This window comes from Pelodiscus sinensis, chromosome 6 (assembly GCF_049634645.1).
Source record: "Pelodiscus sinensis isolate JC-2024 chromosome 6, ASM4963464v1, whole genome shotgun sequence".
NCBI lineage: Eukaryota > Metazoa > Chordata > Testudines > Trionychidae > Pelodiscus > Pelodiscus sinensis.
In genome coordinates this window covers 68,977,904-69,093,497 of record NC_134716.1, presented here as the reverse complement: position 1 = coordinate 69,093,497, position 115,594 = coordinate 68,977,904, and the positions used below count along the sequence as shown (strand labels likewise).

The following is a 115,594-nucleotide window of genomic DNA, read 5'->3' as shown; positions in this document are numbered from 1 at the left end:
TCATGAGTGCTGCAATGTTTTCTGTTAAGGAAGTGTTTTATTGCCTCATAAAACTTACATTATGCTATTCCTATTATGCTACACTACAAGTGATCAAATATAAGGTTTAGATAAGCTTATAAGTGACTTATGAGAGGGAGGAAGCAAAACAAATGAATTAGGTCACATAAAGAAAGTGGCAATTAAATCCAGAATTAGAGATTAAAGATGATAGAACATGTCCATAAAATGGAACATTTATGGAAGCCTGTAATAGATTCATATTAAACCTGCTGACATAAAATAAATATTTTGTAAGCCTTACTTTGTGGGAAGCATGGAGTTCTATGATGGTGAAATCAGTGTGAACTGTTTTCCATTCTGATGTATTGTAGAGCCTTATAAACAATAATTGGATTGACAGAAGCTTTCACCTATGTTAAAAGGTTCCATTTGTGGTCCAATGAAGAGATAGCATCAACACATTAGAAATTTGGTTTGGGGGAAATAACTTATGTGTAATTCTGTGGCTCTGAAAAGATCCTTTCTATGGGATTCTTACTTTTGGGTTTTAGTTCCCTTGCATAACAATGGGGACTTTTGTCAGCTCTTAAGGGAAATGGACATCACTCATATTGGTACTAGTGTAGAGTAGTGAGACAAAGCCTTTACTGGTATTTACCAGGCATTTATCTGTGCTACAGCACCATATACTAGTCATTTCTGTGGCTGCACGGGAGGTAAGACTCTCAGGCTATGTCTAGACTGGCATGATTTTCCGGAAATGCTTTTAACGGAAAAGTTTTCCGTTAAAAGCATTTTCAGAACAGAGCGTCTAGATTGGCATGGATGCTTTTCCGCAAAAGCACTTTTTGTGGAAAAGCGTCCGTGGCCAATCAAGACGCACTTTTCTGCAAAAAAGCCCCGATCACCATTTTCGCGATCCAGGCTTTTTTGCGGAAAACAGATCTGAGCTGTCTACACTGGCACTTTTGTGCAAAAGTTTTGCACAAAAAGACTTTTGCCCGAATGGGAGCAGCATAGTATTTCCGCAAGAACACTGACAATCTTACATGAGATCGTCAGTGCTTTTGCAGAAATTCAAGCGGCCAGTGTAGACAGCTGGCAAGTTTTTCTGGAAAAGCGGCTGATTTTCCGGAAAAACTGGCCAGTCTAGACACAGCCTCATAGTAAGACAATTCAAAGTGATCAATTATAGGGCAAGGTGTGTCTGGGGCTCCAGCTGTGGCAGAGGGGCTCTAGGGCCAGGCTGCGTGGCCTTGGTTGTAGTTTGGGTCAGAAAAGAGATGCCAGGTTTAAGATGTCCCTCTCCTGACTATGGCAAGCCCTCCTCCCCATCTTCAATAGGTGCCTTGAGTACCAGTGTGGCACTAACTAGGCGGATGCACAACTGCGCAGCTAATAGAGAACTGTGTAATGAGGGTAGCTGAGTGTAGGGCCCCAATCTTCATTCCCCCCCCCCCCTCAGGGTGAGGAGAGGGGGGGCCCCCTTTTCGGTCACCCCTCCCTGCTTGGAGTACAGGGCCATTTTATCCCGGCTCATGGATTATACAGTTTGATATCTATCCTGCCACCAGAGTACACAAACTCCCTGTATACAATAGTCCTCACTATCCCTCGCACTTTTGGTTGCTGGAGGTAGGGGGACCCGGGCCCGCCCTCTCCACCAGGTCCCAACCCAGGACCCCAAAAAAGGAGGAAATGCTCAGGGTTCCCCCTTTGGCTGATGAAGATGCCTCCCGTAACACGTCAGCCCATGGGATGCTAAGAGCCCCTTCCCCGGGCCACTTCCTACTACTCTGCCAGGACACATCCCCCCCACCTCGCTCCTTTGGGGTACCATGTCCTGGCATTCGTCCGTTCTTTCGGTGTCCCGAGTCCACAATGGAGTCCAGCCTTCCCTTGCATCCCTGGTAGGGCACAGCTGGGGTTTCGAGCCTTCTCCTGAGTCCCGTGGGGATTTTCTGCCCAACTTCCCAGGTTGCTGTCTCCTCTGGGCTCCCCCTCCACCCCCTGGAGTCTGAGACCCGCCATTTTTAAAGGCCATGATGCAGCATCGGCGTGGATTGGTCTGTGCCCCACATGGTTCCTCCCCTGCCCACCGGGCTTCCCCTGTTGGGGTTGTCTGGCAACCGGGAGCGGCAGTGCCTACATCTTCTGTCTGCGACCTGCATGTCCGTGCTCCCGTCATTGGCGGCTCATCCGTGAGAGTGCAGGGCCACTGAGAAATAGCCATGTTTATTGCAAATCTTGGGAAAAGAAAGTAGGAAAAGCCCTAAGGGCCAGGTGAAACAGGGAAGATCTAGGATTAGAAATCTGGAGTTCCAGCCAAGTATTGTTATGCCTGTGGACAACAGGGCATCTGAAAGAGAATTTTCCTGCGTATACTGGGTAACCCTGGTGCCTGGAAATATCAAATCAGTCTGCAAGAAAAGGAGCAGATACTTCCCAACACTGGAGGATTATACAATAATTAGATTCACCACCCAGTATCAAAGCTGTGCTCCTATATTATCATGCTGGTCAACAAGAAGAATGCATGCTCCCCTTTCGGCATTCCAGCTGTTGGCTCCCATTTAGGTGATCAAGTCCTATGTAGTCTGAGGTTATTGAAAACTTTATTCACCATACTTAAAGTTCTGTCAATCCCACAGGATTGGACATTTACCCCAGGTCAATATGAATCTCAGTTCTTAACCAACTATCACACTGTCATCCAGTCCTTAATACCTAAAATCTAAGATTTATTATTAAAAGGAAAAAGAAGAGAGTTATAAATGGTTAAAAGATCAATGTTCACAGATCAGGATCATACTTACATCTGCTAGTTTGTAAAAGACTCACTGGAATCATCCCATCAGTTTAGAATCCAAAGGCAGCTTAGATGTAAAGTCTGTTAAAGCTTTCCATGCATTTTCCAGGCATTTCAAATAATTATTTGAAGATCTCTACCCTATGGCTTGTGCTTTCCTTGTTCAAAGTTTAAGCAGACAAGAGACGAAAGGATCAGGCCTGAGGGTTCCTTTATAGCTGAAGCAGACTGGGTGCTGACAGGCAGCTCAGCCTCCTGGGTTTTGATAAAGTCTGTGATCTCTATTTAATGGGTCCTTTCTCAGACAATACCTTTATCAAGAACCATTCAAACTATCCAGAGTGCACAGCTGGTATACGTTGTGGAATTACAATTTTTGGTGCAGATGCAGACAATAATATTATTATACCACATGTCCCATATAAATGATTATATCCCCTTAAATCTCCAAGTCAATAGAAAACAATACAATGAAGCATTATAAAACAGGATTTAGATCACGATTAGATTTCTGATAGGATGCAGGTGAACATAGACACATTTAGCTCTTATTCTTTGATTCTCTAATAATACAGGCAAATGGGTTAAAGATGCCAAGTCTACTTAAGATGGCTTTGATAACTATCTACAAGGAATGGCCCTTTTTACCTTTGAAATACCCTTTAGATATGCCTTAAGAGTTGCTTACAGGACTCCCAGACTGCTGATTGCTTAACCTTTCCTAGTGCAGTGTGACATATTGCAATAAAGAACCATGCCAGGGAGTAGGGAATGATGTAAAGCCTAGTATATTAGGTAATAATGGTAATAGTTTTGGGTAGGGGGAAAGAGGATATATAAAGAGACATCGTCCCCATAGGTAAATGGGAACAGGGAAGACAAGGGCAGGGTTTCAAGGGAAAAGAGTGAAGAAGAACCAGAGGCTTGTAGCAAGACCATTAATGTGGGAAAGAAAGCCAAGAGGGTGGTAAAACCAGTATGAGAGAAGAAGCAGAAGGAGAGAGTGAGAGAAGTATGGACTAACACAAAAAGGAAGCATAAAGGGGTGGGGACTCAGAAGTATGATAGGGAATTGGTGGAGCAGATGAAGCAGCTGCAGGAGAAGGCTACAAAAGCCTGCTGAGGCTAGGGAATTTCAAAAGGAAAAATTTAGAGATGCACTGGAGGAATAGGAAAGGCTGAGGCCCATGAGGGCCTAAAGCTGAAGAGCTGTATCTTCTGACCCCAGCAATGCCAAATGCAGAAGAGGAGATCGTTGCCCCTCCCTGCTATGGGTAGCAGTCTTGAGGGGGGAAGGTAGGTGATGGGATGTTAAACCCTGAGGGGTTTAATTGGCCCATATGACCCCCATTAGCCCTTTCATGGCAAGTGCAGGATGGGCACCCCATCTCAGAGTGCCTGAAAAGGGATTTTTCTCTGACACTCTAGGGCTGTGTCTACATTGGCACCCTTTTCTGGAAAAGGGATGCTAATGAGACAAGTCGGAATTGCAAATGCCGCGGGGGATTTAACTATCCCCCACGGCATTTGCAATTCCGACTTGTCTCATTAGCATCCCTTTTCTGGAAAAGGGTGCCAATGTAGACACAGTCCAACAGACTGGTGATATTATGAAAATGAGAGGACTGCGCAATTGCTTTGCAGACATGCAATGGAGATTTCTTGGAGACAGTGGCTGTAGATTTGCCTCCGTCCAGTCAAGTCATACAAGGGGAAATGGTAGGTAAGTATCTGCTAAGTCGTCAATATTGGAGCATTGCACAAATACACTGAAGTGCTTGAGACAAAGGCTTCACAACTTAGACCCAAAAGAGAAAATAATAGAACTCCTCGGGTATGTCTAGATTACATGGCTCCATCGATGGGTACGGGGATGGGTAGGGCGATTTAAATACTCGATGCTTCATTTATATTAAAATGGCCGCTGTGCTGTGCCGATCAGCTGTTTGGCGGCACAGCGGGGCAGTCTGGATGTGCCGAGGTTGACAAGGGAAGCCTTTGTCGACCGCTCCAGTATGCCTCGTGAAATGAGGTTTATCGGAGCGGTCGACAAAGGCTTCCCTTGTCGACTGCGGTGCATCCAGACTGCCCCGCTGTGCCGCCAAACAGCTGATCGGCATAGCACGGTGGCCATTTTGATGTAAATGAAATGGTGACTATTTAAATCGCTGCTTCATTTTCGTATGTCTAGTAAACTCATGTACATGGCTCCATCAACGGAGCCATGTAATCTAGACATACCCGAGGAGTTCTATTATTTTCTCTTTTGGGTCTGTCTTGAAGTAGTTCATGTCTGGGTAGTGTTCTGGCTCTGTCAATTTGTTTTTTCACTTCCCCAGGTGGGTACCTCAGATTTATGAATGCTCTGTAAAGATCTTGTAAGTGATTGTCTCTGTCTGTGGGGTCAGAGCAAATCTAGTTGTATCATTGGGCTTGGCTGTATACAATTGACTGAAAAATGTGTCTGGGATGGTTGAAAGTTGTCCATTATTTAACTTTACTGTAGTGTCCAGGAAGTGGATTTCCTTTGTGGACTGGTTCAGGCTGAGGTTGATAGTGAGGTAGAAGTTGTTGAAATCCTGGCAGAATTCTTCAAGAGTCTGTTTACCATGTAAATGATAAACCTTTACCATTTTTAAAGGTTTGTCAAAAGGTTGTGAGAAGCCTTAATGTAAGACATTTTCATTAGGTTTTTTGTAAAAGGAAAAACACTTAAGTGTAGCTTCCTAATCTTTGATTCGTCACTGAGTTTATAAAGTTATCAAACACTACAGGCCAACATAAATTGGTAACTAACAGGTATCCTCAAATGTCTGTTTCCTAGGGACTTGCTCCATTTCCTACTATAGTTGATAGTCATCTTTCCATTGATTTTTAAGGAGTTGAATTGGACCTTTAAAGGAGGATTTTGGAAGAAGGTTCCTTATATATAAGTTCTGCAGGAATTCTGCATTTCCATGCTTGAATTCCTTCAGAACTCTTGGGTTAATGTCATCTGGTCCTGGTGACATTACTGTTTAGTTGTTTAGTTTATTAATTTAATCACATCTCAGTCTCAGATTTATCACCTAAAAAGAATTGCTCAGGTTTGGAAATCTCCTTCAAGTCCTCAGCCATAAAGACTGATGCAAAGAATTAATTTACTTTCTCCACAATGACCTTATTGTCTTTGAGTGTTCCTTTATCATCTCAATCACCCAGTGGCCCCACTGTTTGTTTAGCAAGTTTCCTGATTCTGATGTACTTAAACGTTTGCTATTACTTTTTGAGTTTTTGGCTAGACTGTTGTTTAGGAAGCTCCCTCATTCTGTCCAAAAACTCTCCTGTTCTTGATTGTGTTAAAATATACCCATATTTATCACACCTATTGGGTAAATATAAATCCCATTTATACTAGGTCATTGTGATACTAACATCTACCACATATTATACTGCATAAAGGTGTTATATTCTATGTACCCGTGGCAAGAGCCTCACTTTGAAATCCTGACCTATGGAAGTCCTTGATACAATCTTCTAAGAGTTCCCCTCTAGCCTTGTTCTACATAGTGTACATTAAAGGGGCATATGAATACTCTCGGAAATGTTCCCAAGTTACTTTAAATAGCTGAAGCACTCCATATGGTGTGCACTGAGGAGGGATTTTTAGTTGCCACAATGCTTTAGGGGTTTTGGCAGCACTCGCTATGCCTGGTAACAGTGCTAGAGTTGCTGCAGATGTAACAGGGACACCTGAAAGAGAAATTAAACCAAGGATGAAGTCATATAATTTCCTGCTTTCCTACTGAGGCTGTGATTTCTTTTCTTTCTGTTCTTAATAGCACCCATCTCTGTGTCTATCACTTTTCAATACTGTTGTTCCCTCCCCCCTTTATTTAGTACAATTGTTAGTTACTAGGCTCTTTGGTGCTATAGTTTGCCTCTGTCTGTCAGTGCATCGGGGTATTGCGATAACACTTTTTTCTTAATGACACTCACCACAGACTTAGTTTCTTTCTGACAATTATTGGCTCGCAAAGCATTACACTGATCCTACTGTTGGTTACTGAAACTGATCCTCCTTTCCTAGGGAAGTTTTCTTAACATGGCATGAATACCTTCAACATGGTCTGCAACTGTGGCTGGCCATTAAGAAGGGAAATATTTCTTCTGCTCTCTCTACGCATTCTGGCTCTAATAAAGGGCACATCTGAAAACTACCCTTCATCCTCTGTTACTCTTGCTGGGCTGTAAAATAAAGTATAGCATGCTTTTCAAATTCCTGAGGCTGTCCATTCCTGGACTGTGCATTACTCAGTCACAAGAGCAAATATTCCCTTGTGGGTGCTTTATCTCATAAGCAGAAGCAATACATCATTATTTTTAACAGCCTGTATTGGGAGGAAGGGGACAATTTATTCAACTTTGATTTTATTTTCTCACTTTTCTTAGTGAATTAGTGCCCCAGAGGCAGAACTGCCAATGACCTTCCTACCTGGTTATGGAACAGGGAAGATTCATGTTATATGGTTCACAGACAGGCAGAACAAATGAGATTAGAGGATCAGTTATAGAGTCTAGTTGAAAGAAGAAACAAGCAACTACTGAGAAAGCAAGTTCTGAAGATGTTTGTTGTGGGGAAATTGAAGAGAATTAACAAGGCACAAAGCTTCAAAAATATTCCCTTTTCCAAGTAGTGTCATTTATTTTCACATTCAGACAGTGTCGTTCTTGCTAATTATCCACTGGTGCCATGAGGCATAATGCCAAAGGTGTCAGGAATCTGATGGAGTTTTTACACTGAGACATTCACTTTCACCATCTGCTACATAATTCTGGGGTGGGATAGTAGGACAGCAGGCATACTAAAAGCATTAATGTTGATGCCATTTAGAGGTGCAACAAAGGTTCCACTGGCAAAAAGCCCTGAAAGCAAATAGCATGGGTTGTTAAAAATGTGGAACTAATCAGAAGACACAACCTTTACAGTATCATTACAGAGTCCTAGATCATCTTTCTCAGTTGTCTCCCATCCTGTGTAGGCCAGCATCATGCATGGGAATGCAATAGCTATTATGAGATGTAAAAAAGCAACATGAGGGTCTTCTTTAACATTAGAATGAGCATAAATTGTTTAGTGTAGTTCAGAACAAGTGAAGCTACATAAAGCTGTGGTCATAAAAAGCAAGTACACATCTAATCAGCCATCTGCACAAGCTTGATATAAGAACACTGCTGAATGCAGCTCTAGACTGATGTTTCTAGTTAATGTAGTCATCAGATGAATGTTTGCTGACCCCCTCTTCCTTGCTTTCTTTTCTAAAAACAGGCACTATTTTACCACAAGGCCCCCAAACCCATGCAGCTGAACATAGTGTGACTAGAATTGTAAAACACTCTCTCATTTTGTATTTTTTTTAAGTTGTCTTAAGAAAAGTTCATTCTTCAATTTTAAAACAAAATGCATAAAAGAACTTTTCAAATAATAAACAGCTGGCAAAAAATCACTGAGGGTGATAAAGGAGAAGACCTATTCCATTAGATCTGGGCAGAACAGCTACTCTTCTTTGATTAACTGCATGTGCAAATCACATTTTTGTATTTGTGGACACAGCATTTTGTTTTAAGGAGAAATGAAAAGCAAGAACAAAATATGATTTGCTGTTCATTGTAATTGTATGTGCTGGGGGGGCTGTTTCATATTTTTGGGGTGGGATTCATGTTTCTATCATGTTTTCACAGGATCATCTCTTTCTTTTTAAAGTAGCTGTTCTGGGAAATGTGTAAGGCTCCTTCATGCTCACTGGAAGGTATCCCTATTTTGAGTTAGCTCTCCTGGGAACATATTGACCATATTTCCTTGTGTGTCCGGGCTATGTCTAGTCTGCAAAGAAAATTTGAAAAAAGATACGCAAATTGTGAACCGCAATTTGTGTATATTTTCCTGCTTTTCTTTAGAAAGAGGCTTTTCTGAAATTTGGCCCCATGTAGATGGACCTAAATTTGGAAAAACCTCCTCTTTTGGCACATCCCTTTTTCCTCATACAATGAGGATTACAGGGATGGTGAAAGAACGTGTCTGCTTTAAAATTTTTTCCGAAAAAGTGGACTCATTCCTTGGGTGTGGCATAGCTTTTCCGGGATACCAGAGGTATCCCGGAAAAGCTCTGCAGTATAGACATAGCCAGAGAGACTCCTGTTTACAAGCTCAAAACACTTGCCTCCTGATTCAGATGGTGCAGCCTGAGAGGAACCGCAACCAGGCTGTAGTGCCACTCACTCAAATTTGGCCCAACTGTTCCTCCTTTATAATGAAGCTCTATAGAATATTCAATATATGGGAGGTAGATGATCATGATGGCCCAGAGGAGCTGGGAGTTATATAGCTTTGCATGTAGAGAAGCTTAGGCACAGATATGCAGCAGTTATCTCCCTTGGGGCTAGAGATCCACTATGTTACAGTATTCCTCTTGCCAGCTCAGAAGTAGAGGGATCAGTTTCCTATTCTTGGTTTCAGGGAGGGCTGGAGCCTCCCAAAAGAAATCATAGAGCACATAGGTGCATCTACACAGCACCCTAAACTCGAAATAAGATAAGCAATTTGAGCTATGCAAATTGCATATCTTATTTTGAATCAAAATACCTTATTTTGAAAGTTGGTGTGTCTACACAACACCAAATTTTGAAATAACATGCTATTTTTAAGACATCTGTTAACCCTCGTGGAATAAGGATTACCAGGTTGCCGAAATAGTGTGCCTGTTATTTTGAAAAATATTTCAAAATAACGGGCAGCTTGTGTAGATGCAGGGTAGCTATTTTGCGATACCTCTGGTGTCCCGAAATAGCCGTGCAGTGTAAATGTACCGATAGCATCTTTCCCTCTGCAATGTGTATGTATGTGGAGAGAGCAAGAGGTATGGCAGCTTACACCAGGGAATGGACTATATAGCTGGTCCTAACTTTCTCTTAACAACTTTTCCATCCAATCTTCTGCTAATGGTCAGCAGCATATTGGGGCTGCCATAGGAATAGCCAATTTATAAATGATCACTATTCTGCAGGGTTTACAGGGCTTGGCATCAGCCTATCTCCAGTCCTCTCTGCAGGGAAGCTGCCCCATTCAGTCCTAGTGATTTGCATTGTCTATGGAAACATGAGTGGGGCTTTGGTAGAGTGCAGTGCATAGTCCAGTTTCCAAAAATTCACATATCGCTTTCCTGGGAGCCACGTTTTAACAGGGGATCACCAGATAAAACCAAAGTGTGGACCAGTCTTTGGAGTCCAGGGGTGAGGGTTCTGGCTGGGGTTTGGGCTTTGGCATGGGGCTGGGATAAGGGATTTGGGATGCAGGCTGCCACGGGGTTGTGGTAGGGATAGGGGACTGTCCCACATCTCTCTCTCTCTGCAGCAGTTTAGTGCCAGGTGAGAGGTGTCCCACCATGGCTGCAGCAGCATCAGTGGGGCTGAACTGGGGGAGAAGCACATGTCCCCTGGCCATGGCAGGTCCCAGCTGGGGCTTGGTTGGGCCTGGGTGAATGGCAACAACAGTTATAGGGCTTGGGGAGTGACATCTCTCCCCACCACAGCACTTAGCACTTGTGTGGCATTTAATAGTAGCCCTCAGCTTAAATGGAATTTAGCTAAGTACCTTGCTGAATCATGGCCTATTTAACTCAAAAGTGGTGCTTTCTAATTGCAGCTCCTATAGGAGCTATTCTCTTGTCTCAATTAAAATTTACTTTCTGCATACTTAATATTTTCCCCCTTCAGATTTTGTGCACAAAACCAATCCTTTATTTTTCAACTTTATCATGTATAATATGTGAAATTGTATATGACACAGTGAGTGCCTGATGATGAAAATAAATCTCTGCTACAGGAAAAAGAAAATCTGTCTGTATATACTAGATCACTCCTCAGTGGCATGCTATTGTTCTGGCATTCATTTTTACTATTGCCATTCAAATGGCTGAGCAGAGATAATATAACAGATTATAGGAACAGATTGTTCATGTGTATGTAGTTGGTAGCACGATTGTTGATCTTTTCTAAAAACTCAGGTAAGATGATATTTCAATTAAAACTCTCATTTTACTTTGTTCTTCTCCCAAGTGAAAATATAGTGAAGAAAGACACTTAGGTAAGCTGCTTCAATAAAAAGGGAGGGAAACTTTCATTTTGGCTCCTTCACAGACAAAAAAATCATGAGAGAGTCAGTTCACATCTGCAATACAAATTCATTTATGATTAAAGTTTTGCTAGGCTTCATTTTCCTCCACAACTCCCGATAATTTGGGGTCACTGTTCTTCCCTGATGCTATCATTTTCTTCATCACTCTTTTAGCCCAGTGTAAGAGACTCAGGATATTCTGAATAAGTAGACAGGGGAAATGGTTTCCCTAGCAACATGTATCAGAACAGTTCAGCCATGGTTGTCTTCATTCTAGTGATTTGTGCATCAGTTCTTAGTGAGAATCAAATGTGTCGGGTTTTTAAAACTTCTTTGGTGAGTTGAATTGAGAAAGATTTTTGTTTAATGAAATGGATAAACAACCTTTTTCCTCCATGTGTCCATGGAGTTACTTTAGATATGCCTGGTCTTTCTCTTAACTGGTGGCTATCCAGGACCCAGGACCTGTTAGCTCCCTGGGTCTTTGCCTGCAGTAATGCTCTGTTCAGGGTGCTTGCTTCTCTCTTGCCTTCAAGGCAGCAAGTTCTCCTTCCTCAAGTTCCAGGGAATGACTGAATATGCTCTGCAGCCTTTCTTGTATGGGCCAGCCCAGCCCTGATTGGCTGCTCCTTGCAGCTGCTCTCCAAACAGCTGCCTCTTGTGCAGCCTCCCAAGGGTTCTATTAACCCGTTATGAGAAAAAATGGCACAGTTTGTATTTCATTATTAAAGCATGAAAACCCTCAAAACTGAGTTGGGCCAAACAGTATAAGTTGTAGTATATCCAGACTCCGTTGTATCAATACAGATGATACATATTTCTGTGTTCCTGACTCACACTGAGTGGGTGGGTTTTCTGTGAAATCTGGAATCACTAGCAAGTGATTAATGCAAATTCCACAACAATGCTTATGTAAAAACTCAGCCTTTTGAATCTTCACCCTGAGGAGAGGGCCATTGACTGATGGCAGGGAAAACTATAATAGGAGGCCAAATATCATAGACCTAAATTATATAAAGAAATGGTCAAACTGTCCCAACATGGTTCTTGTACTTGATCTACAACCTAAAACGATTGGATAACCGAGAAATCAAACCCAGTTTAGAGATTTGTAAGACTGACACCTACCAATGCAAAATGTTGGAGTTAGGGGTGATTGCTGGTAAACTTTTAGCATGCATGTTGGACCCTTTATTGTGCAATATTTTCTCTGTAATGCTTTTGCTTTAAGAATAAAAGCTGTGTGAAAGCTGACTGACTGGTTAGTGTATGCTGTTGTGATTAACTTTTCTCTAGACGCTACAAGTGTTGGACCCCAGTCAAACCTGCTGGTGAAAATACTGAAATGCAGAGGGACTGAGGACCAAAACACTTGGTCGGGGAGTGAGACATGGGCTTCTGCCTGAGAAAAGTGATGGCTAGAAACCTGAAATCTCAAAAGGTGCTCTCCAGGGGGACTAGAAAGGTAGTGTAAAAGATATAGTTACCTGAAACTGTGATGGATGGATTTTTAAAAATACAATGAGAATAAGACATACCAAGAATGATATAGACCTGTAATTAGATAGTGATGGTAACATTTTCCATGAGGCAGAAGTGTTCATCAAATACATCTGTGTTGAGAGAGGCTGGATGATATATATAGTTTACAGTGATAATGAAATATTCTCTATTCTGATAGCAACTAGGGAGGATGGTAAACAATTAATAAAGTTAAACATTTTAGAATCTGCTAGTTTGGGTTTAAAAAGCATTGACTGAGGAGCTATCTGTTGGTATTGATGTTGGTATTTAATGAAACTTGGAATACTGGAGAATTTCCTGAGGACTATAACAAATCTAGTGTGCTAATATTTAAAAAGAGTGCCGATATTTTTAAAGGGTAAACAGAATGATCTAGTTAGCTTAACATCACTCGTAGGCAAATCAGTTAAAGGCTAATACAGGATGAAATCAGCAAAGAATTAAAGAATGGCAAAATACTTAATGTCAATATGGTTTTATAAAAAATAGGTCTTTTCAAACAAATTCTATCCTATTATTAACTTACAAATTCAGTTGACAAAGGTAATTGTGTTGACATTATAAATGGAGGACGCTGTAAGATTAGTATGACCTTTTGGCAAATAAATTAACTCTGTATAAAATCAATGCAGCACATAAAATCTGGTTAACTGATCTTAAAATAATTGTCAAAGAGGAATGATCATCCAATGGGGTACTTAGAAAGGAGCCATACAGGGAACTCTTCTTGGTCCATTGCTATTCAATATATTGCTCTATTATTTGGAGGAAAATATAAAATCACTACTGATGAAATTTACAGACAACAAAGAAATTGGTGAATTGGAAAATAAGGATGGAGACAGGCCTGTTATACAGACACATTAGATCACTTGGTAAGATGGGTTTATCTGAACATGTTTGTAACATATCCAAATGGAAGATTACACACTGTTTCTTTATCACAATACGAAGAATGTAGGTCATCTCAAGATGGGGGACTGTGTCCTGGTGTTCAGTGAACTGAAAAGGATGTAAAGTTCATGGGAATTCAACTGAGCATGTGCTTACAAGAGAGCAAACTTGATTCCTGGATGTAAAAGCAGTGACTATTGAATACTGTTAGTGCTTTGAATTCATGTTAGCTTGCTAAGTTAGTTTGTGAAGTTAGGTATTTACTTTTTATTTTCTTATAACCTATTTGGACTTTTATGTTTCATTACTTATAATCACTTAAAATCTATCTTTCTGCAGCTAATCAACTTACTTTATTATTTTATTTGGTCCAGTGGATTTGGACTGAAGTGTTTTGGATGCTCCATTTGGAAAAACAGGATCTGTGCATGATGGACACGGCAAAGTCCGCACTAGCCGCAGGGGAGGAGTTACCCCCCCGGACCAGGAAACGGCCACCACAGACGGCAGCGGTGGGGCCGGCTCTGTCCAGCTGCAGCTAGGGCGCAGGGCAGCATGGGCGGGCATGCACCGGGGGAGGCGGGGGCTGGCCCAAGCAGTGGGGAAGCGTCCCGCCGGGGCGCCACGACCCGCCCAGGAGGGCGGAGCCCCGGATGCATGCCAGGGAGAGCACGGAGGAAGAGACACGTGGGGCGGGGCGAACCCCCCTGACGTCACTCCCCGGGCACTTTAAACATGGCGGCCGGACGCCGAGTCAAGGGGGAGTGAGGAAGCGGCCACCCTGGCTTCCAGTATGGTACCAAGCCTCCTGCCCTCCGGGCGATGAAGAAGGACAGCTCCGGTAGCTGGCGGATCATGGTTGGACGGACCTGGCATCTCTGGCGGGGTGAGTGATCCAACGGGCGTCCTGCCGAGGGAGCTGGCAGGCGGGGAGTGGAAGCAGCCCGAGGCGGGGCCTTTCTGGCACCCGTGGGCAGGCAAGTTTAGGGCGGCGGCCCCGTCTGCCGTGGAGAGCGGCTTGCAGATGCCGAACGCCACTTAGCGCCTTGGGCTGGGACCCGGAGGAGAGGACGGGCCCGGGTCCCCCACTCCCCACACACGCCCCCCCCCCCCGAAACGTCCCCAAGTGACCTAAACCCCTCCCCCCCGCGACGAGGGCAGCGTGAGGACAGAGGTCACACCCCAGACCTATGGACACACGACTGCCCTTTGGAGGGCGAGAAAGGGGCCAGGATCCCAAGGCCCGCAGTCGGGCCAAACCTCTAGCCCTGCTAGGGGCGACGCGGTGGCGGGTCCGCTGAACCCCCTTTGCCGACTAGGGAAGAAGGGTGATCGCACCCAGCACTCACACCGTAGGCCGACCTTGCTGAGGGACTCACCAGACAGACCAAGGCGGTGGGTTCGCGGAGCCCTCTCTATCCCTCGGGGGAGTAGGGGAGCGGTGCTCGCACCCATAAACCCGCCACACTGTGTATATAATTTTCTATTTAAAATGACAAAGTTCATATGAGCTTATATTGTCCATGGAAAGCTGGGCAGTACAATATGCACATTTCTGGGGGAAAGTCTGGGACTGGAATTGGCTGGTGTTGCTCTGCACTGTAATTCAAGGATGGTTGGCTGTAGCACTCTTGCAGCATAACAGGGAATAATTTACTTGCTACAGGCTGGGTGTGAGCAGACATCCTCAGGTTGGAGAATTGAGGGACATAGCTATTCATCAGTTCAGACTGTACCCTGAGTAATGTCACAGCTACTTCAACTGAAGTCATCATGCTGAGTTTTGACAGGTGAAACAGACATTCACTGTAAAAGGCACATATTTCCAATGCGCTTTGATACCTGGCACCTTCACTGTTCTTTTTTAATGATGACTCTGGGAAGTGGGACAATGGAAAAATGTTATCTAAAGTGACAATGTTGATTTGAAATGTCAGGAGTTCATTGTCCTCATCCAAGGGCACCACACATACTGCAGAATTAACCATCAGTGTTCTCTATGTGGTTGATACACTTGACTTCTGGATGGGAATTTGTGGCACAGAATGTACAGCTGGTCCAAGGTCCTACAAGAAGGCTTTGGTGGATCTCAGAACTGAACCCTGATTTCTCAAGTCCCACATTATAACTTGACAAGATCATCCTTTCCCTTTTATTTAGGAGGTACGTATGACTGTGAGGGAGCTGCAGAGTGCATAGAAAACAGTTTCATTGAAACATTTAGGGTGTATCTAGACTGGCAAGATTTTGCACAAAAGCATCTGCTTTTGCGCAAAAACTTTCCAGCTGTCTACACTGGCCGCTTGAATTTGTGCAAGAGCACTGACTTTGTAATGTACAAAATCAGTGCTTCTTGCGCAAATACTTTCACGCTCCCACTCAGGAAAAAGCCCTCTTGCACAAGAATACTTGCGCAATAGGGCCAGTGTAGACAGGGAAGAACTGTTTTGCACAAAAAAGCCTTGATGGCTAAAATGGTGATCGGGGCTTTCTTGCGTAAAATTGCATCTAGACTGGCCACGGATGCTTTTGCGCAAAAGCACTTTTTGCACAAAAGCATCCGTGCCAATCTAGATGCGCATTTGCGGAAATACTTTTAACGGAAAACCTTTTCCGTTAAAAGTATTTCCGCAAAATCATGCCAGTCTAGACGCAGCCTTAATGTCTAATATTTAATAAAGTTTTGTCTCTGTGTTGTTAAATCATTATAAGAGTGGGAGTAAAACTGTTACATTGTGCTAAAGAATGTGTTCAGAAGTCAACAGGACTACTTGCTTGAGCGAGAATTTATCTTGCATGAGCAAAGGTTTACAGGATTATGCTTGAAGGCTGTAACTATGCATAGGCTGAGAGGAAAACTAATCAAATTCTGAAGGCCTTTGCCTTAATGATGGTTTTAAGTGAGTGAATTGATGCATAGGACCACTGTGTGTCCTCTTCACTCATATGAATTTCACCCTGCATTTGTACTGAAGATATGAATGCCTTTTTAATTACACTGTGAATGTCCAGAATATATTTCACAGTTGGAAAGATCAATAAGGTTTGACAGTGAAAGGAAGTGAGAGATTATTCTACCAGTTTCTTTAGCAATATAATCACTAGAAATGGCAATGTTCTTATTTTTGAGGGAAACTTCTTAAAAAATGACCCCAAAGTATGTGCATGTTATTTTTCTATCCAAATGTATCATCTATCCGTTCATTGCTATACAAGATTGTCATGTAAGTGTGCATTGGCTGAATTTTTAAAACCTCATGTCTATCATATTTAATTGTTCTTCTGCTTATGTCATAAATCTGTAGTTGCTCATCACTTTCTTGTATTTTTACTCTCATTAAATCTTTGCTTTGTACCTCACCATTGAAACTGTCCCACATTCCAAGTCAATCAGTAAGACCTTTCTGACTTTTATTCCTTAAAGTTCAATATGATCTAAAATGCAGACAAGGTGCTTTTAAAATTATAACTTGATTTAAAGAGATGGAATTTTATTCTTGCAAAGACCAGATGATAAAAAATATCGTAGTGGATTCCTGGATTTGGGGCATAAACAAGATGGACAGTTGAAAGGGTTAAATGGGAGAGAGAGACTCAGAAAAATCATTGTTTTACTTCACCATGAAATGATTTTCATTTGTTTCTTCTAGAATACAATAAAATATTTTTTACTATGAGGAATTTCACTCATACACATATGCAAGTCAAATTCCATATTTAACCTGTCGAACTAGAAATAAGTAATCTTATAAATATTTTTGAAAGTTTGTTTGTTTGTTTGTCCCAAAAGATCTCCAAAACAGTTAGAGCTAGAAACACAAAATTTTGAACGAATACTACTGATTTCCTAACTTAAATAACTGGATTGATTATATCTTGAAATCAGTTCCCCCAGAGCCCCAATTGGGCCCACTGATAATTAGCTTTTAGTAGTGCCTGATAATAGGCATTTGCTGGACTCTTCTGTTAAGAGTGTCACATAAACTGCAAAAAGTATTTCCAATAAATATGTTTTGTTAAAGTAATTTATGTAGTTCATTCACCACACCTTTTGTTATCCAGACATTAGTTAAATGTAAATGTGTTTTGTAAGCACATCACTAGCTATGTTAATTTCTTAAAGTAATATATAAGAGAAAATTATTTCCAATAAAATGTGCTATGTTAATGTAATTGATGTAGTTCATTCATCACACCTTTTACTATATTTTCCCCGGGTGACGCTGGGTATTTCTGCTACTTTATAATAAGAACCAAACTGGAGACTTCATCTAAAACTCAAATCTAGCCCAACTGGGACAAATCTTTGCAAAACAACATCGAACTTCTGCATACCTTTGCACTTCCTGGTTCTGGCTGACAGTAGATATGCCAAAATAAGAGATGGTGTTTTTGCAGTGTTTGTAGCCAAGTGACAAGCAGTAAGCCATAGAAATCTCAAGACAGAACCTACTCTTTCAGCCCAAGAATTTACCCATTTCTCATTGAAATGCTTGGCAAAGTTTCAAGGACTATCATAAGCATAGAAATGAGCCCCATTTTGCATGATCAAATAGTTTTGATGAATATTTAAACAGATGGATGTTTATCGAAACCAAAATGTTGTAGTAGTGTTGGTTCAAGGATATTAAAGAGACAAGATGGGTGTGGAGGTATCTTTTATTAGACAAGCTTTTACTGATGAGAGAGACAAGTTTTTGGGCTTACAGAGAGCTTGCTGTTGATCCAATAAAATATATTACCTCACCTACCTTGTTTTATGAATCCTCTAAATGTCATCTATAATTAATAATGCTAAAAATTAGCATAGAGACAGCATAATGCTTTTTTTAACTTAATGCTTTGCAGACATTTACTAATATTGTGCTGTAGATATAGCTGTTCTATTCTCTGTGCGTTATTGAAGTAACGGTGAAGTAATTGTCCAGTTCCACAGAAGTAAGCAGTGTGATTATAAATGAAGAGTTCCCAGCTTCCAGGCATGTGCCCTAGACACTAGATCACATTCCTTAAAATATTAGATTTGTTTAATTCACATTCAATTCTTTACTTAAATGTAGTTCTTCCAGTTATGAAAGTCAGGCTTGATTTTGATCACACATCATAAATTGGATAGTTTCATGCTCTATCAGTTCTCTCCATCCCACACCTTTCCAGGATCCAACTCCTTAATATTTTCATCTGAAATTCTGACAATTAGCTGTCAGCACAATATCACTAAGGCTATGTCTAGAGTACAAAGATCAATTAGAAAAAGAAACAATTTGCAGTATGCAAATTGCATATCTTTTTTCGATTTATTCTGAAAGAGGCTTTTCCAATATTTGGCCTATCTACCCAGGGCCAAATTTCAGAAAAAAATCCTTCTTTTGGAACATCCCTTTCTCTTCATAAAACAAGGTTTACAGGGATGTTGACAAAACGTGTCCGCTTTTCCAACATTTTTTTCAGAAAAGCGGACGTGTTCCTTGGACGTGGCAAAGCTTTTCTGGGATACCTCCGATATCCTGGTATAGCTCTGCAGTCTAGATGTACACTAATAGTGGCTTCATTTCTCCTCTCATAGAAGATAAAGATAAAAAACTTTGGTCTTGTCACTTTGGAGGGCTGGCAAAATCCAATGCAGTAAGGAGGGATCTGAAAGGTCTGTGAACTTTTGATGAAGGAAATGGATGTTGTGAAGGAGTTTGCCAGTAGGACATAAACAAAAATGATAACTTGTTTGGTACTGTACATCTCTGCTACACATATAATATAAGCATAAAGGACTAAATTCAGCCCTTAGTGATTCCAAAGTAAATTCAGAATAACTTAATTGAATTCACTGGAGTTACTCTGGATTTACACAGGAATCACTAAAAATAGAGTTTTGTCCTACAAGTTTCCTTGAGTAGTGTTACTTGCTTGGTGGTATCTGAATGTAAAGAATATAAATCTAGAGCTTTCTATTGTATTAACATACAAAAGTCAAAATGGATGAAATATTCCTCAGGGCTGAGTCATGCTGACAGTTACTAGTATTCAATTATTTAATTAGGTAAGTCTTAGCTACTGCCTGGCCTAACTGTAGTTTCAGATATATAGAGCATTCAGCTATTTAAGCCTCAGCTGAGAGCTCATGAAATGGATTTACAAAGGGTTGACAGTCACCTTTGACAGGATTACAGTGCAGGAGTTATTTGTGCTGTTTATAATTTAAAAGATCAAACTCTATGGAAGGCATACAATAGAAGGATAAATGCACTTTGCACAGACCTTGCTGGAAAGAAGAAGCCAGAGCTGTCAAAGCAAAGCTGTCATGCACATCCCTGTTCATTTTTTGCTACAGACTGACAATTTGTGAAAATGCACAGTGGCATATAGAGTAGCACATGGGGGGGGGGGGGGGGGGTACCTTGGACTGAATCTATGTACCAGTTCCTTGGGGTTTTTTTTGTTGTAAATTATGGCTTACCTAGCAGCTTTAGCAGTGATTTACAATTGGCTGTGTGACAGGATTCCTATAGGCTCCTATCTTAACTTGTTAGAAAGCCATAATAAAAGATTTCTCTTGGATGGAGAAAAAGAAAATCAAGTACTTGTGGACTTTATTTAAGAAACATGGAGTATGCTGCCTAGTGTGAGCCTTCCAACAATAAATAATTGCATTGAAATGAAAGAGCCAGAAAGCAAAGCACAGTCTCTGTCCCACAGACTTAAATTGAAACCTAACACTGTAGCTGTAACCTTAGCTTTCCTGACAGTCATGCAGATGGATTCTCAGATTACTGCCAGCTGAAGTACACAGTTATTTTGAGGGAAATCCCAGTGTTTGAATGTAGCCAAACCCTAGTAAAAAATGGTCTTGCACAAAGGCTTTACAAACACAAGACTAGATGTGTAATACTGCTACACTGTGGGTTGGGTAAGACCTCATTGAAGCTAATAGGAATAAAAATCAACTGCCCTTCATTCAGGTTAAGTGTAAAAAGCAGATACACTCTTTATAGATATAGGTAGTTGAACCACTAGTAGAGACTCTTTGAAGTCTGAGGGATCTTCCCTGGGGTCTGAATGCAGATCTGGAGGTTGAGTATTATTTGATGGAGCTCTGTATGTCTGGGAGACAAGCAGAAGAAAACAGACAGCAGCACATACAGCAAGGAAGCTCCATGTACATTCAGAAAAGCAATTGTAGCATGGCCTTGAGGAAAAAACTAAGGCCTTGTTGAGTGAACTCTATAGTGTAGCCAACGCCAGCTTTCATCAGCAAAAGTGTATATGCTACAATGCTCCTTCTGCTGACAAAACTTCCCTGCTTTTCTGACAAAATTAAACCATCTTGACAAGAGGCATAGATCATTTTGTGTCAAAACTGCATTGACAACATATCAGTGTAGACACCACACTTGGTATGTCACTGTAAATTGCCTCTAGGAGATATCCCACAATATCCATCCTGACTTCTCTGGTCAGCATTCTCTGCACCCAGCATTCAGATACTCAGGCTTTTTGTCCCCCTTTCAAAGACTAGGACATTTTAAAATTCAACTTCCTGTCTGTTTAGCATGGAAAGCTCACATCACATATTCCCAGCTAACTGCAAATTCTTCCCCACTTGGAGCACCCACAACTCCTTGGATCTGTTGGCACAGTGGAAGGAGGGCTGGACAGTTCCATCTCTGTTCTAGTTTTCAGAACTTTAATACCTAAGGTAAGATTTTTTTGTGCTGTATTAGATAAGTCTGGGATATATGTCGGTGCTGGGCAAAGATAAAGGAGCTGAAGCATGCGTACCAGAAGGCAAGGAAATCAAACTGTCAATCTAACACAGGGCAAAAGTCCTGCAGCTTCTAAAAGGAGCTGGACACCATCCTTGACAGTGACACCACCTTCTTTGCCGAGAACCCCATGGATACTTTGGGGAAGGGGCTGGAGAGAGTGGACCAGTCATAGATGATTAGGTCAAGTTGGAGGATGATGTGGAGCTCACAGCAGGGCCATCTGGGGTGCAGAAGATAGGGCCTCTTTTCCCCTTTGTAGGGGTTTAGCCAATTCCAGCAATCCATCTCTGGCACACATAATGCAGGGGAAGGGGGCTCTGGTCTCTGGTAAGTGATCTTTTTAGTTTTTGCTCCTTGGTTATATGAGGCATAACTGTCTGTAGGTGGCTGAAGAGCTAGATATGTACAAGGCTATGCTTCACATTCCCCTGTGCAGCTACCCAATGCAGTAGACATCTTGCATATAATCTTAAAGGTAAAGTTAATTAAGAAAGTAACCAGGGTGTCCTCTGATTATGATTAGTCTACAGCAGCGTTTCTTAAAGTGTGTTCCGTGGTACACCAGTGTGCCGCGAGGCAGTCAGAGGTGTGCCGCATAGAGAACAGAAAAAATCTGCTCCTCCCACCCTCGCAGATCCTGTAGACAGGTCCCACTGTGGCTGCCTCTCCTCCCCGCCCAAGCCCGCAGGACGGCCCCTGTCCCACAGGGCCTCCGGTGCTATGCAGCTTCCTCCTCCTCCTCCACGTGTGCAGGTGGCTGCTTTTATAGTGGCCGCTGCTGCTGGGAGGGGGAGAGGTGACTGGAGCTGAGGAGCCGCTCCTGGATTGCAGCGTTTTAAAACTGCTGTCTGCGGGGAACCCTGCTCAGGCCCTGCCACGCCCCCCCCCCCCCAGGGCGCGCTCGGGATCTGCTGCCCCCCATGCACTGCTGCTCTCTCTCCCTTGCCCCCCTCCCCAGCCTGCTGGGGAAGCAGCAGAGTTTAATCTGCCGGGGATGGTCAGGGTTTCTACTCTTCTCCCCCACCCCTTCCCCGCTCTGCCAGTGGGAAGCCTGGCCTGGTGCTGCAGCTGTGCTGAGTTCCCTGCTGCCTGGGGGGGACTGAGCTCTCCACCCCCCACTTCCTCCGAGGAACAAGAGCATGCTCCCTGGAGACTTTTCCTGCTGCAGCGGTGTGTCAAGCCAAGTAAATGTTCCCCCTCATGCCTAGACCCCGCTCCCAAACCCCTCTCACTAGTCTCCCCCTGCCAAGACCCTTCATTCCCAGCTTGCTCTGCCACCCTGCCCCAAGTCCCCTCCTGCACCCTCCCTCCTGGCCAAACACCCTTCCCCGAAACCCTCCTCTACTCTCCCTCCTGGCCAGACATCCTGCCACAAGACCTCTCCTCTATCCTCCCTCCTGGCTAGACATGTGATCTTATTTAGCATTTGTTTATTATTATCCTTACTTTTTTGTAGTCTACGTTTTTAGCTCCATGTATCAGACTCTTATTAGGGCAATGAGGTTTAACAGATAGTTCAAAATAGGGCTTTATTTCGAATGCCCGTTTCACTGCCATGTGTAGACACGGGTGGTTATTCTGGGCTTGTAAAATTCCAAAAATGGCACCCAGCCAGGAAGATGCAAATCAAGCATGGGATATTTAAATCCCGGGCTTAATTTGCAATTCCGAATGCCTACATTTGCAGCCCTATTCCAAAATAGGCTGGAAGTGTAGACATACTCTAAATTATAATGACCAGATCCTAGGGTGCTAACAGAAATAAGACAATTAGTATCAAATTCATCAACCAATATTCCATTATGAGACCAACTAGAACTAGATTTTATTTCATTGAACTATCTGAACTAAGGCAAGAGACAGAGTTCAAGATATTTTGATATATTACATTTCTTAACAGGACTCCGGACAATAGAGAGGAAAGTACCTTAGTCTTTTACTGTAGTCGAAAGTTGTTTATGGCATATCTACAGCACAGACTTAATCATTGTAGTGGCTGATGTCCATTCTGCCCTTCTTTTGTGGGTGGAGTGCATCCTCACCAGGAGCACTTCCATCAAGTGAAGAGGGGCAGTGTAGGGGTCTGAGAGCCAGTGTGGGGTGTCTGAGATATCAAGTTGAAGTTGGGCCTTCTGATTTTGTTGTTGTTGTTTGTTGTTCCTACTATTCCATCAGTTCTAGTCACAGAGGTAAATATCTTCTGAGGAAAATTGCTTATTATGACCATTTAGGACAGATCAAACAATTGAGGAGAAAGTCATTATAATACTACTTCTAAAACACATGTTGCTTTCTTAAAGAATCACAGTATAAATCAATAGATCCTTGCAGCATTTTACAGGAGAGTCTGTATTACAAGAGTTATTATTTCCCTTCAGAGCGTAACAGTTTATGTTGAAGAGGCCAGAAAGAGGTTACACAAACACTTTTTCCTTTCCCATTTATTCTGGTTCCTTTTAATCGTGTTCCATAAATTTTGCTGATTTTCATTTCAAACAACTGAGCTTCACCTTAGGCCACATTTACACTACAGGATCTATAACAGCATTGCTATGGCACCCATCTATACCAACATAAACCTGTAATGTAGGCAGACTAGTGCTACAGAAGAGGGTTTTCAGTCACTGCATGAAGTCAAATTTCCTGAGCTATGACCAAAGTATTCATTGTGTCTGTGTTGTTGTAGCTACTTTGCTCAGGCATTTGAATTTTTCAAACTTCTGTGCTGTCTAGCTATGTCAGCTTAAGTGTTAAGTGTAGACCAGGCCTTAGTTACTGGTAGAACATCAGCCTGCAAATTTTTACATAAGTTAATCCATTCACAAATCTTCATGAATGTGTGTTAAATTGATCCACTGTTTGTAAACTTCCTCATTTATTATTAGGGAACGAATCTGTTTAAACTATGAGACTGTTGTTCCATATTAACCAAAGATGTGAATTGAAACCTATTTAGTTAAATGGACACAGACCCTTGAGTGGACATTTTGGTTTAAATCAGATATATTTCAGCATAGTACCAATTTAAACTAAAATGATATCAAATATTTTTTAACCAAAATACAAATGTTCACACAGGTTTTTGTGTTAATATAATTAAATAGGAATAGATGGACACCTTGGGTGAAATCAACACCATTTTCCCTTGTAAACAAGCCTTGAATGAAAATGGCAACATTGATCCTTCTGGATAAAAACAATTTTTCCTGAGTTTGTCCTGAGTAGAAATTAATTCTTCTTGTCTAATTTGTATAGTCATTTTCATATTCAAATATCTCTTATTTTTACAACAAGATGAGTTTTTTATGTACACAAATTACCTTTTAGTTTTGTGAGCTACCAGACCAAAAAATGTCTTACCTTTGTGCATTTGTCATTTTCTTGGGCACAGTGAGCATTTCTGTGCACAACTGTAATGATTACACTATTTTAAAAAGACAAATATAGTGGTGTTTACTGACATGTGAATTAGGTTGTTAGTTTAAAGGCAAGAGCTAAATTTCATTACACCACTTTTTCAGTTCCATTCCCTTCGGCTTCCCTTTTTGTACTTATTCTCTACAAAACAAAGCTTGCACCAACTGAGCATGCACTTTTCTAAATTAACCCAACATTCACTTTTCTAAATTGAAAGAACAAACTTTTTACTCTTTCTAAAAATATCGTCTTTATGTTCCACCAATAGTAGTCTGGAAGTTGTTTGTATTGAGCTCAGTGTGAGGATTACTTTGTATCATTTTCACCAATACAAATAGCTATTTCACAATGATTTTTTAAAAATGTACAGTAATTTGATTGTCATCTTGTGAACAATGAAAAGAATGGTTGCCAAGAGACTAAAGTGCTGCTTAGGGTATAGGCTGTGAAAGGGACTCACACTAACTGCAAATCAAGAACTTGCAAATGGAAAATGTTTGCTGTAGCATTCCCCAATAGGCAGGGTTTTCACTTGGTTGGCTGCACCAATAAAACAGGTGTGGGAAACAATACAGGATACCTCATGCCTGTAAATTACTATAGAGCTAGCATGTTTTTATTCTTCTATTGCTTGATCTTATATATGACCACCAGTGACTTTTAATGGCTGTTTTATAAGGCAGATTTACAATGGATCTTTCATGCAAACAGCAGCATATAGTAAATTAAAGTCAGCCTTGAATTATCATTAGTTTATAGATGGAAGGAGTAGTAGTTCCCCATTCATTTGACATTTTCTCTTCATTGTTAGACTTCTAAATAAACCTGCAGGCTTTAGTTATTTACCTATTTAATACAAAAGACTAATGTCATTTTCAGAAACAATCTTTACAGATATTTTGACTTGAAAAACTATACGTCACATACATGTAAGAAATATTCTTCAGTTGAAGTGAAGGGTTAAGCTCCTGTCACTTATTCCTTTTGCTCAGAATCAACTCCAATCATATGTCTGAACATTTAACTGGGTGAAGCCAGAACTTCGGTATTTCCATCTGGAAATATCGTTCATTATTCTTTATTTCAAATTCCTATTTATCCAAAGGAAATACTGTAAGGTAAATTTTTAGTTTTTGCTGGCATGCTGATTTCAATCTAATGTTACAACATTTTTGGGAGTCTCTTTTATTATTATTATATTAATTTAGAGTTTAGGGCCAGAAGAGACCATTAGATCATGAAGTCTAACCACTTGTGCATCATAGGCCATTGCATTTAATCACATTACTGCTGTATTAATTCCAATATTTTGTGTTTGATTACAGCCTTCCAGAAAGATGTCCAGTCTTCATATGAAGACAAAAAGTCAGAAAATCCATCTTGGTAGTTTGTTCCAGTGATTAATCAGCCTCATTGTTTTAAAAAAATTGGGCTTACATTCTAATTTAAATTTGTCTGGCTTCAGCTACTAGCCATTGGTTTTTGTTATGCCTGTCTCTGCAAGATTAAAGAGTCTTTTAGCATCCATTATTTTTTTCCCCCATTAAGGTACTTATACATTGCAATCAATTCACTTTGTTCTCAATCTTCTTGTTGATAAGCTAAAGAGACTGAGCTGCTTAATTCTCTTATAAAAGCCATTTTTTCCAGCCAGGTAAAATCACCACCCTACTCCATTGCTATATTTTATACTGCAAAAGCCCTGCAGAATAGCCCCACCTCACATATGCACTTTCTTCCTCTCCAGTCTCTTTACTTGTACTTACTATGGTTCTGTTCTTCCATCCTGTAGGGCAAGGTTGAGGCCCATTCATTCTGTTTCAGTCCATTTGGAGCAAGATACATCACAAAGTTTTCTCCTTCCAATGAGAAGCAGCACTCTGGGCCAGGAGGGTGGGACGAGGCTTCCATGCTGCTGTTCCTGGAAGTGGACATTGAAAATTCTTCATAGCCTGGCTGGCTTTACCTACTCACTAGACTGTACTCCACAGTCAGTCTGGTGCCTGAGCTGTTGCCCCCACCAGTGGCCAGAGCTGTGCTGGAGAGGTATGAGACAGTGTGTGTGTGTGGGGGGGGCAGAATTGGTGGGAAGACTGGGAAGGGGAGCACAGGACAATGCACTGGGGAAACAAAGGTAGTATAATGGTATTTTGAGTGGGGATGGTGTAGGAGGCTGATGGGGAAGGATGGAGTGGAAGGGATCATGGGCATCTAGCAATAAAGAGTGTTTATTATTATCCCGTTTCTTATGAAGGGGAACACACATGCCTCATGAAGCAATCAGGAAAGGGGAGACCCATGGAACTGTCCCCCTCTCTCCATATAGTACAGCAGCTATAAAACAAGAATCTCTTCCCCACATCCCATATAGTAATGAGGATGGATAATCTCCTCTCCACCTTATGGAATTGCCCTTCTCTCCATACCAAGATAGCCTGTCAGAGTGGGAAAAGCATATCTGGGCTCTGCTCTCAGTAGATATGCACTTGGAGAGCATTGGAGGGAAAGAATGCTTTCTGAAGTGCCAGAACATAGCTCCGTCCTGGATTTGGGATGCTGGAGTGACATTTCAGGCCTCTCTGGCAGCAGTATATCCCATCCCTACTTGTGTTCACTGCTTCCCTGTTTATACCTCTTAGGATGGCAGTCGTTCTTTTTGGCATAGTACTGCACTGGAAGCGAATGCTGCATTGCTTCTTCACTACTCAAACTTTTTCATTTTCCAGTGTATAGCACCCTATTCTGTAAGTATGGACTGCATTCCTCCTTTTCAGATCTCTAATTTTGTATTTAGCTGTATTCAAATGGATAGTGTTTGAATGACTGCCCTGTCCTCTTCATTGCCTCTGCCAATCTCTGCCAAATTTTATCAACAGTAATTTCTACATTTTCTTCCAGATAACTTCTTGTATAGTATTGGGCCAATCCCCAGAGAACCCCACAGGAAAGACTGGGGGTAGGGTGTCTGGCCAGGGAAGTGGGGGCAGGAACAGGCTGAGAGCTGGGTATCTGGCTGGGGGGAGAGGGCAAGGAGAAGGAGGCAGGAGTGGGCTGGGGGCAGGGTGTCTTTCCCAGCCTAGGGAGGGAAAACGGCAGCCTGTGGAGCCATTTTTGGCTCCACTTGTTTCCCGCACACTGAATCCAGTGGGGATGATTGGGGCTTTTTCTCCCCTCCCCATGCCCCCGCCCTCATGCAGGAAGCTGGCACTGGTGTTCCAATCTTGCATGGAGCCATAAAACTATAGCACCAATGTAGGTTCCCTGTTGTCAGCGGAGCAAGGGGGAGCTGTGCTGGAGCTCCAAAAGAGACATATCTGGCTCCCGAGTGAGCCGTAGGTTGACAACCCCTGGGGTAGACAAAGCAGAGAGTTGCAGCCTTTTATACAAGGAACTGCAGTGCAGTTTGCAGTCACTTGTTGCTTGAAGCCTGAGGAATGTAGTTGATGCTCTTGGCTAGTCTATGGGAACTGCAGCACCATGGACAGATCAGTGGTGGAAGGAACCAGGAGAGTGAGAAAGCATTCTGGGCTGGCTGCTGGACTTGAACATAGAAGAACCCTGTGGTACGGGTGAAGAGATCGGGCTCAGAGAACTGAAAGCTGTTTTGTTAAAGTGACATGGTGTGTGTGTGTGACTGCTATTCGTAGGATCCATGGCTGGGACAAGGAGTACTGGGTGTGGCTGGGTTCTGAGTCTCTGCCATAGGTCACCTGAAAAATGAGCTGCAGTTGCATGGTGATTTAACCCTCAAAAGAGGATCTGAGCTACTTAGTGGTCTAGTTGAAGAGCCTGGTTCAGAAGGAATCATAGGATATGTCTACACTACCACCCTAGTTCGAACTAGGGTGGTTAATGTAGTCAATCGAAGTTGCAAATGAAGCCAGGGATTTAAATATCCTGGGCTTCATTTGCATCTTGCTGGGCGTCGCCATTTTTAAATCCCCAGTAGTTTGGACTCCGTGCCCGTGGCTACACGCGGCACAGAGTAGGTAGTTCGAATTAGTCTTGGAACGAGGTGTAACGGTAGTTTGAATTAGAAAGCCTAATTCGAACTACCTACTCTGTGCCGCGTGTAGCCACGGGCACGGAGTCCGAACTACCGGGGATTTAAAAATGGCGGCACCCGGCAAGATGCAAATGAAGCCCGGGATATTTAAATCCCTGGCTTCATTTGCAACTTCGATTGACTATATTAACCACCCTAGTTCGAACTAGGGTGGCAGTGTACACATACCCATAGATAGTAAAACCATTGTCTTTAGGCAAGGTCTGAGTGGGAGGTAGGGTGTAGGAGCAGGAAGGAAGTTACAGGGTTATGTTTCATACCAGGCCCAGGACTATTAAAGATTGCAGACCCATCTGATCAGAAGGGGGAACCTGTGGGAGGTGGATGCCACACCATTACAGCCGTATTGTGGGTTTCTTGTAGTTTACATGATAAATTATTATAATGCTTAGATGCCATGGCAATCAGGATTTTAAATCACTAAATAATAAAAATACTTCAAATGAGAACTTCAGTGTATAAAAGATGGTCGCCATGAGTGAGCCCAGTGCCACTTTTAAAACATTCAGTAAGTTCTTTTAAAAGTCTCTTGAAGTGACATATCAGCTTCAATAGAAACATGGGTGCAATCTATTTGTTTTCCATTTGATTACCCGGCAGAGCTGCAGTAGCAGGGTGTGGATGATGGCTCTGAAGCACAGCCAGCTTTCTATAACTGAGTCATCTTCAATTTTACCAGCATAAATATCCTCCCCCTGGGAGCTCCCATATACATGAATAGGGCTATGGCAGTGCTTTGTGGCAGCCAGAATCCCTAGGAGACTCAGCTACAGTCCTCCTGGAGACTACACACTAGTAAACCTGCAGTACCACCCTTGCAGAGAATGGAGTTCAATGTTGATAAATGAAAAGTAATGCATATAATTCTAATACCAACTATACATACAAAATGATGGGGTCTAAATTAGCTGTTATCAGTCAAGAGAGATCTTGGAGTCATTGTGGTTAGTTCTCTGAAAAGATACACTCAATGTGCAGTGGTGGTCAAAAAAAGCTGACAATGCTAGGAACCATTAGGAAATGCATAGATAAGATGGAAAATACCATAATGCCACTATGTAAATCATGATATGCCCATGCCTTGAATGCTGCATGAAATTATGGACATGTAATCTAAAAAAATAAATGGTCAAGAGTGACACATGGGGGGCATCAAAGGTCATGTGCCCCAAATTCTGTGGAGGGAAGGGCAAGAGGCCAGCAGGCAACAGAGCTGTCCCATCCAGGGGCAACTGCCTGGGCCCCGTGCTTGGAGGGGGCTCCTTGGGGCCCAGAGCAGCCAGAGGGACCAGTGGCAGTCCTGGCTTCAGCAGTAGGGATTGGGCCTACCCCTGCACTCCCTGGCAACCTGGTCCCAGCTCACTCTGCTCCCTTGGCTCCGAGCCATGTTACTTGTGGAAGGGAGATTGGGGTCAGGAATTGAACTGCCTCCCCGCATTCACCAGCTTTGAGAAGTGGAGCGATGCCACTGACAGTGGGGGTGGGGGAGATCAAATCAGGCTGTAGCTGGCTGTCCCCTGGGCTAGGGCTGGGATGGGGGGAGTCATGTGTCTGTGTTCCCTCGTGTCTCCCCCTCATAGTTGTCTATAAAAACCTGAGTGGTGTGGAGAAAGTTGAATAAGGAATCATCCAATGGAATTAATAAGTAGCAGGTTTTAAACACACCAAAGGAATTCATTCCTCTAACAATACACAGCCAAGTTGTAGAATGCATTGCCAGAGAATGTTGCAAAGGCCAAAACTATAATTGGGTTAAAAAAAGAATTGATACATCCATCAATAGCTATTAGTGAAGATGGTCAGGGATGCAATCTCTGTGCCTCTGACTGCAGAGGGTAGACCTGGACAACAATGAATAGAATAATTAATGATTGCCCTGTTAAGTTTTTTCCCTTAGAAGCATCCTGCATTAGCCACTGATGTAGCACCCCAGTCTGACCCAATATGGTAATTCTTTTGTTTATTATGTAAAGTAATACCCAAAACAGAGATAAGGAGGAAAAAGTCACTATCGTGTCAGAGGCAAAATGCTATATGGTAAATTTTGAATCTGGGGTGACACACAATACTTCTAGCTATGATATAAATGTGAATGGATTTGAAGACATATTTTGGAACACAGCTTCTGTGTAAGGAGAACTGCATACTGCAAGAAACAAATTCCTGGAGGAAGTGGCATGGATATTTCCTCTTCATATCTTAATTTGTCTCTAATTGCCTAAGCATAGTTTTTGGTCACTTGAACATTAATATAGTACTGCAAGTGTAGTCAAAATCCTATAGTAGCTAGGAGCAAATCTTTAGTATGTTTATTTCATAATGAGGTGACATGAACTGCCTGGAAAGCAGTAGTTGCTAGAGTTTAGCACAGGTGCTACTTGTCTAAGCCTGTGATCACATTTTGTTCTCCTTACAATAAAAGTGTTGTACGTTTCCCTGGACTTGCTACCTTTTGGCAGTGATGGGACTTCACTGCCACTCAAGTATTCTCTTCAAAATAAAAAAAACTAAGCTACTCCAAATTATGTAGTTCTAAACCAACAATATGACTTTTCTATGCCTGTAGGATGACATAGACAAATGTAATATCATTTAAAGGGTGAGGACACTATAGGTGTGTCTAGACTACTGAGTTTTGTCGACAAAAGTGGACTTTTGTCGACAAAACTATACCTGCGTCTACACTACCGCTGAGTTCTGTCGACATAATGTCGACAGAACTCAGCAGTTTTGTCAACGCTGGTAAACCTCATTTTTCAAGGCATAACACCTTCTGTCGACAGAGTTCTGTCGACAGAAGGTGTTATTGCCTGTAGGGTTGCGTCTAGACTACAGGGTTTTGTCGACAGAACTTGCTTTGTCGACAGAACTGAATGTGTCTAGACGCTCTATGTCGACAGAAGTTTTGTCGACAGTACCTGTCGACAAAACTTCCATCGACAAAACCCTGTAGTCTAGACGTACCCTATGTTTTAAAGTAGAAATCCTCCAATTTTCATTGTAGCCAAAGAGGGCAGAGGCTTGGCATAAGCTCTGGTGATGGTCTCTCTTTCTATTTTTCTTCAGCACAGCTGCAGTTTAAACTTTGATTTGTAAGCACAAACTTTTTTGGTAGTTAAACTTTAAAGTTCCACATGCTCTGCTGAGCATTTCCTGTATGGGTGCCATTCACTTTGGGGAAAGTTTCATATTATTTAAAGGGATTCATCCTACACAAACTACACACATCCATCTAGAATTATATATGAAAATGTTCTCCATTTGTTAGAATGAAATTACCTTTACTCATTTTGGGATTTTCCCTGCCTTCTGGAAAGTTGTAACAGGGCTGCTTTGACAAAAGCTCATTTCTAAAAGCAAAATAACCACAAAATTTTTCACTCTCCACTTAATGCTGGAGCAGGTTGGGAATCTTTCTATGAAATATCTTTTTTGTCAGACAAAGTCCATGTGTTGAGAGTAAAACTCTTCATGGGAATATATCAGATTCAACTAAAACTTTTGTCAGGAAAGGCTCCTCAGGCCTGGGATGGCATATCTGGTCAAAATGAGAGAAAGAAAGATGAACATCCTTCCACTCCCAAATGGACCTGCTCTGCTTGATTTAGAGCAGGGACTAGAACCCAGCTCTATCATCTGTAATGGTGAACATCACAACCCCTGGCTATATATTATTCTAGGGGTTTGAACTGAGTCTGTATGTCCATGTCTCACTCTTGTTTGCTTTTGGTTTAAAACCTTTGAAAGTCTCATTTTGTCTTGATGCAGATGAACAAGTTTATTCCAAAATTTCTTAGTCAATAGGAAAACCATTTTCTGCCCAGCTCTAGTTGATGAAGATAACACTTTCAGCTGCCCAAGATCTATTTGGAGTTTTTATTTTAATTCTAAATTTCAAAGCTTACCATAGTTGCTCACCCAGCTAAAGGAACATAGCTTCACAGAGCAAGACAATTTCATTAGCAGTGGGATTTAGGTAATGTAGACCTTGTGCTGGCCTATGCCCCGGGAGACTATTGCTGTATCTGAGTTCAGTAGGAGCAGGTTCTGCTGTATTTTAAAGAGATATTCAGTTCCAAGATGTAAAGTTAGTGACTACTAGAGGATTGTTTCTCATACATGTCAAACATGCAGTCAACGCTGAAATAATAAATAATTCTGACCCAACATATCTTCTCTGTTAGATGAACACCTCTTCCAGTAACTGCAGAGCTATCCACTGCTTTATTTTTTTAGCTACCTGTATCCTCTCTTAAGAACACATACAAGCTCCTACTTGCATGCAACTTGGGGGGTAGGAAAGACTATCCCTCGATAGTCTAACGGATAGTGCATTGAGCTGCATGCCACGTGACAGGAGTTTGAATTCCAGCTTTTCCTCTAACTGCTACTAATATCTCTGAGCCCTCACAACCCTTATTAATATTAACAATTAAAGGTCTGCTTCCATTGACATTGTAGAAAACTGTAAAAGATAAGTGCTTCCCAGGATCCAGCCCTAAATTGATCAGAGCCTTAACAAGTTCTGCTAAATCTTTGAGCCTACTTCATGGTAGGGAAAGATAGACTAGAGCTGGGCAGTAAATGGGTTTCCTTGTGAAAATGTTGAAGATTTAAAAATTACCATTCTTTACTGGAATGAAACAGAGACCCCTGAAGTTGTTTGTGTGTCTGCTTTGTGTTATGTCACACAACAAGAGGAGGTTGGGTAACCAGATTTAAATTTTTACTTTGTCGTTGTCCCACATTTCAGGGAAGTACCTTCACTGCCAAGCTATTGGTTATTCTGGAATGTGGGAGGATTTCTGATTCTCGTGGAATTTCTGGTCAAAAGTAACCCTTCACAGTTAAAGTTTAATTAAAACCAGTACTTCCCTCAAAGTTTTGGATTTGGATTTGATGACTTGTCATTTTTCTGACCAAAACAAACAAACAAACAAACCATTTTTTTGTCAAATTCCTGTCCAGCTCCAGTACAGACTGAGAGATACAAAAGAGGTGCTCTGTATTCAACTCTTCATCCACCATCAAGAAGTCTGTTCTGCTTTAATTGAACTGTAAAAAGCTTCTCTTCAAAAGATTTCTTCTTCTCTAGGTGCTTCTAACAGAAATGTAATTAAGTGCAATTAGGTTGCTGGTTTGATGAGGTGTAGTTGACCTTTGTCTCGTCTTTATCACTTACAAAGTGACAATGCAGATAAAATGGATAGTACAATGTTTTTCATTGTTTATTTGGTTATATTAAGGAGGGATTAATGGAGCTAAATGGATTAATGGAGTTAATCCAGTTAATAAAAAAACAGTTCCTTCATTTGTAAAATAGCCTTAAATATTGTTTTCAGTTCCTAAAATTCCACTAGTAACTATTAACCATATATCTTGGTTGGGATCTATTCTTTCACTCTGCCTCTGATGTATTTAAATAGGCTAGTGATATTTTATTCAACATAACATCTTGATCAATGGATACACTTGCTACGGGGTTCAATTATGGATGGAACCAGCTAATGATAAAATATTGATTATTTTTACCTGTCTAAGTATTGACTATATTCACTAAAGTGCACGAAAAATCAGAAGACAATACTGTATACTGAGTGTTCAGTAATGAAACTTGTTTTAAGCAACTAATCAAGAGACAAAAAACAAACAAACAAACTGGAGGTGGTCTTGAGATGGAAAATCTGGGGGTTACTGTAGAGAGATTTCTAAAGTTAGTAGTCTTTCTCACAAGAATGGGCTATATGATTAATCATGATCATCTAAAACACTTGTGTCCTCGTCTATATTATATTTTTGAGTCATGTGAGCTAATATGTAAACATTTGAATATTATCGTGTGTGAAACTGAGGCCCATGGGAACTTGTCTGGGTTTTTAGTCTTGAAGTGAGAAGTATAGTTCTTCAGGAGGGAATCCTCCTTACACCAAATAACATTACAGTACTCATCTTATCACACTTTTTTACAGTTCATTTTTCAATAATTCTTTCTTTACTTATATTTTAAGGGTTGTGAGTCTAGATCATTTTATTTTGACATCAAGAGTAACAGGACAAACTAGTTAACAGAGTGGAGGAAATGTGAAGAATAAGCAATTAAAATGATAGTAAAAACCCCTGTAAATCTTTAGTTTTGGGGTTTTTAAGACTGGGTAGTGTGGGGACATTTGCTTTGCCATTATCCATGGTCTATCTGTTCAACTCATAAGCAGATTTCACTTTTCTAGTGTTTTTAGTCTTGCTGCTTTAGCAGGCATTAATTTAATTGAAAAAGGAAATTAGTGTAAGTGTACAGAGTGATGAAAATTTAGATGTTACTGACTAAAAGATCGGTGTGGTATTGTATAGATAGAACAGCTGCCAAAAGAGTTCCTTGAGGAACTCAACATAGTGTGTTTGCATGAAAAGGAATTTGTTCCCATGGTGCTACAAATGGAAATTTTTGAAAAGGAAAAACTACAACAGCATAGCAAGAGTCCTATCCCTCCAGATTTTCTTGCAAAATAACACTGTCTTAAAAGTAGAGAGGACAATACGGAAATTTGACCTAATCCAATGCAAGGAGAGTCATGTTTTTGGGGACCTAGTTCCAGATCAGACCTGAGATAAAATTTTGGTCCCTTTAAAGTCAGTGAGACTTGAGTGGTTTTAGAATTGGTGGCAGGAAACTAGGTTCTATTTGAAAAAATGTGTTGTCACTGCTTGGCTCTCCCTGATTTCCTCAGGTTCTACCTCTTTCTGCTGAAGAAGATTGTTCTGCCCTCTATCCAATAATATTGCCATCACAAGCCCATGCCTCTGGTGCTCTTCCCTCCATCTAGCAGCCACTGTCACCCCTTCTTCTCCCAGAGTGGCACACCTGCCAGAATGCATTGTGCTTTGGAGCTTGTTTTCCCACATACCAAAATCTTTCTTTACTCCAATTTCTTGGAGGAAGGGGGCCTGTTTCCTTTGAAATTATACAACATTTTGGTATAGGCTTTCACTTTCCCAAGACAGTAGTTTTAAAAAAAATCTGAATAGAGTAATTTTGGGATTCGTGTCTATCGAGTACAGTGTTGTGCACTCTGCAAAGATTGTTGCTACACTTTTATGCACTCAGAAGATATTTACTAGGGAGAGTCTGAATTTTGGAATTTGATTGCCCAGGAAATAGTCAGTTTGAAATCTAATGAATAAGATAAGAAATCTTCTCATGAATAGATATTGAGCACCCCCAAGATATCATTATAATAGGAAGAAAATGAACTCTAACATCTGCATTATTGAACAGTTCATGCTAGCTTTAAATATGACACTCAGTGTCATATTTCATTTCCATATTTTATGAGCCTAGTAATACTTTTTACTAAATGCCCACAGTAAGAGATTACAGCTATGGTAAATTTTCATTACCATCTGGCTATTTGATTAATACATGCAGCTGTTTGCACTAGGATGACCACGAAGTTAGAACCCTTTTCTTTTCTTTTTGTTTTTTTAAAGGTTAACATAATGCCTGGAGTTGACAGTGTTATTGCTGTCTGTTTCTTTCTCTCTATTTATCATACTTGTCCTGCAAATTCATTTTTGCTGTAGGTCTCAAGTAGATGTCACTGAAGTGTACTACTTCTAGCAGGAGAGCTGACAGACCTGCCAGGCCCTGGGCAAGGGGGGAGGGCGGGGGCACTTCTGCGATCCTGGAAGGGGTGGAGACTCAAACAGAAGGGGCAGGGACAGGACAGCCAGCCCTCAGCATCTCCCGGATTGAGGGAGATGCCAGCTCTCAGACTGCCCAGAGGTCTGGTGTTGATTTAAATGACTTAGGACTGCTGCTGCTATAATAATGGCAGCATCTGGGAGCCTCAAGCCCTTTTGAATTTCTGGGTGCTGGGGCAGTTGCCCCCTTTGCTCTCTCTGTCAGTGGGCCTGACTTCAAGATTGATCTTAATCAATGTACCTGTGCCTGCTAAATCATAATGGCAGCTGAGTTAGTAGAAAGACTCAGAAGAAAATGTCAATTGTCAACACTGAGGGTGTGTCCAGAGTGGCAAGTTTTTGCGTAAAAGTGGCCGCTTTTGCGCAAAAACTTGCCGCCTATCTACACTGGCTGCAAGAATTTGCGCAAGAGCACTGACGTTCTAATGTAAGAAATCAGTGCTTCTTGCGCAAATACTTTGACGCTCCCACTCAGGGATAAGCCCTCTTGTGCAAGAATACTTGCGCAAGAGGGCCACTGTAGACAGGCACCTTAATTTCTTGTGCAAGAAAGCCCGATGGCTAAAATGGCCATCGGAGCTTTCTTGTGCAAAAGTGCATCTATACTGGGCATGGATGCTTTTGTGCAAAAGCAAATTTTTTGCTCAAAGGCACTTGCCAATATAGACGCTCTCTTGCGCAAATACTTTTAACGGAAAAAGTAGGCATTCCAGTTATCTCAGTAAAACTCAGTTTAAGAAGCTCTGCAAATTGCTGCTGTGGTAATGCATGTGTGAGGTACATTTGGAATGTTGTGTGACAGCCAAGCTGGGCAGCTGTAAGAGTGATGAAAGGCAGAAATGTTAACCCTAAAACTTTAAAGACTCTTTCCCTATAAAAGGGGCTAACTCAGGTCACCTAGGGACACCTAGGGTGTGTCTAGACTACATGCCTCCTTCGACGGAGGCATGTAGATTAGCCAGATCGGAAGAGGGAAATGAAGCCGCGATTAAAATAATCGCGGCTTCATTTAAATTTAAATGGCTGCCCCGATCTGCCGATCAGCTGTTTGTCGGCAGATCGGGGGAGTCTGGACGCGATGCCCCGACAAAGAAGCCTTTCTTCATCGACACAGGTAAACCTGGTTTCACGAGGCTTACCTGTGTCGATGAAGAAAGGCTTCTTTGTCGGGGCATCGCGTCCAGACTCCCCCGATCTGCCGACAAACAGCTGATCGGCAGATCGGGGCAGCCATTTAAATTTAAATGAAGCCGCGATTATTTTAATCGCGGCTTCATTTCCCTCTTCCGATCTGGCTAATCTACATGCCTCCGTCGAAGGAGGCATGTAGTCTAGACACACCCCTAGAGTCAAATTGAGGGGTGTCTGAGACCTTTAAAAACCTCTTCTGCGGTGAGGAAGCAAGGAGGAGAGCTAAGCTGCTGCAGGACTTGTGACATCAGGGAGAAAGCCATCCACTATGGAGGAGCTTGCTTTTCTCCCTTTAGGGAAAACTACATAACTGACTTCTGTTTAGGAGAAATACTGGCACTTGGGAGCCAATAACAAGACCACACAGCCCTGGAGGAGAGTATGCAAAAGATGTTCCCCAATTGTTTTTTGTTGTGATTTTGTTTTTTATCTCTTGTATTTTTTGGTGGAGGAGTACTCCTTGGGCCTGCCCTGAGGCTTACTTAATGAGAAATATGGGAAATAAAATCCAAGTTGTTTAAAAAAAAATCCCAACAACAACATCTGGAGTGGATCCAAGCCTCCTCACCCACCATCAAAAGGGGAAGTGCTGAGCTAGGAACTCCTTGGGCCTGATTTAGAGACAATCTATTAATTGGTGGGGAGTTATATTTGTCTGACTTAAAAATAATGAATGGATAGTAGAGTTTTTGCATGACTATAAAGTATATGTGCCCCTGTATTATTAATACAGAATGGATGAGCAAGAAGGACAAACATTGCTCTACATATTATATCCTCATATTTTCAGTGTGTATTAGAAGCAGTGAAGAGTTCAGGCACTATTCATTATACATTCCTGTCTCTCCTTGAGGGGGAGAAATAGAATGAAATTCATACTTGTTTCATTAATATTTATGGAAAAAAACCTAAGCAAACATTAAGAGTTTTTTAAATAGTTAACTTTTATGTATTGTGCTGTGTCTCTCGATGTCGGTGAGTACATTCAGGTCTAATTAATTTACTCAAGTTCCCCTTGGTGTTTGTTTAGATTTAGGTTGGTATTAACTTGTGTCCCTTATCTGAGCCTCTGGGTACATTTATAGTAAAGAAAACCATATCAGATATATAAATTATAACAACATTGGCCTCAAACAAAACTCAGTTCCCAAATTGCCAGCCACCACTGTTACAATCTTCTTATTTGTTGTTTACACAGCACCATAGATGCTTTAAGGAAGATAAATGACTGGTCAATGCCTTACAATCTTACAGAAGCTTACAATTTAAGTTTCTGATTCTGAAACCTGATGTATGCATGCAGAACTTTGTGGTGGCAGGCAGCTGTTCCATATAGGTACAAGGTTCACCTACATGGAACTGCTTGCAAGAATAGGGCTTAAGCTTGTCCATTCACACCAAAGATAGCAGTGGGAGAAAGGTGGGCACCAGAAGAAAAAAAGCAAGAAATATGTTTGCACCAAAACCATAACTTACTGCTTTAAAACAAACACAAACATCATCGAATACTAGAAGAGACCTTGAGAGATCATCGAGTCCAGTCCCCTGCCCTCACAGTAGGACCAAGCACCATCATCTCTGATAGATGTCTATCAAACATGCTCTTAAATATCTCCAGTGATGGAGATTCCACAACCTCCCTAGGCAATTTATTCCAGTGTTTAACCACCCTGGCAGTTAGGAGGTTTTTCCTTGTGTTCAACCTAAACCTCCCTTGCTGCAGTTTAAGCCCATTGCTTCTTGTCCTGTCCTCGGAGGACAATGAGAATAATTTTTCTCCCTCCTCCTTGTAACACCCTTTTAGATACTTGAAAATTGCTGTCATATCCCCTCTCAGTCTTTTCTTTTATAAACTGAACAAGCCCAATTCTTTCTGTCTTCCCTCATAGGTCATGTTTTCTAGACCTTTAATCATTTTTGTTGCTCTTCTCTGGACCTTCTCCAATTTCTCCACATCTTCCTTGAAATGTGATGCCCAGAACTGGACACAATACTCCAACTGAGGCCTAATGAGCACGGAGTAGCATGGAAGAATGACTTCTCGTCTCTTGCTCACAACAGTCTTGTTAATGTATCCCAGAATCATGTTTACTTTTTTTTGCAACAGTGTCACATGTTGACTCATGTTTAGCTTGTGGTCCACCATGATCCCTAAATCCTATTCAGCAGTCTCCTTCTTAGACAATCACTTCCCATTCTTTATGTGTGAAACTGATTGTTCCTTCCTAAGTGGAGCACTTTGCATTTGTCCTTATTAAACTTCATCTTGTTTATCTCAAGACCATTTCTCTAGTTTGTCCAGGTAATTTTGAATTTTGGCCCTATCCTACAAAGCAGTTGCAACCCCTCCCAGCTTGGTATCGTCTGCAATCTTAATAAGCATACTCTCTATGCCATCATCTAAATCATTGATGAAGATATTGAACAGAACTGATCCCGAAACAGAGCCCCTACAGAACCCCACTTATTAGTCCCTTCCAGCATGATTGTGAACTGTTAATAACTACACTCTAAGAATGAGTATCCAGACAGTTATGCACCCAGCTTATAGTAGCCCATCTAGGTTGCATTTTCCTAGTTTATTGATAAGAAGGTCAGGTGAGACCATGTCAAATGCCTTACTAAAGTCTAGGCATATCACGTCCATACCACGTCCACCGCTTCTCCCTTATTCACAAGACACGGTATCCTATCAAAGAAAGCTATCAGATTGGTTTGACATGATTTGTTCTTTACAAATCCATGCTGGTTGTTACCTGTCATCCTATTATCTTCCAGATGTTTGCAGAATGGACCCTTAATTACTTGTTCCACTGTCTTCCCTGGCACAGAATTTAAACTGACTGGTCTGTAGTTTCCTGGGTTGTTCTTATTTCCTTTTTTATACATGGACATTATATTTACCCTTTTCCAGTCTTCTGAAATCTCTTCCGACTTCCATGATTTTTCTAAGTTGACAGCCAATGTACAGCCAAATGTAAATTGGAGCAATTCTATTGATTTGAAGAAGCAACATGAATTCATACCAGCAGCATAGGCAGTGAGTAACTAGGGCTAAAGGGGGTTCAGCTACACAAATCTGAGCTATCCCATAACATACATGCTCAGCAGGCAGGCAAAGCTCCACCTCCAGCAACACAAGGGCCAGCTTGTAGCCATACTATCTGTCTGTCCAGGAACATGGAGAGTTTAGGAGCCATCTGTGGAGGAGTCTTAAGGTCCTCAGCATGGTGACTGTCATGGATAACTATGGTGACACCTGCATCCAATAGGAAAGATCACAATGTCCAAGTCTACTGATGAGACAAAATACTTTTGACCCCAACATTATAGCCAATGAGGGTCCAAAATAAATCCTATGTACAAATTTACACAAAGAGCTGAAATAACTTCAATCTAGCTCTGCTAAAGCCTTCTTCCTACCCATCAGTATCATAACTGTGTCAAGATTGACTGGAACACAGTTCAACTCCTCTATGTACCTATCCTCGTCAGGCACTGCAAACACCACTACTTGGGTTTTCTGGAAAAGATCTGGATCTGCAGCCCAAAACCTCTTTAAACCATCTCCTCAATATGCTAACTAGAACTGGACCTGAAATGATCTTTCACTGTGTATTTTTGAGAAAAAATCATTCAAAAAACTTGGGGGCATGGGAGCCTAATAGGCCTGGTTGCCAACGTCCCATCTAAACAAGGTGTTGGGGTAGTTGGAGGATGAACACATTTGCAGAAAATCATGAAATGTCTATGGAAACTTTAATAAAAATCAGCAAAGTACCATGGGGATGCATCATTTCTCATGAATCTGTTTTCCAGTGGGAAAAGCTCATTGCAGTTCTCTGACAAGCTCTCCCCCCCCCTTTTTTAAGGGAAATGAAGGACACAGGAACAATAGACGAGTTGACCTAACTTTGGTATCTGGAAAGGTACCGAAACAAATTATAGTACTAATCAGTTGGTAAGAACATAGAATATAATAGGTTTATAAGGAACAGCCAGCATGGCTGTGTCAAGAATAGGTCATACCAAACCAACCTAATTATAGTGGCCTATTATATAGCAGAGAAGCAGTAAATATGATATATCTTGATTTTAGTAAGGCTTTGCACACTCATATATGATATGCTAATAAGCAAATGAGGGAAATGTGGCCTAGATTATATTACAATATGGTGAATGAATATGTGGTTGAATGATCAGACAGTGAAACCTTTGTTAACCAGCACTCTGTTAACCAGAAAACTTTAACTGGCATTGCCCCCAGCCACAATATTGTCACATTTTCAGGTGCACAGGCTTGGCTTGGTTTACCATGATTGGCTTAACAATTTTTTATTTAAGGAGTACTAATCATCTTTAACTCAAAATAGAAATGTGAGTCCAACTGCCTCATACTACAAAACTACCAATATTTAAAACTTTAGTTTTACTATTATTGTCCATTGGTTTTTCCTAGGTTGATTGGACCCTCAGATAACCAGAATTTTTAAATAACTAGAATGCCCCAATCCCTAAGCGTGCCAGATAGCACAGGTTTTACTGTATACTTAGTAGTTATCAATAGTTCATTGTCCAGCTGAAGGGACATATCTAGTGGGAACTTGCAGGCTACGTCTACATTGGCCCCTATTACGGAATAGGGATGCAAATGTAGCACTTGGGAAAAGGCAAATCCACGGAGGATTTAAACATTCCCTCGCGGCATTTGCATTTTCATGGCCGCCGCTTTTTTCCGGCTTGGAGATAAGCCGGAGAAAAGCGTCCAGACTGGCGCGATCCTCCGGAATAAAGTAGGAATAAGAGATCCTCCGGAATAGGGAGGAATAAGAGCAAGTAGGAATAAGAGATCCTCCGGAATAGGGCTTTATTCCGGAGGATTGCGCCAGTCTGGACGCTTTTCTCCGGCTTATCTCCAAGCCGGAAAAAAGCGGCGGCCATGAAAATGCAAATGCCGTGGGGGTTATTTAAATCCCCCGCGGATTTGCCTCTTCCCAAGTGCTACATTTGCATCCCTATTCCGTAATAGGGGCCAATGTAGACGTAGCCTGCAAGTAGGAATAAGAGATCCTCTGGAATAGGGCTTTATTCCAGAGGATCGTGCCAGTCTGGACGCTTTTCTCCGGCTTATCTCCAAGCCGGAAAAAAGCGGCGGCCATGAAAATGCAAATGCCGCGGGGGTTATTTAAATCCCCCGTGGATTTGCCTCTTCCCAAGTTCTACATTTGCATGCCTATTTTGTAATAGGCGGCCAATGTAGACACAGCCGCAGGTATCAGTCCTGGGTCTGGTCCTGGTAATTATTTTCAGTAATAATTTGGATAATGGAATAGTGAATATGCTGAACATGACACCAAATTCCCATCCAACCTGCTTGCACCCTTCAGTCACTAGTCAGTCTCCTCTCCTGCCTCCCACATCCTTCCTGCTCATGCCCCATCCGCCAATAAAATAGTTTGTTCACGTGCAGAGTTTGGACACTCTCCTAGCAGCTTGCATGGGGCTACAGAGAAGTGACCTGCCAGGAAGGGCTGTGCTTTGTGGGCTCATGGGCCTCACATGTAAATGAAAATCTAACACATCAGTAAAATGGGGTGTGATGGCAAGTCGGGGTTCCCCCTGATCCTGCAGCCCCATAGCAGCAAGAACAGATTCCTCCAGCCAGCAGAATAGAGAGGGTTAATTGCTTCTCCAGGATATAGCACAGCATAGATGTGATGTGGTTACAGGAGTCAGGGCCAGGATGCCTCAGACCTCATGGGTTAGGAGGTCCATTCCCACCCCCCAGCCCTCAGCCTTCAGCTTAGGCTGTCTTCTTCATGTTTACCAGCCAACAACTCCCCTTCCCCCCAAGACCTCCCTTCCTTTGTTCTGTCCCCTCCCTCAACAGGTTGGACAGGTTGGGTCTTTGACTATGTGACCTTAGGCAGCTGTCCTACTGGGCAGTGCAACAGATACTGGACTGTAGGGGTCACCCCCAGCCCAAACACAGCCACCAGTGGATACCCAGACTGTATGACCTGCCCACTACATCACATGGGGTCCAACTACAAAAAAAAAATTCCTTTTTTTTCTGGGTGGTCATAGGTACCCGGCTCACTAATGAGGGGCAGGAGCTGGGTTATGTGCAAGCAGGCAGGTAGGGAGAGAATTCCTTACTCTCTGTGCTTGGTTACTGCCTGTCTTTGCAGGGCAGCTGTGCTCCAGATGTGCCCTTCCAGCTGGCAAGTAAGCTTCTAGTTTGGGGCTGGGACATGCTCCCTGCAGACAGAGTACAACATAGAGAAATGGAACCATGGAGGAACCTCCAGCTTTACGTGCACACACCCTACTGAGAACCAGATTTGGGTTATGCGGGAAGAGAGCCTGGTAGGGTAATCTGGGCCACTTGTCCTTATCCCGGAGCTCCATAGTCCACAAGCCACCCTCCTCCTTTCATCTCTACCCCAACCTCCATCCTCCAGTCCTACACCTCCATCCCCCTGCCTCCACTCTTATACCCACCATCCTCCTTAGCCCCTTCTCCTCCCCACGCCACACTGCCTATTCCTACCCCCTCTTCCTTCCTCTATTCTTCACACCCCCAGACTGCCCATCCCCCTGCCTCTATTCATATATCCCCTCATTACCACCATCCCCCTTACTGCACCGCCCATCTCCACATACTACCTATACCTCTTCCTCTCTCCCTACACACACCCTGCCCCCTCCTACAAATTTGTTGAGCTGCAAGCTCCTTCCCCAGCTCCACTGAACCGGGCAGCACAACCCTAGCAATCGCAGCAGGAGCCACAGCCTGCCCCCAGCCGAGCCTTTCCAAATGGGCCTGTTGTGGTTTGTGTAACGCTGTGTGAATGGTCTCTGGGGCAGCTTTGCTCCTTGGTGAGCCCAGGGAGCCTGGAACACAGAGCAGCTGCTCCAGAGAGCCGGGGAAATGGTTGGGGTGCATTATAACCATGTCATCCCAAAAGGGCCGGGTATGTGGTAAGGCCAAGACCTGTCCACCTCACGGTGTACCCAGGAGAGCACACCTGAGCCAGAGTCCTGGGCCCAGGTCACTGGCACATGCTGGAGCCACTCGCTCAAGAGGAGAACTGTGGTGTGGCATTCCCCCGGCGCCCCCATTGCATTTTCAGCACAGGCCACACCAGATAACACAGGCCTGGCCGGGCCCTTTCTCCATTCCTGGCATGAATGGGCAAAGCCCCGAGCTTCGCACCTGCCGAAGCAGCCAAAGCAGCCCTCTGGGCTGGGAGACAGGCCACATGAAAGGCTGCAGACAGAGCTGAGTGGGCAGTACCCTTGGGTGGCGGAAGCTGCCTGGTGGTTTTGCTGGTCCCAGAATAGTGTCCAGGGCAGGAAGCCTGTGCAAGGGCCGAGCCTGTTGATGCTGATGATGTCATTCTGTCATCCGGCAGGATTTTTATATATAGAGAGAGATTTTAACACTAGACTAGGCTTGAAAGGGAGGTTGGGGACCTTTCAAATCTGTTCTTGAAACATCAAACGGCAAATACCTATAGGGGATGGTTTACATCCTACCTCCTGTTGGACTACATGACCTGAGGTGCCTTCCAGACCTACATTTCTATGATTCTGTAATGCCAGTACACATTAACAGAAAAGTTAGTAATAAGAACCCTATACAAGAAGACCATGTGGGAGGAGGATCAGTTTCCCAACATTATTTTGAATGTAGGGAGGGTCAGAAGCACTGCAGAACATCCCATGCATTCCTGCCAGAACCTGCAAGCAAAATAATATTACCTTTGCTCAGCTGTATCTCAGGCTCTGATAAATCTAAGAAAAGAACTGGGACAAGGGACTCTTGTCTTTTGCCAGTTGCAGATAGACAATCAAGAAAATTAATGTAGTTTTCACACAGTACTGATTTAAAAGCATCTTACAGATTGTCCTTTGAAAAATTATGTACTATACAATGCTGGTATCAGAATATTTTGTTAGGATCAATATAAAGATGCACAATAAGTTATTTTCATAGAAATTGACTAGCTTTCATGCAACAGCTATTTCACTGAGGCATTATTTTCCATTTATGTTTATCCAATTTGAAAAGTTCATAGTAATCTTTTTAAAGGAAAATGAATTCAATTAACACTAAAAGATGTTTTGACTTTCTTAGTTTTTCAGCTACAGAAACAATGATAAACAAACCATCTCTTAGATCCTTTGAAAGCATAAATTTGTATAAGTGTGATAACTTAAATCACATTTAAAGTATTAAAAGAGAAAAATACATATGTTGATTCCTGTACAAAAAATCACTGTTTTAAAATATTTTTAAAAACTCTAGTGCTATTTTACTGATCTATGTGAGGAATAAAAGTGCACTCAGTCACATATTACATTATAAATAGTTGAGCTGTTTATTCCTCCATTAAGTCGGTGAGCGGGATTTATCATTATGAATGATTTAACAGTAATATATGTATAGTAGAAATGCTGACAGACTCCCATCAGCATGAGAGATCCCATTGTGCTTGCAAAATAACTGTGGTACAGTGAAGACACAAACCCTACCTGAAAAAGCTTCCAATCTAATTTGAAACAATGCTAAAAAAGTCAATGTAACAATCAGTAGGGGGGAGAGGGAGATTAGAGATAAGGATAACATTAATAAAAAGCTCACATTGTTATGTCCATTAGCTCTGTTTGAAATGAATTGAATTGTAATGATCAAGTGGTAAATTTTTCTATTGTGAATTAAAATCAGTTATCAATTCACCTAGATTATGAGCTTTTCTGCTGCTGTTGGCCTCAGGTTTGACCCTGTTCTACCCCTTGCTTCCTACTTCCCCTCTCAGAATGCTGACAGTGTGCCTGGGTCATACTCACCCATGGTGAAGGCTTGACTTTGGGAAGCAGGGAGGCAGTGGCCCAACATGCCCCAGAGAGTACTAAAGATGCCTGAAATGGCTGACCATGCCCAGGAGGCTTGGCCTGTGCTGCAAGCCCAAATATTGCAGCTCTGCATGGGAAATTCAGCTAGCTCCATGACAAAAATGCAGCACTGGGGCTCAACTGGCACTGCATATAGCAGCTGACCAGGTGCTCTGAGAGCAGGTGACACAGTTGTGGGAGAAGAATACTACACCTTGGGCATAATAGAATCATAGAATCATAGGACTGGAAGGGACCTCGAGAGGTCATCGAGTCCAGCCCCCCGCCCTCAAGGCAGGACCAAGCTCCGTCTACACCATCCCTGACAGATGTCTATATAACCTGTTCTTAAATATCTCCAGAGAGGGAGATTCCACCACCTCCCTTGGCAATTTATTCCAATATTTGACCACCCTGACAGTTAGGAATTTTTTCCTAATGTCCAATCTAAACCTCCCCTGCTGCACTTTAGGCCCATTACTCCTTGTCCTGTCCTCAGAAACCAAGAGGAACAAATTTTCTCCTTCCTCCTTGTGACACCCTTTTAGATATTTGAAAACCGCTATCATGTCCCCCCTTAATCTTTTTTCCAAACTAAACAAGCCCAGTTCATGAAGCCTGGCTTCATAGGTCATGTTCTCTAGACCTTTAATCATTCTTGTCGCTCTTCTCTGTACCCTTTCCAATTTCTCCACATCTTTCTTGAAATGTGGCGCCCAGAACTGGACACAGTACTCCAGCTGAGGCCTAACTAGTGCAGAGTAGAGCGGCAGAATGACTTCACGAGTTTTGCTTACAACACACCTGTTGATACAACCTAGAATCATATTTGCTTTTTTTGCAACAGCATCACACTGTTGACTCATATTCAGCTTGTGGTCCACTATAACCCCTAGATCCCTTTCCGCCATGCTCCTTCCTAGACAGTCGCTTCCCATCTTGTATGTATGGAACTGATTGTTCCTTCCTAAGTGGAGCACTTTGCATTTCTCTTTATTAAACTTCATCCTGTTTACCTCTGACCATTTCTCTAACTTGCTAAGGTCATTTTGAATTATGTCCCTATCCTCCAAAGAAGTTGCAACCCCACCCAGTTTGGTATCATCTGCAAACTTAATAAGCGTACTCTCTATCCCAATATCTACATCATTGATGAAGATATTGAACGGTATGGGTCCCAAAACAGACCCTTGCGGAACTCCACTTGTTATCCCTTTCCAGCAGGATTTAGCACCGTTAACAACAACTCTCTGACTATGGTTATCCAGCCAATTATGCACCCACCTTATCGTGGCCCTATCTAAGTTATATTTGGCTGAGGACCCAGAACTAGGACCAGGATTTCTCTCCCAGAATGCTTTAATGGAGACCTCCACAATTAGAGGAATTATCAACCAATGCTGCCTGCTGTTTCTGTTGTATCCCTATCCTATCTCACCAGTGAAACAGAAGTAGGACTTGTAATTAGCATCCTGACAAGAGATGCATTGGACTGTGTCCCATACCTGCTTGAATGAGCAAGCCTGACAATAATTGACTGGGATGCTTTCTTTCAGGCATTTTCCATCATGTCCCCCCCATCCTCTCTTTGCCTGCTCATTGGAGGCAACCCTGAATAAACTTGAGCAGGGACAGGGACTGGCCTCTTTCTATTCAGCTCACTTTTGGTGACTAATTTCTAACAGTGAAACAAAGTGGTTCAGATCTACCCATTTTGGTGGGTTCTATGCAAAAATAAGGATGTGCTAGCTTGTGTGGAGGCCTTGGGTATCTTAAATGACTTTTGTCATCCTCATCATATGCATTGTCAGTAGGCTGTCTGAGTGATGTGTGGTTAGGAATGTGTCCAGGCTATTAGCCAATTGCACCTTAGGTACTTTCTCTGACCTAAACCCATGTATCTGGATACTACCTACTGGCAGGGCCAGATTATCCATTAGACACAGTAGACACAGTACCTAGGGCCTACAAAAATGTAGGTCCTACAAAAAATGCAGGGCCTAAAAAAATCATAATTGATTTAAAAATAAGAAAAGAAAACTACTAAATCACACTTAATAATTTGCTATTTTTATTAGAATACACATGCAAATGTTGAAGTTAAATGCAGGTATATACAATCTTTGGTCAACAAACAACATACAGGTACAACATACAATTAAATGTTTACTTTCCAACACTTTTTTTTTTAGATTACATCATCAAATATCATTTTTCTCAAAAGATCGCTCTGAATTGAAAGTAATGCCTTGCAGTAGATCAAAGACAGTTCTTTACACATATTAACTTTGGAAAAGAGAGCTCCCCTTCACAGTTTGTTCTCAAGATGGTGAGATACATTCTGAAAGCAATGCTGACATTTGGAAAACTTGTCACCAACTTGTCTGCTATTTGTGTACTGATCATTGCTGCCACACATTTCTTTTCTGCATACATATGTGAGAACAATAGAAATTCATCTGTAAATGTATGTTCGAGACCTGATGGATAGATATCTACTAATTTCCTTGCTCTAGAGGTGACTTGAGCAATGGACATTGATCTATCCACAACAAAACTGAAGCTTTCATCCAATGTGGTATATGCTGCTCATCGTCTGACCATCTCAACAGTAAGTTTATCCATGATAGGATAGAAGCACTCTGTGTGAAATTTGTCCCTGGCATTCAAATCTGAAACAGTATTATTCGTACAAACTTCATCAAAAAATTGCTGTCTCAGTCTTTTGCGTCGTGTGGTCTCATTGTGGTCGGATGGCATGAGATCTTTTGCAGTTGCCTCAAATACATGAAATTTATTGTAAGTATCATGAAAGTGTGCTAAAAGACCATAATATAAATTCATGACCATGCTTGGGCTCCTCAATGCTGGGCTACTGTAGATTAGTCTTTTGTAGTATGTCATTCCAAATGACACACATCAAAACTGTTTCAAACTGATCCAGCTTCTTAGTCAGTGACTTTGCCTCATGGACTACTGCTGGTGGTTGTTGGTCACTTTCAGCTATGTCTTTCAAAGTCTGATAAATTTCAGAATAGTTCATATAAAGTGCTCAGGTGGTATTGTTCCATGCTGACCATCTTGTTTCTGCTATGCTTTGGACAACATGGCTGTGTCTACACTGGCCCCTTCTCCGGAAGAGGCATGCTAATTTCTAACTTTGGAATAGGAAATCCACGGGGGATTTAAATATCCCCCGCGGGATTTAAATAAACATGTCTGCCGCTTTTTTTCCGGCTTGGGGAAAAGCTGGAAAAAAGCGTCTAGACTGGCGCGATCCTCCGGAATAAAGCCCTTTTCTGGAGGATCGCGCCAGTCTAGACGCTTTTTTCTGGCTTTTCCCCAAGCCGGAAAAAAAGCGGCAGACATGTTTATTTAAATCCCACGGGGGATATTTAAATCCCCCGCGGATTTCCCTATTCCAAAGTTAGAAATTAGCATGCCTCTTCCGGAGAAGGGGCCAGTGTAGACGTAGCCCATAGGTATTATACTTCATATTATTTACAAATAGACCATCTCTGGGGCAAAGCTGAGAAGAACTTAAAGAATGATTGCAAAATCCCCCAAAATCCTGATTGCTGTAGGAGAACACTCAACAGCAGCTAATTCAACCAAATTCAAAGAAATTGTTCAACCACATTTCCATCACTGAGTACATAATGAAACACCACTTTGGCTGATCAGTGTGATTAATATCAGGGGATGAATTCATATTGATTCCATAATACTTTGCCTTCTTGAGTTCAGATATTATCTGCCCCATAACTTTGGATCCCAATATATCAGTAAATTCATTGCATATAGTTGATGAAAGATAAGACACTGTTCTTCTTTCTGGATTGCCATGTTGTTGCATGAGTTCTGAGAGAAATAGATCAAATTCAGCATGTACTTCAATGTCTTCATGAAAGACTAGTCTTCATTATGATTCAATGGGCATACTAGGTATGATGCTAGGTGTGTTGTAGGTTGAAAATTTATCTGCAAGCTCTTTAAAAATGGATCTCTCTACAAACTCTGAAGCCATGTGTTAAAATGCTGCTCTGAAGCTTATATTCTTTGAGTTGATGACACATGATGTAAAAATTTCAAACAAGAATAACTTTAATTTGTGTGTACAGGTCTCTGTTTCACTTGCACAGTCATCCTAAACATTCATTTAAAATACCCATCACCAACCACCTGATGTTTTACATTTGGGACTTTATTTGTTTTGTGTTGCTTTATTACTTATTTTTACTCTCTGGGTGCGTCTAGACTGGCAAGATTTTGCGCAAAAGCAACTGCTTTTGTGCAAAAACTTGCTAGCTGTCTACACTGGCCACTTCAATTTGCACAAGAGCACTGACTCTGTAATGTACAAAATCAGTGCTTCTTGCGCAACTACTTTCACTCTCCTGCTCAGGGATAAGCCCTCTTGCACAAGAATACTTGTGCAAGAGGGCCAATGTAGACAGGCACCTTAATTTTTTGTGCAAGAAAGCCTGATGTCTAAAATGGCCATTGGAGCTTTCTTGTGCAAAAGCGCGTCTAGATTGGCACGAATGCTTTTGTGCAAAAGCACTTTTTGTGCAAAAGCATCCTTGCCAATCTAGACGCTCTTTTGCGGAAATACTTTTAACAGAAAAACTTTTCCGATAAGAGTATTTCCACAAAATCATGCCAGTCTAGACGTAGCCTCTATGTTTAAAAACAACAGTGGTGCTGTAGCACCTTATAGACTAACCAAAATATATGAATGGTATCATGAGCTTTCCATTGTCGTTTTTTTTAGTTACAGACTAACATGGGTACCCCATGAGACTTTTCTGTTTGTGCACTATCAATCAAATTAAGAGTTGACATCCCAGAGAAACTGTATAAGTCTGACTACATGCCTTTTTCTTTCCTTTCCAGTGTAAGTAAATATTGTATTAATATTTGCAAGAAGAACATGATTGTTTCCAGTTGACTCATAGATTGCTTTAGCATCTTAAAGCTGAGCTATGTGTGTATAATACACATTTTGGTGTGTTTACTAGCTGTTAGAACGGATGATAAAAAGGATGATAAAATACAGGGTAGTGTTAATTTTTTTATTTGATATTAATAAACATCATAAGCATTGCTCCCTGTTAATTATCCCTTGTTCTAAAATGTTTGTCTTTCATACCTATGTTTGTCTTCCATACCTATGAACTGTTTAAAATATATATTTATATCTAAGTTTTTTGTTTGTACTGGTGGTGCACATAAGAAAATTCCATCCACCCAAGGATTGAAAATGTTAGAGGGAACACTGTTTATTACTACAATGTTAGCATTTCACAGTCGTATTTCAGAAACCCTAGGCTACTACTAAACACTGTCTATGGCAGACATGTATGGCCAGCATCAGTCAATGTGCTATTATGTCGTAAATGACATTGAACGATCTGGAGACACAATGTTGCCAAGTTATCAGGTCTGTGGCACAATGCATTACTCTGATTAGGGACCTCTGAAAGAATCACATAGTCAATTTTAAAATAGTGGGGTCTGGGTTCCCTTCCTTGCTCCACACCTACCTACACTGAAGAGTGACATTAATAGACTGTGGCTTGCCCCTGAGGTGGAAGGGTAGATGTTGGCTGCAGTTGGTCACGGTGACAGGTGAGATTGAGGATTGTTGATACTCTAAGAAGGGACCAGAGACCACAGTAGTGGGTACTACTGCAGGGCAGTGCCACAAAGAGGACACTGCGGTCCTGGGAGTAATGTGGGTCCCAAGCTAGAGCATGGAGAGAACGCAGAGTGATGATGGGAAAGACACTGCCCTGCTAAGGACTAAGCTAATTCCCAAGGAGACGAGCAGGAGGTGCCACACAATGAGATGACACTGCAACACAGACTCTGAAAGCTGTCTTGAACTCTGATCCTGAAATTGACCCTGGCCTGAAACTTGATTGAGTCTCCACTATTCTCTTGGCCTAGGGTGAGACACTTCTCTGATCTTTGGTTTTGACTCCTGGTCTCTGGATCCTGACAGAAGTGGGATAAACTTCAGAGCCTGAGAACTTCAGCTTGGAAGCACTATTTACACAGCTATCTTTACAGTGCTAGACCATGTCTTCTATCTTGAGTAGCAGGCTCTCTCCTGTGGGCTGTGTAGATATACCTGAAGTATTTATGGGTGAGTGTGGTGTATTTATGGGTGAGTGTGGCACCCAGGGTTGTGAAGCATTTACTACCACTTTCCCTTAATATAAGGGAACCTTGCTTGTGTCTTTCAGGTGTCGCCTGATCACAGTCAACACCCTCTCAGACCATACAGGCTTTGTTGATCAGTGAGATACAGGCTGCCAGTAGAAACCTTGCATGACACCCTTTGGTGAACTAGAATGTATACACTGGATGCAGGGGACCCTGTAATCCTTAGGCAGCACTGTGACCAATCCAGTTGTTGACAAAAAGTTCTTATGTCACAGTGAATGGGGATTTATTTTATTTGACTAAATCAGATGTTTCATCTTTCACCCACACAATTATACAGCTTTAAATGGGGAAAAGAGAGAAATAGCTGATCAAAAAACTTAATTTTAAAGTAAAAATGTATAAACTACAAAATAGATTTTTGAATGATAATTGGGAAACATCCCTGATTCCTAGTATTATTATTATGTATTGATATTAGAAATTCCAGGTTTGGGCATCTTTCCTAGCAAAGGGAATAATGTGTGGCCCTTTTTGATGTACTAAAACTTCCATTTCAATTTTTGTAGTCTTCCCCATTTCCTTTGGCTACTTTAGTATTTCCTGAAACCTACATTAACAAAGAGATCTATATTTGCCACCAAATCAGATCTGTGACAAGAACAGGAAACAGTATAATTGAAATAATTTCCATTAGAATACAAATAAATTTGTATAGTGTTTCTTTGACTCACCAACTCATTTAAGCACATGCATAACCAATGAAGTCAATGGAGCTACTCAGATGTTATATTAAGTACCTGCTTATATAAGGTCTACATTTTGCTGGTTGCCATTTTAAATGAGCATTAATTGAGGCATCCTACTGATCTCTCCCTTCCTTTATGAGGCTGGAAAGATGATTTTCTGTATTAGAAATGTGATTCTGGATGCTGAGTATCCACATTGTCTATTTGGAATGTAGATATTGAGAAATTAAATAGCTGTAGTTTCTTTGGAATTTGTTCTAGTCTGAATCAAAGTATGTGTGTGGCTGAGGGGGGAGAGTGGATCTGAAAATCAGAAGGGACAGTCTCCTCAAAATGTATTTAAAACAGCAAAGGAAAACAAGACCACAACTAAAAGGCATCTTTCCCACTATGACTAATTTAGCATTTTTGAGCGATTTAACTTGATAAGCTCTGTGCTATCCATGCTGCCAAAGAGAGCTAAAGGCATGAAGGCATTTAGTCTGATATTTTCCCCCTTCTAATTAGCGTAAGAGTGAAGCTTGTTTACACTAGAATAGGCCTCCTGTTGTGCCTTTAACTTGCAAAAAATAGACTGCTTATTCACTTTAGTTTCCACAGCGGTCTTGTCCCTTGTGTCCTCCACAGTATAGTTTTTTGACTGTTTATCATTGTGCAAAAGCAGTCTGTCTAACGCCTGCAAGAGTCGGCTGTTAATTTGGGATATTTTTGCTTTGTCACCAGAGGTGTCAGCTGCATGACAAAGAAAAAGCCTGCTGGTATGATAGCTGATATGAAGGAAGAAAATTTTCAGGAAAAAAAAGTAAAACTGCTCATACTAGTGCCCTGTACGGTGATGGTAATTACATATGTCCACAGGAGACCAAGGTGATAAAAGCAAATGTCTGCCAGAAACTTTAGGACCTCTGGATTGAGGATGGAAAAACAGCCTTCAGGGAGTACATAAAGTTCTTCAAAGGCTTGATGCAGCTTTGAATATTAAATAGTCGGTGCCGGGCAGAATATTCTAAGAGGCACTGAGCAAAGGTGGTAGGAAGCTGACAAAGAATTAGCCTTTATCTTCATTGACTTCTAATTATTGTTAGACCAAAATGCTAACTCTGTAGTAATGAAATACTTAATATTGACCATGCCAGCTCTGCACAGAATAAAGTCCTTGCTTCACTATTATATCTAGACCTCACCTCAGCATTAACCTCATCCATATAATAAAACTTCAATAACTTTGAGATCTTTTATATGCTTTCTATCTGCTTTTTCAGAACAATTATGGCCCAGCTACTCCTCATTCAGTTTATGTATACTTCTAAATATTCAACTGCTTCATTTTTACTATTTTTTAAAAAAGTATGGAATATTTCAAAGTATCCTGTACTGCCCTAGAACCTCTTCCTACCCCTTGTTTCCTGGCTCAAAAAGCCCTACATGGGTAGCCTGGATGTCACCAAGGAGCACTTCAACACCAGGCTAAGCAGGTGCTGTAGAGTAATGGAGTGTGTGTTCAGCCATTTAAAGGGGTGGTTCAACAGTCTCCTCCCCCATCTAGACCACTGTGAACGCAATATTCCCGTTGTGGTGGCAGCCTGCATTGTACTCCACAGTCTGTGTGAGAGCAAGGGGGGAGGAGATTTTTCATCTGGGGGGACAGAGACTGACTGGCTGGCCAGATCATTTGAGCAACTGGACTTCAGTGCCATCAAGGGTGCATACCAAGGGCCAGTGCTCATCAGGGAGGCCTTGAGGGAGGGTTTTGTCCTGTGCCAGTCGAGAGACACTTCCCTGGCCTCTTGTGCCTTTCCCCCTCTCCCCCCACAGAACAAATAATAAAGCCTTCTTTTCTGAAACCACAGGACTGCTCATTGGAGGGATATATGATAGGGGAGATACTGGGGAAAGAGGGAAGGGAGCTCAGGAATGGGGCTGGGAGTGGTGCTTCCCTCTGCTTGGTTAGGAGGTTTCAGTTGCCTGGGAGGTCCCACCACCACATGTTCTGGGGCCCCCGTGGTCCCTGAGGCAGCTAGGAGAGGAAGCCGTGAGGGGACAGGGAGGTGACTGATGGCCTGCTCTATGCATGATGTCATGCACTCCATCACTGAGTTGGTCCCAGGTGACCTTCCTCTGCTCCTGGATGAGGGACCAGCTCAGTGCTGGAGTGCATGACATCATGCATAGAGTGAGCCATCTGCTCCTGCATCCGGGAGCTCGAAATAGTGGCAGGTGTGAAGTGCTGCCTCAGAGCATCTATTCTGCTCCCTGGCCTTAGATAGGCCTGCTGAGCAACTTGACCTTCATCCAGACTTGGTCCAGGGTCTGATTGTAGCTTTTGTTGGTCAGGCTGGAAATCATCCAGCCATAGACATTCACATTTGTTTTCTGGTGCAGAGATCCTGGAGGTTGGTCTCCTTACCCCAGACCTTGATCTTCACACCAGTCCAGACCGGAGCTCTCCTGCATCCCTAGCCAGTGAAAGGCAAGGGTGCAGCAGGAGTACTAGAAGCCATGGTAGGATGTGATGTATGTTTTGGGTCGCTCTTGGATGCTGCTGTGTCACACGGGGCTTTCATAGCTTATGGGACAAGCCCGCTCCTGCTTCCTGGAGTTTTAAGCACTGCAGGAGAAAGTGAGCAGTGGAGATGCTAGGTGTGGCCAGAGCAGTCTGAAGTGCAGCTGTGAAAGGTCTCTGGAGGCCATTTATTTTAAATTAGCAGCAGCAGAGAATCCACACTAAGGCTATTTCAAAATCACAATTTTGAAATTAGAGTTATTCCCAAGGAAAGCAGGAGTAGATTTTGAAATAATGGGCTTGGTAGTGTGGACACTTCTCTTGTTATTTTGACCTAAGGAGGATTATTTTGAAATAACTCCCTAATGAAGACCAGAGCTAACTGATTAGGAGCTTGTGGAAAGAATCACCGTTAGTTTTAAACCTGCAGCTCACAAACAACAGCATGTAGCTTGTTCGGTTTTAACCTGCTGTGTGTGGGGGGGTCTGGAGATTATCTATGAGACACACAAGATGAAGAATTTTGGGGACTATAGTATCAGATGTCTTTTCTCTTGCAAACTTAATTACTTTGTCAAATGGTATCTCTTCAAGTTCTTGTGAAAAACCTTTAGTATCTGTAAGGCAATAGTGTCACAGGATGTTTTATTTTTTTCTAATCTGAGTCAAGTCAATCTAATCACAGGGTTAAGTGGGTGTACTGTTAATCACAAGGTTAAGTGCTCCTCCCCAACCCTACCCTAAATGATTTTTCCTGTGAAAGGGAATACATTGACTAAACTACCCCGAGGCCTGTCATTTTTGGATTTGGGATGAATAGGGACAGTTTGGTCATGTTAAGAACACAGACTTATTTCTGAGAGCCAAATTTCTGTGATACATGTCAGGAAGATTAACTTGTTGGTAAAATGATAATAGATTTTGAGGGACTTACTCAGTTTTTTTTTTTGATGATCAACAAGAAGCAGAAATGCTACAGTTTGAGCTTGGAGCCTGTTTGAGGTTTCTTGTTGCCATTTCAGTGAATCAGAAGAAGCTGCCTGGAGATTTTCTTTCTAGGCACTCTGTTTATTTAATCCTTTTGCAACCTGTTTTGGAGAAGGAGGCAGGTGAGTTATTTCAATGTTTAATCATTTTTGCTTAGAGTGAATAACAAGGTAATCATTTTAAAAATACCATGTATTTTGTGAAAAATTATTTCTTGTGATGTGAAACCTCATAATCGGCTGAACATTATTGTCCTGCTAAATATGTGTCAACATTATTTAGAAAGTTATAAGATTCTACTCTAACATTGTTGTTGACTTAACATTTGAGAAGCATGCCCAAGGCAGTTTTTCCAAGACATAAGGCCCACAGATGCTCTGGCCAAGTATCACCATAATCAAGTAGACTATCAGGGACTATCATCTGATTAAGTGGCCATTCTTTGGCTGGAAGAAAGATGTGAGCAAGAATTTTACATATTAGCAATAGAATAGTTGGTACTATTCTGTGTAAACAGACTATTGCCTGAACCCCAGCTGGACATAATCCTCAAAGTGAGAAGGAGGGTGTAAGAATGAGAAACAGAGGCTCCCAAATCACCTCTTTTCCCTCATGGCAGCAACAATGCTGGAAGAATTGAACTGGGGCAGGCCCTGGTCTGGAGGCTTTCAGCCAGAAAGACTATAAAGAGCATAAGGTGAGAAAAATCTTTGCTTTGAATCCATTTAGCTTGTGATACTTGCTATCAGTCTGTATTTTTATCTTTTATTTCCATGGTAATCAATTATTATTTTCAATCACTTAAAAGCTATCTTTCTGTAGTTAATACACTTGTTCTACTGTTTTATCTAAACCAGTCTGTGTTTGGACTGGTATGTTTGTGAATCTCCTCTTGAGATAACAGGTCTGTGCATATTATTTTCCATTGATGAAATGATGGATTTTCCATGAGCTTGTATTGTATTACTCAGCACTTTTCAGGGGAAGGTGTGGAACAGGGAGTTTTCTGGTGTTGCCTTGTGTTTAATTCATGAGTGGCTAGCCAGGTATTAATGTAATTCAGCTGGAAATGTTAGAGGCTGTGAGTGAGTACAAACAGGTGGTCGCTCTTATAGTAAAGCAATATAAAGAGCATCCCAGGTTAGAGATTTAAGGAGAGACAGTTATAATAGTTCAGATTGTACCCTGGAAAATGTTGTCCTGAGGTTTTTACCTGATTTTTACCTGCAAAGCAAGGTTTAGACAGGCAGGGTCTCAACGAGTTTGCTGATGAGGTGGACAGACTGCTGTAGCAAGGAGCGTATGTGCAGTTTGATCTCTAGGGCTCTGGGCATCCTGAGGGAGCATCATGCCCTCACCACCCAAATAGTACATATAATCATGTATTCTGTTCTAACAAGCATGTTAAAAGAACTGTGTTAGAATAAAATATTCACAATATATTCTTTCTGGGTGACACCTTTGACCCTGAGTTTCAATGTGCACCCTAGTTATGTATTTATAGCACCACAATCATTTGTTCTACTCAATATTCTACGTATTTTTTTCCCTCTGGACTTTAATGAATCTTTTTTTTTCTAAGGTGAAATATTTCAAAACACGTAACTGATCATTTTTCATTTGCTTTTAGAGCAGATCATGTGGAATTAATTGATCTATATACGCACAAAACTCCTATTAAAATACTTCTTTCTATTTTTAATGTGACACACATTCAAGAACTTTATGCTCCCATTAATAGTATTTATTTCATATTCTTTATTCAAGTCTTCTAATTATGTGTTCTGCTATCACTAGACTGCCTTCAAAAATCAGATAATTACTTGTCAGGAGATCTCTTTTTGATTAAACTACAAAAAAAGCCTTCCAATAAAATGTACTTTCCCTTTTCACCAGCAACTATTTGATACTGGATCATAAATGAATGATACTGCATCTTTCTAACCAGAAAAAATAACTTAAACTAGTGACCAATAAAGTTATTTCCACTTTGCTTCGACCTATTTAGAAAGTGTAGGACTTTGAAAGGTCTTCTAGTCCAGTCCCCATATGTGTCTATACCAGGGCTGGGTTACCCAATAGGCAGACTAAGCACGTGCTTAGGGCACCAGCAAAGCAGGGGCACCAAAAAAAAGAGAGAGATTTTTACGGTATAGTATTGTTTTTATTTTGAATTACATATGGGGGGAGAGCACTGTAATCTTTTCAGTGCTTAGGGCCTCTGAAGGTCTTAATCCAGCCCTGGTCTACACCCAGTTTGTCTCCCACTGATATAATTACCCTGTTCTTCCAAAATGGTAAAACCATCTCCCCAAGATTCAGAGCCATGGTCGCAGAGGTGAAAGTAACTTAACATTTCTTACAGGAACTGTCCTATTGCAAACAGGTCTCTGCCAACTTTTTAAATAGCCCCCTAATGGCTTTTGCAGCAGCTCAGAGAGCTCTTGCCAGAGCTGCGCACCTGAGCACTCCCACTTCGGGTGTGTCTAGACTACCTAGTTTTGTCGACAAAAGTGGACTTTTGTTGACAAAACTATACCAGCGTCTACACTACCGCTGAGTTCTGTTGACATAACGTCAACAGAACTCAGCAGTTTTGTCGACGCTGGTATACCTCATTTTACGAGGCATAACACCTTCTGTCGACAGAACTCTGTCGACAGAAGGTGTTATTGCCTGTAACGTTGCGTCCAGACTACAGAGTTCTGTCGACAAAGCAGCTTGCTTTGTCGACAGAACTCAATGTGTCTGGACGCTCTTTGTCGACGGAAGTTTTGTCGACAGTATCTGTCGACAAAACTTCCGTCGACAAAACGCGGTAGTCTAGACGTAACCTTAATTTCACCTCTGCTTGGCCGATATACAGAGATCAATGAAGCATGAGTATGCATATTGCTTCACTTATGTCAGCCCTAACAGTCTTCCACCAGCTGTTCCACAATGCTCACACTGCTCTTGTAGACCAGAAGTCCCTTCCTGCCTTAAAACATCACACATTTTTGAGATGCCTTTTCCTTATTGTCCATCTGAGTTAGCACACCTCACAGCAATCCACTGCTGTGTGCAACTGTCCAGCTGGCCATCCAGGATATATGCTCCTGCTGTGCTCCTGCCCATAGTAGACAGGAAATCCTGGCTCTGAACATCCACAGAACTGCTGATATCTCCAAGCAAATTGCTTGGGGGATTCAGGGAGAAGAAGTATGACAGGGACCAGCAGCAGTGCCACATGTAAGCCAAGGAACTGCAGCAAGCACACCAGAAGTCCCATGCAGGACAATGTAGCACTTTAAAGACTAACAAGATGGTTTATTAGATGATGAGCTTTCGTGGGCCAGACCCACTTCCTCAGATCAAATAGTGGAAGAAAATAGTCACAACCATATATACCAAAGGATACAATTAAAAAAATGAACAAATATGAAAAGGACAAATCACATTTCAGAACAGGAGGGGGATGCAGGGGGGGGAAAGGAAGGAAGGTAAGTGTCTGTGAATTGATGATATTAGAGGTGGGGAGAGTGGGATGTTTGTGAGCTAATGGTATTAGAGGTGATAATTGGGGAAGCTATCTTGGTAATGGGTAAGATAGTTTGAGTGTTTGTTCATTCCTTCTCGGAGAGTGTCGAATTTTAACATGAATGACAGTTGAGAGGATTCCCTTTCAAGTGCAGATGTAAAAGGTCTTTGTAGCAGAATGCAGGTGGTTAAGTCATTGAGAGAGTGTCCTTTCTGGTTAAAATGGCAAGAAACTGTTTTTTCTTTGTGATCGTGTCTGATATCTGTTTTGTGGGCATTAATCCTTTGGCGAAGTGTCTGAGATGTTTGTCCAATGTACATAGCAGACGGACACTTTCGGCACATGATAGCATAAATTGGGAGCCCACAAAAGATCGAGAGCTGCAGACCTGCCATCTGTACAAAGATTTGCATGCCATACTTGGAGGTGAACCCATGCACTACAGTGGATACTTGCAAAGTGCCTGAGTCACAGGCCCATTCTGTAAATAGGAAAGGGGAAGATGTGTGTCTTCCCTGACCAGCCAATATTGATGTCAGTGTTGCCACTGTTCCATCAGCACTAACATATGGTAAGGTGCTCTTGAGCCAAAATGGGGATGTGCCTGCTGTCTGTTGCTCCACCACAGTTTGGCAATTACAAATTTCCACAGGGCGATCACAGGGCTTCTCCACTGTCCATGCAGCTGAATGTCTGGGACAAGCTCAGCACACAGATCCCAGAATATTGCCTTGCACGTCTGAAAATTCTGAAGTCACTGCTTGTCATCCCAAGCAGACATTATAATGTGATCCTACTACTCAGTGCTTGTTTACTGGGCCCAGAAGCAACACTCTTTCATTTGCAGCTGCTTTGTGAACACCACCAACAAATTTGAATTAGAACACCACCAACCAACCAACCAAATAGTGGAGGTACTAATTGTTCTTATCCGCCTCTTGTAATTTGAACAATCTATTAACTTTCTTTTTTCTCCTCTCTTCCCTCATCCACCTTCCTTTATTTATTCTTGGATCTGGACTTTTAATACTCCAGTCATCTGAAGAAGTGGGTTTTGCCCACAAAAGCTCACGATACCATCTACATGTTTTGTTAGTCTTTAAGTTGCTACTAGACTATTCGTTGGGTTTTTTTACACTTTTCCAGTTACAGGCTAATTCAGCTACCCCTCTGAAACTTGAATTGATTTTTCTATGTTCCACAGCAAAGGGACTGTCTGGAAAAAGCCATGTTTCATGTGGTGGTTCTTGAATCTCTACAAATACTGGAGGATTGCATCTCCGGTGTTTGCAATGACTATGACAATAGTACAGAGTTTATCAGGTTCCATTCTTCTGTCAGAGATGGTAGAGAGCATCAAGTCTTGCATGGGTTATTGGGAAATTGAAAATGGGCACAAAAATTATGGGATAAAGATGGTATCTTGGATTGAAGAACATTGCCTTATTGGGGATACATCTGCACAGCGGAGCTAAACTTGAAATAAGCTATGCAACTTGAACTACACTAATTGCGTAATTTAAGTTGAAATAGCATATTTCGAATGTGGGCACATCTATACAGCACTTATTTTGAAATAGAGCATTCTTCCTCTGACTTCCCTTACTCCTTATACAATGAGGCTGTGTCTACACTGCACCCCTATTCCGGAAAAGGGATGCAGATTAAACACATAGTTATTGCAAATGAAGCGGGGATTTAAATATCCCCCGCTTCATTCGTATAAACATGGCTGCCGCTTTTTTCCGGCTCGGGGCTTTGCCGGAAAAAAGCGCCAGTCTAGACGGGGATCTTTCAGAAAATAAAGCCTTTTCCGAAAGATCCCTTATTCCTCTTAAAATCAGGAATAAGGGACCTTTCGGAAAAGGCTTTATTTTCCGAAAGATCCCCGTCTAGACTGGTGCTTTTTTCCGGCAAAGCCCCGAGCCGGAAAAAAGCGGCAGCCATGTTTATACAAATGAAGCGGGGGTTATTTAAATCCCTGCTTTATTTGCAATAACTATGTGTCTAATCTGCATCCCTTTTCCGGAAAAGGGGTTCAGTGTAGACACAGCCTGAGGGTTTCAGAAGTTGGTGTAAGAAGCCCATTATTTGAAATTTATTTCAAAATAATGGGCATGCTGTATAGACACACAATACATTATTTCAGAATAACTAATGTTATTCCAAAATAATGTTGCAGTGTTATGCTGAGTAATACTGCTGTCCCTGGACGTGGAACCCTTTCTCCTAGTCACCCATGCACCATCATTTGTGTCCCACCATACATTGCCAAAACTACCCAAGAGACAGTGCACTGCGCAATGATTGGTTGTACATTGGGATACCAGTCCATGTTGCACTATGCAGTTCATCAACATAAGTACTCCTGGTGAGTGAGGACATGCTGCCTTGACACAAGCACACATCCAAATGAAATATGAAGTGTGGAGGCTGTATGCCAACAGAACTTGCCTATGTAAAGTGTTGCAGTGTAGACATGGCCTCACTTCTCTAAGAGCAATCCCTCATTTCACAGGGATTTGTATGAAGTATTTTTTGGTCTTGGTTCATATTTGTGTTGTGGGTTCAGAAAGCTTGAGTTCACCATGGGGTTTGGATTCAAATATACCCAAACTTAAAAGTTTAAAGTAAAATGAATCTGAAAAAGCATTTGGGATTGAAACAATGCAAACATATCCAAGTTTAACACCTTTTCCACCTCAAACCAAAGAACATCTGTTGCTCTCCAGAAACATGTTGAATTTAGCACAAATTCGATACTTGTAATAGGATATTCAAGTAGAAGTGTTTTTGCATGTATTTGTGTTTTCGATTTGCAAGTTTCATACAGTTTTAATGGTTACTTTATCAACTATATTTCAGCATGTAGGATTGCCTCTGTTTTTTTGCTCCTGACTACTTAGAGCCAAACCAAAATATGATTTTGAAGTGCATTCCTGTAAGCTATTCTGATCATGCCACAAAATAATGACAAAATACCAAAAGCTGTATGTCTTGGAATTATTTTGGGGAAATTCTACAACAGTCTATATTCTACAAAAAGTCAAATTATATGATCATGATTGCCTTTTCTGGCCTCGGAATTTGTGAAAAGAGATAATTCAGCTTGTATTTGGTTCAGTGTAACTCCTGCACTGCCTTCTTTAAGACCATCTCCCCTCGGTTGTTTTGAACTCCTAGGAAACTAGAGGAGTTCTAAACTGTGTGGGAGGTCTAGGTTGGATATTAAGAAAATCTATTTCACAAGGAATGTGGTGAAGCCCTGGAATGGGTTACCTAGGGAGGAATTGGAATCTCCATCCTTAGAGGTTGTTAAGGCCAAGCTTGACAAAGCCCTGGCTGAAATGATTTAGTTGGTGTTGGTCCTGCTTTGAGCAGGGTTGGACTACATGACCTCCTAAGGTCTTTTCTAACCCTAATATTCTATATTCTATTGCATTTGAATTAAGTGTCCCACAACTTATAGGATGTAACCATTTTAACAGATGAGTTCCACTTCTTTCAAACCTAGCACGCAGGAAAAATATTACAGCTCTCATGACGATGAGTTACAAATCCTTATTTTATTAAATTCACAGGGTGGCACACTGTGACAATACACATTAGTTCTCATTGACTCTCTATAACAGTATCCTGAGATTATTTTTTTCCCTCAAGACCTATTCAACATGGGTCTAGTTCTACCAGTAGTGCATACATAGTTCTTATATCATTCCTGGAAATAGATTTCTAAAAATATTGTCACACTAATTGAACAGTTATGGTATAGCAGTTTTCAGAAATAACTTTAAACACGATTTCCTGGTTATCTATTTGGAAATGTTCTATATTTTTCAACATCAGTAATGTTCGTATTGTATGTGCTTCCTTTACAAGTCAAAGCTAGAATTTTGTAACAGCCAGAATTGTAAGTTCAACCCAATGTTGCAAATATCAAGCTGTGTGCTGTACTATAAATGATCTGCAACAATACATATTCAGAATAAGAATTTAAATAGTATTTTTTCTAATGATATATGGGGGGTGGAAGAATATGTATGTTGAAAATTGAAGGGTAAAGATCATGTGGGTAGAAAGGCAGCCTCTCAACTCTCTTTAGTTCCTTTTATGGGTTCTATTCAGTCATGCTTTATTCAAATCTATGGTTCTAATTAAAGCAATACAATCTCCAAAAGGCACAGTGTTGGCACTAAAGGAGTTAAAGTCACTGTCATTCACATTGTAACTAATGATAGTGGAATTATTGACATGCCCATTTTTAAATACAATTAGAAAACATATTAGAAACTGATGTGAACAGCAGAATAGAAATACAGAATCTCCGCTGCTTTGGGTTATATATACAACAATAGGTATTTAGCAAACTTTTTGTGTTTAAAAAAATGCATTAGACACATTTAACAGACACCGAGGGAAATCCTTCATTCAAGGAACTGTGGTTTGCATAATTTATTTCACAAAAATTTAAACTCCTAGACCTAGACAAACTTTCAGAAAGAAATGGGTTTCACCTCACTCTTTTAGAAAGGTAATTGAATTGTAGCATACGAGTAACTACTCAGGACAAAAGGATGGGGAAGTATGGTACAGGATACAGAGGATTGGCATGCATGTAGTTAAGGAATGATGGCATCAAAAATGTTGGGAAAGAGCAAGAAAAAACTTTAGGGGCAGAAGTTGGAAGCTGCTGGAATGTAGGATGTGTCCTTGAAGCATGAGAGAGAGAGCTGAAATCAATTAAAGAAAAGAGAGTCCATAAAGATCTAGGAAAGCCTAGGTGTAAAGAGATTTAGATGAAGGGGGGAGGCCTTTGGGCACAAAGATACCTGGAAGAGAGAGAGGCATGATGTGAACAGATGGGGGAGGGGTGATACAGAGTGTGGTTTATAGTGCAATGGGACTATATATAGGGACAGAGACTTGGATGTAAAAAAATCAATGGAAATCCCTTTTGTTAAAGCTAAGTGGAATGAAGGTCTGGACCAGGGATAGTCAGTTGGTGGGATATGGCCAAATCCAGACCAGATGCTTTTGAACAGAACGTGAAATCTTATTATTACCAAAAATTTAATTACCCCTCGACTGGACTCCTGACTTTTTTTCATTATCCAACAATGATGAGATGGCTGCAAATGACTGAAAGAATAGTGAAGACCAAATGATGATTATTAACATTGAATGAGACAATTGTGCACAACATGGGAGCAAACCAAATTGGCATTTCAAAGGAAAAAATCTGGAGATACCTTTCCTTCCTGTGTACACGTAGATTGATACTCATATTGCAAAATGTATTCTATAAAATCTAAAATCATTTGGATTTGAGCTAGTTGTGATGGGATCCCCAGAGTGCAGCCTGAGACTGTGGGACTCCTGTGCCCCCTTAGCTCTCCATCCCATGATGTGTCTCAGAATGCATTGCTAGTGACAAGCGACATACCCCTCCTGGCACTGTCATCACTCAGAACAATCACAAAGGAGACCCACACTTAGATTACATGAATGCTCCCACATCTAATCATGAGTCACATAGAAAAAGGTACTAGCCAGGTCCCTCCAGATACCACCCTTGTACCTCAGGAATATAGTGTCTTGCACTGCTCAAGACAGAGGTGCAAGTTTATTAACTGGTTCTCAAATGGAAGTGACAAACCAATTATACACCAGTCTCTGAGCAGATACCATCACCTCAAACCACCTCACTGGTAGCAACAAAAGGTTAATAACTACTAAAGATAAATTTCAAGTGATTATAAATGATAGGCATAAAGAGTAGCTACCAAAATAAAATAAAAGCTTGCAGTCTAAACTCTCAACCCTGTTAGACTGGGTAACATTTATATTGAGCAGTTTTTCTCACCCCACTGGATATTGCAGTTCATCATACACAGGTTTCTCCCTTGAAACCTGGGCCAGTCTCCTCTGTGGGAGTCTTCTTTGTGACCTTATTGCTTGCAGTGTAGGCGGGGGAATGGGGGAAGGACAAAGGAAAAGCATGGGGATGCTGTGTTCTGTTTTATACCCTTAATCTCATGTGAAGAACACAAGTATAGGTATGTCCGGTGGGTGGCTCCTTTTCTGGACAATGGCCATTGATGGTAGTTTTTACACCTACCTGTGCACTGATTAGCTCCCTTGTCCTTGACTTTGGAAAGCTAGTATCTGGGAGTATGTCTACACTACAGCGCTAATTCGAACTAATTTAATTCGAATTAGTTAATTCGAAATCAGCTAATTCGAATTAGTGCACCTAGATGTAAAAACTAATTTGAATTAGCATTTTGTTAATTCGAATTAGTGCGTCCACACTGATTGGATGCTAGGTAGCATTTAAGGGCAGCTCAAACCAGTTCCACCAGGGCATCAGGCCATTAGTTGCTTCGTGTGGCTGCTGTCTGAGGCTATCTGAGGCTCCTGCTTAAAGGGACCCCCCTGGACAGCCGATTCTCAGCTTTCCCGCATGCTTGCCTACCTTGCCGAGGGACAGCAAAGCATTTTCCTCTCCACCTGTCTGTGTCAGTGGTTCTCATTGGGGATGACGACGCAGTTGGCACCTTGGAGCCAGAGATCACCCTGGGCATTCTGGTCCAGTTTTTGAACTTGCTGCTGCAAGCCTGCCAGCAATAGGTGGAGGCTGCCTGGCACCATATGGTGCACGTCAGTCCCTGCCCCTCCTCCTGGCCTCCCTGGGGGCCGTGGAGGAGCTGCAGCAGTGCCTGGATGCCAGCATGCCCCGCTGCATCTGGCATCTGGACACCAGCAGTGACTGGTGGGACTGCATCGTCCTGGAGCGCTGGGGAGACCAACAGTGGACCCAGAACTTCAGGATGAAGAAGGACGCCTTCCTGGAGCTCTGCGAGTGGCTCACCCCATCGCCCTGTGGAAGCTCTCCACACCGGACAGCTACTGATCCATCAGGAACCAGTTCGGTGTGGGGAAATCCACCGTCAGAGCAGTGCTCGTGCAGATACAGCACTCACTGGCCACTAGGCCGGGTGGGAGAGGGGCTGCAAGGAAGGGATGGGCTGCCCCAGGGAAAACAGGGGGAGGAGGCGAAAGTGCCCCTCACGGGAGGGTTTGGTCTGTCCCGGCCGTACTACATGCTTCTGGGAGTGGGGCGCAGGGCGGTGCCAGGGAACGAAAACTCCCAGCCACCTGGCCACCTCAGCTTCATTTAGCATAGAAACTCTAGCTGACTATTCTTTTCCCCATTTTTCTCCTTTCCTTCCCTCTCCATCCCCTTTCTTTCTCTATGTATGTTGAAACTGGACCTCTCAAACACCATTCAGCTGAAGAAGTGGGTTGTGCACTCGAAAGCTCATGATCCCATCTACATTTTTTATTAGTCTCTAAGGTGCTGCAAGACTATTTGTTGTTTTTTAAAGTTTTTTCTACTACAGACTAACACGGCTAACCCTCTGAAACTGGATTAGGAATGTTTTTGAGTGTAAATGACTAGCCATTTAACCAATTATTGGTTAATGCTGTCGTTTGCACTCTCTGGGAGCTGGTGGGCAAGGGCTGCCTGCTCCACTCCCAGGGAGAAGGCTTCACTGCTGGCTTCACTGTGACAGCGAGGCTTCCTCCCTGGGGGCTGGGTAGGCAGGGGCTGGTGGCTCCACTCTTGGGGAGGCTTTGCTGCAGGCTCTGTTGTACAATGCTAAGCTTTATCCTGCAAAGCCTGCAGCACAAGTAATCTTGTAACAGTTGAGATTTTCAGAGGTTACATGGTTACCCTAATACATTATTTTTACCTCCCTACCCTGGATCATTTTTTAGCTTATGCACCATTAACAGAATTATTAACTAAATCCTGATTTCTACATTTTTACAGGTGGTGAAGTGTGACCCAGTGAAATCCCATAATGAGTTTGCAGAGTTAGAAAGTAGATCTGTTTTTACTTGTAGACTGACAAAAATGTATCTGGAACTCAGTGAGAGATATTTGAACACCAAAACTCAATATACAAATTTACTAAAGTGTTTTTTTTTCATATTAGAACTACAATTTAAGCATACTTAACAGCCATTGTTACAAACATAAATAAAATATTCCTGCTGTTGCTGTGAATAATTCTCCACACATACATTGTAAGCAATAGTATCCCAAGTCAGAGTTGCTTTATTTTTAGTGTCAAGCGTCCTTCCCATATGTGTGATTTTGCTATGATATCACAAGAGGAACACAACCATCCATTTTCTTTGGAACAGAATCTCTTATTATCTGTTTTATTTTTTCTTATTATGAGACGATCTATCCAAATTCCCCTTTCATTTTCATTTCTTCATTTATCAGCAGCAAGCACCAGTACAAAATATCTACTTATACTTGCTACTGGCATGGAAAATTAACCTTATTTTCTTATTATAAATGTGAATGTTTAGTTTCTAGTCAGAATTCATCAGCATCTCGGCTTGATTTCTGCATCTTTTGTGACACTTTAGGAATATTTATATATAAGGAAAAGAAATACAATGATCTAATCTCATTTCATATTTCTTGCCTTTGACCTCTAGATGGAGACATAACAATTTAGCATCATGTACTTTCATAGATTGCAACCTGGTCTACTGACTGCAACCTGTTCTCTTTGGGCAATTTGCCAACTTGCACTGGTATTGAAACATTCTATAGTGCTTTATGGTATTATAAAGTTATAAATAAACACAGAAGCTCTAGGTAGTATCCACTTCTTGATTAAAATAGACTCCTATCCACTTCTCCAGCACTATACAAAGAAGCAGATATCAGAATCTGGTGCAGAAGCATGTATTGAGAATTGAAACTAAAGTAAATTAGAAATCCAGTTTCTTAATTCAGAGAAAATTTCGATTAACTTCCACATGAGCAGTGAGGACAGCAATGGACAAGCGAAGAAGCTAGAAAAAGGAGTTATTTTTAAAACTAAGCACTGGACTGAGAAACAGACATTATCCATTCTCTTCAAGGGAAGAGTTCCCATAGAAATAGACTTCAGTAATTCCTGGATGGGTCGATGGAAATACTCTGTGTTCTGTTTGCATAACATGGGGACTTTGCAAAAGGGCTGATGTAAAGCTCATGAATTAAGTCACTGGAAAGCTAGTTAGTACATTGGGCATTTGATCAGCTCACTAGAGAATTCGCAATGTATATTGTGAATGTGTTATTTTGTGCAACATTTAACCCTTATGAAATGCAATAATTTGCAATAAAATATATTTACATAGAACACTATAGCAGCAGCAAGTTTGGTTTTTTTCTGGCTGTCAAAGCAGTCCTTCTTTGACAAAAAATAATTCATAAAAGGTCTGGGTCTGGAAAGCAATTAAATGAGCAGCTTGACATCTAAAGGTATTTTTAGTTAAAAATACAGAAACTGTAGGGCAGAAAGAACCACCACCATGCTTTTAAGGTTCAGAGACCCTCACTCTTTTTATTAAATCATTTTGGGAATAATGAAGAACTGCATAAATGGGAGGGGGGGGGGGGGTCACAGGACAGGAATAAATGGCTTCTAACTTACTTCTCAAAGGAAGTCAATGAAGTTTTAGCAGTTTGCACCAACTGATAGTCCAGTCCACTATTTCTAATTTTTTTTATTAATCTCTCAAGCCTTTCAATATCTTGAAACATATATTGCTGGGTCCAGAATTATGATATTTAAAACCCAACTCACCTATGGCAGCGCAGATTTTTTTAAAGAGCCCAAAACTTTCTGTGCAATGGCACATGTATTAATGACACCAGAATTAAAGCCAACTATGATTAAAGCCCCCGTTTATGCAGTTCTTCATTATTCCCAAAATGATTTAATAAAAAGAGTATGTGTGAGAGCCAACTATGATAGTTATATTAAAATGAATTTTAAAAAGTGTCCCAGTGAACCATTTTATGTTGATGATCGAAAGATTAAATTCATCAGGAAAATGTTTCTATCATAATGTATGTATATTTGAACATTGACTCTTGAATAGTGCATGTAATATCAAATTTTACCAATAAGAAACAATTTCAATATATTAATGACACCAGAATTAAAGCCAACTATGATAGTGATATTAAAAATAATTTTAAAGTCTCCAGTGAACCATTTTATATAAATGTATATAAATCACTTTATTTATGGGACATTTATTGAGGTTTAAATTATTGTGTACCCAAGTCTGTCCCTTTTACTTATTATTCTGTGAGGAGACTCACTGATTTCAAGATATAGCTTATCATACACAGGAGTGGCAGACTCAGACCCAGAGTGAATGACATTGACACTGACAGAAGTGAAGAGATTTATTCCTGGACCACACAAGAAGTTATTTGATGTTGTCACCAAGACCAAGATTGAACACTTCTGCCTGCAATAAATATATAAAACTTCATTAATGTCTAGGGAGCCACATGCAGTAGTTTTGCATTCTCGTGTTAGATCCAATTCTTAATATTTGTTTGGTATTTACCTGCTAGAAGGTATAGCAAAAGAGAAAGGAAAGCCAGCAAGAAATGAAACAATGACCCAGATAATGCTCCTGGAGAAAAAACAGAAAAGCTGTTTATTGGAGAAGAAAGTCTCAGAAGGGTAGCTGTGTTAGTCTGTAATTTTACAAAGAGTTTCAGCCAAGGCCACCTGTGAGACTTTCTTCCCCCACCCCTCCCTTTCCCTGCCCTCCCTTCCCATCTTCCTCCGTCCCCTGCAGACCAAATTAAAAAAAGTCTTTTTGTTTGAACAAAGAAGTCCAGATCCAAGAATAAATAAGGGAAGGGAGAGGGAAGAAGGGGAAAAAATGAGGGAGAAAGGAAAAAGAGAGACATAGTGAGTAGTTGGTTCAAATAATTACAAGAGGCTGATAAGAAAAATTAACACCTCCATTGATTGGTTGGTTGAGTCATTAGGATGTGGAAGGTAGTGTACAACCCAGCCAATGTCCCTGTTCATACCATTTGCATAAGAATTAAACACGTAAATTAAATTAAGTTCCAATCCTTCCCTGTGTATTTGGCTTGTGGAAATGGCCTGAAACAACACTATGATTTGGAGATCCATTAATGAGTGTCCAGGCAGATTAAAGTGTTCTCCCACAGGTTTTTGTGTATTGCCTTTTGGATATCTGATTTGTGTCCATTAATTCTTTCCTGTAGAGACTGTCCACTTTGGCCAATATACAATGCAGTGGGGCATTTGATGGCATAGATCACATTAGTGGATGTGCAGTTATATGAGCCTCTGATTTGGTGGCTGATGTGGTTGGGTCCAGTGATGAAATCACTAGTGTAGATGTGTGGGCAGAGTTGGCACCGGGGCTGATTGCAAGGGTGGGTTCCTAGATGATTATGATGGAGGTGTGTTGTGTGGTTACTGAAAATAATTTGTTTGAGGTTAGGTGGTTGCCTGTAGGTGAGGATTCGTCTTTCCTCCAAGGTCTCTGAGAGTGAGGGGTTATTTTCCAGGATAGGTTGTAGACTGTTGATAATGTGTTGGAGGGGTTTAAGTTGTGGACTGTCAGTGATGACAAGTGGAATTCTGTTGTTTTCTCTTTAGAACCTGTATTGAAGAAGTTCATGTCTTGGTACCCTTTTGGCTCTGTCAGTCTGTTTTTTCACTTCTCCAGGTGGGTATTTCAGTTTTATGCATGCTCTATATAGATCCTATAGGTGTTTGTCTTTGGGTTTGGAGCAAATCTGGTTGTATCTCCAACGTATTTATGGCTGATCTTGAACAACGTTTCCTCAGCTCTCACCCCCTAGCACTCTTACTCTACCTATGCTACATCGATGACATCTTCATCATATGGACCCATGGGAAAGAGTCTAGCTTCCATCCCAGACACATTTCCCAGTCTCTTGTGTACAGCCACACCCTAAGATACAACCAGATTTGCTCCAATCCCACAGACAGAAAAGCACCCCAGGGCTTCTTCAGGAGGTTGGCTTCCTTTCCTAGGTCATAGTCTCTGGTTATGAACTCAGGATGAGCAACTGTCTACTGGGGTCCATCTTGCATTTATTCTTCATGAATATAATTACATCAGCAATCAGAACAAACTATGTGTAAGTAATATTATAGTTTATGAAGCCTGCCTTTCATTAATTTTCTTCTTTTGTCCTAATGGGGGAAGAAATGAGTTATTTCCCTCTAAGCCAGTGGTCTCACCATCTTTTTATGCCCAAGATCACTTTTTCAATTTCAGGGCAATGCAGGATCTCCCCCAAGCCTTCCTCAGGGCCCCACTAACTCCATTTCCCCTTCTATCCATCACTTGCTCTCCTCCACCCTCTCTCAGTTTCACTGGGTGGGGGCAGAGGACGTGGGCTCAGGGCTGGGGCTAAGTGGTGTGAGGGGTGAAAGCTCTGGGAGGGAATATGGATGCAGGAGGGGACTCCAGAGTGGGGTAGAGTATTGAGGTACCGGAAGTGGCAGAGGAGGGGGTGCTGCTCTGGCAGGGGGTTCCATGCCAGGGGCATAGCATGGGCCTGAGTGGACTGTGGCTCATTTTATGTCCGTGCCATTCCTCGCCAGAATACCCGGTGCTCCAGCTAAAGAGTGCCCCACTGCACCCCAGCTCCTAGGCTAGGGCCATGCTTGCCCTGAAGTACTTGTAATTGTGGCTTGCCCCACTGAACCCTAGTGTTCTGACTGGGGAGCAGGGCTAGGGGTCCAAGCTTACCCCCAGTTTACTCTGGCACTCTGGCTGGGGATCAAGTTCATGGCTTACCCCTCATCTCTCTACTCCAGTTAACTCCCTTTCAAGGTAAAGGTAGAAATCTTCCCTGAGAAGGCATCCAGCAAATCCACCTGGGGCTGCAGTAGCATGCAGCCTGTGAGTAAGGCAGACTGAGACTTTGAGTTCAGCTAGCTCTTTGTTAAAGCTCCCTCTGCTACTTGAAAACAAAATGAGGGAGAGATCACTGAGATCGACTGTCAGTGCCTCCATCACCTGGTTGGGGACAGCCACCTAGCTTTATATTTATACATTTTTAAAAATGTATTTTATTCTTCATTTTTAAAATTGTTGAAATTATATATCTGTATTTTTGCAAGATTCCTACATAGTACTCACACAATAAATATTCAATATATTTTTAAACTGAAATATTCTTACCATTTAATATGGAGATCGCTGTTAGCATCTTTGCGGCTGAATACTTCTGATGAAGTGTGAGTCTCATCCCAATTAAGGCACATGCAGACTTTGGAACACTATTTCAGCTTGACAAAAGAACAATCTTGCTAGGTCTTGACTCTCAAATCAAAGAATTTATGATTAATGGAATGAATCAACAAGAGAATTATACTGTGAAGAATTCTATGACTGCCAACTCCATAACAAGTATGTTTATGGGTAATGTTCTATAACATTACGGCTATGTCTAGACTGGCATGATTTTCTGGAAATACTTTTAACGGAAAAGTTTTTCCATTAAATATATTTCCGCAAAAGCGCGTCTAGATTGGTCCCGGAGTTATCGTTATAACGATGCACTTTTGCGCAAAAGCGCGTCTACATTGGTGGGACGCTTTTGCGCAAAAGCAGAAGCCCGGAACCATTTTGAAGAGGGCAAAAGGGCACCATCCCTTTCCGGAGACAGGGGCTAGAGCTCCTTTGAGACACATGCTTAAAGGGATTTCCCTGGACAGCCGTTTCTCTCCTGCTTTGGGACCACTTGCAGGGACTGACAGCCGTAGCAGTTTTGGTGGTTGCCCTCTGCCATTTTGGTCATCACTGCCTTTTGCCTTTTAGTGCCTTGGCCTGTTTTTTTTTTTTCATCTTCCTCGTTTTTTCTGCCATGGAGCCAGGGGTGGCCATGTGCCTACTCTGCCCCCTGCCAGCCATTTTGGAGTGCCTGCAGCTGGTGCTCCAGGCTGCTGCCCTCCTGTTCCAGGACCTGGAGGCACAGATTGCTTTGGACTCCCTCACCACGGAGGCCATGGTGTCCCTGTGGCATCCCCACCCCAGCGTGGAGAGGCCACTGTGGAGACTGGACACCAGTATGGACTGGTGAGACTGGCTGGTCCTGGGGCAATGGGGCGACCAGCAATGGCTCCAGAACTTTCACACGCGAAAGCAGATGTTCCTGGAGCTGTGTGCCTGGCTTGCCCCTGCACTCCAGAGAATCACCACCCGGCTGCGAGCACCCATCCCCGTTGACAAGAGGGTCACCATCACAGTATGGAAGCTGGCCACCCCGGACAGCTACCGATCAGTGGCACACCAGTTCAGGGTGGGCAGATCCACCATCGGTGTTGTCATGATGGAGGTAAGTCCCAGGGGGAGTGGAGTGAGGGGAGGGTGTTGCACTCCATGCCCAGGGGCAGGCAAGACTCTAGGCTGGGTCACCCAGGGGTTTGGGCCGTCCCTCCCTTGTACAGGCCTGCTGGGGAGGGGGGGCGTGGAGTGAGGGGGCCCTGGTGTGTGTGGGTGGGTGTGAGCGAGCACAGAGGGCATCATGGGGGGGGGGACCCAAGGGAGCACATACTCACCCTGCCTTATGTGATGTGTTCCCCTGTGTTTCTCTGCACCCTTCTGCAGGTCGTCCACGCCATCAACGACGTCCTGCTCCCAAGATCCGCCTGTGCGATGTGGACGCTACGGTGGCCGGCTTCGCTGCCCTCAGGTTCCCCAACTGCGGAGGAGCCCTGGATGCAACCCACATCCCCGTCTGGGCCCCGGAGCATCGAGTGGCCCATTTTATGAACAGGAAGGGGTACTGCTCGATCGTACTCCAGGCCCTCATGGACCACCGTGGCTGCTTCCTAGATGTTTATGCGGGCTGGTCCGGCAGGGCACACGACTCCTGCATCCTCTGGAACTCTGGCCTATTTTGCAGGCTGGAGGCGGGCACCTACTTCCCCCGGCGGGAGTTTACTGTCGGGGATGTGCCTATGCCCATATGTGTCGTTGGGGATGCGGCCTACCCCCTGCTGCCCTGGCTAATGCGGCCCTACACGGGGCGGCCGGACCAGAACCGGGCCCGGTTCAATGACCGCCTCAACCGGGCTCACAATCACGTTAAGTGTGTCTTCGGCCGCTTGAAAGCTGGCTTCTGGTGTTTGCTCACCCGTCTTGAGATGGGTGAGCAGAATGCCACGGAGGTAGTGGCCACGTGCTGCATGCTCCACAATCTTGTGGAGCGGAGTGGGGAGGCCTTCCTCCCTGCATGGATGGCAGCCGAGGGCCAGGTCTATGAACAGTCCCACACAGCTGCCATCTGCCAGGCCACCAGGATGGGGTGCACATCCGGGAGGCCCTGACGGACATGTTTGCCGAGGCCCCATAGTAGGGTCGCCTCGGTATCCCTTTACAACTCCATCCCATCCCCTATGCTTCCCCTTTCCCTCCCCTCTCCTCCCCTTACCTGCCAATAAACACCAAACACAGTTTTGTTTTGAACAGAAAAAACTTGTATTTTTTTATTTACAAGGGAGAGAGGGGGAGGAAACCTTGAACTGGGAGGGGGAGGAGCTACCCCTGGGAGTTGTGGCCCCTGCGACTGCTACTGTGTTGGCAGACCTGCACATAGGGGGCGGACCGCATCGGGGCAGGCTGCACGGAGAGGTGGACAGGAGGGGCAAGAGCAGAGGCATGGGACAGTGTGCCGTTCTGTGTGCTGCACCCTTGCGGAGGTGCGGGCTCTGGCCTGAGTCCCTGGCACCCTGGCTGGTTCCAGCTGGCATCCACCCTTCCCCTCTGGTCCTGCCGGATGTGTGAGAGCAGCACAGTCCCAGGTGTGCCCTGCAGCTGCCTGCCGTGGCCACATGCCGCTTGGTCACCAGGCTGCACGTGGTTGCATGTGCTGCTTACTGCCTAATGCTACACAGCGTGCAGCTCACGTGGCCTGAGTGATGTGCTCTCCCCCTCCCCACTATGGGCGCTTGGCTCTCCCTCCCTCCCCTGCCCTTGTGAGTGCAAAGTGTAACACTCATCGATGGATCCTTCCCTGGCCTCCGAGGATGCACGGGAGACATTGGGGCTGCCAGAGGGGGCCTGCAGGGTGGCAATGCTGGCCTCGTCCTCTGACGCACTGCTGATGTCTCCTTCCCCCGCCTAGGTGGTCCTGGTGACGGGGGCGCATGCTGCTGTCCACAGGGACGTCCAGTGCCTGCGGTGCTGGCTGGCCCAGGATGGTGTGGAGCCATTGGTAATGGGGGCAGGTGTCAGCTCCTGCCCCCTGGCCCTCACTGGCCCGGACATAGCCCAGGCGCAGCTCCTTTACTTTAGCCTGGACTTGCTCCGGGGTCCGTGCTGGATGGCCCTGCTGGGCGAGCACCTGGGCCATGCGATCAAAGATCTCTGTGTTCCGGTGCCGGGAGCGGGTCTCGTGCAGGGCGTCCTCCTCCTGCCAGAGGTTCAGGAGGGCTTCCAGCTCCCCTGGGGACCAGGATGGGGCCCTTCTTTTTCTGGCCCTGGGGGCCTCCTGTGCTGAGGGTGCGGGTGGCTGATCCCCACCTGGAGCTGCCATCGTACTTGGGGGGTGTCTGCTGGATGGCAGGGGCCATGTGGCAGACCTCTAGCCAGAGGTCGGAGAAGGGCTCCTGCCTTGTGACCTCAGCAGCCTGCGTCTACTTTAAGGGTGCTCGGGTTACCAGGAAGTCCGGAAGCTGATTGTGTCTATGGAGCGTCCAAGCATCCATTAGGGCTTTTTTACATTTAGCCTGCTTTTGCGCAAAACGTCTTAGCTGCCTCTCTACACTGGCCCTTTTGCGCAAAAACATTTCCACAAAAGGGCTTTTTCCCGAACGGGAATGTCAAAGCATTTGCGCAAGAAGCACTGATTTCGGACAGTAGAACGTCAGTGCTTTTGCACAAAATCAAGTGGCCAGTGTAGACAGCTGGGAAGTTTTTGTGCAAAAGCAGTTGCTTTTGCGCAAAATCTTGCCAGTCTAGACGCACCCTACTAGTGAGGACTGCTAATCTGTATCACTGGAATAGATTAACAGAAAAGCTTTTGTTAAAAAAAAAGTGGAGACAGCCATAAAATGCTGTTGTTTAACACAACACAGTAGGGCATTTAGTTTGAGTTTATCAGGCTCATCATATCTATTAGGGTTAATGGAGTTCCTCACCTATAGCTATGTGACCCCCTTAAATGAGGAAGAACAAAGCAATTTTTCAAAACCAGATAAGCTCCTTTGTCTTTTTACAATCTACGGAAATTGAATGTCACACACATCTTCTCATGAATATTACATCCCAAAATTCTTTGTATCAAGTCAAAGAAGAAGATATGGACTTTTAGCATTATTATATTCTTACTAATTTGTATACAACATGTTTAAATATCATGACCAACATGCTACATGTATTTCCTGCATATAGTATGTATTTTTCTTTTATTTCTACATCGAGCAAAAGATATGAGCAAAGAGTAGTTGTCTTGCTTAATTCTCACATTGGAGTCTGTCTTGGTTGCAGCTTCCAAAAGTATGTTGGTGTTGATAATACCTCAGAACAACCATTTCCTTTCACAATGAGTTAATGTATCATCTTCTGTCTCCGAGTACACTATTCTATAGAGAGAATACTTTTATTGTATAAGGGGATGTAGGGTACTGTATGAGCCACTAAAGTTCAAGAAAAAATAAAACCTTTCCCATTTCATTTCAGTCCCATGGGACTTTAACGAAAAACAGTCATGACCATTCATAATAAAGAGAACAGAAAAGGTCTCAGTGGGGAGAGATTCTCATTCAGAGTTGAACCATACAACTATTCCAGTGCAATGGCACACAAAATGCCGATTCGAAGCAAATCCAGCTGCAATGATATATGCTATCATCATTTTTTACACAATCAACAGGGCAACACATATTGGATTTCTACTGGTGTACTACAAAATAGTCTGAGAAAGGTCTCCTGATTTTTCTTGACATGCTGCATTTACATGACACTGCTGACATGACATACCAGACAATCTCAGGAGATTTGGAAAAGGTCAGTGGAAAATGTTGCTGTAGAGTCTCTCAGAGCAATTGAGAGGAAGGCAGGCTTTGCATCAGATTATGATGCATGTTGGAGCAAGGAATTGGATAGAGTTTACTCTTGTATAAGAAATTCTAGAATAAATGTCAGAATGGGAGACAGGAGAGAGAGAGAGCCAGTGTATAAAATTCACCTTGACTTAGTACTACTCTGCTTATCTGACTTTTTATATAAATTAGCTCATGGACTACATCTTTTGTTTTCTTTCCCTTCAGCTTTCACAGTCATATATCCCTAATTTATCTATTCCATTTACTAAAGTGGCACCATGTTTTATACAGATAGGTGGCAAGCAATCCTCTGTGTTCAGCTAATTTTTCCAAAAACTACTGTTATCTTGTCATTCTCACCCATTTATTTATTTCATCCATTATTTTATTTCATCAAACTGATGTATCTCCACCAAGATCATATGTGCTTTGGAATAGGACCTGTCCCTTTATTACAGGGAAGGTTTTCAAAGGCACAAAGGGGACTCAGGTTTCAACTGATTTTAAATGAGAAGTGGGGCACGTTACTCTATTTTTGGGCTTTAAAAATTTCCCCTTACATCTTGATGCAGTCATTAGCACTATGGGGTTCCAGTTTCAGACTGGAGCATCTAGAAGTTATTGTAATACAAGTAATAATTATTTATATTTTATTATATTTGATTTGATCTACTCTTTTTGTGGGTTTTTTTGCACTCATTTAATACTATGGAACACCTAGCCTTTGCTATAGGTGCTTGTCACTGCCTCTTAGGGTGGTCTCTCAAGGAACTTCAGCTTCTTCTGACTAACCCTCCTTAATTTGTTTTCATTAAGGGCAGTTCTTGGACCTTAACTTCCAGCTAAACCTGTTGCACTTCACTTTTTGGGTGTGCCATCTGTTTCCATCTTCTGGGCATTTCTTGGATGCAACCTGGTATATGACTGCAACCACCTTACTACTCCAGGTCTTCCTTCACTGTACCCTCCCTTGTGTAGCAGGCCTTGTTTCCTCTGCTGATTGCAGCTACAGGTGTCTGCCTTCATGATTGACAGCTCTGGTAGCTGCATGGGGCTGTGTTCAAGCTACTGTCTCCCAAACCCCTCACTGCTAGAGAAACAAATACGTCTTTTATTATGCCCTGAGACTGAGAAACTAAGACTATTTTGGACTGAAAAGGGTGGGAGAACACATTTCAAGGAGTTGCCAGATCTACTGACTTTGTATTAATTTTATTGACTTGCAGTGAGGTGAGAGGCCACCTACAGAACCAGCAGGGAAGGAACACCTTCTTGAGCTCTGGTGGGCAGAGTGCCACCGCACCCACCCATCTTGATGGATGTCAGTGGGTGGGACAGGAAGTACAAAGGCAGAGCCAGGAGCTCAGTTAGCCCTTGTCTACACTAGGGAGTTATTTCAAAATAACTCTCCTTATTTCGAAATAAGCGGAACATCCATACTATCAAGCCCATTATTTCAAAATAAGGGGCGGGTTATTTTGAAATAAAAACTCCTGCTTTCCACAAGAAATAATGCTTATTTCAAAATAGTAATTTCAAAATAGCGGTCATGTGGACTACTCCCCAGAGTCATTCATAGTAATTACTTCCCTGTGTTTCCTGGGTCTCTTAGTTAAGGTAGTATGTTCATATTAAGAGAGCTGTCTCAGACTAATTTCAAGACACTATTTTGAAATCGTTATTTCAAAAGTTATTATTTCAAAATAAGCTTTTTCAAAATAATTTCCTAGTGTAGACATGTCCCTAGGGACCAGCCTCTGGAGAAGCCAGATGCCTCCCCTGAGCTCCCAAAGTGGGACGTTGTTGCAGAAGGAAGGAAGCAGAGGACAGGTGAGGACCACCAAGATCATTGGCGAACCCAGACCCAGAGGAGCTGCAAGCCCTGACAGAAGCCCTCTTCCCCAATGACCTGGAAGTACTGCTTTGAAGTCAGGTAGGCCCACAGGGGAGTTAGGAAGTAGTGCAGGGATAGCTGAAAGACTCAGTATGTTGTGGTCAGGATTCCCACTGACCTAGTAATAGACCAGTTTGCCACTGATAGGGCACTGGTCTGGGATGCAGTGAAGTGAGTAGACCTGTGTCCCTCCTTCCAATCACAATCCATGGATGGTAATCTCCTCCTTTTTCCTAGGCAAAGTCCTGAGCTTGTCAGCCCTCTGCCAGAGTTAGAGGATCCAACTGCTTTGCTGCCCCACCTTCAGTTAGTGCCTGTGTGTATTCACTATTTTAAGGCTCAGTCTGAGCATAGGCCTGAGCTCCTGAACTCTTTGCTGACCAAAGAGCCATACACATGACACCAGTCACCCTGCTGATTCCCTCTGTGCAGTTGGCAGAGTGGCAGTGAGCCAGAGTGGCTGCCTGTAGATCTAGAGGGGAAGGAGCCACGCCTCAACTGGACAACATGACAACGTGACAATTTTAGATTTAACATTCTGAGAATTGGTAGGCTCTGTCTCCTGATGAGGTCCAATATTATTAACATTACTATTTAGGTGGTTGCAATACTCACACTTAGGAAAAGACTTCTATATCTGTAATAGTTTTATTAAAATAATGAGCAAAATTACAAGCACTCCAGCCCAGCAAGGGAGCTAAAGATAATGCAAAACATGAATCTAAGCATTCATATGTTCACAACCTTTGTAAAAGGACCCAGAAGTGTTAGTCATCATGCTCCAGCATCAGACTATCCCCACTATTGTTGCCAATATTCACCATCCTGACATCTCCCACAAGATGCACTTCCTAGGACACACAGACCAGGATACTACTTTTATAATGTGTTACACTGATGCTGTTAGGCTTAATGCATGTTCAGGTAGAGATTTCACTCCCTTTTCCTTAGTTGTATTTCCTGATCCTCAGGATCTGTCCCTTTATTAGTAAATGCAATGGTATTATATTTTAAATGGAGTGGAACTGACCTTCTCTATTCTGCTATGCTTTGAAATTGATACTGGAAATTGATGCTTTGAAATTGATACAATCAAATCTTGATGGCTGGAAGGAGATTATTTCTTAAGTACTTGAACTGTATCCTCTTTTTTTTCCCCTCTTTACATCCATTTTTGCAGCAGGGTGTCAGCCGAAATGGTCAGGGCAGTGTGTGCGTGTGTGTTACACCCAAGTCTTCAACTGCTGAGACACAAAGTCTTGTTTCAGTGGGCAGCCTAGGAGGCTGGAGGGCGCCCCAAAAAATAGTTTAACGTCTGTGACTTTACTGCTAGGACCGGGGTCCCGTCGCAGAGGGCAGCCAACAGGCTCTCAGACACCCGAGTTTATAGGAAGAGCTTATTACACCTTAGATTTTAACTGCTAGAATCCAAGATTCCTTCGCAGCGGGCAGCCTCAGGGAAAGACTGAGAGGTGCCCCAATGGATCTGCCACCGGGGAGCGACACGATTCAAAACACCCAAGCTCTTCCTATACCTGTCCCTTTTGACCGGCTGAAGTTCTTTTGTTTGTGTTCGGTTCGGGTACAGCAGCACGGGTTCAAGTCAGAAGCTTGACACTCACTGGCTTATTTATAGGAGAAAGAAAGAGAAAAGAAATAAAGAAACTTGGTTCAGTGTATATATATATATTTATAAGTGAATGAGGGCACCCCACTTATTCCCAAAGTTTATAGCTAAATCACCTTACCAAAGGCAGTTCACAATAGAAATGAAGCAGCTTGACTTAAGAAAACTATAATAAAGTAACTAAACTTACAACAGAGTGACAATTAAAGTGTACACATAAAGAAAACACATTGCAGATACAATTCTCACCCCTGCGTTCCAGACTTGGCGTGGCCAGCATCTTTCTTAAGGAAATCATATGCAAACACTTGGAAGGTAATAAAGTGATAGGGAATAGCCAGCATGGGTTTATGAAGAACAAGTCATGCCAAACTAATCTGATAGCTTTTTTTGATAAGATAACGAGCCTTGTGGATAAGGGAGAAGCGGTGGATGTCATATACCTAGACTTTAGTAAGGCATTTGATATGGTCTCGCATGATATTCTAATTGATAAACTAGGCAAATATAACTTAGATAGGGCCACGATAAGGTGGGTGCATAATTGGCTGGATAACCGTAGTCAGAGAGTTGTTGTTAACGGTTCTAAATCCTGCTGGAAAGGGATAGCAAGTGGAGTTCCTCAAGGGTCTGTTTTGGGACCCGTACTGTTCAATATCTTCATCAATGATGTAGATATTGGGATAGAGAGTACGCTTATTAAGTTTGCAGATGATACCAAACTGGGTGGGGTTGCAACTTCTTTGGAGGATAGGGACATAATTCAAAATGACCTTAGCAAATTAGAGAAATGGTCAGAGGTAAACAGGATGAGGTTTAATAAAGAGAAATGCAAAGTGCTCCACTTAGGAAAGAACAATCAGTTCCATACATACAAGATGGGAAGCGACTGTCTAGGAAGGAGCATGGCGGAAAAGGATCTAGGGGTCATAGTGGACCACAAGTTGAATATGAGTCAACAGTGTGATGCTGTTGCAAAAAAAGCCAATATGATTTTAGGTTGTATCAACAGGTGTGTTGTAAGCAAAACTCGTGAAGTCATTCTGCCGCTCTACTCTGCACTAGTTAGGCCTCAGCTGGAGTACTGTGTCCAGTTCTGGGCGCCACATTTCAAGAAAGATGTGGAGAAATTGGAAAGGGTACAGAGAAGAGCGACAAGAATGATTAAAGGTTTAGAGAACATGACCTATGAAGCCAGGCTTCATGAACTGGGCTTGTTTAGTTTGGAAAAAAGAAGATTAAGGGGGGACATGATAGCGGTTTTCAAATATCTAAAAGGGTGTCACAAGGAGGAAGGAGAAAATTTGTTCCTCTTGGTTTCTGAGGACAGGACAAGGAGTAATGGGCTTAAAGTGCAGCAGGGGAGGTTTAGATTGGACATTAGGAAAAAATTCCTAACTGTCAGGGTGGTCAAATATTGGAATAAATTGCCAAGGGAGGTGGTGGAATCTCCCTCTCTGGAGATATTTAAGAACAGGTTAGATAGACATCTGTCAGGGATGGTGTAGACGGAGTGTGGTCCTGCCTTGAGGGCGGGGGGCTGGACTCGATGACCTCTTGAGGTCCCTTCCAGTCCTATTATTCTATGATTCTATGATTCTCTCAATTCCTCGGGAAGAAGTAGGACGAGGTTGGGCGTCCCACGGACCTCGGGAGACAATCAATACCTGCCAGCAGGTGTAGGTGATTGGAGCTCAAATGGGGTGAGCAACTAAACCCTCTTTATACCCTTTGGGTCACATGGGCTTCTTCCTGGTCTCAAGTGGCCAATTAGGAAAAATGGCTTTGAACACCAAGTTTCCCATGAAGGGTGCAAAGCATAATTCACACCTGGGAAAATGCAGACAATGGGCACCTCTGGTATGTGATGGGTGAAGATTCCTCTCCTGAGACAGTGCAGGTGTGTCAATTACTGATACTAGCCATCACGGCGATGGTAGGCCTCCCAGTCGTCAGCTAGCCCATTTACTGTCTGGTTTCTGTTTATGGTAGAGTCAGGGATAGGCAGCACACCTGCGTTGCCAGGGCATCAAAGGCTGACTGCCTTTCTCTTGCTCTCTGGGGGGGAAAAACAAGATGGGGTTCGTGTCTGGCTACACAGGGCTCCTAGAGTATGTCTAGATTACATGCCTCTGCCGACAGTTAAATATTTAAATATCCCTGGCTTCATTAAAATAAAAATGGCCGCCACGCTGTGCTGGCTCAGCTGATCATCGGCACAGCACACGAGTCAAGATGTGGATCGGTCGACAAGGGAAGCCTTTGTCGACTGCTCCTTTATGCCTCATGAAACGAGGTTTACAGGAGCGGTCGACATAGGCTTCCCTTGTTGACCAATCAGTGTCTTGCCAACAATCAGCTGAGTTGGCACAGCGCAGCAGCCATTTTTATTTTAATGAAGCTGGGGATATTTAAATCCCCACTTCATTGACTATGTCGGGTAGCCTATTTTACATGCCTTTGTCGGTAAGGCATGTAATCTAGATGTACCCCTAGGGACTTTAAAATGAGCCAGTCTGTGAATCAGAAGCTATAGTTTTTATTTGTTTACTTAGAGTTCTTTGAAGCAGGGACTACCTTGTTGTTTTGCATTTGTACACTGCCTAACTATGTAGGATCCTAGACAGGGGCGCCAAAGTGCTAGAAATAATGTTGAATACTTCACTCCTTGGTACTAGTCAATGTGAGTAAAGGAATCAGAATTTGATTCTGTGCAAATTATGTGCAAAATTTCTACTCATTTAGTTAATTATGGCAATCAACATTTATCCTTGTTTCCCCAATTCCCTACAATCACAAACAATCTGACTGTAGGCATCATGAGCCCAGCCAGAATTTCAGTCCCTTCTGCTACTTTTATTATCGTTACTTAGTGAATTGTCCAGAGGAAGACTGAAACTAAGTGTCCGTCTGTAGATCTAAATATTGTGCAGTAAGTGTAGTAGTGATCTGAGGTGGAATTGGGAAGCTGTGTTGTACTATTTCTTTGGAAGCAGTGAGTCTGTGAATGCTGACGGTGTCTAGTGAACTAAGGGTTGGGCATTCTAGAGAGAGGCTCAGAGGATGCAAGAGCTGGAGTGTGCCCATTGCCACCCTGTAGAGGTAGAGCAGGGCCTGCATAGGCCTAGAGGGGAGTCTTGGGTTACCTATGGCCAGTGAAGCTGAGGAGCTAGCCTCTGTGAAGCACATACAAGACTTCCTCACATGAACTGCAGGTGGTAGTGAGGTGCCTCATAACCCTGGGTACCCTGGTAAGTGTCACAGCCAGATGTGTTATAGTTCTTTTAAAGTGCAATTTTAAGATTTGTGGCATTTCAAGCCAGCAAAGCAGCTTCTCTTTGTGGGCTGCCTAAAGTTTCCAACTAGGAATCACCAGCTGAATTATGATTGATATGGTGAGATGGCATTGAAAAGGGGAAATAAAATAAAAAGCAATTAGGATGCAGCTATTGTATACATCATTTTTTCTCCATTTTAAAAGAGAGTCAGATCAATAATTTATGCTGTCGTGTCTCTGATTCTCCTTGAGGAGGTTGTGGAAAGAAGAAAAGTGTTGATTTCCACAGCCCCTGGACAAGAATTTTAGATCAGTAAAGGTCAGAAGTTCAGAGGTAGGGGGAATTCAACAAATCCCTTAAGCATTATACTGACATTACAAGACAGAGCTAGTAAAGGTCTCCATTTATTGATGTCCTTTTAGAAGGACACTGTAATATCAAAATGCCATCAATTTTGAATACACTTGTCTCCTTAGTACAGTGCCAAGATCTCTGAAGGCCCTGTGGATAGCTTCAAACCTGGGCTCCCATACATCTCTTTAGCAGATCTGTATACCGTATCAGAAGGCAATCTCTACTACCATATTTTCGTATTCCATTTAGTACTCAAAGGGGCTGAATGTCCTGTTTCACTTGTAGAAATCTGCAATTATCATGTAGTTATACTATGTTTACCATAGTCAATCTTATTAAGTTATTATGCAATAACTTGCGGGATATCTGAGTTCTATAACGCGGACAGCATTGCTAACAATACAGCAATTCATGCTATCCCAGTGCCTGCTTTTCAGTGTGTGTCTGAATCTAAGCGTCCTCAACTAGTTTTGTATCTTCAGTGACTGACAGAAGACATTGCTGATTCTGTACAGTTCACAGCATTCTTCTTCATATGGCAGAGAGACAGGATCTTATTTTTGGGTAGCTTTTGCTTGGAGTAGGAAAAGTTATGTTGTTTTAGTGGTAGGGCTCTCTTCTTATTGGTTTTGCTTCTTCTAGCCATGTTTCCATCATCCTGGTCAAGTGATAGTATCTGTCCAACATGGTTGAAGATCTCATAGGGTTTGGGCAAGGAATTGTTAGGTGGACAAAGTGGGAGAGGTATTAGGAATGAGGAATTCTTTGGAGTTAAGAAAATTTAAAAGGAGAGTGATTTGTCTGTGGGTTGGAAGCCAGATGGGATTTGAGGAGGGGAAGGTCTTTTTGGTGATCCCCTTGTTTTTGCATTTCTGTGGAAGTTTTGGAGATAGGTATCTGGTTTGTTTTGTTTTTCAGTTTTACGTGGCATCTACCACTTCCACTGGAAATCATTTCTAATATACTGTACTCACTTTTGGCAGCTGCTGCTGTACACTTTCTGTGACCACTCTATGGCAACCAAAAGGAATAGATGGGAATCATGGTGTTGGTAAGGGGGGTCCCTAATTTCCTTGATGGATAAAGGAAGACTAAGCTGGAAATGCAAGATTTAAGTTTCATTTTCTTGATCCGATTTGGGGGAACAAGCTGGGAGCCAGCAGCCCCATGGTGCTAGAGCAAACCTTCACCTGCAGCTCACCATAGGCAGGGGGCTGCTCCTGAGTAACAGTTACCTGTTCACATCCTTAGATTATACCAGGGATAGAATTTAAATGGCTATAATATTAATGTACTGGTTGCTCTGCCCTGCCTCAGTTTGTTCAAAGGAGCTGGTTGTCTTGTGTGCAGTTTGCAGGCAGATTCCACATGTTCTTCTCCTCTCAAAATCATGTTAAGATGGTCATGTCAGTACTGCAATAAAAAAAAGCAAATTTTATTTTCCAAGCAGGTTTTCCTTACTTTGAACTGCTCAATAATTTGCCACAATAATTTGTCCCTTTTGCTATAGCCATGGAGACAGTAATACTGTGGGTTTTAGATGCTGATATTCAGATGAAAATTACTGTAGTAAGACTTTTTTGTGAATTAGAGAATATGAATATGATGTTGCCACATAGAACAGTAGGCTTCTTTTCTTAGGATTATTGTGTTCCTCCATTCTATATTCTAGGATTTTTATATATTTCACTCCTATTCTATTAACAGGAATGGAATAGAGACAGTTCAGTATGGATTCAGTATGCTTGCAAATCAATATATGACTGTAACACAACCACAAGAATCTTCTGGGGAGGGTCCCTGTTACCCCCAGAATGTCTGTATCACTTGGTATATACCTATGTAGTTCTACAGATTGGCTCTGGGGTTCAAACCAGGCCTTCAAGCATGCAATTTACTTTAGAAAAGTTCACAGTTGGATTAAAGCTTTTAACTTGAGCCAGAGGTAAAAGTAAGTGGGTGCACCTTGGTGCAGAGCTCTGGCAAGAGCCAGCTGAGCTGTGGCAAAAGCCAGCAGGAAGCTATTTAAAGAGCTGGTACTGTGGCTGAGGGCTGGGGGAGGTTTGGCGAAGGAGGACCATGGAGGCTACGTCTATGCGGCAGCACTCCCAAAATAGCTACTCCGTGTCTTTTGAGTGCACCTGTTATTTTGAAATATAACCGGCTCGCTATTCCAATGTCCCTATGAACCTCATTCCATGAGGTCTAAGGAATGTTTTGGAATAGCAATTAATTTCAAAATATGTGCTGGGTAGGCAGTGCTAAATTTCAAAATAAGCTATTTTGAAATTGACTCAAAATAAACTACACAATTTGAGTAGCTCAAATTGTATATCTTATTTTGAGCTACTGGTGCCGTGTAGCTGCACCCTTACTTGGGCCAGTTGCCTGCAAGATGGTGAATCCCGATCCCAGTTGGTCATTCTCTTTCTAGTGGCCCCAGTGGTCACTCTGCAGTATAGCTTTTCTTCATAATCTCTGCCCTTAGTGCAGTAGCGACACTACAATATCATGTCCCTCTAATCAGCCCCCTCCCTTTCCATGTTATGGAAAACAAACAAATTCCAGGCACTTGCTATTTTCCTGGCATAAACAAATCCTGATCTTGCTTTAGGATAAAAGGAAGCTGTATACCAAATTTAGTGGTTCTAGCTGTTGCCATTTAGGATGAGTTCTTGAACTAACGGAGTCGCAAATAGATAGATTCACAGACAGATGTGTTTTTAATTTATATATATATATTATTTATTTATTTATTTCTGGATGGCAGGAGATGAGGAAAGTCAATTATGAATAAAGTACAAATAATAATTTTGAAAATGTTTTGTTCTGCACATTTACTCTGATATAAACATAGCATATTATTTTCCAGAAAATTTCAACTTCTTTTAAAAGTATTGATTAGGTAAGTTGATGTACATTTCCCTATGAATATATATACAAGCCTGAATCTGTAGAGAGATGTTTTACCTATCACCATTTAGGTTTAATTTTATTTCAGCTAAGTGAATAGCTTCTATTGATATAGTGTAGGAGTAACTACACTCTGCTGAAGTAATTAGTTGCCTTGTTCTGTTAAGTGTAACACATCATCATTAAATGACTGTTTCAGAGTTCTCTTTTCCCTGTGGCTGCTGAGTAATATTCTTTCCCAGATTATTTATTTAAAGATCTTGCAGATTGTGGCAAAATTGCCCGAGTAAAAATGAAGCAACACGGTATAAAGAGTTTGTCCAATAGTGAGCCTGCTTTAAATTGGTTGTTTTATATCTCCTTCAGGCTTCCATTCTGTTATCTCTTTTCTTATTTCTTTCACATTTATATTTTTCAATAATTAAACAACTCATGTCACCTGTTCAGCTATGTGCACAGCACTGACACCTTCAGAATACAGAATGTAGAAATCTGACATTATTCAAAGCCAGGCAAACAGAACTGTGACAGGGAAAATGAGATAATATGTTCATAAATATAAGTGAAGTGCAGCTTAAAATAGTTTAGAACTTTTGTCAGCATGCATGAGTGGTAATAGAATATTTTTCCTTCCTGCAATAATTAAAATCCACAATGAGCTCGTCCTCTCTTGTGATATGGTTCAAATAGTAAATTGATAACAAATTTTGCTGACAGTACAAAGATGCTTCGAAACCTCATATGTATGGAATTTTCAATTAGCTTTATTCATAATAATTCTAAATGACTAGCTGTCTCCAGCAACTGATGCTGGAATATGGACTCTGTTACTTCTGAGTTCCCTACCTGAATCTGGCACGAGTTGCAGGTGACCTAAAGCCCATTTGTTGAATGTTTGGTGGCCAATACAAAAATGAAATGATTATCTCCATTTAATTCCAAGTGGACATGCCTCCATGTTACAAGCAAACTAAAACAATTAGCACTAAGTGACACATTATATGGAGTCCAGTCTGGCTCCATTTCTGAATTTTCCCAAAGTTCAGGAGTTTTTGGAATCAAGTTTCAGACTGGAAAGCTGGTAATTTTATTGGAACCTAGAAGGAATAAATACCCCTCCTGGCTATGAAGTAGACAAAATAATTATTTCTGTTGCCACCAGGCTATAGTAAGCCCTGATTCCTTACATGCCCCCTTTGTGTGTAAGATGACCCCTTTGGCTCATGCCTGCCGAAGGTGAGTTTAAAACTTGAAAAGATAACCCCCTATGTACAGTATAATGTTCACCCCGGCTAAGACCCTAAAAAAACAGGAAAAAAGTGTGCATTATACTTGCGATTTTACGGTGTGTGTGTGTGTGTGTGTGTATATATATATATGAGAGAGAGAGATTAGGGAGTGCAGAGTCTCACTTACTGTTGACATCATGGACCTATTCCTAGTAATATGTAATAGTTTACTTTTTTTAGTCACAGTTATCTGTGTAATTTGTAATAGATTTCTTTTTAAAAAGTAACCCTTCTGTATGTAGGTTTGAATCCATAGTCCCCAAAAATGCCATGAATAAACCCATGAATAGTAGTAACTAGTCTTTCCACATTGGAGAAGATGCTATGTTAATGTGTGATATTATATTTGCATCTATCTCCACTTATTGGAGGAGTGATTCCCTTTTAAAATGCAAAATTCATCAGTTTGTTGGTAGCAAATCACTTTTTTCTCTTCCTCAAAAGATGAATATTTGAATGAGCCCACCACCCACACTAATCAACTTGTAACTACAGAATCAGCCAACAAAAGAAGGATACATTAGGAACAGACTTTGAAATATACATTCAAGAATGCCTTTAAAGTTATTTTGTTTGCACAAAGAAACAACTCAAGACAGGAAATGAACCAAAGCATAAATTCATGGAAATGTTTATAAGATGCTGTTGGGAATCAAACTAGCAGGCATATTACATTTGCCTTTACTAGGTGTAAATATGCACAACTTTAGCAATAAAATAAAACAAATGCATCACTAAAGCTTACTTCAGTGCTTAGAGTACAGTATTGTCATTTTTTTTTTCAGGAGGCAAGTGCATGCTTAAAATATTCTTAGTGAATTTCACTCCAATTTAGATGGCATTCTGCAGACCTTGTGTACTCCTAATGGCTATTTAGAGATACAGATTGAACCTCTCTTGTCTGGCACTCTTTGGTACATCAGCATCCCATGGTCCAGCATGATTTTAGTTAGCTGGATGTCCATTTATCATGGATGTGGCCAAGTTTCCTGCAGTCCCATAAAACTTTTTTTACAGATCCCAGTCCTGGTTCTTATTGTTTTCTGCTATTGTTAAGCTCTAATTTACCGCTAAATGTCTTCTAAGAGCCCAGTTAACAGACCTCCTGTGGTCCAGCAAATTCTCTAGTTTAGCATCAGTCAGGTCCCAAGGGTCCCAGACCAGAGCGGTTCAATCTGTATAAGTGATATGTAAGGGGTTTGTGTCTGACCTTTGCATCGTGGAAATTCTGCTGAAAATAAAAAATATATATATTAATGAAATGTCATTACAAATTCAAACCAAAGACACCAGGACATATGAAAGCTAGAACCTCTTTGCAATGAGATTTTCACAGTATGAGATTCCAGTCCACTGAAATAAGACAACTGTGGAAGCAGATTAAATGTCACCAAGTGTCAATGATAACTCTTCCACATGGCACTGGGTCAGGGAGTCTTACTCAGCCTAAACTTCCTAAACTCAAGGAGAGCAAGGAATAGTAAGATGTTGTGAGGGAGCACACTTACCCAGCGCTAGACAGGAAAGGATTATCTCTACATTGTGAGCTGAGGAAGTCAAACCCCCTCAGTCTACAGGGCATACTCCAAATGCATTAGTATAAAAGGGAGCAACACAGCTCAGCTGGCCTGACTGCTAACAAGGAAGGGCACATCACAGGCTCCAGCTGAGGAGCAGTGGAACCATGAAGGAATGGGAGCCAGAGTCACTGCAACCCAGGAGATGACAAGTCACTTATGGAGGTCCCTCAGGCTATGTCTACACTTCAGGGTTTTTCCCAGGGATACGTTTGCTCTTCCTCTTTCTTTTTTGTGGAAGAGCAGACGTGCTCTTTTGGAAACCCTGTCTTCCTCCTCCCACGAGGAAGAAGCACTCTTCTGAAAGAGGAGGCTTTTCTGAAATTTGGCCCAGTGTAGACAGACTAAATTTTGGAAAAACTTCTTCTGAAAAAACTATTGGAAAAAGGTACGCAAATGGCAGAGTGCAGTTTGAGTACCTTTTTCCAATAGATTTTTGTAGTGTAGACATAGCCTCTGAGTCCAGAGTCATGGGGGACAGTGCAGACTAGGGAACCCATAGACAGTGGATATGCCTAGACCTCAGCAGCAGAAACCATTGTAGGAAGCAGCCCAGGGAAATTAGATAATGGTCCAGTCAGTGAACTGGAAACCCCTGTTGTTGATTCAATGGCATGTGCTCTTGCCACTATTAGGCCTGTGGGCTGGGGCCTGGTGGAGAGGGAGGGCCTGAGCCTCTACCTGAGGTGCCAATGCCTACCCTTTTGTGCATGGTAGCCTTCTTCTTTAACTGAGGCCACTTGGCCACTAGGTCTCCTTGCCCTACTAGCAGGGGTGGACCTCTTATTCTGGCCTGTAGGCCTTACTGCCTGCTAACAGGGATGAATCTATGGACTTTGGCTTCTAGGCTTTACAGCCCTGTGGACTTGGAGTGAATCCATGGACTTTGGCCACTAAGCTCCACTACCCTGCTAATGGGGATAACATTGTCTTTGGCATTAGGCTGTATTACCCTGTTAATAGGGGTGAACATATTTAGCTCTGGAAACACAAATGTGGGCTATTCCCCCCCCCCCTCCCCTTACACCCTGAAGGTGATATGGCACATTGATCCTGCACTGGACGATGTCCTCTCAACCTTGTCACAGATGCATATGTCTACCTTACTGTTGATTCCTGTACTGAATTAGCAATCGATCTCCCAGGGCATTGCAGATATAGTGCCTGACACTTGGTACCAATTTGAATTCCATGGAATAACTTGCCATAAAGTATTTATATGGATTGAATATTCATGTGCAGAATGATCTGATTCCACAGGTGTCTATTTCTGAGTCTATTGCTGATGACCACCACAGTTCCAGACTTCAGAGGAGTGTTAGTTTAATTTCCACTTCAGTGAGGTATTCAAAAGTAATTAAAACTCTTACAAAGTCCTCTCAGGAAAACCTCCGGATAATGATGTTCTTTTAATAGAGTCTTGCTAGGTTTGTGTTTTGTTTTAATGTTGCATGAGCCATTGTAGATTGCATTGTTGCAATTCAATCTTCTATGTGAGATCTGTGAGAGATCAAGAGACAGGAAACAAAGAGGAAGAAATAAAAAATATTAAAGAAAAGTACACAGAGCAAAAAGAGAAGATACACCTGTTATCTTACTCTCAGATTTTATATGATTTTCAAGGCTAGTATTATCTGATTCCCCTTTAGTTTCTATGTGCAGTCTCAGCCAACAGCTCCGGGTAATCTGTTCTCCTTCTACAGGACCAAGAGGATAGTTTCTTTCTTGTCTTGGCAAATTGGGAGGTAACTATTAGGGGTGGCCTCAATTATCTTTGTAGATATTCATATTGGAACATTATGGTTCATTATGGTTCCTTCCCCTATCACTGCAGAAAAATATTGGTAGTTTTCTATTAATTTCCTGAATATTATTGCTTTGAATAACATAGCATGCCTATGACCTCTCTTAGCAGGTTATTCTAATCTGTAATTGATTTCACTGTTAGAAATTGCATTCTTTTATTTTCCTTTCTTAACTTCAGGCTATTACTACTACCTGTACTTGCACAGACAATTGAAAAGAATCCCCCTTGCTCTCACTTCCTTTTTGTCAATTCTTCACAGGTTCTGCTATCATGTTCCTTAGTCATTTTCCCCAGGCTGTTAAAATTCAGTTCTTTCAACTCCTCTTCATAGGTCATTTTTTCAAAAGTCATTTGCATTTAAAATATTTGTTGCTTTTCTTTGGATACTTTCTAGTTCACCAGTATATGGAGAACCCTGAGTTTGCATATAGTACTGCAGATGTATAAAGAACAATAATTACTGTCCTGACCCTACATTGATGATCTCTGTTCTTTATATGCCCCACAGCTAGTAATAGCCATTATAGGCATCAGCATCACAATTCATGTTCATGTTTGATTTTCACCCTATCTTTTTCCATTGCACTACCTTTTATTCTCCTATCTTGTACATAGGAAATCAGTCATGTAGACAGATGTGTATTAATTGTACAATAATCTTTTCCAAACTACACTGGTTACAATCACATACATTTCTCATAATGAAAAGTGTTAATTACGTTTCTGAACCCTAAAGACAGGGGATCTAAAGCAGTGTACATCAAAATATATCCACTGAAGTGAGTAGACTGATAGTTATTGACACAATTGAAAAATCTCGTCCAGCATGACAACCACATTCTTTCACCACTGAATGTATCACAGTATCAACTTAGTTTGTGGTCTATCTTTTCTGTGCTCATTACTGCCTGCTCCTATTATCTTTTTTTTTCCAATGGTCCCTGTTCCTTTCTGGCTCCATCTACCTCTGAACTATTCATAAACTGTTAAAAGTTGACCTGACTTGTTGGGCCCCATATGCTTCTATGTCTCTTGGATCTGAGTAGAATCTAGTAATTGTTTCTGGATCCCAGGCACATAACTCTTGTCTGAGCCTTTCTTTATGACAGAGCATTGTGCAACCCTACTTGTCCCCCAAAACAGTGCCTCAAACTTTCAAGCACCCAGAATTGTAAATACGTTTTCCAGAATTTCCACCAAAGATATGCATGCTCTGACATTGAGCTTAATCCTCACAGGATTAGAAAAGGACTTTCTTAACCATACTTCACTGCTTTTGAAGTGTACAAACATACAGATCTTTGCAGAACAACATGTCTGACAACATCTCTTTGCTTTCCATAGGAAAGTGCTGGTGTGAAGAAACAAACATTTTTCAGGTACATATTGATTTTTGTCAACATTTTCAAGAGGAAATTCTCAAAATGCTTTGGCTATTATGTTTAACCTGATCAACACTAAACATTCCAAGAAGGTCAAAACAAAACATTTTGGAACATTACATTTTGAACTTTTTATATCAGTATTCAGCCGAGCCCTAAGATACAACTGGATTTGATCCGATCCCACAGACAGAGATGAACACCTAGAGCATTCCTAAAACTGAAATACCCACCTGGAGAAGTGAAAAAGCACAGAGCCAAAAAAGTACCCAGACATGAACTACTTCAGGACAGACCCAAAAGAGAAAACAACAGAATTCCACATGGACCTATAGTCCACAACTCAAACTCCTCCAATAAATAATACACAATTTGCAAACCATCTTCGAAAATGATCCCTCACTCTCAGAGGCCTTGGGGGAAAAGTCTATTCTCACTTACAGACAACCCCCCAACCTGAAACGAATTCTTTCCGGTAACCATGCTACACAACCACATCATAAGCATCCAGGAACCCAGCCCTGGAATCAGCAGCAGTGCCATCTCTGCCCACATATTTATACAAGTGAATTCATCACTGGAGCCAACAACATAAGCTATCAAATTAAAGGCTCATTCAACTGCACATCCAGTCATTTGATCTATGCCATCAAATGCCAGAAGTGCCCAATTGCTATGTATAGTTGACAGACTGAACAGTCCCTATGAGAGAGAATCAATGGACACAAATTAGATATACGTAAAGGGAACATACAGAAACCTATAGGAGAACACTTCAATCTACCTAATCACTCTTTAAAAGATCTCCAGGTGGCTGTCTTGTCACAAACCAATTCTACAAGCCAAATACACAGAGAGGCTTAGAATTACAATTCATCCACAAATTCAATTCTCACCCTAATGACCTCCTTAATTGAGATAAGGAATGGCTGGGACATTATCAATCTAACATTCAATGAAGGTGCCAACAGCTCTTTGTCTGTGTTTATACTTGCGTTAGTACCCTTCCTATCTAATAGCTATCCTATGATCCTTATCTGCTTCTTTTAACTATCCAATCTTTAGATGCTTATAGGTTACCAGTTCTTCCTACTTGTTTTTCCCTTTTAATATTTTCTTAACCTCTGCTCCTTGTTTCCCATCCCCTACCTTCTCCCTTCTCCCCTATTTATTTTGAGTCTGCACATCCTATACTCAAAACTCCTACCATCTGAAGAAATGGGCTGTGCCCACGAAAGCTCATGATACCATCTGTATGTTTTGTTAGTCTATAAAGTGCTACCAGACCATTTGTTGTTTAAGTTTTTCATATCAGTGTTGGACAAAATTATTTATTTGACTAATTCTAGTTGAAATACATAATGTGGGTCATAATTTGACACACACATATTCCAATTGTTTCCCCAAGATGCATGCAAAAAGTCTTTTCAAGAGCTACGTCTACACTGGCCACCTATTATGAAATAGGCATGCTAATGTAGAACTTTGGAAGAGGCAAATGCGCGGGGGATTTAAATATCCCCCACGGCATTTGCATTTTCATGGCCGCCGCTTTTTTCCGGCTTGGAGATAAGCTGGAGAAAAGTGTCCAGACTGGCACGATCCTCCGGAATAAAGCCCTATTCCAGAGGATCTCTTATTCCTAGGGCTTTATTCCGGAGGATCGTGCCAGTCTGGATGCTTTTCTCCGGCTTATCTCCAAGCCGGAAAAAAGCGGCCGCCATGAAAATGCAAATGCTGCGGGGGATATTTAAATCCCCCGCGCATTTGCCTCTTCCAAAGTTCTACATTAGCATGCCTATTTCGTAATAGGCGGCCAGCATAGACACAGCCAAAGTGTCTACAGTACTGGTGTGAGAAGGATCTTAGAAAGACTACTGAGAGGAATTAAGGGTTTGTACATTAGTCAGCCAAAAGCTAATACAGCCTGAGTCTTCTTAGTTTCCACACAGTCTTTTCACACAGTGGAACCCACCAATAGGGCACTGGCTGATGGAGGTTGCCTTGGTGTAGCCACAGGGAGTGACGGGTAGCATGGATACACAAAGGGATTGTTTTAGCCTCCATTCAATTCTCTTTCTGAATGGGCACTGGCAGGGAAGCGGGGCTTGTCATGGATTCAGGGCTGGAGGTGGGGCGGGGGGGAAGATATGACTTTCCCTGGTCTGGCAAAATCCCTTTTCCAGGATGGGTGAAGTCCTGAAAGTGCCAGAACAGGGAGGTCCAACCTGTACTACCACTCTATCAGCTCACCTTCTCCAGAAACCCCCCCCATCTGTTTACCATGATCTACAATTTAACAGACGGAGGCTCTGGAAAGCCAAACGAGAGAACCCAATTCCAGAGTCAAAGGCTTTTGCCAAAATACCAGCTCCAAAGCATTAGTTTTGCTAAGGTGCCTTAGTGTACCTCAGCCACGGGAGCTACACATAGAAATTTCGCAGGCAAATTTATCAAAGATTGGCTTTATAGTCATTCATTTTTAAGTCTCTGTTGCCTCACCTGCTGTTTTTCATAGAGCTTGGCAGCTGAGTCACATTGGTATTTTATAGGTACTAGTAAGTGGCTGGTACTCAGATTCATTCTTCTGACCTAGAGCGTGGCCCAGGAATGAGCTTCTGAATGGCACTGGTGTCATCAGGAGTAGAGGGAAAGTATGTGGCCAGAATTTCACAACAGCTCTTTCTTTGGTGAGCACCATAAGTGTCACAATGGGAGCTGGTGGATGATGAGTTCTTTTGAGAACCTGACCTACAAAGGAGGAGAAAGTTGTGAACATGAATCTTGAGAAGAATAACTGAATACAGTTAGTTGCATTAGACCAAGAGTGGCCAACCCGTTATAGAGGGGAAAAAAGTTGTCGAGGGGGGAAAGAAAAGGATGCTGCCCCTTTAAATGAAAACTCTGGTTTGGCTTTTTGGCCACATCGGGCTTCCGTCGGCCGGTGGCATCTTACCATTTTGCTTCGCTGCGCCAGATGGCTCCCCTGCACTCAGTGAGCACAGGTCCCTTTGTAGGGGCAAAGGGGTGACTTCGCAAGCCGCACTTTCTGTGGTGAAGAGACGCATGTGGCTCACGAACCGTGGGTTGGCCACCCCTGCATTAGATGGTACATAACACTGTATTTCATGAAACTGTCTTTGGAGGAGGATGGTCAAGATGATCTGATGGATCATTTAGAGCATTAATATCTGTGGTTGTTTTTGTGTATAAAGTACTTAATGTATAATTGGGGAATATTTGAATTCATTCTTTCAGAAAACACTTTACTTTTTCTGGCAATCTCGCTGGAGCTGTTTTAAAGGGTTTTATATTTACTGTCAGCTTTTTTTGCAAGACTCTTACAATGCAGCCACGTTGATTGCTCACAGAAGAGTAGGTTTGAAAGAGTCATCAGGCAGTCATCTAGTTCAGCAGGACACCCCAACTAAATCATGTCTACCTTCCTTATGTGGCTAGTCTTGGAGACCACAAAAGGTTTTATGTCACAATTCAGAAGCCTGGACATTCTTTTCTCCAGTTACTGGCAGTTCTTTTTCCTACTCTGTGCAGCATACTTCATTACAGTGGGAAGATTGTTTCTTCCCTCCTCAGTAACTATCTATTAGAAAAATAGCTGTGTGTCTGGATTTCATAAAACTCTATTATGGCGCTGCTTCTCTTGAGTTTCATACTATTTGCTTTATCACAGTGCTGTTACTGAAAAACTCGCCATTCATCTCTTGCAGAATCTTCAGAACCTTACCCATTGAGATGCAGTCCTTTTCTAGTATGTTGTGTATGTTTGCAGATTCATCCAGGTTTGAAGTACAATAGGCAGTTTTTCTTCCGTTTCCTATGTTATTCACAGGTTGTGCTGTTGCTAAAATGGAGAGCCTTTTTAAATCAATAGCTGAGCTGTTTCCTCACTTTCCTCCCTTATTTTCTCAGTTGATTATTTTCTCTCCTTCCACCCCACCCAAGAAATGGACATTTGTTACAGTTTATTCTGTGGCTAGATAAATGTCTACCCTATATAGATTATTTTAATCTCTGCAGCCAGAATTACAAATGTACAGTCTAGTCAGCTGGCAACATTTTCTGTAAAACTGCTGTGTGTCAGTTGGAAACATTTCTGTAAAAATGCTGTGTGTTCCAAATTGAATTTAATCTTCTTCCTGTCCAAATAATGTTATTAGATTGAAGATAAAAATTAAAAATCCATGTATTTAGGAATATTTAGCATCATTCCAGAATGCACTCTAAGTTTCCTCTTTAAAAATCAGGGTTTTTTTTCCCCTAATGAATAGTCAGGAAAATCAAATCATGACATGGCAGCTGATTGATTAATGGACTGAATTATTTTTAGCTTTAATTCTTGGCAGAGGTATAATTTGATTATCTGCTTCCTGGGGCATTGGATATAGGGCATATGACTGATTGTTTTCTGCCTTTCCTTTGCACTGAAAAATCAAAATGTTAAACTTTAGGTTACATATTAGGCTAAACTTCAAAATGGAAAGTCTGAGGAATAATGAAATGATGTGTAAGCATTTCTATGTCTCTGTTTGGATGCACAGCTAGCACAGATGTATATATAAAAAATATTAATTGCATGCACAAATGGATACTTAAGTGTCTAGCTACTTGCACATATAACCACAAGATTGCAATGCACAGTAATGGTGTGTGGCCCTGATCCTGCATGAAGAACTTTAGTGAGACTTAATGCTGGTACAAGGGTCTATCCATAAAGTTATTTTTGCAAGATTTTGGCCATAATTATGACAAGGAGACTGTTAAAATAGATAGGCCCATGTCTTAATTTTGCCTATGCATATCATTTATATATGCTTTTGAAGTGCCTTTAATTCTTTGTGCTTTCTTCTCCTCACTCAATACAAAAGAATCAGTAATATAAACAATAATATCTCGGCCCCTCTGTTTTCATTTCCAATACTCCTATTTCTCAATGGGTAACAACAGTGCCAAAAGCTGAACACTGTTATTTGTCACAATAAGAAAGCCAGATGGTTGCAAGAAAGAGAGAGGGCTCATGAAGTTTAATACAATAATAAATAAATAGACAAAATAAACTGAAGAAAGAGTTCATTTTAAAACGTTTGCCCTGCAAATAATGTATAAAACATCAAATCAATGCTAGCAAGTTCTCTAATTGTGATGTATCTTACTTAGCGCTGGTCTACACTAGACCAGGAAGGTTGGCTTAAGCTGCATAGCTCCAGCTACGCAAAATCTGTAGCTTGAGTCTTCTTATCTTAAACTGAGCCATGGCAGCATCCACAGCCTTATTCATATCGCTGATGAAATCAAATGCATGCCTTTTTTTCAATGAATTAAGCTTTTGCATTTAAATTTTTTCTTTGTCTTTCTTTAACATGTTCAGTTCCTTTTAGGGAGGATTGTTAAATTAAATAAGATAACTTGTGCCATTTGGTCAGAAGAATGATTTTGGTTAAATAGGTTTTGGCATCAAACTACGGGTCCCATTTCTGATTTTGTCATATTCTTCCTTTGTGACTTTGGTGTTGAATTTAATTGCTCCATATGTAAAGTCCTAATCTGCAAAACAAAGATCATATAGAGCAGTGGAAATATAAGATAAAATACTCAGATATATTTCGGATACATTAATTAGAATTACACTTCTGTTTTTGTATTTATCTTACTCTTCTATGATTTATTTTGATGTGGAATATGCTTTGTTTTAAATGAGGGTGGGAAAGGTTACATAATCAAATCACAGAGAAGAATCAGTTTATGAATATCAAATACTCAAAGGAACACTCTCAACAAACAGTTTGACTAATCCAGAGTCTGAGTTTGTTCACACCAAATATCTGTCAAACAGTCCAAAAGTTCATGAAAATCAGTCTCTTTCAAGAAAGATAACTAGGAGAAAAGGCTAAAATGTTTGAATTATAATTCTTAATTAATTAGGGTATGTCTACACTACCACCTTCATTCGAACTAGGGTGGTTAATTTAGTCAATTGAAGTTGCAAATGAAGCCTGGGATTTAAATATCCCGGGCTTCATTTGCATCTTGCCGGGCGCCGCCATTTTTAAATCCCCGGTAGTTTGGACTCCATGCCCGCAGCTACACGCGGCATGGAGTAGGTAGTTCGAATTAGGCTCATGGAGGTGTAACCGTAGTTCAAATTAGAAAGCCTAATTCGAACTACCTACTCCGTGCCACGTGTAGCCGCGGGCACGGAGTCCGAACTACCGGGGATTTAAAAATGGCGGCGCCTGGCAAGATGCAAATGAAGCCTGGGATATTTAAATCCCGGGCTTCATTTGCAACTTCGATTGACTACATTAACCACCCTAGTTCGAACTAGGGTGGTAGTGTAGACATACCCTTATTTATTTGTATATTTACTTTGAGGTAGTGCACATTATCCAGATTATATAGCAGGACCACGATACAATTTTATAACAATAGACTAGTCTGTGAATGTATTGGAAATCTGATTATGTATCTCATGGGGAAGTAAGAGACTAACGAATGAGGAAGCTGAAAGCAGTACATTCTTTGAGTGCCTCAGTTTTGGGAGTCTTAGACCATCTTGGTCCACCATATCCCAAATTCATCAACCTTCTTGATGTGTGGCAAGTCCTAATTTTTTCCCTCTCCTCTGTAAGACTATTGATGAAGCAGTGCACTGAAGGGGATATATTTATGGTTAGTCTGGTTTGTTTTGTGACTTAATGGGACAGATGCACAGAGCATAGGATGAGCACCTATAGTAGAGCTGTTTGTAAAATAAATGTTTGCACACTGAAAATATTGACTTATCAAAAAATGAACATTTTCAGCTGAAAATTAAAAACTTTCCAGTTTTTAGTTGTTTGATTGATTAAAACTCCAACTTTGCTGTTGAAAACAGATTTTTTGTATGGGGGTAGGGAGTGGGAATATAGTCAAACATCCCATTTTCTGTTTCAGTAAGTCCTAGTGTCTAGTTTTTTGTTTTGTTTTACAAATGTAGTGACACAAAGATAGATAAATGTTATCAATGTTTGTAAAGTGCTTTGTGATCCTAGGATATTAAGTTCTATAAAAGTCTAAATTATTACCAATATATATTGTATTACAAACTAATGCACATATCTTGTCTAATCTATTTAGAATTCCTTTAACCAACTCATATGGTTATGCAAATATGATGGAGAGGATGGCTTTCTCTTATTCCATTTCAACACACAATCTCATCAAACATATATGATTTACTTTGTAACATGAAGGAGTGCTAAGATTTTTCCACAGTGTAGGCACAGAAATTTAGAGGCTTTGTGCCAAATGATTTCAGACCATGTGTTTGTATTCAAGAAGCATGGATTAGATCTTTTTTTAAACATAATAACAGCCATACTGGGTCAGACCAAAGGTCCATCTAGCCCATAGAATCATAGAGCTGGAAGAAACCTCAGGAGGTCATCAAGTTCAGCCCCCTGCCCAAGGCAGGACCAATCCCAACTAAATCAACCCAGTCAGGGCTTTGTTAAGCCAAGACTTAAAAACCTCTAGGGATGGAGATTCCACCACCTCCCTAGGTAACCCATTCCAGTACTTCACCACCCTCCTAGTGAAATAGTTTTTCCTAATATCCAACCTAGACCTCTCCCACTGTAACTTGAGACCATTGCTCATTGTTCTGCCATCCATCATGACTGTGAACAGCCTCTCTCCACCCTCTTTGGAACCTCCCTTCAGGCAATTGAAGGCTATCAAATCCCCCCTCACTCTTTTCTTCTGCAGACTAAACAAACCCAAATCCCTCAGTCTCTTCTCATAGGTCATGTGCTCCAGCCCGCAATCATTTTGGTTGCCCTCCGCTAGACCCTCTCCAATGCATCCACATCCTTTCTATAGTGGGGCCCCCAGAATTAGACACAATACTGCAGGTGTGGCCTCACCAGAGCTGAATAAAGGGGAATAATCATTTATTTAGATCTGCTGGCAACACTCCTCCTAATGCACCCTAATATGCCATTAGCCTTCTTGGCTGCAAGGGCACACTGTTGACTCATATCCAGGTTCTCATCCACTGGAATCCCCAGGTCCTTTTCTGCAGAACTGCTACTTAGCCATTCGGTTCCCAGCCTGTAATAATGCTTGAGATTCTTCCATCCAAAGTGCAGGACTCTACACTTGTCCTATTGAACCTCATCAGATTTCTTTTGGTCCAATCCTCTAATCTGTCTAGGTAACACTGGACCCTGTCCCTGCCCTCCAACGTATCTACCTCTCCTGTCTTGCAACAGTCGCTAATGCCAGATGCCCCAGAGGAAGTAAACAGAATAGGTAATCATCAAGTGATCACTCTTCTGTCTTCCATTTCCAACCCCTGACAAATATAGGCTAGGGACACCATTCCTACTCATTCTGGCTAATAAATATTGCTGAACCTAACTTCTAGGAATTTATCTAGTTCTTTTTGGAATCCTGTTAAAGTCCTGGTCTTCACAACATCCTCTGGCAAGGATTATTACAGATTGACTGTGTGCTTCATGAAGAAAAACTTCCTTTTGTTCATTTTAAACTTGCTACCTATTAATTTCATTAAATAACCCCTAGTGCTTATGTTACGGAAACAAGTAAATAACTTTTCCTTGTTCGTTTTCTCCATGTTTGTCATGATTTTATAGAACTCTATCATATCCCCCCTAGTCTCCTCTTTTCTAAGCTTTGGAATTTCAGATACTTTGTAAGTTTGAGATTTTGCATAAACATATAATTATTCATACAATTGCAAAAATTGACACATATTTGTTATAAAATTAATATGTTTTGTGATTTTATTTGGAAATAAATAAATAAAAACCAAAACATTAACAAAATATCCCCCTCCACTGCCCCAGAGCCAGGCATTCCCATATCCCCCTTCTAACCCAATTCCCCTTGGTTGCCCCAGAGAACCCCCCTCTAATCCAATGCCTCCTCCATCCCCCAGACCTAGGCACTCCCAGACCTTCCCCCCCATACCGAATGCCTGGGTCCCAGAGCCAGTGTCGCTGCCGCCACATATTTCTTCCTCAGGCGCTGGAGAGGTGTGAGCACAGCAGCAAGCTGTGAGCAGGCACTTGATGCCTATGCAGAGCAGCCCAGCCAGCCGTGATCTGCACTCGGCCATGTGCTCCAAGTGGCCAGTGGGCCACACTTTACTCTTTTATAAAATGTTGAAGTAGCCCTGGGTCACCATGGAAGGGGAGGGGATTAAACAGGAAGGGGTGGGGCTACCCAGACCATGATTGGTCTGGGGTAGGAGAGCCACTTTGCCTCCTCCTTCCCACTAGGCACCCACGTGTCTGGTAGAGCATGAGGAGGCTTTGTGCACTCTCCCACCCCCAGGCCAATCAAGGCTTGAGGGTGGGGGAGCACAGGAAGCCTCCTCCTGCCTTGCGAGGAGTATGTGGTGCTTGGAAGTGCCGTGTGCTGCTCGCTGGGTGGGGACAGAGCAGAGACAGCTTCACGTGCTCTCTGGCCCCAAGCCTAAATTGGCCTGGGGGTGGGGGAGCAACAGGGCCTCCGCAGACCGGATCCGACCCATGGAGGCCCTTTCGCCTACCTCCGATCTACATGTTTTGTTAGTCTTTAAAGTACTACTAGACTGTTTTGTTGTTTTTTAAGTTTTTCCTGTTACAGACTAACTCACCTACCCCTCTGCAGCTTATAAAAAGGGTTCTGTACTATTCCATTCCTTTTTGCCTCCCTGTTTCCTTTCTCCTTTGGTGAGTTGGGCAGGCAGGAATTTTGGTAAAAATGTAGCAGACATGCAAACAGTGCCCGCTCTACCTCAGCTGGTGCTGAATAATCAGAGCCTCAATTCTAAAGGAGTTGGCATTACTGAAGTGATAGATCACCCCTCATTTTGTAGCCAATGGGTGTGTCTAGACTACATGCCTCCTTCGACGGAGGCATGTAGATTAGCCAGATCGGAAGAGGGAAATGAAGCCGCGATTAAAATAATCGCGGCTTCATTTAAATTTAAATGGCTGCCCCGATCTGCCGATCAGCTGTTTGTCGGCAGATCGGGGGAGTCTGGACGCGATGCCCCGACAAAGAAGCCTTTCTTCATCGACACAGGTAAGCCTCGTGAAACCAGGTTTACCTGTGTCGATGAAGAAAGGCTTCTTTGTCGGGGCATCGCGTCCAGACTCCCCCGATCTGCTGACAAACAGCTGATCGGCAGATCGGGGCAGCCATTTAAATTTAAATGAAGCCGCGATTATTTTAATCGCGGCTTCATTTCCCTCTTCCGATCTGGCTAATCTACATGCCTCCGTCGAAGGAGGCATGTAGTCTAGACACACCCAATTTTCCATCTCTCAGTCATAGCAGAGACTTGGGATTAACGTGGCTTTCTCAACTAAAAGTCTTATACATGTTCGGATGCGAGGGTGTTTGTTGTGTGTGAGTTTTATTTAAAAGCTTTTCAGAGTGTTATTTTAATAGGTAAGTTACTCTCTTACATTGATAACTCTCATGTAGTTTTTTGCTGTGCGATAATGTGAAAAACAATTAGGTTAACTAGGTAAGTAAATGGGCAGTTAGGAAACATTACAGATTGCTTATAATAAATTGATTAGATATCTTGTTAGTTATGTAGCACTTTAAAGACTGTTTTTCTTTTTGTTTTACCAAGATTTGACTAACACGGCTACCTCTCTATTACAATACATTTGATATGCTCAAAATCTTTTTTTTTTATTCATTAAAGCAATGTGTTACTCATTTGCTATAACAGTGGTTTTAAATGCTTGAATGAAATATAGTGATGAAATTCATATTTAGGTTGTGGAACATTAACTTTTCTCATGTTTTATAAAACTTGCATCTTTAAGAATTTGACATTTTTTATGTAAAAGACATGAACCTAATGAGAACGAGATATGAACAAATTAAAGAGAAAAAATATTTAACAGAATGTAAACCATAAAACTATATAATTTATATGTCTGTAGTTAGTAAAATAAGTAATTCATTAAACAATAATTAACCTAAGAGGTGGATTATTTACAGTGGTGTAGTGAGGAGGGCACAGGGGAGGGCGAAGGGGAAGTGGCCCCCTGGTGCCACACTAGTGAGGTGCTAGTATAGTCCCCCTACACTCCCCCTGTCATCCCTCTGCTCACCTGCTCCTTCTCTTCCTGCCACCACCGGCTGGAGCTACCTCCTCCCCACCTTTCTGCTCCCATCCTGACTCCCTCCACCTCTGCCAAAGGGTTAGTGCACGCAGGACCCAGCCCCAAACTGGAGGGTGTCGGGTAAGACGCGGTACAAGCTCCCCCCACTCCTCCCAGGGTCGACCTCAGCTATGCACCAGGTTTGGAGCCCCACCATTTGGTGGGGAGGGGGGTGCCAATTTTGCCTTCACCCCCGGGCGCATAACACCCTCGCTACGCCTCTGTACCTGTGTAGGGTAGGCCTAAGTGGAGGACATATGGCTTTTAGTGGTTAACGTGAGATATTTGAATAGCAATGTCTTTAGTTACAGTATATAAAAATGAAACTGATGGCTGATTTTACACCAGGCTGGCTTGAATTTAAGTAAACAGAGTGACCTCATTCTCTGAGCCAAATTCGACTTTTAATTGCAGAAGTGCAAATCTTGTGTTATGAAATGCAAATATTATAGGATAAATTATTTACTCACCTGGCAAACTGAGTCTACTTTTCCCCCTAAAGATGGCAATGACATTTCTATGGTACCTGTTATCTACAATTCTCAGTATTACAGAGATAATTTCATAGTGCAACTATGTCAATTTATATTTTTAATGAGAAATGATATATTATGTTCTATAAGTAGTCATTTAAAAAAAATCATATACTCTTAAAGTATCATTTTAAACTATTAAAATATGTCATTTGAACTTCAGTCCTTGCATGCTTAATGATACTTTCTTCTGGTAAATGTGTATATCACAGCAAAGGTATATTAAGAAAAGGCTGGTTTTTTATTCCCGTGTTCTTATTTTTTTGTTCAGTTTCCTCAGCATAAACAGATGTAATAAGAGGTATTTATCATGAAATCATACACCCAAGCATCAAAATTCACTAAATTTCTGTTAATGCTATGTACGTGCATTTTCTGTCGTTGTAATAAAAAATAGTCAGTTAAGGTAACATTAACTTCTATTTCCATTGACATACCTTACTCAGATACATTAACAGACTCCATCAGCTCTACAACTCTACAAAAAATGAGGAAGAACGGCTCTTGCACAAAAGGTGGGTTTTGCGCAAAAAGGCGCCATCTACACAGTGCTCTTCTGCGCAAAAACCTTTTGTACAAAAGGGAAAGGAAATGCAAATGAGAGCACAACATATGCAAATGAGTGCTCCATTTGCCTTTCCTCTTATGGAAGAGCATCATAGTTGAGACATAGCCCATTCTAGGAGCAGCCTAATGGCTGTCTAGCTGCTCCCAGGGTGGGCACGTGGGACTCAAACTACCATACTCTATCCTCCAGGTGAGCACGCTAGCCCTAAGCCACTCTAGAACATGCCTAGCTTGAGATAGGATTTTAACATTTTTGTGAACATGTGTTAGTTGAGGTGTTCAATGTAGATAGAGCCTGTGAGGTTTTATTTCTATTTAAAGTCTTTAAACTCTTCTTTCAGTGGAAAACACAATACTGTCTTAACTATAGTGTTGATAAAGTACCTTCATTAATCTTGATCAAACCCTTTACCATGTTGCTTTCTGCATTGTTGCCGTACTCTATTATAATACAGTTTCACTAACACTAAGACACAGCAAGCAGTCAGGGTTATAAAAATAGATTTATTAAATTGAATACAGGCCAATGTTACATACTGAAGCTCTACTGATTGTCTCTATATCTCACCTGGCAGCAAACTGCCATGCATGCATTCCTGAGCATACAATCTCATAATTCCCTCAACACACTGAGGCTAGGTCTACACTACACCTTCTTTTTTTTTTTTTTTTGGAAAAAGCTACGCAATATGCACTCTACATTTTGTGTAGTTCTTTCCCTTTTTTTTTTCTGAAGAAGCTTTTCTGAAGAGGCCCATCTACACTGAGCCAAATTTCAGAAAATCCCCATCTTTCAGAAGATCCCTTCTTCCTCATGGAAGACAGGGCTTCCGAAAGAGTGTGTTTGTACTTCTGAAAAAAAAAAAAAAAAAAAAGCAAATGAGTTTCCTGGACGCAGTGGAGGTTTTACAGGAAAACCCGGAAAAACCTGGAAAAGAGTTTATCCCCAAAAAACCCCACAGTGTAGACGTACCCTGAGAAAAGAAAAGGACACTTATTATTACACATTTTGGCAATTGCAGCCAAATAAAGCAAAAAAAAAAAAAGTGTAGTAGGGGGTCCAGATTATTAATTCTAAAAACCTCCTTCTCCAGCATCCAGGAGGATCTTGATACAGTGGAACTTGGAAGATTCAGTCAAAGAATGGTAGGTTGGATACAGGTCAGGGATTCCATACAGAGGATTTCATCTTCTGAAAGCTGTGGAGCTCTGCTATGTAAAATAACCTTTGTCAGAGAGAAGGGTTTTTTGAGCTATGGAGAGGGGAGTGGAGGCTTGATGGAGCCACATTAGGCTCATAATTCTTCATCCACTGAGTGGGAATACACTGGATGTGCAAACTACTTTGGTTGGTAGTCGAGTATTTGGTCCCAGGCTCTCAAAGGTATTTAGGCACCTAGCTTCCGTTGGATCTGGATCTTGGTCCCTGACATTTAGTAAAGGCTGGATGGAGTATTGTTCTTATTTTAGAGAGTGACATTGGCTTGTAAAGGGGGGCAAGTGTTAAATAAATACATCACAAATCTTTCTACATGACTGCTTCTCAACTAGGCACTTCTAAAATACGCTACTTGAGAAGTGGGCAAGAAAAACAAGTGAGGGCATAAAACCTGCACCTGAAAACTAATATTACTTTAATCAGTGATGGTTAAAATTCAGTATTGATAGAACTGCTAAAGATTTCTTTTATGCTGCACACATCACTTTGTTTCATAGCTTCCATCTGTTACTAGCAATCATCATCTACTTTAAAGGGACTTGTAAAACAATAAAATAGTCACAGCTTAATTGTTTCATGTTATGGCAATTAAATCATGTAACAGGAAAGCTCCCAGTGAAACTATACTCCTTTATAAATTAATTAAATAGGCTTATGAAATCAGTATTTATTTCTACAATTGGCAATAAAATTCCCAGGCAATAATTTTGCAGAATGATATTAACTGCTTATCAAATGTACATTGTGTTGATCAGAAAAGCATGAAGTAGTAAGGATTGTGTGGAATAAAGATCTGATATTAATATATGGTCATGTAATCACATTCCTGATTTTCATGTGCCATTAGAAATAAACAAATGATATATTTACACATGAACAGGGACAGTTACAGAACTGGCCATATGTGATTGCAAAATTGCATCTTTTGAAGTGTCTGATCACAAAAATTGTTGGTACAAATTAAGCGTGCCATTGAATGATCTTCTCTGGATTTTTTTTTTTTATCTGATTTTTTTTTTAATAGAGATACTATTATATTTTTATCACTGGCAAAAGTCCAGCTGAATACAAAAGGAATTTTGCTCATATAAAACCTAAAGGATGGATAAACTTCAAATCTTAATCTATAACAAACTACAGTTTCCACAGAAAACTTTCCAGAGTGGAGCCCATCTTTATGCAGTGTAGTTGCAGGTCATCTACATTTTTTGTCTAATGCCTTCTGGGCGCCTATTAAATTGCACTGCAGTTTGATTAAGTGATAAATTTTCTCTCACTAATGGGGCTGTTTAGTCATAAACATTGATGTTAGAAATCCATAACAAAATATTCAGAATAAAACTGTTTTCAGCCAAATCTGCCTGTCACTTTGAAGAATGTCTCAATTTCACTTTACTGCTGAGTATATCAATATGCCAGATCATTGTCATTCTCTTGGCGTGATTAGAATATCATAAATAAATGCGTGCAATTTAGCTCTGGTAGGGTTTAATTTACTATAACAAAAGTGGCAAAATACCATCTCTCTAATTTAAATTGAGGAAAAACCACTGTGCAACAGTGGGCGGGTGGAATTCCAAACTGCGGTACTTCACACAGCATATGTTAGGGGAATCTAAAATGAAATCATTGAATGAGACACAAGTTTGGCACACAGTATTTCTTTCACATTAAATCTAATTTTAAAGCTATAAAATGCTTGTTGTCACTTGATACTAAATTTTGTTGGAAAAAAAATGCTCATTGCTACAATTCAAGTGCTTCTATGCTGCCGTTGTTTTCCAATTACACACACTTTCTTAAGAGAACTACCTCTTATTTGCCAAGACTACACCATTATATAGTATATGTGAGTTAAAGAGTTATATGCCATAGAAAGATAACTTAAAAAATGTAACCTTGACATGGCATATCCTCAGAACTCCAGGGTGGCTGACTTTTGATTGCTCCTTGTTTCAGGCAGTATTGTGTCAGCATGGAAGTACTGGAACTCTTGTGGAGTTGAGGGAACAAGGAAGGGATTTCTCTACATTTTTAAAACTCCTGAGGACATGTATTTAAAACTCTGTCTTCCCAAAGCAAATTTTTTATTGAAAAATTGGGCCACTACATCCTCTATAAGCACACACTTCTAACAGAAGAGAGCCTCTCAATATGGTCGCTAAATCTACTCTACAGAATATGAATGAATAAAAAATAGTAAGTAAGCCCAGTAATTTTACACTGTATTTAATAAAGTATTAAATTTATTTATGTTTTATTCAGGGCTGGGCATACTAAAAGGCAGAACTGGCAGCACCATCTATAGTTGAATCTGACATCCTAATTATAAGGCCATGTTTTCAGTGAGTTATGACTTTGTGAAATTGTAAATATCTGGGTTAAAATTATGCTGAGTGTCTATCTCAGGCAGAAGTTTATTTTAGAATGTGTCGGCATAGATAGTTCAGACATTTTTGAGAACAAGATTGGGAGAAAATACATTATTTGGTTTAATTTTTTTCTTATAAATATTTCATTGAGAAACTCAAGTGCAGATCCGTTACCTGAATAATGTGAATGCTGAGCATGAGCTGAGTAAGGCTTTCTCTCCACTTGGTGCTCCTGACCATTGTGGGCCACTAGAGAACTGAATACACAGAGCCAGGAGATTCTTTTCGTGTGCTCTCAGCACTCTCCTTATGATGTCCAGCCATCATAGTTGAGAAAGCAGCATGACTTAAATGCACCAGATCTAAGTGCAGGTCACAAAGGAAGTAGATTGGGTCATGGAGTCTGGAAGGTGAGATGATGCACTGGCCTAGGGCAATAGATTGAGCAGGGATACTGCGAAGTGGGGAAGAAACAGGGAATGGAAAAGACTAAAAGCAGAGGGAGGTCATTGGACACAAAGTTATGACTAATGTAGGTTGGATATAGGGACTGACTGAGCAAGGAGACTGGTTCTTAGAGCAAGTGAGTGAGGGGTGAACATGACATTTGATGAAAATTTGGGAGGGCTAGGGGAAAATCTGCTTCTGGCAGAGCACACTGTGCTGGATCCCAATGATTTTGAAATAGGCCCAGGGCTCCAGGGTACCACTGCCACTAGCGTGGCAGCAGCAGTGGCACCCGGAACGCTGGGCTTTTAAATCACTACCAGAGCCCCACATTGTGAAGTCTGGGTGGCTCTGAGGGCTGGCTAGGGGAGGTGCAGCTCAATCTGGGTGGTATTGAAGACTCTGCCCCTTCTGCCCAAGTCCCCATCCCTTCCAGAAAACCTAGAGCAGAGCCCTCCCCCTATTGCCCGAGGCCCGGTAAAGGACAGTAGGCAGTGTCTTTTGTGTCTTTGAAACAAAATCTAAATTTTCAGTGCAAATCCTGTCAGTTCACCATTGTTGGTTTTGTTTTGCATGTATCAGAGAGTAAAGAAAAATGACATTTGTCCTATAAACATAAATAGAAATTGCTACCTTGCTTTTTTCTCCTCCTTGTGTCTGGCAGCAGAACACAGAACTGTCAGATTCAATCTGACTTATGCTTCCATTATTGCTACTATTACTGTTACTCTCCTTTCTCAGTCTCTCTAATTAATACCTTGGCTAAGCTGGTCTGAATCCTATCCCTCTTCTGGGGAATGATCTCTGCAATCCTGTGTCGCATGCTTACTTTGTTACTAAGCAACAAAGCAAATTGTAGATATCATTCTTTTGAGTCTGGTAAGAATTTCACATATTTTCTACACTGAAATGTAAAATGCAGCACCACTGATTTCTATAGTTTTCACAGGTTGTGCATTTGAAGTGGCCCATAAGGAATAAATGTAATATGGTCTTACTTTTGCATGGTTTGGTCATGCTGCTATCACTTTTTATTTATCTATTTTAAATTTATGGCAAATGCCTTTATTTATAATATGCCTATCACATTGGTATCTAAGTGTTGCTATCCATCTGTTCTGCTATTTGCTCCTAGACAAAAGTTAAATTCACTGTTTAGAAATCGTCTGTGAAAAAGGTCATGTATCTGCATGACATGTTAAATTACCCACAATAAAAAGAATAGAATTTCATTGCTTGTAAATTGGATTTATTGCATTGATCTGTGGTCATGAAATCTGAAAACACCTAAACATTCATGTAAATATTCAATATCTCTTGTATGTATTGTTTTGATTAAAAAAAATTAAGAAAACTGTAAATGTTTGGGCACAGAATTGTGAATAATTATCCAGCAGTATTTTTAGCCAACAGGATGAAAATCTAGCCCCTTTTATTGTCAGTGACAAAACTCAGTGTAGCCAGGATTTTGCCCATAGTGGCTATATCTTTGACTTTCCCAACTATCCGTATATTAAACTTGTTTAACGTACAGTACAGCATTCACAGTAGAGAATACACTCACTCTTATTTCTCATGGCTATTGAAGACATTGTCTTCTGCAAAACAGAGTGAATCTGCTAGAATTTGATATTTGGCTTTATTAGTATCCAAAGGGGAGGTGATATGTGAAGGGAAAGAAAAAGTGAGTTTGTGCCCTTTTCTGCCTGTTTTTCATGACTACCAAAGGTCTGACAGATATTAAGAAATGTCTGGTCTTTACCTTTTCATTTCTGAACAATAACCCATTTCTGTCTCACTTTATCTATGTTGATATCATTTATCTAAACTGGTAACTAAGATAATAGTTTTCATTTAAGAAATGTTATCTTTAAAGTGTAGCTGTACTATGCTGTGCCTGTTTCTTATAAGAGAATCTGTTTCTTCCTCCACTATCCTCAGTAGATACTACTCACTAGTTATCAGTTCAGTCACAACCAGTTTAGAAACTGTGTGTGACAATGAATGCTCTTGAAGGAAAACGTCAGTGCTAAGCATGTCAGGTATTGTACTGATAGCCAATTTTAGTTCAATTTACTATCTTTTAAAAATTGTTATTCTTACTGCAGGTCAAAACAAGGAGCTTGGACAGTAGGAAGAAAGTGGTCAGTTTTCACAATGAAGAGAGATAAATAGTGGGGTCCCTCCAAAAATCTTTCCTGTATTTGGAGCTGTTCATAAATAATTTGGATCTATTCATAAGTGATCTGGAAAAAGGAGTGAATAGTGAGGTGAAAAAATTGGCAGATGAGACAAAATTACTCAAGATAGTTAAACTCAAAGCTGATGGTGAAGAGGTACAAAGGAATCTCATTAAACCAGGTGACCAGAAGAAAAAATGGCAGATAGAATTCAATGTTGATAGTTCAAAGTAATGCACATGGGGAAAAATAATTCTAGTAATACACACAAAGTGATACAGTCTAACTTAGCTATTGCCAACAAGAAATAGCGTGTAGTTCTTCACCACATGTGGAACTTGAGAAAGTTTGTCATGAAGGCCAATAGTATAACTGGGGTCAAACTAGAATTAGCCAAATTAATGGAAAATAGGTCCCTGAATGGCTATTAGCCAACATGGTCAGGGATTCAGCCTCATTCTCCTCTAATCACAAGGAGTTGGGACTAGATGACAGAGCATTTGATCATCTGAAATTGCTCTGTTGTTTTCATTTCCTCTGGCTCTAGCTACTGTCAGAGACTGGATACTGGCAAGATGGATCATTTTAAAGAAATGACATATTTAAGATATTTGCCATAGAATAATCCCTTTTAAAGTTTCTTACATAAAATGTACGCATACTTATATTGGTATTTGGACTACAACAAAGATGTGAAAATTGTACAACATCAGTGCTATACAAACTACTGGAAAATACAACTGCGCTCTTCCAAATACAGAGATGTGGAAAAATTGTCCAAAACAAAAATGTCAGGTTATTCTATAGTGTTTGTATTTCCTTGATTTTAATGTATGCAAGATATTGCATGCTCATGTGTGTAAATGAGACACAGTGTGGTCTAGTGGCTTGGGCATTGCTCTGGCAACCAGTAGACTTGGGTTCTACTGCTGCTTTGTGTTGTGGTACATCTACTTTACCTCTCACTATCCTTTTTTCCACCTTTACCTTGTATCTGTTTTGCCTGTTAGTGAGCTCTTCTGGTCATGGACTCTCTCTTATTATGGGTACGTCTAGACTACAGGGTTTTCTCGACGGAAGTTTTGTCGATAGATACTGTCGACAAAACTTCTGTCGACACAGAGCGTCTAGACACATTCAGTTCTGTCAACAAAGCAAGCTGCTTTGTTGACAAAACCCTGTAGTCTAGACGCAACCCTACAGGCAATAACACCTTCTGTCGACAGAACTCTGTTGACAGAAGGTGTTATGCCTCATAAAATGAGGTTTTCCAGCATCGACAAAACTGCTGAGTTCTGTTGACATTATGTCGACAGAACTCAGCGGTAGTGTAGACACAGGTATAGTTTTGTTGACAAAAGTCCACTTTTGTTGACAAAACTCAGTAGTCTAGACACACCCTATGTGTTTGTACAGTGGAGGCAATCAGATTTGGAGCTGCTAAAAATGATAGTTATATAAAATAATAATAATGTGAACAATAGTGCGGGGGAGGACTCTAAGGTGCACTTGGACTTATGACCTGAGTCTATAGCAATGCCAAGTTACTTTCTATGAACAATAACGCTGTATCCTTTTTGGGGTTTTTCTAGTGTTCTATGACGTGTTCCAGGGAAGCTAATCCAGTCAAAGGCATTTTCCTCTTCAAGTGGAAGAAGAGGTTTTCTATATACTGTCATACCTCATAGAAATCCTGGTTACATGATAGGGAGTCTTCAGTGTATAGAAACTTTATGGGAGACCTGAGAGAGGGAATCTGCCATATTTTTTATTGTTGTTCTAAGCAAGGAAATTTCAAAGCACAATGCTGTATTGAACAATAGGAATTTTTTAAAAATTCTCTGTGTGGTTGGGGCTTCTGTGTAATCACTGGCGGATCCCGTTCCAGTGATATTCCCATCAGGAAACACAGATCTGTTGGGAATATCAGGCATTAAACAAAACAGGGCGATATGAGCTGACGTCTGAGAACAGCATTGCTCTGTGGGGTCCAGTTCCATACTTTTGACTGGTAGTGGTTTTCTGACTACAAGGAGCTTTGTTTCATCCATTTAAATTACTTGTCAGATCCAACTCTGTTACAGCGTCATCTTCCAGGAGGTCTGGTCCCTTTTGTATTACTGAGCCCTGGGGCAATTGCCCCATTTGTCCCTCCCCTATAAGTGGGCCTTCCTGGTCATTAATAAAAAGGTTTAATAGCATACGGCAAAAGTTGATCCCTGGGGAGAAACATATTTGTTTCAGGATTCCCATTTTACAATTACATTTTGAAGCCTATCACTTAGTTTTTAATCCTTTTAATATGTGCCAGTTTTTATATCAACCTAGTTTTTAATCAAAATGCTAAGTCAATACTTTACAGAAGTCTAAATATATTGCATCAATACTTACCATTATCAACCAAACTTGTAATCTCATCAAAACAAAGATACCAAGTTAGTTGAATAGGTTTATTTTCTGTAAAGTCTGATTGGCTTTAATTACACTACCTTCTTCTAATTCTTTATCAATTGAATCCCATATTAGTGGTTCCATTATCTTGCCTGAGATTGATATCAGAATGATAGGTCTGTAATTACTCACGTTTTCCATTTGCCCTTTTTTGAAATACTGGCACAATAGCTTTTCTCTAGACATATGGAAATTCCGTAGTATTCCAAGTATTTT

At 41.6% G+C, this 115,594-nt stretch overlaps 2 long non-coding RNA genes across 2 annotated transcripts; both read left to right on the top strand.

The window, feature by feature from the left end:
• The first annotated feature begins 12,649 nt into the window (after positions 1–12,649).
• On the top strand, positions 12,650–27,483 carry LOC142829743 (uncharacterized). The gene is made up of 3 exons (XR_012904485.1): positions 12,650–14,268; positions 26,355–26,608; positions 27,202–27,483. It is a non-coding gene; the product is annotated as an uncharacterized LOC142829743 (long non-coding RNA).
• Positions 27,484–51,136: 23,653 nt separating this feature from the next.
• LOC142829898 (uncharacterized) lies at positions 51,137–74,650 on the top strand. Its single transcript, XR_012904803.1, has 3 exons — positions 51,137–56,950; positions 71,868–71,937; positions 72,270–74,650. It is a non-coding gene; the product is annotated as an uncharacterized LOC142829898 (long non-coding RNA).
• Positions 74,651–115,594: the final 40,944 nt, after the last annotated feature.